Source organism: Mizuhopecten yessoensis, unplaced genomic scaffold (assembly GCF_002113885.1).
Source record: "Mizuhopecten yessoensis strain PY_sf001 unplaced genomic scaffold, ASM211388v2 scaffold9503, whole genome shotgun sequence".
Lineage (NCBI taxonomy): Eukaryota > Metazoa > Mollusca > Bivalvia > Pectinida > Pectinidae > Mizuhopecten > Mizuhopecten yessoensis.
In genome coordinates this window covers 75,034-210,700 of record NW_018408080.1, presented here as the reverse complement: position 1 = coordinate 210,700, position 135,667 = coordinate 75,034, and the positions used below count along the sequence as shown (strand labels likewise).

Genomic DNA, 135,667 nt, shown 5'->3' with positions numbered 1-135,667 from the left:
TGATGATGATGATGATGATGATGATGATGTGAGAGCGTTAATGATTGTTGAATGCACAATAATGATGTGGGAGTGATAATGAGTGTTGATTGCACAATACATATACGTAATTTGTAATTTATTGTAAAGTATAGTTATCCAATAAGTTGTCAAACTTAAGGAATAAAAGTTGAATTGTGTATGTGTGTGTGTGTGTGTGTGTATGTGTGTGTGTATCATATTGTATGTTGTCTCTGTATTGTTTTGTATATATGTTATGACTGATAAGTCAACCGACTTAAAGTAATAAAGAACTTGAACTTGAACTTGAATATTAGTTTGTCTTTTCACTTCATTAAACAAAACATGAAGGAATGTTGCATTACTCTTAACAAATAAAGCTTGGAAAGATGACCTTGACTTAATGTACCTCTCCGTACAAATTTTGCATACAACACATTTGGTTATTGTGACTTTGAACGAAGGTCAAGGTCACCAATGTTTACCAATTTTATATCTATTCATATGAACAAACCACTCGTCAAATATCTAGACCCAATCACTTTTGGTAATGAAGAAACGCAATTCAAAGGGGAAAAAAAGATAACGAAAGCTATGTTTTCCTCTTTCTTTTAAAAAAATCAAAACTATTATTTTTGAAATTCCTCATGTTGAAAGATCTTATTAGAAGCCAACTGTGAAGCAAGTAGGAAAAAGTACATTCGCTTTAGAACTATGCCAATTAACGTGTCCAAAGTTGTAATTATATCATTAGTTAGGAAATTTCCCTCAATCTTCAATAAAAACAGTTTTTTTCTTAAAAAAAGTGTAATATTTTAATCAAAATAACAGTTGGAAAATGTTGCACACGATGATGATATAATGTTATAGTAATTGTGTCATTGAAATGCTCTGGGAGGAAGTGTATTACTGCATCTTTTACACCCTCACAGGTGTAAGTCAATGAGATCCCATTTGTCATAAAAAATATTCTGAAACTAACTCTTCCCGATTTTAGCTTCATATACCCATTGTTTTGAGATTCGAAGGAGGGATCGACGATAATGTTAACTCTCCATACCACAGGGCTTGTGCGTGAGTATATAATCTTAGAAGAACATACTTTCAATGTCTTTGCCAAGTACTTCTCATTTTGGCAATGGTGATCAGCATGCGCAGCTGATGATAAAATTGGACTGGATCCCATTCAGAATTTACTGTTTAAGTTGTGTTCATTTGTGCAGAATTTGTGATTTTTACTTGGTCGAGTATTGAGACACCTTTTCAACTGCTATTTATATGTACCAATTCCCTTTGCTTTGTCTGCAGGTGCCGACTTCTCTGCGGTTTCAACAACCTCAATTATCTGGAGTTCATCTGAGTCTGTTCTTAATGAGTTTTCTGTTTAAATTACATTTGTAGTGGCATTGGTTCGTAAATACCATTCTCTCTTGAAAATGATCAAGCACTTTTTCTTCATATATCTTTTACTAAAAGATTTGTTCTCTTAAACAGGTAGGTTCGTGTTTAATTTATCCACAAAACCTTGTACGGATTTCTGTTCGTCGCCATTTTTCGTCAAATTATTTTAAATGCCCCCCCCCCCCCCCAAACCTTTTGACTTAAGTAGAACGACTCCGCTATGCTCTTTTGGTGTTAGTTATCGACATTCCACATTATGTGTGAATTATACACATATATAACACAAATACTGTCCCTGTGCTTCTCGGAGCTTCATTTAACATACATGTAGTCAGTGGTAATCCCTTTCTGACTTAGAGTGACGTCACCTCTCAGCCGTTCATAAAACACACATCATTTATTATGTAAGTTGAACTCCAATCAACTCCAGCTAAGTAAAAAAAGGAAAACATGTAAAATGATAAAGGAACCAAAACGTTGTTTAACACATTGTTATTTGATATTTTGAGTCGATATGCAAAACAGAGAGACGATTGTAAGAAAATCACAGATTACTGCAGGTTTAAAATGTGGAAATAAACACTGTTCGTTATATGTAGAATTAAATGATGTGTCAAAAGAGTGTTAATACATGTTCACGTGAATATAGCGACAGAAATGTACCTTTTGGTATGCCGTCTTTGCGTATTGCAGAGTTATCTTCTCTTGGGAGCAGGTATTGATTGTTACGTCGATGGTTTGTGTGAGAAAATTACGTCGTTTTCTCAAAAATTGATGACGTTACTCGCAAATACAAATGACGTAACAATCAATACCTGCTCACAAGAGAAGATAACTCTGCAATATGAAAAGACGGAATAGGACACCGAAGCTTTTATCGAAATTACCAGTAAATAAGATGTATTTTAAAGAAGAAAAAACTCAAAATCCGACAGATTGTGAATCTGTGTGTACCAAGTATATTTGTGATATCATTGAATGTTTCCTGGATTTCAAACAGAATCTTTTCAAAAAATTGGGCGACTTGTCCTTATGTACTGTAAATTCATACAAACTGCATACTGGTTGGTCAAATCGTTCATTGGATTATTTTTATTTATTTGTTTATCTATCTATTGATTTTTCCTTTTTATCCCAAATCCCATATTTCAGCCATGGAAAATGACATTTCCTTCCATTATCCGGCTTCGGATCTTTTCTGCATATTTTGATGTCTCACTACGCAACAAAATTCAAAAAATAATTCTGTTTTATTTTTTTCCATGTGTTTTATCACTGAACTATGATATTTACAGTGCCTTATCAATTCTAATAAGATTTTCGCGCATCAAGTCGGAAATAGATAGCCGATAATTAATGTAAGGCCTATTGATTTCTGGAACACCTGTCGTCATTAAATCCAATGTCCTCAAACAAGAACACCAGGTGTACATTTGTAATAAAGCATTTATCCACACGACAGACAGGTTGTTTGTGCTATAAATATATAAATATGTAGGTTATGATCTCATTGTTTACATGTCAGACATAGGAGCAGTGGTGGCCACGTGGTTTCACCGGGCACTCCGGTTTTCCACCACAACCGAAACCTGGCACGTCCATAAATGACCATAATTATAGGAAGTAAAACACAAACAAACAAACAAACAAATTAGACCCAAGACTGGTCCGATCTATCAGCATAAGGACAAAAGGGCAAAGTCCTACAAAGGAGGCGTGATAGTTGTCATGGATATCAGTTTTTTTAGCAATCTCACCGGATGTTACAAATTTAAAGTTTTATTGGATTTTTCAGATACACCGTTCATTTTATATTTATTTTGCTTCTTATACCTTTCTGGCATAATTAGCCTCTTTCAGCCTATTTGTACGGATATTCATGAAGCACCGGTAACTCGGAATTTTATGAAAGTCGAAATTATCAACGAAGAGTTATATTTTCTATCTATCCTCAAAACAGCTCTTTACCTCAAGTTCGTTTGTTTGGTTTGTTTGTGTTTTACGTCCTATTAACAACTATGGTCATTAAGGACGTGCCAGGAGAAAAACCACCGACCTACGGCCATTACCTGGGGAGTGCCACGCGTAGGTCTCGAACCCGCGATCCAGTGGTGGAGGGCTAGTGGTAGCAGAATGTCAGACGCCTTTACCACTTGGCAACCGCGGCCCCACACCAAAAGTTCGTAAAAGCAACTTCATTTACCAACGCAATTTAGACACAAACGTAAGAAAAAAAAACTTACAGTCATTCTTACTCCTTTGCTTCCAAACCTTTCGACTGTAAACAAAGGCTACGGCAGCTGAATTTCAATGACCTTGGAATAACTCCCCCTTCAGCACGTCTCCGTTCTACGCCCCTATACATCTATTTCAAGCTTGCCGAGTAGTTACTGGCGATGCTTTGAAGTGCTTTGAGGGCTTTAGAACAGAATTTCTAGTATTTAGAGACTCCTTCTGTCAGCTAGAATGTAAAATTTAGGCTACAGATTGATTCATTGGAAAATCACGCCAGACAATAGACAAACTGGGAATATGGCGGATTGGATTTACTTTCAGGGTGACATCAGTACGTCCGGTCAATCTTTCTAAACAGAATTGGTAGCACATGTTATCCAAAAAATGAAACTTAAGGTTTAATCTGTATTTAATAAGCCGAGCATTAAAACAGCACTCAATGATACGCATAATAAGTATGGGGTTGTGTCGGCTTAAAAGCCATCGAGTGATTTGATCTTCATCTGTAAATATTGTTTTATTTCCTGCTTCATAAAAGACTTGCCTTACTTAATAACCAAGAAAAAATACTACTTTTACAATTTTTTTTCAAAAAAAGATTATTTGCTGACGATGTTTCTCTATTAGGATAGGGACCTGCCTCCTTTGTGTTTGATTCCGAACCCAAACAATAATCCCTGTAAACAACGTCTTATTGCGGGTTCAATCAATCCATCATGCGATACAGTTCTTTTCTAAATTGGGAAATTCCTAGAATAAAGGAGATTTACCTTCCCCCTCTTCCTTCTGTTTTTGGACCAATTTTAATTTTTATCTTGTTAGTCCCTAGCATCATCAATAAGTCTTAGAAGCTTAGATCTTTTATCGAAATTGTGTAGGTTGAATCTCATGTAGATTTTGTATGTGTATTTCCGTTACCCTTCCACGTCAATCTTGAAACCATTCAATCAGGACTGCATTCATATTGTGAAGACGAAAAAAGGTATATGTCTACCTGAAACAATCTTTCTCAAACTGTTTCTTATATCAAATAATTTGCCTTTTCCACTCTGTACTTTACCATATACCATACCAAACTGAAGAAACTTCGTTGATCCCATATTTTAAGAACGATGATTCAAATACACATATTAAAAACTATTTAAAGCATGTTCAAAAAAATATATGAATAAACACGCCAAGATGAAATATAGAGATGATAAATAAGTGATAACCATTCAATTCTTGTTGAAAAATATTTTGGTCGAGTTCGTTGGCAAGATTTTCATTCAGGCTTTTGTCATTTTTTGGTAAAATTGTCTCCAGAATAATATCGTTTGGAAATATCGACATTTTTATGCTGACTAATGGGTCTATGCTATGTGGGTTCGTAGTCAGTTATTCCAACGTTTTGGACGTACATTTACTTCGTTAGACTCTGATTGATATCGCGGGTGTCATCTATAAAATAGAATAGCAACATCCTTCCAGAATAGCTGGTCTTAATTTTTTCATTTTCAACTTTCATTGATAACTTGTTTCAACTACGGTTGTGTTAACGTTTTGCTGTTCTCTACATTGTTATATATTTTGTATTTATTTATGTCTGTTTCACATTGTCATTAAAACCACTACTAATTTGAGACTTGGGGTTGCTTTCACTTGGCTTTCATAGTCAATATGAATGTCAACTGGAACGTGACAAATTCCACAAATAACTTTATATCTAACGGTGTCTGAGGGGAAAACGTACATCAATACCGGTATTACCGCTGTCACGATATAAACTCTTTTTTTTTGATTGAATTGGATCTACATCTTGGGTAATCACCTTTGACCGAAACACCAGCGCAGAATTCGTATATAAGGCATTATGAGTGATCAACAAATCCATCCACATTGTCAGGTGGAAAGCATCACTTATAAAACTGCAAACAAAACAACAATACCAAACACTAATATGATGTTCACTGCTGTAGTAGTACCGAGATTGGATTGTCTCTCTTGCATTATGTTGCAACGTGCTCTGAGGAAGCTGGTAATGTAATGTAAATGACGTCAATACCTTAAATGAAGAGACAACAATAGCTTCAAACCCTACCGGTACAGTTAAGTATCGGAAATTGAACATACATGTTCCTAGCATTATGATAAAAATGGCGTCCTCACTACAGTTGTATTTTAGAAGGACAAACGGAAGCACGTATAGCTTCGTTGTTAAAACCTTGGTGTGAGATTGCTGGCTGTCGCTTAAAGTTTGAACTATAATTTCTATGGAACATGACTTAGTCGGCATTAATGAAGAGCATAAAACTAGCAACAAGACTCGATCGTTGTTAAGTTTAAAGATAAACCTAGAAACATGGTTTGATTGTTGGTTTTTTGTATCAATAGCTCTTGGAACAGGAACTTGGTACAGGAACCTGCTATTTTTTTAAATTTGTAACAATAATACGAGGGGAGATGGCACCTTGATTGTTTTAATTTGTGACGATAATTCTAGAGAAGAAGACAATGTCATCTCTATCTATAGCGATATATCTGAGGAATATACCCGAGTTATCTGTGTAATAATCTCAGGTGAGGTGACACAGAAGTTGTTACCACTTAATCTAATTAACAGGATAACATATCTGTAAAGTAAACACTTGCAGAAATTGTTTGTTTACAAATAAATTTGAAGAAAGTGAATTTGACCCTAGCGACATGACAAATATGTACTTTAAGTAACATAGTGTTAGTATAGACAAGTTGGATATAGAATCACTATGAAAAGGTGAAAGAGTGTTGCTTGCTAAAAACATAGGCAGTCGGTAGGACAAACTTGCCTGTTATATAATGTTTCATAACTGTTTTAATTTTTAATATATTTGTTTCAATTTTATGATACAGATACAGATTTTTTTTGTTTCGGGCTGAATTAGATACTATTTCCCTAGCATCTTTTTAGAGAGATGGCAGAGTTGGGGTGCCCCGGGTTCATCTCTTTTACATCATGTAGCCTCACGCAGGAAGCCTCTTTTCCTTCTTGCACTCATCTTAATTCAGAATTGTAAATATTTCAGTAGGTGAATACCAGAATATAGCAGAATATCATGCCGATATCAGATAAATAGTAGAATTTTCAGTATACGTCAATTTGTCGTAAAAATATCCATCTTGCGAATAAAAATAAAACTAGTCTATGGTAAATAAGTGTTGTGTATCGGCAATATGTAGTGCTGACCGGCATGTAGACTTCATTCGTGGACCTAGTCATGCGCGCCTCAGAACGCTGCCCGAAATCCAATCAGGATTTTAGATTGATCCTCATGCAATGTCCATTCCATATGGACCGGCTCCAGTGACCGCTGTTAACATTTCAGATCGTGTGTGTATTGTGTCACGTGGGTGCTATTAATAGTATTTGGTTAGGTTGTCTACAGTACTATAGGTATACGAACCATTTACTTATAATGTATTCGTTTGGAGGTTAGTTTTGTTTCTAAACACATTGCAAGTGTGGCCATTATCGTACTATTACCCGGCTGTGCGGTCAGTACTTCTGTAAACTCAGGCGATGGTGTTTCAATACCTCTAAGTAACCTAATGATATACTGAGATAGAATTGATTACTCTTTTGGTATACACGGGGTTGATGCATGATGGTTACTCGGAGTGACCACGTAGAACCAAAATTTTACACCTGATGGTTACTTAGAGTGACCAAATAGAACTACAAGTTATTGACAGCCGATGGCTACTGAGAGCAACCGCGTACAGCCACTAGGTGTTGACACCTGATGGAAACTAAAAGTGCCCAAGCAAAGCCGCAACAGAATGAAACCTGATGGTAACTCGGAGTGTACAAGTTATTGACAGCCACAAAGCGTTGACAACAGATGGTTTCTCGTAGTGACCAAGTAAAACCACAAGTTTTCGACACCCGCTGGTTACTCAAAGTGCCCAAGTTTAGCCATTTGGTGTCGACGCCTGACGGTTTCTCGGAATGACCAAGTATACAGGGTGCATATAGAGCCATGAAGCGTGTGAATACTTTGGTTCCTCCTGGTCAACGAAGCCGATGATCAGTTGTTATAACTTGTGCATTACACCTATCGTCTACATATGCCAATAAATATGATTAATATTAACTTCGCATATTGTACCAATACATAGTGTCACAATCGGATTTGGAAACAAACACTGGCTTAGTTTCGTGAAACAATATGGCAGCACTTTCAGAAATGTGTACCAGCCCCAGTTGAAATGAGGTTTTTTTAATTGTATTTGAGATATTTAAATCTGACACGCATTGAAATATTGATTAAGGAAACGACTATTATCCAATCACTTTCATCTTTTTTGAATACTCAGAACTTGTCGCCTTCTTCATTACGGTATAATAATGTATCATGTCCAATACTTGTATGGTAGACTGGCTTAAAAAGAACTTTGATCGAATTAATTCTGAACTGAATGCTGCAGTGTTGTTCTACATAATTCGTGTAGAAAATAAAGAAACCACTTCGGCAACTCTTAATTTTTAAATCGCTTATTAATTTTAACTTCAATGAAGTATCATTCCCCGAACAATCTGGAAGCCAAACTTATTATGTTCTGCATGCAAAATCAATTATTACATCTCTTAATGTCAATGTCCTGGAGGGTCCTTGTTTTCATTATGTTCCAATACGAGCGTCTTTCAATCTTTTCATAAATAATCCATTTGCTCAGACAAGCTGGCATGACACTCCTTTGTGCGTGCAAGGCTTTTTAATATAAACCGACACTATTCTTTTGTTGCTGAAGGCAAGAAACGTTAAAACTCTCTGCAGAACAGAGGATTTTGATTTTGTGTCCTCCCATTGGTGAAACGGAAGCAACTAAAATACATCTCCTGCAACCGTAACACATTTAGGATTTTATATTTTTCTTTCGACTAGCTTTTTTGTTTCTTGGCAAAATCATTTTTTCTCGAAGAAACAAATTCTGCTGCCCCATTGAAATATTTGGTATCATTGTCTTTTCTTTGCTTCCTTCCTTATTCTTTACTTTCGGTTGTATCTCCCTGGCCACTCGCACCCCTGCAGGTCGGAGATAGAGAAAAGAAAGTACCGGCTAGTATCCACTGTATGCTGTAAGAGGCAACTAATGTGACAACCCCCTGCAGAATAGGGGACTTGCTTTTGTGCCTTCTACTTGAGGACAAACAAATGACGAAAGTAAATCTGCTGCGCCCTATGCAACGTTTGATATCTTATGAATTTCCGAATGAAATAAAACGCCTTCATTGTCACATCGACTTTGACACAACGAGGTTTGCATCTGCTAATCCCGCTAAACAGATATTCTCACACAAGGTTCTCCCTCTCACATAGAAATTATCAGCTTCTCCCGCTAAAACACTGAATTCTTAAACAATCCTCTCCCGCTATTCACAGAAATTCTCACACAAGTTTCTCCTTCTCACATAGAAATTCTCCCACAAGTTTCTCCTCCTCACATAGAAATTCTCACACAAGTTTCTCCTTCTCACATAGACATTCTCACAAAAGTTTCTCCTTCTCACATAGAAATTTTCACACAAGTTTCTCCTTCTCACATAAAAATTATCGCACAAGTTTCTCCTTCTCACATAGAAATTCTCCCGCTAAAACACTGAACTCTGCAGAAATCTTCTCCCGCTATTCACAGAAGCTTCCCCTGCTAAACAGAAATACCCAGACAAGATTATCTCGCTAAAGAGTGAATTCTTAACAATCTTCTTCTGCTATTCACAAAAATCTTCACCCAAATTTCCCCCCAAAAACACATACATTTTAACATACGTTAATGCAGCTAAGCACAGAAGTTCTCACACAAGCTTTTACTGCTTATGACTGACATTCTTAAATAAACAGAAACACAGAAAGTCCAAGACAAGCTAATCTTGCTAACGACAGGAAGCACAGAAAGTCTGATACATGCTAATCCTGCAAAACACATGAAACACAGACATTCTGATACATGATAATCCTGATAATAAACACACGAAACACAGAAAGTCTGATACATGCTAATCCTTCAAAACACATGAAACACAGACATTCTGATACATGCTAATCCTAATAATAAACACACGAAACACAGAAATTCTGATGCATGCCTCTTCTGCAAAACATAGGAGCGCTAATTATTTTGTATCTCCAGAGTTAGCCGGATAAAATATCATTAAGAATGAGTGATAAATTACATCAAAAGCGGATATGAGTTTGGAAAGACATTTTAATATAATCATACTCGCGTTAATTAAAGTATACAATCCCTAGAAGCCCATCAAGCTGCACTAAATAACAGCGAATTGTTTTAGCTACAAAATGGATATCACAACATGCCTGAAAGCGACGTATCTTTTAATCGTATCATGCAACAAAATGGCAGCGAGTTTATCGGCACAGCTTTGTGTGTATGTGATACATACGAATCACACTTCCACTTTACCCAAGTAGCTAACCATACTATGGTAAAGTGACGATAATAGCTTCTTTTTTTTATCGTCTCTATTCTCTCTGTAAGAAATCGATTTCGTTGACAGCTCCGTTGCTAACCCCTTGATAGATTTCGATCCGCCGCTGGGTTCTCTGCATGGCACGATATCCGTACAGTGACCAGCAACATGTGTTCCACAGGCCACTGAGTTCTACTTACTGTATACATCCGTCTGAGTTACGGACACTCCGTCCCCACCCCCTGATTCGATAAAATTCCGTGTGTATGTCTGTCTAAATTACGGACACACCCTGTCCCCGCCTCCTAATTTGATAAAATCCGTGTGTATGTCTGTCTAAATTACGGACACGCCCTGTCCCCGCCTCCTGATTCGAAACCATCTGTGTGTATGTCTGTCTAGATTACGGAACATCCGTCCTGCCCTCTGATCCCATACAATCCGCGTGCATTTTTGTCCAGAATACGGACACTCCGTCCCCGCCCCCTATTTCGATACCATCAATGTTGATGTCTGTCAAGATAACCGACATCCCTTCCCCGCCCTCTTATTCGATACCACCCGTTTGTACATTGTATGTCTGTCTAATTTACAAATCAATCTTTCACATCCCAAAATGGCAGTCTACCTCTCATTGTTTCTGCAACCACGAACGTTCGGAACCCCTTTGACCTTTTCTCTAAAGTAATGTATTGCTATGCGCAAATTTAAGGGAAAATGGTCTATGAAGTATATCCGCTGTGCAAATCGTTACACAACGTATTAAGAACATGTTGGCCGTACAGTTGATCTAAGAGACCGATAAATTATCAAATATTCGGGCAAGAGTCTTTAAAGCAAATTTTTTTATTCTAGAAATAAAATCCGGAATTGTTCCGGTTGTGTCCAGACCACGGATACCTGTTTCCTTTGATCTCTTCCAAGAAGAAAGACATCCCTCCCACCCACATAACGATCGGTCCCTCACCTACCTCCGGCGCTTAGATCCTGTGTCCGTATTAAATTACCAATAACAGGTTTTATGTATTGGATGAAGACGCTGGTGTCCGTTGACTGAATTGTAGTATCGCCGCCCCGGTCATTAGTTTGTCAGCATGACCAGCTTCGTAACTATACATATGTCTTAAATGAACGGAAACGTGGGAGTAAGATCTTTACAACTCAAGTATGAATAGCTTATTGATATCATACCAGGATTGATTTCCCATACGCTGTCATGCTCGGTAAAAGTATCGACATTTTTTGCTTCGCGGTGATGCGTTCTCCACGTACACTCGTCACATCTCGGCATATACCGTACCTACTGTTGAAGGGTACCGGAAACAGCCGAGGTTAGCCGAGTGACTCCACGTACATAATTTCCGATATGAGATCCAGGTTTAGCGTTCGAACCCGGCGATTGGTTCCGTGTACTATTTTTCCTTTATTTTTTAAATACATGTACGTTGTATTTTGATTTTTACTAACTTTGATCATTCGATGTATTCTTCACTATTAATTTTGAAATAAATGAATGAATAAATATAATCATACCCTAAAATTAACACATCAACATCCACTCTTCACAATCCCCAAGAAACAAAACAAACAAGCCAATTACAAAAACCTCACCACTCCAAGATACACTGAAAAGACGCTAACAATAATTGATTAAACATCTAGAAACCTAAATTTGACGTATGTGAGTTCAAAATAGACTATAGAGATAGCAAACAAACGTATACGAGGACCAGATCACGAGGAGAAGAGTCGCGGTCCTTTGACTGCTTTAAGCTGGTACTGTTTCATCGAACTCAGTGGACGGGGATCCAACTTTGTTTTTCCGGAAGCGCCCAATTTTTAAACACGGGTATAGCTTCGCAACACGGAAGTGTATCCATCACTGTGTCTACAGTAAAATTAACATTGCATGACCCTGATCAATGGTAGACTCGTTCAACCAGACTCTTGTTGTCTGCGCAAGCTTTTTTTAAACCAATCGAAGGCCTTTGACGTTTTTATTGCTGATATTTTCATTCTTCTCTTCCTTAATATTTTCCGCCAATCAGATTCGTGTATCAATCTCATGGTTTGAAAATCAGTACGAAATATTGATCGATCATCGTGTAGCTTTCAGAGTATTTCATTTGTTCAGTCGGAAATACAAAAGGAATACGGTACCAGGCAAAGCCAATGGACGCACTCCCCCGAAAACAGCTGTCGCCTCTAAGTGTTTCGTTGTATGGAGTCTAAATTAGTCTCGAAGGTACATACACTTTGTAGTCAATACACTAATGCTGTATTTCAAACTACAGTGCCTGTAATGGCATGACATCTACCTTGAATTACCTCCCTTTGTCACAATGATGAGTTTGTGCCGTCAAATTGGATTGGGTAGATTGTCTACATGTAGTTTAACTTCTTCCCAACAGCCAAGGTTATACGTGGCGGGGAATTGTATGTTGTTTTATTTTAAAGTCAAAATGGTGTTCTACTTACATGTAACACGTACAGTGTCAACATGCATGTGACCTGATCGACGCCGCGTGTAACGTCAAGCTCTCTGCCCTTTAAGTTGACATGTCTTAAATTGGGCGCCAATTTTCCGTGTACTCCTGGGGTCCTTTTCCACTAAATTAGGATGAAGCCTTCTTGTGTTTATGGATTAGAGATTCAATAACTCGATCGATCCGGTCCCGCCTTGGGACAGCCATTTTATACCAGTATTGAATCCGACACACCAGTCCTGTCATTGACTTTTCACGCAAATCTATTGTAATGAGTCAAAATGGCGTCTTCACGTGCGCCCTCTCAGGGACAGACCAAGAAACGACCAACTTATCTGAACCACTGGAGTCTATTTTCTAAATGTTCCGGTTTTCACATTCGATAACGGATTGTTTGATTTAACGGTAGACTTGTTTATTGAATCGAAGTAACACACTAGCACGTGCGACCATCGCACATTCTTAATTTAATGACATATCAAGTCAAGTTCTGAACGCGCGATCCATGTAGATGAAATGGTATTGATAACTTTTTGTAAGCTACATTTTTTTCCCTCTTTATTAACTCATGATCACATGCCATTCATTAAAGGATCCCCGTACCACCGACAAAAAAACCTGTAACTATGGATTTGAATCGCTGATTTATCTGGCATGACAAAAGCTTTGATAAATCATTCCTGAAAAATAAACCTTGCCTTTCAGGAATTTTATGAGAAAAAACCCCACCAATATATAAACAATAATTTAATGTTGCTTGTAACAAGAATTTCCATTGGCTTACAAAATTATGTTATCATCCCATAACGTAAAAAAATGACATCGCCATTTGTAACGTCGCTTTTGATTGGTTGATACAGCGGCGCAATAATTTCTAAGAGAAAAGAGTCCACCAATAGAAATGAATTTCCACAGTAGATTAACTTATAAGGATAAACTTGAATATATTTTTTATGTTATGAAGCTATTACACAAAAAGCGGAGTGTATTCTCATCATAAACCGCTCGCAGTTTATTTAGAGTACACTCCGTTTTTTTGTGTGTTATATCTCCATAACATGAAAGATATATTCAAGTTAAACCTTAAACAACAGTGTTCTGGATGTTAACATTCGGCGGGGCTCTACCGGCATTCGAACCCTCCACCTGTTATACTGTCGCTCAAATCAAATTAGCTACCTGGTCAACGAAAGTGTGTCGGTCCAAATGCGCTACAGTTATAATCAAAGTGAAATTGAGGGGGGTGGGTGTATTCTTGCAACTTTGATTGCCGAAAATCCTGGGCCCTGTTCGTTTATGCGGAACAACCGGTTTGTCTATTTTTAAATGTAACATTCTCGTGTACAAACCTCGCGGACCTGCAAATGTTTATGCAGGCCTTGCAAGGCTTTATCAAGGCTCGTCTGAAAATAGCATCAGATTACTAGGTCAGACCTTATTTCATAAACTAACAACTCTGGTCTATCCGGTTAAACCGTTTGGATCGCGATAAACGAAAGCGGCCCTGGACTATAAATGAAACCTGGCATTTTTTTATCATTGTCGCCCCTTCACTTCGTGCTCCTCCACTAGGGACAGTCATCTGAGATCTAGTTCCAATAAGTTTTCTTAAACTTCAATTTGTTAGCTTCCCCAAAATTTGACGAGATTTTATCAATATTAAAATACGTGATGTATGGTAAAATATAATTCGGTTGATGAACTGTAAAAATTGTGGTGTGGATTTTATAGTTATTGAGTGTAGACGTATTAGCTCAAACAAATTCCTACGCAGGGTGAATAGTCATTTATATAATGGCGAGGTCGATAGGTCGACAATGCCATACAAGTACTGTAATGTAAGCGAGACTGTTCGTTTTATGTAATCTTATACTCATTAGTTCGAGTGTGAAAATTTACGTGTTAGAATTATCGAGTCATTGTAGAAAGTCTATTAGCGTATCTATATATACTTAAATAATTATTAGATTTTTCATGAAAAGTACGTTTGAACTTTGCATAAATTTAATATCAAATCGCACCTTATATAGCTGAAGTAGAGATCACACCAGGAGGTAGAAACAGCTGTCAGCATGATGACATGAAGTTCATTTGAGGCATACAGTTTATCTATAAGTTTGTTGCGTCCATATTTTAAAAACCAATCTATAATCACATGCAACCGATTTTATTCTTTTGTTTTGTGGTCTGCTTTTGGTTTTTGTTTATAGGAGAATCCTTTCAATTTGTGTTGACATTGTTTTTACAATCTTGAAAAGTCTTTCATAATAAAGTAAGACAGAAAAATAAGTTGTTTGTAAACTATTGGAATTGCTGTTCTAAAAGAAAAATCAAAATGAAAAAAGAAAAACATAATCTTACTTGTCCTGCTTATTCTATACTGAGAAACACATACATTAAGCAATATTACTAGCGACGCCCCAGTGTGTTTAAATTAATTGAATTATTGTCATGTCAAAATATTAAAAGATTAAGTAGATTTGGTAATTATTTACGATATGCTACCGCTAAAAGAAAACCCGTCGTTCAGTAATATTGCTGAAGTATGTATTCATTTTTGTGTGCTAAATGTTAATATGGAATTGTCATCTTGAAAATTGAAATATGTTTTGTGAACTATGTATACATTTAACAACTTGAACCTAGAAACCTGAACGTCCGGCAAACATGAGTGATTTGGTAACTGAAACAGTGTGCAGAAAAAAATACACTGGACCATATAGCTGTTTCGTAAGACAGGGGCCGTGGTGGTCGAGTGGTTAACCCTTTCATCCCTATTCAACTTTATTAGGCTCTACTCTGCATTTATCTAGATAAGTCAAGTATGGTCTACAGTGGTGAAAGGGTTAAGGCGCTGACATTCTGCTACTGTTAACGTATGCCGAACTATTAATTCATTTGCAATTGATAACAAAAGAGGATCTACAAATATACATTTATTTACAATATACAATATCTATATAAGCATACTCTTTCACACTCACTAATAACTCTCATACAATTCTACATTGGACATATATATTATGATTTACTTACATCTATAAATAGATAAATATATATATTATATTACACCTAAATCCCTAAATCTATAATATAATGAATAGTCTTTGTAGCTTCCCACTCGAACAGATCACAAAGTTCCGTTAATGTTAATTTCAATCCCGTCTTCTGGCAAACACAATCAGTAGCCAAACACTCTAGGAATGTCCCCCTGGTCAACTGGCAGATGACATCTATGGCTGAACTGTATCTCAGCTGCTGAAGTCACAGTTGCTGTGTCGGAGTTCAACTCCACTCAACTATTACCGGGCCTCCATACCACAGTATGTCACATCATGCTCCCGGCCTCCATAATAGAGTACTATGTCTCCATATCTAGGGAAAATATCTACACGTTCCCTCTCTGGATAATCATATCCATATGTATAAGTCAGTTCATAAAACTGCTGTCTCAGTGCCTCGTAGGTGGAAAACATGGACAATAACACCGTCGGCCATTACGGGTTTCCATACTTTTGTCCTCAGACAAAACTGACAGGTCTCTCACTGGGAAATAAGCTACAAAATATAAATAACACTAGTAACTACATAATTCTACACTATCATGTTACATATCTATAATATACGCTTTAAACATATTACTTATACAACATTCTGCAACATGCGTAAACACACCACGTCGCTCACTCATCTATGCTCAATCGTATATATTAATGACCACACTAACATTGATATATTATTACATTTGTATAATATCATTGTGACTTTGTTTATTATAAATAAATAAGCCCCAATGATCCTAATTCAATATCTAAACAACTACCACACAAACCCATTCGCTCTCACTGCGCTCCGTACAATTTCGCACCTGTTTACTATTTGGAAAATACCGTTTATTACACGATCAAACATTCACAGAATCAACAATATAACTCAGGAGATACACACAGATCTATCGATGATTAAAATATAACTTACCGTGAGATGTATTTCACGCTAACTCCCGAATACTTCACAATAACAGAAGCAGTAATGAAACACAATGGTCACGCAATTACACCTGCCTTTCACACCTGTTCAAACAACTCTGCGCGTGCCCAGGTAAATATAAAGTTCGCGCGCTTTTCTTTACCCGCGAAATACAAATACCAATAACCTACCTTTCCTATTTAATACTCGATCATACTTACCGAATGGAATATAAAGTAACCTCAAATGTCGATATGTGACAGCTACCACTAGCCCACAACACTGGGTCGCGGTTTCGAGGCCTGCGTGAGGCAGTCACGAGGTACTGCCTGCTGGTCGGTGTTTTTTTCTCCCTGGGTACTCCGGCATTCCTCCACAAACCAAACCTTGCACGTGCTTAAATGACCATAGCCTGTTAATAGGACGTAACACACAACAAATAAACAGTCCAGGACCCATCGGAGATGCTAGGGACCACAAACCTAGGAGAGTAAGAACTCCACCAGTAGATGCTACCACCTTGTATCTATCGAATTTGTGGACATTTGTAATAGTTAAAGTATGCCAAAAAGTGAGTAACATTGCGCCATACAGTCGTTTCGGCCTTTTAGTGCTCAACGGTGATATTTGGGCTAAAAGGATTATATGTTCACATTATTTTTGAACTTTTTACACAACCAATAAGTGTTTCTATGTGACGTTCATAGAAACACTTAACGTCACAAAGAAACACTTATTGGTTGTGTAACAAGAAATTTTCATATTCCATACTTATGTTCACGATAATGCTTAAACTAACGTATGTACATATATATAAATATTTAACAACAATTATGAAACAAGTTATTTCAACTTATACTTATCACTTTTGTTGGCCCGCAATGGTTAATTTTATGTTTGAGGAAACTGGAGTATCTGGAGAAAACCCTCGTGGTCAGGTAGGTTACCCAATACCTGTTCACGTCCGATCGGGGAATCGAACCCGGCCGCCTTGGTGAAAGGCAAGTGCGCGCGCCATCCACTACACCACCGACCACCCATACTGAAACAATGAAAATTTCGTGTGTAGAAATATTCGCTCTGCGACGTTTTGAACTAATCGCTGTTTGAAATTTGAAATTTTCTTTTTATTTTAATCTATATAATCTATCAACATCCGCATGCTGATACTATCAGCGCGAAAACGCCAACATTTCTACACCACGACACTTTCCACATTTACAGTATTGCATTTTATATATATGCCTACGGGACAAAGACATTATTCCTACTCTAATCATTATATTTTCTCATTTTATCCGTTTTACTTAAAATTAGTATTGAGCATAGTTATTAGCCCTTTCCGGATAAGCACAACCGTCAGCACACAATTACTATCGCCCATTAGTGAGACTTTCCGGCATACCATTGTGGTCTGCGTATAAACTCCGAGTGTCAATATGTATAGCCAGTTTGTATTTTTATCATTCCGAACTTACATCTACGGGTGTCCTGATGAGCGAAAGATGAGAATTTCCGATAAAGTGAGATTGTGATTAAAAACTGGACAGATTACGACAATCCCAGCTAAAAAAATGTGTATAGATCCATGCTTAAAAATGCATAGTATGTCATGATTATGATAGTGTATTACATATGTTAGAAATATACAGGTTGTGTAGGGATAGCGTCCCTTTGATAGGAAAGTGACACACGGAAAGAAACTATCTAGGTCCTCGTCCATATCACAACGCTAGTAACACTTAAACCCCTTTTTTCCGAATACCACTTGTATTCCTCTATCAAATATACTAGAAGGCTGACCCCGGGGGTGGGGAGCTCCGGGGTCAGCTTCTTAACAATCTAGTGTCCTCATGCAAGAAGTCTCTCATTCTACCATGTGATATATATAAACATTTTAAGTAAGCGTGCTTTCATTCTTTCATTCTGTAAATGCTTGAGTTTGTATACCTTTTAAATGGTAGAAAGAAGAGAAGGTACAGTTATATATGTATAAGTATCACATAATATAAGTAACAATTACACTTCAGTTCTGTTACCGAAATGAATATAGATGACGTTTTTAATTATGAAAATAGGCTCAACTCTTGACTGTGACCTTTAAATTATATATATCAACTGTATTTCTTCTTCAATATACTTTCTGGTGTTATTAAATATTCGATAAATATAACATAATTATTTGTTGTCGCTTAGATTATTTCAAAATATCTTGCATTTTAATCATACGACGAGAAAAGACTTTGAGCTAAAACTGTTCCCTATTCATAAAAAACAAATTGTTGGCGATTCAAAATAACAACTAATATTTTATATAATGTCCCTGAAAATTGTTCGTTAGGTATATAAACACAGTTAAAAAAAAACTCCTGAAACGCCTGATTGGAAAAAACTACTTTACAGCTGTACACTATTCTTTATCCATTTAACCCTGCATTTTTAAATTGGACTTGCCAAGTCTTTGATAAGGTAAGGTTCAAAAGTGACTTTAGGGGTGAATGGGTTAATCTATAATTGCACGTTGATCTTTTAATTTGCTAGATAATCAAAGGACTAGCTCTACATCACCTCAGAATATCGTATAAGATACAGACACTATGATCACAGCAAGCTGTCATCTATAGAAAGCAAGCCCCAGCGCAGCCCACGTGACGGATGAAAGCAGCCTCCGAGTGATGCGGATAGAGCGGAGGCTGATTGCTGATGCTGGCCACATCTTACTGTCTTGTCCATTTCCATACGTTCAGTATGTGCGGAAACCACGGAGAGAGTAGGCTCGGAAACACAGCACACAACGCGAGAGTTTACTTGTAGCTGCTCCAACCTTCGCTGCAAACGGTTATTGATTAAGCCTAGCCGAAGTCTCCAGGACTTGGTGCCTAGGTCTACGGAGCCGTATCCAGCATCAGTAGCTCACATTGCTGTGCCGGAGCAAGACACTAACTTCGCTTCAACTGTCGGCGTTTCTAATCCAGATTCAGCTTATGTTATGTTGTGTACAAATAGACGTATACTTTTGAGAGATTGCAGTGCGCGAGACGTCTATCACTGTTGATTGGCGTATTAAGGACTAACAGCTATTCGGTGCTTGTCATTTTGTGATAGCTTTGTGTTTTGTATCTATATACACAGATAGTGAATAGTTTTAAGTGTGAACGCACACAATACATAGTTGACTGGCCTTTCTATTCTAAATATTACAAAACAGTTTGTTGATATCGAAAAAAGTATTTTTAACTGCTAGACATGATTGTGATAACTATTTATGATTTCACCATGTACCATTAAACTACACAACACTGGGCGTAAAACCTTCCTCGGATCCATTCTGAACTTGTTGGAAAATCGCAGATTTTTTTCTTGGATCCATACTTAAGTAGTGAAAATAAGTAAAGAGTGTTCTCGGATTCATTCTGAACCAGTGGAGAAAAACACGTTTACTTACCACGATCGTACTGATTTCAGCCGCAAAACAAGAGGAGTGTCTAGTCTTTTTACAGTTTCTCAAATCACAGCTAAATATAAAAACCCAGACATTTGTTATTTTACTGTGATTCGCTCTGACTTGGTATTCAACTCACGTGAAGGATTCTGACGGGAACTAGATAACGCTATTCCTCATACCTAGATACAGTGGCTGGGCCATTTAACATAGCTCATCACCGTCCTGTGTTCCAAAGCGAAGGGAAACCGACCTTATCTTTGCGGTATCATTTCTCCTGTGATAGTGGTAAGTACATACCTCTTCTATCAGCCGCATCTACATATGTATCTCTGCTGTAGTTATATATATGATATACCCTCGCATGCACAACACGTAAAAACACATTTAAATTATTCACGTTAAAACAGAAATAACTGGCACACCGTCTGTATCTGACGTAAAAACGAACTGATTATTTCCATGATTACTTAATGTTTCACTGAGATAGCTCTATACCACAGGATAACTTGTTTGGACTTAATGGTCTAATCAAGGTTACCGACTAAGTTTCAGGCGTTAAAATTGAAATGTCTGTAACGGCAAAATGGAACAAATTATTGATAATTTCATTAAAATAGTTCATTTGATTTGAATTTATAGAACATTTAGATTCTACACAATTTCCCGAAAACTTTTCAATATTTTTATGTATAAATGATTTTGCGCAAACGTTTATACATACTTTTGATAATACTTTTACATGAATTCACTAAAACGTTGATTTGATTTCAATTGAAATTTCACATAACTCCAGTTAAACTTTTCAACGATTTCACTTAAATATCTACATGATTTCGCTCAAACAATAATTAATGCCTTCATGTGATTTCGCGATTGATTTTCGTGATTTCACTCATCTATTTACATGATTTCACTAAACTATTTACATGATTTCGCTTATATGTTTATCCATATGATTTCTCTGGATACCAAAGGAATGGTCTTAGCTCCAATGTGAAAAGTTTGCGTACAGCGTTGCGATCGCAGTCGCTACCACAAATACCAAATAACCATTGTGACGAGATCGTGTGGGGTATTATGCAGACCTAGCATTATTCTGTCTAGAAAGTTAAATTTCATAAACTACTTGACAATCTGACCTTAATGTTTTCCCTTTTCTGTAAATTTAAAAGGTGTCAGAATCTTCGATATTAAATAATTACATGTAGTTGTAGAGACAGACATTTTCGGGTTCCTTAAGACGTTTTATACAAAACAGAAAAAAATGAAACGAGAAATATAAAATGTTATCAACAAATAACATTATCGTCTAGAAATGTTTGGCCTCCTGGCCTTCTTCAGGATATGACGAAATGTTTATGGTTCTAGGAGGTTTCAAGCTTGCCAGATGAAGTATCCCAGAAAGCCAACATTTCAAGCTGATAAATTATTTATTGCTTGATAACACTTACAGATGTACATAAACTCAACGAAGGAATGCTTCCACTGTGTCTAGGATATATTGTGTAATGGTTCTATATGTCTTGAGCGTTAATGATTTCGACCTTTATCTAACTTATACCTAATTCCCGGTTGTAATTTACGTTCTGAAAGATGAATGCAAATAAGATAATGTAATTCTAGAGGCAACGCATTTAAAAATAGACACGTTTTCCTTTAAAATAATGCGTTTTAAAGGAATTATTAAAGAAATGATCGTGCAATGTAAAAGTTTGGATCCAAATCGACCTAAGACATACAGGACTGTTAAAAAGCGGAAGAAAATAAAGTCATTAGTGATTAGTATTAAAGAAAAACAAGTCCCGACAGCGTTGTTGGTAATTAGATAAGAAGTGTAAATTGTTTTGAGAACTCTTCGCTATAACCACATGTGTGATAACTGCTATTTCTTGTATGACGAGTTGGAAGATCGTTCAAATACGTTATTTCCCTACGGATCCCGTTAGGTAGCGCTTAATGTTTGAGCGTTCCCTATTATGTAAAACTATAATTGTTTAATCTCGTACCATATATATTACTGATACATTTCGTGCCTTTACGAATATTACAACTAATTCCTACCGAAAATTGTTTCTTAATTTTTGAGATTATGAATAAAATGAACAAATGTATTTCACTATTTTTACTCCAATTTCACTACGTTCTCCGACTTGTTAAAAGACAAACTTTAATCCTCTACATACGGGTATTGATGAATGCGGACAACATAGTGATATGCAATACCGGGTGCTAAAAATATGCATGGACGATACTTTTAAGAATTTTTAAACAGAAAGATTTTCTGGTGTGCAGCGATTTGAAATAATAAAAATATATATCCGAAACTGCGGTCGTTTTAATAAGTTCACGCTCAATGCTTGATAATCAGGATAAGTTTGGGTTCCTGGTGTACATAGACTATTGCAGGCTGCATCACTAAGCACGCGCTGCCATCATCGAAATCACTCTAATACTTTCTCAAAATGAGAACTGCTCTGTTGTGATTCCACTGTACACCATGGACAACCGCGGTCTTAGACGACAAGCGTTCGGCATGTCTTCTCCTACTGAGCTACACGGTATTGGCTGTATGCGATATCATTGATTATGGTACGTTGTTCAAACGTCTTTGATATACAAATGGTATATCTACTGCCGACCTTTTCTGGTTTCGTTCCTATTCGACGGACAGGGGGCAACGAGCGGCAGTAGGTTCTGCTTTCTCCGATCACAAACGCTTGCTGCAAGGATCGTGAAGGTACCAAGAACGTGTTGTGTTCATGTGGAGCATACATGAGTCATGTGTTGCAAATTCTGCTGATACCCATTAGATTTCGTGACAACGGGGGTATTTTTTCGATTGAGCTGGAAGCTTGTTGTGGACATTAGTTTCTGAATAAGTTACAAAATGTTGAAACTGATTTGTGGTCAAACGCAGTGTAATGATTTCTAGGAATTAGAAAAAAAAGATACTTCGATTTCAGATTAGAGTTGGTACCAGTGACGCAAAAGCCGTGCCATTTCTGAGAAACTTCGGTGTTTTCTTTTCATATTTCCCTGTCCGTCGAAAAACAAATTATATCAATCGCAAAATCGTGTCACTTCAAGTCAGCAATCGGTGCTACAATGTACATACTGCAGTTCCTGATCATAGATGCATGCGAGACTCTCGTTGATCCTTTAGTGAGATCTAAACTAGACTTTAGAGATGCGCTAATGCATGGCATTGCTGGTACTCTGTTGAGGAATCTGTAGGAGGTGAAACATACAACTTCCCGTCTCGTACATATGGGATGAGTACACGGAGACCAAATAACAATATCCTCGAGGTTCTTTCATGGGCTTCCATTAGGTACATATGACATGAGTACACGGAGACAAAATAACAATATCCTCGAGGTTCTTTCATTGACTTCCATTAGGTACATATGACATGAGTACACGGAGACAAACTAACAATATCCTCGAGGTTCTTTCATTGACTTCCATTAGGTACATATGAAATGAGTACACGGAGACAAAATAACAATATCCTCGAGATTATTTCATTGACTTCCATTAGATTATCGTATACACTTTTACTTATTGTATACGTATCAAAAGCCATTCATGGTAATTGTCTAGTGCATCTCAAAGAACTTGTGTTCCCGTACGTTTCAACACGATCCGGTCACAGTCTGGCGCGTTACTGTTTTACCGTCACGACGGATACCGATGTTTTAACAAATCAACATCAAAGATGTGGAACCGTCTACAAATAGTTATGTAAATCGGTAATAAGGTGTTGAACCGTCTGTCAATAGCAATGTAAATCGGTAATAAGGTGTGGAACCGTCTATCAATAGCCATGTAAATCGGTAATAAGGTGTGGAACCGTCTATCAATAGCCATGTAAATCGGTAGTAAGGTGTGGAAACGTTTGTCAATAGCCATGTAAATCGGTAATAAGGTGTGGAACCGTCTGTCAATAGCCATGTAAATCTGTAGTAAGGTGTGGAACCGTCTGTCAATAGCCATGTAAATCGGTGGTAACATGTATTTTCATGAAATCGTTTGAAACGCATCCCTTTCAAACTGCTTTCAAACTTAAACCTTTTAAATAAACTGACTATTTTCTGTTCTGTACTGTTTTCCTCTGCAACCATTAAGAGTATCATATAATCGTCTGAAAAGCCCCAAGATGGGCGAAAGCGCTAGCCGATTATAGTATTCGTGCTTTGTTTTATATATATATATATATAATCAGTAAAACATTCACATTCCCTGTGATGGTTAAATATAAAAAAAAAAGACAAGAGTTTCTTCGACTTCCCTAACACAGGGGAATCTCTGATGAACCTCTAAAGAGGAGAAAGCGCTAGGGAAGTCGAAGAAGCTCTTGTCTTTTGTTATATATATATATATATATATATATATATTAGGAAAAAAACAACGAAAACAACAGGTCTTTAGCGCTTTCATCTCTTCAATGATATTATTCAGGCTCTCGATACTTTATACAATTAGACACATCAGTCCGCCCGAAGAACCCATAAAAGGCAGAAATGCCTAGCGATTTATCTTGGCTACTTGTTATTTTATTCTATATAAACATTATTTAATTTGCAACAGTCACGAAACGCGTAATTCAACTTAAATTAAGCGCTAATACCTAATGGCCAGGGGGTAAGGAAGCAGGTGGTCTAAATGTGGGCGGAAACCGGGGTAGCCGGAGAAAATTCACGTTGTCGGGCAGGTGAACCGATACCCTTTCACGTCCGATCGGGGAATCGAACCCCAGCCGTCTTGATAGAAGGCGAGTGCGCTATCCACTGCACCACTCGACCACCCAAGATACAGTTAAAATCGTTGCTATACTATTACACGTAGCGCAACAAATATTGTAGTTTCATGTTTGTTAATCACTGTTTTATGTCAAACCTTAGTCATACTTAAACAAACTGTCTAAACCAAATTAACACTAGAAGTATGCTCAATCCCCGGGAGGGCTTTTGCGTCAGTTGTCGACCTTGATGTTTGCTTATACCAAAAATCAGAAAAAGGTCTTAATGTATACACAAGTCGCTGAGCGTGAGCTCGTTAAAACGATTACTAGTTTTGAATAGAATTACATATTTCTCAATAACAAATTTCTTTCTTGTACTTCCATAAAATGTGATGAAAAGTCTTGCAAGGAGAAATGCTTGTTTTTACGTGAAAATGATGTAGTTCATATTTTTGAAATATTTTGCTTTTCTAAGAAATTGAAAACCATGATATTTTCGACAAATCGTTATCACATCTTGGTGTTTCCATCGACTTTCCTCTCTCATGCGTGGAGAGCGTCAAGACTGTTTGCATGCCCATGCATGAATTACAGCCTATGATCACAGAGCTCTAACATGTCCACGCTGACGCGAATCCCGGAGCTAGAACACAGTGGAAGGCTCTAGAGCCTGTAGATAGATGTATAGGGAGATATCGTGTGGCCAATCTAACTCATCTTCAGACATGCACGTCTAAGTATACTGTAACATTTAGGTAGGCGGTCGTTTGATCAAGTAGATGCTGTTTAGATTATGAAAAAAAACAACATATTTAGGATAGGAATATTCCGTATCCAGCCAAAATCGATATACTACTACAAAAAACGTGATTTAAATCGAGGCATTTTCAATCAACTATTTATGTTCAGAGACATCGGGTCCCGTATTCATCAAACCCTTTTCATGCTCAAGCATGCAGTTTTTTGCCTAGACCAATTTTCGTGTTACTCACTTAAATCATGTGAAAACGCCGAAAGACCAAAGTAATATTATTGAAAAATTGTTCTTGGTATTAATTCAATCTCTCAAAAATGCTTTTACGTAATTGACAAAACGTTTTTTGTTCGTGAATTTATCATCATAACAAGGATTAGGACCTGAGCACGGAATCTGAGTTTGAGCTTGATGTCTTTAAATTCCTTTCCCTTTAACAGCTTCGATAATTTCTGTTGTTCTAAAGCGTTTTGCATTTTTTTCTTTCGTTTAGGAATGTGATTTTAGAGTTAAATAGGATCATTTAATAGTTTATTGTGAAGCGCTGGAGTTGGACATGCTAAATGATATAGCACTGTTGAAATTGATTAAATTAGACGCTTTGTCGTCAAAATACATGTATTATCCAAAGGACAGCCTAACGATGCCTGCATGAGCGCTCGTGCATCTTATTTTTGCTGACATGAGCTTTTCTATTTTAAACGCAAGAATGAAACATTAATGAATCTATATAGATCTAGACAGGATATTTGATGCAGATGTTATTAACAACAGAAAGGCCCCGAGGATACTATGCTACACGAGTTTAAGCTTGAAACGGATTTCGGATACTTAATTGTAATTAAAGTACAGATAAAATTGAATACACACATGGCGCACCTTAACTCACATTATATAAAAAGCGTGTTTTTAGGTCACATTCAATAACCCTTGTAGTACTTAAATCACATTAACCGAACCAATAATGTAGTGTTTACAACACTAACAAACCCAATGCCGCACCCCGGTCACATTGTTTGCCCCAAATTGGCAGAACAAGGCGATCTCCTTATCTTTAGTAAAAGTAACCCTGCATTGTTATATCATTTCTGACCTGCCCAATCACGTGGACCTCTCCAGGTTCTCCGGTTTCCTCTCACGTTAAGACTCACGCGCGGTAACACCCGGGTCATGCAGTATTATTCGATAGGTTATTTTTACTTGTACATGTTGTTATACGTGGCAAGTCTGATATGGATCTGTAATTAAGTCATATTTTAGACAATAACAGGCATTTGTCGCATAATCAATATAATAACCTGATATTTATAAAGCCTACAATTGATTGGGGTATAATCTAGTAATTACCTGCATACATGCCTGTGTCCATTTTGACATGTTGCAATTAAATGTTTTGTCAAAACTCTCAGATACTGTAGATACACCAACGTCAACAAAACAAATTTACTGTATTATGTACATTTTTGCTTCTAGTCAAAATCTACAAAAACAATATTATAAAGACATGCTTTCTTGCCCAATCTATATTAACTTAGTGTATTTTTGTTATACCAAACTTTATAAGCACCTGTGCACGGCTACATGTGGCATGTATATTTTAAACTAAAACTAAATAGTGTACTCCTTCATTGAGTATTGACTCCAGAACATAAATGATCCATTAAAGTTCACGGGGTTTTAACTGCAGTTCGTTAAATATTGACAACATTTCAGAAAAAAAATTGACTTAATTTCGTTGAATATTTGCTACAACTGACCGCAATTAAATTTGTTTAAACTGTATTCCATCGAATATTGACAACATTTAAAAACAAAATCCTGCAAATTTACGGAGAATTAGTTGAAGTGCAAAGTGTATTGACTACAGTTATTTGTGTATTAAGAGTATTCAACAGAGTATTACCTGCAATTCATGAAGAATTGACTGCAGTTCATGAGTCCATGGAGTACCGACTGAAGTCAATAGCAAATAGGCTGTAAATTATTGGTATTGGTTGTTACGAGTTCAACCTTTGACAAGTAGATTCCCTTAAATAACCCCCTTTTAAGAGTCGGAATTGGCGACTGTAACGCCCCGGTATGGCTTTTGGCACTTAATTGTTAGGTTTTAAGTAGTAAAATAAAGCATTTTGTCTGATGATACATGTCAGTTACGTAATATTGTGTCCGTATTTTGATAATACCTTCCTGGCAGTACTAAAATCTCAAAGTCATATGTTCGATACGGCAGGAGAATTCTATAACAATTTCGTCAGTTCCATTCGAGTTATTGCTACGAAGCACCCTGGCGTGCTAACAGCGGTAATATAATTATCATTAACACAATCAGGGAAGTTTCAATCATTCTAAATCTTCTCATTTCGACTTTTCTATTTTAAATGTCAAATGGACGTTTGTACGTTTTGAAACTGACGTCTCTAAATTATGATTTTAACGCAGTTCCCATTAGTGTTATGGCAGCTGATGAAGTCTCGGAAAATCTCAGAAAACGCAGAGTATGGATTTGCACTTTATCATCTGTAGAACTCTAAAAATAACATACAATGTAGTCAAAACGAGGCTAACCAATTAAATGAGCATAAACAACTCAAACAGAGTCGTTGGAAAGTTAATGTATTTTTCTACACTAATATTTAAGCATAAAAATATTAATTAAAGTATATTTACCCCTTGGCTTCTCAACATTTTCAAGTAAATCACCACTAGTCACAGTCCATGCATTTAATAGGTAATCGATTAAGGAAACAAACATAGCATATGCATGTACATTGTACGTTAAATAATGTACTGAGGACATATTCGCATCAAGCCGATCGCCTGCTAGATCGTACCGTAAGTGTTAATTATATAGAGAATATTAAATGATTTTCCGTTGAAAACCACTTAGATTGGCAGAGTACCGGTATTTTTTTTTTCATGAGTTTCAAGTCCTTGTGTATAAAATCAGTATTTGTTTACTAAACGAGGGAAAACAAATATGTTCAAAGTGAGAAACATTTGATATTTTCTGATTATTATCAAAAAGTCAGATAGTTTTAATGTAATCTTTGGCGCCATATTCTAATGTCACCACGCTCGACAACGAGGCTGTGCGCCATTTTGGAGGGATTGATCAACACAATTCTACCTCTTCTGCAATCAATCGGTAATATTTACTTGCAAAACAAAAATGATTTTTTAACTTAATACACTATCTAATATAGCAAATATAGATCAAACAACAACTTCCCGATCGGACGTGTAAATATATGGGGTCACCTGTCCTGGGTTTTCTCCAGGTACTCCGGGTTCCTCCCACATTATGGCCCCCTGCGCGCTAACATCCGGGCCAACAAGAGTTATTAATATAAGTTGATATTGTTTGTTTTATGATTGTTGTAAAACAAGTAAACTTTATAAAACAATAATTTTATCAGTACGATATGAGTTAGAAGGGATTCAAATGATTGCTAATTATTTCTTTGGTTTTCGTCATCAGTTACTGTGAGTATGGATATAGGCTGTGAACTGTTCTGTGGTTTAAAACATTTGTAACATGGGTGAATAGAAAAAAGACGATTTGACAAAATCTTGTTCCAGATGGTTTAGATAACTACAACAAAAGTCATTTACGCTGTTTGAAAACAATTCAACCCGGTGCAGGTGGCGCTGACGACTAATCAGCGTCACGAGCGATTTATTGTTTCACCACCTCCCGATTATGACGTCATATAGTTTCGGACACAAGGCGCTGTTTCGCAAATCGATAATCTATGTTGTCTTTCAATCAGACTTGTTTTATGTTGCAAAATAAATTATATTGACACATACATGTCTGTTCCATTATTGTTCAGAATTGACTTTCATGAATTGAAAACATTTGTTTTATTCCGTATAGACTAATTTATCCAGACAGAATAGCCAATATAGGTTGCATGCATACGATCCGCGCTATGTTGTGAACAGACCACTTAACACTAACTACGACTTTTGTTGTATCACTTGTAATTATTTTAACTCGAGGATACAGAATTAATCATAAAAAAAGATGACAAAGCTGGCAAACAAGTTTATTTTCGTGTTTTACACAAAATATGTTGATAACGATGCTATGATGATCCATATGTATGTAACAGCAAAGAAGAAAATGGTGTGCTTCCACTGGGGATCGAACAGGTAACCCATGACTCTTCATAGTCTGTCAGTCTACCGATTGAGCTAAAGGGATCCTCCTCTACCACGAAGCTACATGAACATGTACATTCAAAATCTGCCATATGTACATGCATATCTGAACCCCTGCGTTCTCCCGCTAAAAGCGTCTGTTTGACCCTGACCAACAAGTACTTAACCTATTAAAGCATGACTGTTGTGGGCCAGACAGATACAACAACATACACAAGATGCTCAAGATATTTACAGCATGTCTTAGAGGTAACCGACATAGTTATTTTGTAACGTTTCAATAGTAACATAACATCACGTGGAAAACACAACAAACATTGGATGAGTCGTGACGTAAGTACCTTACATGTGTTTTCACAAAGTTTGGAAATGTTTTGTTACATTTTTTATTTAGAAAAAATAATATTTACAAACACTTGGACACACTCCTTTTAGACCATATCTCGGTCTGTTGCTTAAATGTACATACTCAACAATCAGTAAGCAATTTATGCAATATTGTTGAATATATACGGAGTACATTTCTAAAGAAATTGACAGAAATATCAGTTAAAGATCGATGTTGCGCTGTTGTTCATTTCATTGCAATCGTGAATCATCGGTACTTTCCGTAAGCGATCACGGAAAGTACCGATGGCTCCCGATTACACAATTTGGTGACAGGTACAATGTAATAGATGTCTATTCATTAAATGGTAAGAATTATGAGACACTATGTCTGCTTGAAATGCCCATCTATAATCCCGTTACAAGATTCGTGAACACGACGCATGACGTCACTCTGCAATATCTGATGCTGTTCATATATAAATGCACAGAAATGCTATTTTATCATCAGTGTTTGCACACAGTGATATAATAAAACACACAGCAAGGCTTGCTCTCCTTTTCTCCATAATCCTACGATGTGATATATCAGCTGTCAGTGTTACTTGCTCTTTCCGAAAATAAAACATCGAAACATGAACGAGTATTTTTCCATAGCATGTTGCTAAACACTAAAACCGCGGGATTCAACACAGATTACATAACACGAACGAGACGGATTATCAATTTTCTCACGCGACCACGCGCATCTAATAAATACTAATTTGTTAAGTTATTGTCAAACATTGAGATAAAGTTTGATCCCAGTGAAATATGAGAGTTATCTAACTTGATTCGATTTGATAATGGTGGCATGCGATGCTTCCATAGCGACTGTCGTTAGGTCTGGATCATGTCTCTCTCTATTACATTTGTACGGCCTGTCACGATCGCTACGTAAATTACGTAACTAATGGCCAAATGTACAGTGTAGTGTGTTCGATTACCTTGACTGTAGCTCTTAGACGTCAGTGATACATTGACTAGTCCATGTATCCTAGACGTTAATGTTTATACCGACTGTAACTGTCTTCAATAGACATAATTTATAACACATTTTTTCCCTTGATCCTCATTGGTTAAATCATAATCACGTGGAGGCTGGTTAATTATGGTATCATATACTCGGTGTTACTACTTTTAGACACTTTAGTTTAATATTAGATGACGTCATTTTTTGACATCCTCATTAGTTTAATCATAATTACATGGAGAATGGTAATTCGTGATATAAACTCGTTGTTACTATTTTTAGTAAAACAGCAGGTTAATATTCACCTAACGTCACTCCTATGGTAACGTCACAATGCTTTGTGTCAGTGCCGTCCTTTTCTCTAAATGATTCGCTTACGTTCTGTCTTATTTCGTGATACATTACACATGTAAAAGTAAAATAATCTCTTACAGATGTAGTATACAGTGTAACAATTAAGGACTTATATTACGGTGAATACGTGTCAAAAGTGATATCAACCTCGACTTCATCTCGGTTAATATAATTTTCTCAGGTTCACATAACACATATTCATTTCATTGAAAGTCCACAATTTCAAAATATTACACTGTAGTATATATCGTCCATAAGGCAGAGTTACATGATACATGAGCNGGGGGTGTAATTGTTTATACAAGTTTTCATATTTGTTTTCATATCCCTGGACTTCCTCAACATGAATAGGGTTATATTGTAGAATCGAAGACATAAATGACTCAATTCCTTATTACAAACGAATCCCAAGCTTTCCAACAATGTAAAAAGCCCAGTGTGTTAGAACTAGAATGTTTAACTAGGTCGCAGCCTTAAAAAAAGACGTAAGTTGATTTTGAGTAATGGCTGGAAGCGGTCTAACCATTATACCAATGTGCATCTGTCACGTCGTGAACGGAACACCTAAACAACGCTTCTCTTTCTAAGTGTTTTAATGGAGGTTAGACAAGTGCTAAGTGAGTATGTTCAGTTATGTTTATGATCAAACTCTAGACAGAAACTACTCGTATTTGAGAAAAGAATTCTGGCATTACTATAATTAAATAAGGCATAGTCGTAGATTTTATCGACGATCGTACACTAAAACGAAAAACGAGGAAGGTGTGTGGCGGTTCCGCTTTCTTAATTTTTTCATTGTCTTTACGAGCATAGCGAATGATAAAATTGCTGGGAGGTGTGTTGGAGAAACGAGCAAGATAATAAAACAAATACATGTTGTTTCAAAGAGCAGCTGTAGAATTAATCAGTAAATAGTTGAAATGAGTAAGGCATACGTGCATGTTATTTCTTTCGGAATCACTATCGACAATAAACTAATCTACAGAATCACTGCAACGAAATTTAGAGTTCTGCACAATATTTTATATCATGGGTTGATATACGGGACCTGTATCTGATTTCAATCACAGGATATATCTATTAACGTGACCTTTAGCTCTGAAGTAGATTAGGGAACATAAACAACGCCCCCGAAATTCCATTCTGCCATATGTATTTCCTCGGTTTATCACAAAACTATATATCTATAGTCGCATGCTTGTCTATCATCATGTTAATTATGTCAACATAAAATATTTATTTTGTAACATTTATAAAACACAGATTTATCAATTAATATTGACCATTGTTGTTCGTCTCGGTGGAAGAATGCATAGTCTTGATATAGAGTGAAACAGAAGTACTCCGAAAACCCCACAATGGTCAGTCAGGTGATCCCATACTTTTTTTCTGATCGGGAAGTCGAACTCCTGCCGCCTCAGTGAAAGACGAGTTCGCTGACCGTTGCGCCATCCGGCACTTTTTCAACCATGTACACTTTTATAAAGTACGCCATAAAGATTCAACGTTTATTTTAGACACCTTTTAAACGTGAATGTAACTGATTTTTACGATCCTTCTGGATATAGTTCGTATTACCGCCCTGTTGCCTTAGGTTTTAGCTGTAGCATCTCTCCTCCACACATTCCCCGAGTAACCAAAATGCAATAGAATTACTTTAATGAATTATAATCCATAGTTCTCAAAGGATCACACGCCCTTCTTTCATGAGAAAAACCTTGGATTCCATTCGACGTTTAAATCGGAGCGGGTTAAGAAAATATCCAATATTTGCGCTGCTAAACACATTATGTTTAGAACATTGTCAGGAACCCAAACGAAAACACGCCACATTGGGATTGTTCGTGCACGAAATCTTACCGAGATGAAAGGAGGACTGCTGGGGCCAATTCTCCGGTAATTACGGTGAATACCTGCCTCTCCAGGGAGCATGTGCTTACACACGAGCTAACATTACATGTACTGTTAAATTGGGATGATGACTTTCCCAGAAGCTACGCTCAATTAAGAGTATGCATGGTGTACTTCCGGTTAGGGAGCAGTATACTTCCTGTGCTTACAATTACTGTATTTTGCTGTAATACGGTATTGTGTTGTTAATCTCATGTTGGGTTTCATGAAACGTATGCTTCATACGTAAAATCCCTGTTGACTATATGTAGCTCATTTGTCCTGTAATTTAGATATAAGTCTCAAATGTCTGCCTAGGACAGGGGCTTAGCATGATGTCACATGGTCACTCCGGTGACGTGACACAGGGTATTGATTTTGAATACGTATGTGAAACAAACTTTGTTTATCATGTTTATTCACAGGATGTTGTTTTAAAGACATTAGCAGAACAACAAACAATGTGCAATAAACACAGTATATACAATTTAAAATAAGTCAAATATACATATAATATCTTCAGTCCATACCGACATAAATATATTTGTATATGAATAGTTCGTACATATACATATATCTTTTATAGGTATTATGCTTTGATTCTATATCACCGCCAAATTGTTTCTGAACGCAAACCCCATTCTCTGTTTACTTTCACTGTAAATGATTAAAGATATGAATTGAATATTTTTCGTGTATTACCCTTGCAATAGGGAGACACGATTTAGTGATTGCCCTCGATTTCACTTGGACTGAACCCTCACGGAAAATGATTCCTGTCGGGCAAACCAATAATCGTGTTTACCTTCATTATAGGCAGTACACATTTTAAAATCACTCGGAACCCAGGTGCACTGGCCATTCCGCATATTTCTAGAAAGGCTCCGAATAACTTAAATATGACCGAGGAAACTCGAGCGTGTGAGACCGACACGATGTTTTATATCCCCGTCATGTGATCAATGTAATCCAATCAGACACGCTGTAATATAGACGAGGTATAATACTATCTATTTTTTCATCAGTGTTGAATTTCAAAGGATATCAACTTACATACATATATATTTAGATCATTGACAGATAACAATACAAATTCTCTATAAAGCGGATCCTCTATGGACCGGCCACAATTTTCATTCTTTGTCCTATTCGGTACAGAAAAGGCTTCCTTGCAGGTTTTTTTGATAAACCTTGACGGATTTTTCCTTTATCGCAAGGTGAAGATACGCCCACTAGGTTTCTGTCCGCTGGATGACTGAACCAATAACACTTATATCATCTGATCAAACACGTGAAAACCATATATGTTTCCAGATATATATAGTTTAAGGAACATTGGATGTCGGTTATTATCACATCTGATTAAACTTTTACATCTAACTTAAAACGGTGACACTCTGGAGAAAATTGGGAGGCTGGAATTTCACTCAATTCTGTGGTTAGTGTTGCATTACGCCTGTTTCTTAATTGAGATAAATCGATTAGCTGTTTTAGGACGATTATTTCATGAGCAGAACGGGATTTAACCAATTCCAGGGACGAGGAGCTCAGTAAATCTCCGTTTTATTCACATCTAATTCAATGACGTATAATTAAAAAACGTCCTCCCACACGAATAATTTGATTTCCTATTGAAAAATTGGTACTTATTATATCTATCACGATCCTACCTTAACAGGTTAAGGGTGTGAGTTGTGTAATGCAATTATATCGGTAATCATTTGACGTCATTGATCACGTGGCAATGGATACTAAGAGCGTAAATTGCGTCTGAGATAGTAAATTACTTTTCTGTAATAAAATTGTTCATAGACTGTTTAATTCTATGAAGGCTTACATGAAAAGGACATTATTTATAAATGAGAGAAGTCTTACAATTGCATGACGTCATCACAATGAACCTAAGATAGCGGTAAGCAGTGCGCGTGTCTTGTGAAGTTAAAGAATACAATTGTTCGTTTTAAATATTGTTATCATTTTAAATATCACGTGATTATGTAAAATTGCCCGAGAGCAAAGCTAAGTGTCATGAAACGTCTATTTTTGTTTTTTAACAAGCCATTTATTAGTGTATTTTATATATGTTCACTCTCTAACTGAAGAGTACAGGCAGGGTATAACAGATGAACCGGTACATTATGTTATTGAACATATCTTCCCACCCTGAAAACTGTGCCGCTTGTTTTTGGTTAAAGTATTGACTACTTCATATTCCTATACCAGCTGTATTGAAATGCATCCTTCCTTCCGAATAAACGAACCCCAGAAAACACTTGGGTATAGTGCGCTGGCCTGTCGCCCGGATCCTACGTCCGGATACCGTAAACGAAGGTTGTATTTGTTTTCAGGACAAAATATTTTACAAATTTTGTTCAACTTCGCCTGCTTCGAGTAAAGAATAATGTGGTCTTCGATAGGATATGTCGGTATCAGTTTCAAGTCGTATGGCACTGTAATTCAGCCGTTATAGATCCCGACTAATGACAAGAAAACAGACTGACTGCGTATACTCTAATACATATATAGCAGTCCATGTGGGTAAGCTGGTTTCCCTAATAAACGAAGGAAACGCGTAATAGAGCAGACCTTTCGGCGACATGCATACACATAACATGTTTTTATAATGGCCTCCCCACTCGAGGCGTTTTGATTTGTGTGATTCTCTCGTAATAGGCGAGCTTTTTCGTGTATGCAGTTGTTTACGCAACTGCATGCTTCCTTTGTGATAATGGATGATCCACTAGGTGGCGTTTCGATAAGTGTCATTCTTACAAGTCGACAAGCTGCTAAGTGATGAAAACGTAAACATGTTAATGGACGATCCACCAGGTGGCGTTATGTTAGGTGTCATTCGAGCAGATGTGTCATTACTGTTTATTTGTTTATGTACTATATTTAGTTGTTGGTGTCATTATCTTTATTAAATGGACGAGCCACCAGGTGGCGTTTCGTTAGGTGTCATTCAAACAGGTATATCCTTACTGTTCATTTGTTTATGTACTATATGTATGTGTTGGTGTCATTATCTTTATCAAATGGACGAGCCACCAGGTGGAGTTTCGTTAGTTGTCATTCAAACAGGTATATCCTTACTGTTTATTTGTTTATGTACTATATTTAGTTGTTGGTGTCATTATCTTTATTAAATGGACGAGCCACCAGGTGGCGTTTCGTTAGGTGTCATTCAAACAGGTATATCCTTACTGTTTATTTGTTTATGTACTATATGTAGTTGTTGGTGTCATTGTCTTTATCAAATGGACGAGCCACCAGGCGGCGTTGCGCAGATTTCGGACCGCTCTGGACCTTCATCAAGATTTAGTAAAGGACCGGTGAGGTCCGGAAACTGCGCAGCGCTGATTCAGCACGCGACGAGGCTCCGGACAATGTCCAGTCACTCACCAGACTCTGGGGAGAGCTAACCCGGTAGGAGGTTAGGTGGATTGCTGTCGTTTTGATTTGTCTTTCTCTCCATCATTGATGGCCTGTTTATGGGATTTACCACGCCGATCTGTCGGAGGCACATGCTCCGTTGGTGAAGATTTCGTTTGCCTTATTACATATATATTATTGTCCATACAGTGTAATGCTGATAGCGAACGTTGTTCACTTGACGTTAAAATGTGAATAGCATAGGTTGTCATTAAAACAACAAAATGTTTGGAGTGTCCCTTAAAATCCTTCGTTTTAAGTAGTTTTATTTGTTTTGTTTAGAGTATCACTACCAGGTTTGTTTGTAGTATCACTACCAGGTTTGTTTTGAGTATCCCTACCAGTGTTGTTTGGAGTATCCCTGCCATGGTTGCTTTGAGTATCACTACCAGTGTTGTTTGGAGTATCACTACCATGTTTGCTTTGAGTATCACTACCAGTGTTGTTCGGAGTATCACTACCAGTTTTGTTTGGATAATCACTACCAGTGTTGTTTGGAGTATCACTACCAGGTTTGTTTGGAGTATCAATACCAGGTTTGTTTGAAGTATCACTACCAGTGATGTTTGGAGTATCACTACCAGGTTTGTTTGGAGTATCAATACCAGGTTTGTTTGAAGTATCACTACCAGTGATGTTTGGAGTATCACTACCAGGTTTGTTTGGAGTATCAATACCAGGTTTGTTTGAAGTATCACTACCAGTGATGTTTGGAGTATCACTACCAGGTTTGTTTGGAGTATCACTACCAGGTTTGTTTTAAGTATCACATCCACTGTTGTTTGGGGTATCACTACCAGGTTTGTTTGTAGTATCACTACCACTGTTGTTTGGAGTATCAATACCAGGTTTGTTTAGAGTATCACTACCACTGTTGTTTGGAGTATCAATACCAGGTTTGTTTGGAGTATCACTACCAGGGTTGTTTGGAGTATCACTACCAGGTTTGTTTGAAGTATCACTACCAGTGTTGTTTGGAGTATCACTACCCGGTTTGTTTGTAGTATCACTACCAGGTTTGTTTGGAGTATCATATCGACTGTTGTTTGGAGTATCACTACCAGGTTTGCTTGAAGTATCACTACCAGTGTTGTTTGGAGTACCACTACCAGGTTTGTTTTGAGTATCACTATCAGTGTTGTTTGGAGTATCACTACCAGGGTTGTTTGGAGTATCACTACCAGGTTTGTTTGAAGTATCACTACCAGTGATGTTTGGAGTATCACTACCAGGTTTGTTTTAAGTATCACATCCACTGTTGTTTGGGGTATCACTACCAGGTTTGTTTGTAGTATCACTACCAGGTTTGTTTTGAGTACCACTACCAGTGTTGTTTGGAGTATCACTACCATGTTTGCTTTGAGTATCATTACCAGTGTTGTTCGGAGTATCACTACCAGTTTGGTTTGGATAATCACTACCAGTGTTGTTTGGAGGATCACTACCAGTTTTGTTTGGATAATCACTACCAGGTTTGTTTGGAGTATCACTTCCAGGTTTGTTTTGAGTATCACATCCACTGTTGTTTGGAGTATCACTACCAGTGTTGTTTGGAGTATCACTACCAGGTTTGTTTGTAATATCACTACCAGTGTTGTTTGTAGTATCACTACTAGGTTTGTTTGTAGTATCACTACCAGTGTTGTTTGTCGTATCACTACTAGGTTTGTTTGTAGTATCACTACCAGGTTTGTTTGGAGTATCACTACCAGGTTTGTTTGTAATATCACTACCAGTGTTGTTTGTCGTATCCCTACTAGGTTTGTTTGTAGTATCACTACCAGAGTTGTTTGGAGTATCACTACCAGGTTTGTTTGGAGTATCACTACCGATGTTGTTTGTAGTATCACTACCAGTGTTGTTTGGAGTATCACTACCAGTGTTGTTTGGAGTATCACTACCAGGTTTGTTTGGAGTATCACTACCAGGTTTGTTTGGAGTATCACTACCAGGTTTGTTTGAAGTTTCACTACCAGGTTTGTTTTGAGTATCACGACCAGTGTTGTTTGTAGTATCATTACCACTGTTGTTTGAAGTATCACTACCACTGTTGTTTGGAGTATCAATACCAGGTTTGTTTGGAGCAACACTACCACTGTTGTTTTCGAGTATCACTACCAGTGTTGTTTGGAGCACCACTACCACTGTTGTTTGAAGTATCACTACCACTGTTGTTTGGAGCATCACTACCACTGTTGTTTGGAGTATCACTACCAGGTTTGTTTGTAGTATCACTACCACTGTTGTTTGGAGTATCACTACCATGTTTTCACTACCAGTGTTGTTTGGAGTATCACTACCAGGTTTGTTTGAAGTATCACTACCAGGTTTGTTTGGAGTATCACTACCAGTGTTGTTTGGAGTATCACTACCAGTGTTGTTTGTAGTATCACTACCACTGTTGTTTGGAGTATCACTACCATGTTTGTTTTGAGTATCACTACCAGTTTTGTTTGGAGTATCACTACCACTGTTGTTTTGAGTATCACTACCAGATTTGTGTGGAGTATCAATACCAGGTTTGTTTAGAGTATAACTACCACTGTTGTTTGGAGTATCAATACCAGGTTTGTGTGGAGTATCACTACCACTGTTGTTTTGAGTATCACTACCAGATTTGTGTGGAGTATCAATACCAGGTTTGTTTAGAGTATAACTACCACTGTTGTTTGGAGTATCACTACCATGTTTTCACTACCAGTGTTGTTTGGAGTATGACTACCATGTTTGTGTTGAGTATCACTACCAGTGTTGTTTATCACTACCAGTGTTGTTTGTAGTATCACTACAAACAACACTGGTAGTGATAAACAACACTGGTAGTGATACTCAACACAAACATGGTAGTCATACTCCAAACAACACTGGTAGTGATTATCCAAACAACACTGTAGTGATTATCCAAACAAAACTGGGAGTGATACTCCAAACAACACTGGTAGTGGTACTCAAAACAAACCTGGTAGTGATGCTCAAAACAAACCTGGTAGTGATACCTCCAAACAACACTGTTGTTTGGAGTATCAATACCAGGTTTGTGTGGAGTATCACTACCACTGTTGTTTTGAGTATCACTACCAGATTTGTGTGGAGTATCAATACCAGGTTTGTTTGGAGTATCACGACCACTGTTGCTTGTAGTATCACTCCCAGGTTTGTTTGGAGTATCACTACCACTGTTGTTTTGAGTATCACTACCTGATTTGTTTGGAGTATCAATACCAGGTTTGTTTGGAGTATCACGACCACTGTTGCTTGTAGTATCACTCCCAGGTTTGTTTGGAGTATCACTACCAGGGTTGTTTGGAGTATCACTACCAGTTTTGTTTGGATAATCACTACCAGGTTTGTTTGGAGTATCAATAGCAGGTTTGTTTGGAGTATCACTACCACTGTTGTTTTGAGTATCACTACCTGATTTGTTTGGAGTATCAATACCAGGTTTGTGTGGAGTATCACTACCACTGTTGTTTTGAGTATCACTACCAGATTTGTGTGGAGTATCAATACCAGGTTTGTTTGGAGTATCACTACCACTGTTGTTTTGAGTATCACTACCAGATTTGTTTGGAGTATCAATACCAGGTTTGTTTAGAGTATCACTACCACTGTTGTTTGGAGTATCAATACCAGGTTTGTTTGAAGTATCACTACCAGGTTTGTTTTGAGTATCACGACCAGTTTTGTTTTGAGTATCACTACCAGTTTTGTTTGGAGTATCACTACCAGTGTTGTTTGGAGTATCACTACCAGGTTTGTTTGGAGTATCAATACCAGGTTTGTTTGGAGTATCACTACCACTGTTGTTTGGAGTATCACTACCAGATTTGTTTGGAGTATCACTACCAGGTTTGTTTGGAGTATCACGACCAGGTTTGTTTGTAGTATCACGACCAGTGTTGTTTGGAGTATCACTACCAGGTTTGTTTGGAGTATCAATACCAGGTTTGTTTAGAGTATCACTACCACTGTTGTTTGGAGTATCACTACCAGGTTTGTTTGGAGTATCAATACCAGGTTTGTTTGGAGTATCACGACCAGTGTTGTTTGGAGTATCACTACCAGGTTTGTTTTGAGTATCACTACCAGGTTTGTTTGAAGTATCACTACCAGGTTTGTTTGGAGTATCACTACCAGGTTTGTTTTGAGCATCACGACCAGGTTTGTTTTGAGTATCACTACCAGTGTTGTTTGGAGTATCACTACCAGGTTTGTTTTGAGTATCACTACCAGGTTTGTTTGAAGTATCACTACCAGGTTTGTTTGGAGTATCACTACCAGGTTTGTTTTGAGCATCACGACCAGGTTTGTTTTGAGTATCACTACCAGTGTTGTTTGGAGTATCACTACCAGGTTTGTTTGGAGTATCAATACCAGGTTTGTTTTGAGCATCACGACCAGGTTTGTTTTGAGTATCACTACCAGGGTTGTTTGGAGTATCACTACCACTGTTGTTTGGAGTATCACTCCCAGGTTTGTTTTGAGTATCACTACCAGGTTTGTTTTGAGTATCACGACCAGGTTTGTTTGGAGTATCACTACCACTGTTGTTTGGATTATCACTCCCAGGTTTGTTTGAAGTATCACTACCAGGTTTGTTTGGAGTATCACTACCAGGTTTGTTTGGAGTATCACGACCAGGTTTGTTTGGAGTATCACTACCACTGTTGTTTGGAGTATCACTACCACTGTTGTTTTGAGTATCACTACCAGGTTTGTTTGGAGTATCATATCGACTGTTGTTTGGAGTATCACTACCAGGTTTGTTTGGAGTATCATATCGACTGTTATTTGGAGTATCACTACCAGGTTTGTTTGGAGTATCAATACCAGGTTTGTTTGGAGTATCACGACCACTGTTGTTCGGGGTATCAATGCCAGTTTTTTTTGGAGTATCACTACCAGGTTTGTTTGGAGTATCACTACTAGGTTTGTTTGGAGTATCAATACCAGGTTTGTTTGGAGTATCACGACCACTGTTGCTTGTAGTATCACTACCAGGTTTGTTTGGAGTATCACTACCACTGTTGTTTGAAGTATCACTACCAGGTTTGTTTGGAGTATCAATACCAGATTTGTTTGGAGTATCACTACCACTGTTGTTTGGAGTATCACTACCAGGTTTGTTTGAAGTATCACTGCCAGGTTTGTTTGGAGTATCACTACTAGGTTTGTTTGGAGTATCAATACCAGGTTTGTTTGGAGTATCACAACCACTGTTGCTTGTAGTATCACTACCACTACCAGGTTTGTTTGGAGTATCACGACCAGGTTTGTTTGGAGTATCACGACCACTGCTGCTTGTAGTATCACTACCAGGTTTGTTAGAAGTATCACTACCAGGTTTGTTTAGAGTATCACTTCTTGTCCTTCGCACTTTGATGTATAGGATCGTAGTCGATTTTCAAATTGCTCTAACCATACATGTACCTCTCGGTCTGTAACGGAAACTTTATTACATCCAATTCCAGCAGACCTGGTCGTTCAAATAGCGTTCCCATTTGTAGTAATTTGAAAGTCAACCTTAGAACAGTTTGCGTGGTTTCGATACACGAGCAGCGACCGTATTCCAAGTTAGAGGAATGGATCTCTGATTCCACCTCAGATATACGGAACAGATTGTAAACAAATACCAGACTTTGTTTGTGATCACTGATGCCCATTGAGATAAGCTTTTGATTGTTTCTCTGTTGATATCGCTTTACATCGTGTTAGTAGTCAAATATGTTCCTTTTTTAACAGTTTTTAGTCACAGATATAAAACATAATATAGTGAAAATCAATGCTGTTTAACTGACATTTCACTCCAATCAATAGATAATTAAACTTTTTTTAAACAACGTGATATTCTTAAGGTATCTAGTTCATATAAATCGAGAGAACAAAATGTTGAAAAAAAATAAATATAGTTTAATAAAACGTCAAAATACAGGAAAATCTAAGTTAATTTTGAAATCATTTAATTGGATATTGAGTGCTCAAAAAAGGGGACAAAGAAGATGTTTTTGGTCCTTTGTGCCAAATACCTCGAAATATGTAAAGGATATATAATAATCTGAGCTATCCCAGAGGACTGANACCCCCCCCCCCCCCCCGCCCCCCCATAATGTTACGCTGATTCTACAGCGTAAAATTATATAGAACTCCAAATTTTAGTCCAAAAGGTTCATTTCGAATGATAAGAAATTTGCATAATACAAAAAACGACTATCCGAAATTTTGTATTTCAAATCACGGCTATTATACTCAAAAGTTAGATAAACATACGTCGAGGGCAAATACAAACGTGTTATTGATACATGCACGATTCTGTCTACAAACAGATGACGATTTTGATACACGCCTTGTCATTTGATGGTCCCAAGGGGACGGCTTAAGGCCAAACATTCCCATCCTAACTCAGTAATCAAATAAACGCCGAGATCGAATGGTAGCTGTGTCATGGACATTTCTCTGTTTCCTGTCGCCGCATTGATTATTGAATTTTTGGAAACAATAATTACCCGGAGAAGCTGTGTTTACCTTCGCAGCCCGCTTTGCATTGGGTCATTTATGTGTTCCGATATCAGCTTCAATTTCAGAATATGTCCATTTTGTATCTCGTCTGAATAATTCGTCTGTGAGGTTTGCTCCTTTCAAACGCCTACATACGCATGTTTTCGCTTTGAATTAGAAGTTAACGTTTACGAATTGAACGCGTTTTGCTCTATAAATTTTTCCTGTGTTTTTTCAGTCAGCAATTTTCTTGATAAAATATGAATATTAATAACTATTGTAACGCAAACGAGAGGAAATAAAGCTTGTTATTTTCATATTTATCATACTCTTTGAAAACCTCAATGTTAACTTGCAATTATAGACGTCAAACTATCAATGCACAATACAAGATCATTCAACGGCAGCTATGGTTGTGTTTTGTTTCTGTGTCTTGGTATCTTTCGAAAATGTGCCAGAAAATCTCAGTCAATACCTGAACTGCAACATATTAAATAAAAGGCAGGTAAAAAACACATCCCAGCATAAAAAAATACTTTTTTTAACACGATTATGTACAAAGTACATGAAAAACACCGCTTCATATCATTACGTGACCTGGCGACGACTCGCGGTATCCTCTACGAGTAATAAATATCCAGGAGCGCGTCACGCGTTCAGCCCTGTAGCCATTTAGAACACGTTTTCATTATTTGTGTTCTAGGACAGACAGATATCTGTGTTATCTCCGATAGGTGGCGCATTTAATTCATTCGCAAACGTTATACATGTTAACAGTGGTACCTTTAATATTCCCTTAATTATCATGTTCATGTGAACAAATACGGGTTTTTAAGGAAATACTTTAAAATATGTCGACGAGACTCGCGATTTGCTACGGCTTTCTCGATAACCAAGCTTTTTGAAATGATTACTAATGCGTATTTGCTCATTAGTCTTTCTCGTCCTCTTCCGGGAAAACACACTGCAAAGCAAATAGAGGGGAGCATCGATTTTGTTCTGAAATGTAACACACGTTGGGTCACATGACCGGAAATTCACGTGTTTACATCTCTAACGTGTAGCGTAGGATACACCGGAAGTTCAACCGATTAAAGGACAACTTTTTACGTACACTACCTTAACTGATGAACAAAAGACATTTTTATGAATGGTCTCGACAGTTATTATTCCCTAGAAGATAATAAACCTGAAACAAATCCAGGATATTGGATTTAAAAATAAAATACTTATTTCGTGTCCATTGTTGAGATATTTGTCATATAATCAACAATTTGATAATGGTTAGGTCCTCTATTTACAATAAAGTCGCGATAAGTTGACACAGCTGATACTTAAAAAACAACAACATAAGGGTTATTTCAATTATGGTATTGCTAAATATAACCAATTCCAGAGATCATAGCGCTCATGCAGTTCAAGCTTCTATTACCACAATTGAAGAAAATATTCAACTCATTTGTTTATTTATTTTTCATGAAACGAATTCAATCCCATGCAATGATTTGTTAAATGACGACTCGCTGACACAATGCCACTGATTTCTCATCCTTGGCCCGTATTCGTGACACCATGCTCATGCTCAAGCATTGATTTTGTGCTCAAACTTAAGTTCTTGTTCCCCTTATAAATATATTTAAAAAAATCTGATTTTGTCAATAATTTTGAAAAACATTGAAGAACCTTTAAGCTGAATATTGTTTTCAATGTTTTCATTTAACTTTTTGATTAATTGGCATAATTTACAAAAGAGTTTGTCTGAGCACAGAAACCATGCTCGAGCATGGGGACGGTTTCATGAATACGGGCCCTGGGCCTGTATTCATGAAACTGTCTCATGCTCAAACTCCCATTCTATGCTCAAACCAATTTCTTGTTCTGTGATGAATTAATAAATTAAATCACATTTTGTCAAAAATGTGGAAAAAAGGATAGATTATAAAATCTCACAGTGTTCAATGTTGACACATGACTTTGTTATTGTGACACCTCTAAATTAAGCGAGTCACAAGAGAGTTGGTTTGAGCACAGAATCCGTGTTTGAGCATGATAACGGTTTCAGGAATACGGTCCCTGGTGTTCTGTCCTACGAGATCGCTATGGTTATTGTTATTATTTTGCATCCTGTTTCCAGTTCCGTGAAGTAACGTTTGCGGTATGTCGTTAGATACCCACTCAGGTTCATTTGGGACGAGAGCCGGTATCATATTTATACAAAAAGTACGGTCAGGTAGAATCCGGTGGCATTTTGCTGCGGCAAAATTCAATTAACAAATTAATAGTGAATATCACTTACGTCGGAAACACAACACGTGCGTGACGAGTCAAAAACAAAATATATTAAATGTCAAACTTTAGTTAACTCATTCCGCATCACGTATAATTAAACTATGCATTTCATTGCACTTTTGTTGAGAAACATTCGCCCACAGACAACGACTCAAGTACCTTATGGTCACGACTTGGCTAAGGTGTGACTTTCTTCCTCGTCTTATCTATGATGCATATATGGTTATAACGAAGATGAAGATCAGAGGACGATGAAAGCAAAGGTGTGGCATTTATCTTCTAATCATGTTTAACGTACGTAAATCGACCAATATCACAGAAATTGATGACGAACCATGGCCAATCCATGATAAATACTGACGGTAACCCATCTACAATTCATCGAGTCTGTTGTCTTTATCGACCATCGCTTTCGAACATTTGATTTGCAGTGCCTAGCCCAAATTCCAACATTTCTAACAATTATTCGAATATAACTATGGTCTGATGTTTTCCTCGATGCAAAACAGGAAGTAATTTGTATGAAGGCATGTTGCAATTCTTCGCCATAATTTTCATGAAGCTTTTTTTCCAAATTTATGTAATTTCTTACAAGTTCTCGTGTCGTCTGTGGTACCTTTCTCTTCAAAAGTGGACTGTGTTATTTGTCTTCGGCTGCTTTTTTCCCCTTTATATAATTTTGTTATTGAAACATGGTCGCCATCAAATGTAATTATTAATATTACGATTTTTTTGAATTATAAACCTCCTCCCGCCCCCTCCCACGTTTTTAGAATATAATTCCCCAGCATCTTTTAGGAGGGATCCAAGGCTTGGGGTGCCCCGCGTTCATCCTTATAACATCGTGTAACGTCACGCAGGAGGCCTATATCCCTTCATTCACTCTTCTCTTTCATTCCCTCTCTCATGCAACCAATCATTTCCATTTCTTCCAATAATTATATCATTTAATATAATGAAAATTATATTATCAATCCCCCAACTTATATTCATATACAAATTTTGAAAGTACATACGTGTATATGATAATGAACATATTTGCATGTCAAACTCTTGATTTGATGATTTTGGATTTCCCCAAATTTAGACCAAACAAATCTTTATTCGTATGGTTCTAATTTTCATATGCATCTGTACCTGATTGTCTTTCCCCATAGTCTTCAGCCAACACCTTGTCTCCACCTGCCCCTTGTTTACCTCACGTCCGATATTTTACGTTATACATCTTAGTGTATGTGATCCTCTGTGTCTATATATAGCCTCTGTAACCAGTTGTCTCTATTCACCTTGAATGTTTTCAATATACGCAAAGTGTGTCAACCATGTGAGATTCCACTGTCGTCACGACTGATGTCTATATCTGTCGTCAGATTCCACTGCCGTAACGACTGATGTCTATATCTGTCGTCGGATTCCACTGTCGTCACGACTGATGTCTAAATCTGTCGTCAGATTCCACTGTCGTCACGACTGGTGTCTATATCTGTCGTCAGATTCCACTCTCGTCACGATTGATGTCTATATCTGTCGTCAGATTCCACTGCCGTAACGACTGATGTCTATATCTGTCGTCAGATTCCACTGTCGTCATGACTGATGTCTATATCTGTCGTCAGATTTCACTTTTCTACACCACAGATATATCCAAATATGTCATTTCTAGAAACACTATTTACCGTCATTGGCGTCTTGGTATGCCATGCTCTCATTATGGAGTAATATTGCTAAACTATGTGGCCAGTCTTCGTTTACTTGATGCAAATAAGGAGTTATTCTCTGCCACTTTGTGCTTGTTATACAAATCAGGTGTAAAGTAACCTAACTGCTGTTTTGTATTTTTAAAAAACACCGGATCCTTAACAAATAAAAATAAATAAAAATAAATTGATTTCACTTTTTCACATACCTAATGTCTCAATCTGACATGATGATTACGTATGCTAGCTAGGTCTCCGTCAAACTAACCCCAGCTTACAGTAGTTTATGTCAGCGAAGCATGCTATTTTCTGACAGTTCTAAGAGTTCCCAGAATGCCAAAGCCCTCAAGGAAGGCTATTGATCTTAGCATTAACGGGGGACAGAATGATGTTTAAAGTCAGACACGTTCTGCACGCATCTTTGATTCCTATTTGTTGTTTTTCTTTGAAATTTCTGTGTTGTCATTCTTTTGATATTTCTATCAATTGAGTTTTTCGTACTTGTTGTTTTTCTCATTTGCTTTCCTCTCTAGTTTCTGTGTTTGTTACTTGTCGCTTCTTTGTCATTCAGCAAACCAATTGATAGAACAGTGCAAAGCGACCGACATATAACATCAAATAGCTTCATGATACGTCAGGGGATTTGTCTAAATAATTCCCCTTATAACAGTTCTGAAAACCATAAGATCCGAAATGATTGAACTTGTTTGACATTCCCCAAGTGGTTTTGTAAGGGTTTTCTTTGTACCGCCTCTCATGTTCCTTTTACTGATTATCATTAATTTACTTCGTAATAAATGAAAGCAATGTATGCATATTTCAATTCAAATAAAAGACTTTCTAGAACGTCTGCGAGTAAAATGGTGACAGTAAAATTAATTTGAATATTATGAATTCAATCTAAACTTAGCAGAATAATTCTGCATCACAAGACAAGACGCTATTACATGTATATGAAGCATGCGTTGTTGTTTGCCTCTGTTAGAGCCTAATGTTCATTCATGATCAACGTCTGGGCGGCGTCAGTACACTTCTGATGTTATTATATACCTCATCTATATTTGGCGTGTCTGATTGGATTATATTGATTACATGGTTGGGGAATGGTTATCGTGTGGCTCACGCGCTCGACTTTCCCGATTATATTTTCTTTATTCGGAACCTCTTTAGACAAATGATCAACAAGCACTTTACCTGAGTTCCGAATGACTGCAGCAGACGATGAGAGTGACGCAGAAGCCGATCACCTTCACTGTTTTGTTATTGTTAAAATTCTGTATAATATTATATATATTGCCCTTGTATTAGGGACACAAGATACCTTGTTTTTGTTCGATTCATCTCGTTTTACTCGGACTTCGCCCTCGCGAAAAGTTATTAATCAAAGAATCGTGTTTCAACCATCGGGGATGTATAATATGAAATGTAATGAAAATCGATTCTTCTATAGTTTCGTAGAGAAAATTAACAGTTTCGTTCAGACTTGAAATGCGGACCTTGGTTCAGATGGACTAATTTCGGTATACACTACTGAGTCCAAACGAGACCGTTCTGATGTACAATTGCGTATGCTAATAATCTTATATTTGTGCCAGGTGTTCCGGGAGGGTAAGCGTCTTCTTCTTCACCGATGACACGTGCCAAATGCATCTTTGTCAAATCCAAGTAATGCCAGGTGGTCACATCTTAAACAAAAAACATTTTCAATTAAGTACATATTAGCAATGAGTTAATAGGAATAGCGATTTGCAGGCAGTAGATACAACACAATGGTATCCTGACAGTAAATACTAATACATTAACCTGTCGTCATTAAAATGTCCGGTTGAAGACGAACAAATCAAATGTAAGGCTTTTGTCCTCGCTATTTGCATATGTCTTATTTTGTCAGGCAACATGTTTAACATTTAAGAGTTCATTTTACAAAATCACACTCATTTTTTTTAGCAATACAGGCATTTCATCTTTAGCAAATGCCCGAACTATAAGTGCCATCATCGACATTAGGTAATCGTACCATGTCGGCATTTAATGGCGTTCAAACTGTTATCATGTACTCCATGTAGAATGAAATGGCATTCGACAGAACTCATACAGCCCCATAAGTCTTGCTCTCTGGTAACTAAACTGTTTGACAAATAACGATGCTTTCGTATACATTTTTGTCACAGCCCGTCTCACATTATCGGCCTTGGAATCTTTAAAAGGCTCGCCACATTTTGCTCAGTTTGACAGGAAGAGCCCGATGCAACGTTAAAATGGGCCAATATATGTGTTTACTTCCATACACATTGGTGTTTTCATGTTTGCAGGAAGTGCATTGTTTTTAAGGTCTGTTTGGGTGGTGTGTTATTCTAGTTTTGCTTTTCTAAATGGTTAATTTCGAAAATACACCAGTATTTCACGAAATCAATAAGTGTAACCAAATTGCAACAGACGTTGCTGCAGCCCTGTGGGGTCAGATTACGTTCTCCGAGGCGAATGATATGTCTGCACTTTTCCCACCAAGACGCGGAGGTGTGTTGTCATTAAATTGAAATCCATTAACAGGGAGACAGATATATGGTCGACTAAGCACTGCACTAGACTGATGACACTGTGTTTTAGCCAACCCCAAGGAAGACGTTTATAGGTTGTGTGATATTTTCTGTGTGATTCTGGTGATGCCCCTCTTCGTCCTGTTCCGAATGTTTGCGTTTAATTTTCGCAACAGACGGTGTTGAAATAGACACTGCAACACACATCAACAGTAAACATACATAGACACTATTCTCTCATTCTGGAGGTGTTGAAATATATATACATATATATATACATCTGAAAAAAAAATTCCCACTACACGAAATTAGCGGTATTGTATGATGAAAACTGATTATAACGCAATAGGAAGCAACAGTTTTTAGATGATGATGATGATGATGATGATATGATGATGATGATGATGATGAAAAGAGGGTAAAAACGTGTGCAAGAGAGTGTGAAAATGATATTACTTGTTTTGTATCTATATTATGACAATTTTTAAAAAACTTAAAAACCCAGATATTGTCACAGTTATGCAATTTTACTGTTCTACAAATATTTACTGGAAACAATACGAGAGTCTTTCCTGTTACATGCAATATGTATAATCAAACGCTAACACGACCGTAGTATGGACTTGTTACCCTTTGACATGTATCTTGCACACAGATGAGGCCGTCCTTAAATGCCCATAACTGTTGATACATATGTAGGACGTTAAACAAACTAAACCAAACCAAACCAAACATTCATGAAGGGTACGGGCATCATAATATTTCTTGGATTCGACTAAGATTTACGTGGCAAGTGGCATCGATAAAACAGAGGACGCTTACCCTTCCGGAATACCTGTTCCTATTATCATTGTTCTTTTTCTCCCTCTGTTTTTACCAGATTTATAGATACTTGACAGCAATTGCAGACCTTACCAAGATGCTTCTAAACTGCTGTCTAAATTGATATTTCGAATTATGGCCGCATCGCAGTACATCTAATTAAAATCCGTATTCAGTTCATGTGGTAAAAGAGAAGGCATTTACTGAAATGTATTTTCCTTTATTTATGTATTACAAACAAAATGGCCGGAACAATTGGCTTTATACTGTACAAGGCACGTTGTATTGACCTGTGTTACATGAAACACGAGGAGTGTATTAGTTGTGTTGATGTATATCCACCCGGTAGGGGGCGTAGCTAATCGCTTAATGTCGTGGCAATTGTAGCATGCTGTGCTCTCTCGCGCCATTCCACTCGATGGTGTTCGACTTCAGATATAAAAACTACCACCGGCAGAATTACATGCTCCATGTGGCTAACATGTTTTCAATTCATTAACCAGCCTCTGCTGTTAGGGCTGCGGTAAATAGGGAGAGTGGACAATGACTTCTTGCTATCAAATAAACTATACCTCGAGTTTTTATAAGATTAAGAAACCCTCCAGACAAGGGAGCTGATTGGTTTTTACATTCTTTTTAGCATTCAGATTAATGCTTCAGAAAACGCATAATGACTCGTAGGAAAACTTATAAGAATATCATGTGGCTTCTGTAGTCTTCAAAGTAATTACATACGTAGTAATTTTGGTCCTTAAACACGCTTCCAACCAGTTACTGATAGTAATTTCTTTTATATGATGGGACTGTACAATGCTTGACTGGCATAAACAAGTGAAAATATACCTGTGACTATGGAAAAGATAACAGTACTTATCCCATCATTCAATGTAGTGTTAAGCGGCTAGAAACAGCGCAGATGAATAATGAAGTGTCGATGGAGGAGGATTTTGTATGACGTCGACAAGTTTATGGAAAAGGATCCTGGGTAGTGAAGTGGTTATGGAGAGGGATCGTCATCCATGTCATTAGGGATATAAAATGATTAACTCATTCACCCCTGAACACTCGTTTGAACTCTTCCAATTCAAAGGTTGGAATAATTGATTATGAAATTTCAGGGGTGAATGAGTTAAGGAGAGCAATTTGAATACAGCTTTGTAAGACAATATACTGGCATTGGAAAGGAAGGAAACGGGATTTCTTGGTCCAGCACAATTAGGAAGCATGCCATAGTGGGTATAGCCTGGATAGGGGATCCAGATTTTCAACTTAGTTGGTGAAGTGGTTTTAGCAATTCATCCTATGTCAGTCTAGTTTGTCATCGAGGGGTGCTCCAGACTATTTAGAATGTTAGAGTTACTGTTTGAAATCTTAATTACAAAGACAAATGTTCCGTTACTGGGTGTTTTAAGAACTGGGCGTTATATAGATCTAGTTTGATATATCAGGCAAAACCAAACCAAAAGCAGACCAAAACTAGACAGAAGCGTTTAATCATTAAAACAATCCATACCAAATTGATCAACCAGCCTGCCATCCTCTTGTTCGGCGACGATGCCGCAAGCTCGGCGCTCCAGTTCAACTCTTTGGTGGTCAGTACTTTTCCTCGTGAATTGATTTGTCCTATTAACGTGGCATTTGATTGATTGCGTCAACACATGTCTTGACCAACTGGGAGGCATCATTCTAGGTAGTGATGTGATGATGATATCATTTAAGGTCAACATGTTTAATATGACATCCATGCTAAAAAGAAAATATGATTAGAATGTTATACCATGGACGTGTTTAATAAACCACTAAAAGTGCAAGTAACGATTTCAATCTACAATGACCTGATGTATAGCAAAAAGGGAAATTTCTTAAATTTGGTAAAACCCATTCCAAAAATATGCAAAATAAAGGTTATATGATATTACAGTGCGTTCTCTATTTCATGTTAAACATTATAAGGCTGGTGAGCAGAGGTATCAACGTGCAAACATGATGTCATGGTTTTGTTTCCTAATATCATTGTCCAATATACCTTATATTCAGTGGCAGTGTTTGATTATTTACTTTATTAGATACCTATATCTTGTAATGTCACATGAATTCAGCAAAGAATCTAGGTGTTATGCAATTAAAATATGTGATGTAAATAAGCGTTAAGTTAAATCGTAAGGAAAGGACGTTTAAAATGTTCTTGAAATTTGCGCCAAATAGTATTGCTTGTAAATGACATTACAATATGTTTACAATAAACCCAATGCCATGAACAGAAACTGCATCATTTTAGAAAATGGCATTTTATACGAATAAATAAACACATATGTCATGATAAGAGTGACACCGGATCCCTTCGAACTCCTCTAATTTCGCCTCGGGGAATTAAAACAATATCCCGCCATTCATCAAAAACAGACAATCTCGGATACCCTCGGGGCGCAGTACCAAACCACAACAAGAAATGTCGTCGATGATATTCGTGATGTTCTCGAAGTTGTAGATAACATATCGTAACGTTAATCATGTGTTATTAAAACAATCATCTGCTGTTCCCCAAATTGTTTTCTACCTTATTGAATTGATTATTGCAACAGAAACAAGTAAAATGCTTGGAACAATTTGTGTAGAATTAAATATAAAATCCTTTATTCAATTTGCTTCCTTCCATTGTTGCATTCGAGAGACAATGGGATTTTTAGATTACGGTTTAATAGTTACAATACCTTTCATTATACGGTTTATGGCACCAGAGGCAATTTACATGGACTATGAACCCGTTTAATCAGCGGCAAAGTCTCGTACACATAGTTCGAAACGAGGGTTCATTCTGAAAAGAAACATTGGGCACATACTGAATTATCCCATTAAACAGTGCAATTGGATATAAAAACGTTAAACCCGATCACCAATCGAATAGTTTATATTCGTGCGGCTTCGTTTACATGCCTACTCCTGCTACTTCGTGATCTCGTATGTCTGGTAACAACAATTTTCACCATTCGAAGAAAAGAAAAATGTAAAAAATGTCTTCACATATCGATAGATATTTCCAGTAAATGTCGTTACTGAAACAACGTTACGTCATGCATACTGGTACCATTAGCTACGCCCGTATGCGCCACTGCCTTGCTCATACGAAGTAAATAGAACCAACGAGGACAATTTCCATTTTTCTTTAATAAATCAAGTTGAAATCTCAACCCGACTCTGTTTGAGCGTCATATACAGAACAGTGTCGAAGATTAAGAGAGGGATACTAATTATTCCTGTGACATGGAAACGCTAGCGTTCACATATTGCTGTGTGATACGTTACATTTGATGATAAATTCTCCAGAAAGGGATTAATTTAATAGCATTTTAACATGACTTGATGAAGAGTGCAATATCGATTCGATTCTTTGCAAAATTCAGGCAGAGGACCATGTAAATTTGGTTCAAAATGTCGACTTCCGAAACTCTGCCGGCCGACTGTGTGATTTGGTTTTCCAAAATCGAGCAGAATATCATATGATTATTTGGTTCGATACATCGCATGCCGACTTCACATTCCCGTACTATTGAATTGATATCTTAAAACACACAATTGTGACAGGCTACCGCGCCGTAGTCGTGTTTGTTTAATGACAGGGTAAAACACTCGTTATTAATTAAACTATCCAAACAAACCATACGAGTTCTTTGGTTACAAAACAATGCACACCGCTGAACAAACTAATTTCACAGATAATGGCGGCACGAATCAACAGTCACGTGATGACCAAGGCCAAGGTCGCCACCTGTACAAATAAAGACATTAGCTGAAGATAGAAATTGTCAGCCGGAGACAATTTACAATGTCAGGCGGTCGTGCTGACGTCCATTACGGTACAGAAGCCATATATTGCACCACGCGCGACCTCCAATTCGACCAACCTATTGCTAGATTTAAATCTGGCGACTTTCAGCTTTGTTGTTTTGTTGACCGAGATCAGGCACAATTCATCAGACTTAGTCTATCTAGAGATAATTACTTCTTAGGCTGTAACTGTTCATTGCTTTCAGATAAGTCCTCGTTTTTAATCGTTAAATAAATCTTGTTTATGTGATAACCAGTTACATAGTGTCTGATCTGCTTTGCGGCTCCGGTAGTACATCGGATGACGAGATGGCTGGATAAACGTGTTGAGTTAGCTCTCATCTAAATATATCTCATTTTACTAGACTGACAATGTTCGTCAGGTTTTATTCCAAGGCAAGTACATTGAATTATGTAATCATCATTAAAACATTTAGAAAGAGTCGGCGTGTTGGTTTGCTAATTTTATTCTTATCTAGATAGGCATATCTCTATGTTTATACATGTACTACGATATTTTTTAAATTTTCTGAAAACAAAATAACATTACGAAATAACTTACTATATTTTCACACTCGCTTGTTCTGTCTTGGATGTGCAGACGAACTGTTTATGTGTTTCCCATTTCCCTGTATTTAGTTATGTAGTTTGTTATCAAATGCAATGTATTAACTTCTTGTTGAGAAGTTGTACCGAAAATTTGTCTTAAAATATCTCGCGAAACAAACAGCCAGTGATTAGCCTGATACTTTGGTATTAAATTGATTCAGATATGAAGTTGCAAGGTCAGCACTTTGCATTTCTTTTCCCAGCAAAATTGTTTCATGGACATGTGTGTTACCTTTTCACCTTTGAACCCTGTCTTACTTATTTCGACCAAAGGACTATGACTATAATTGTCAAAGTGAAAATATTCAAAGAAATAAATGTGTTTAACACGTCTATCGGTATTTGTCATCAGATGTGTGGATGGAACTGGCAAAGATGCCTTAATAATAGGCCAACGTAAGTGTTAGAGAACCGAACGAAACGACTTTCGGTACTTCCAAGAAATAATCTAATCTGCCAAAGAGTCTGAAATAGATCTGGGACGTGTGAACTCTTTTTGTGAAAATTGTAGGGAGAAAGGTGAGGATAGTTAATGAAGAAAGGCAGGCTAATATAATTCTATTGATCAAGATCTTAGCTAGGAACGATGACCGATCGACTATCTGCAAAGCTTAGTTATCTTCCATTTTCTTGTATTAGGATTTGTCAAAGCTTATAGAGTAGTAATAATTACGTATCGTTTGTGTACGAAACTCGACCAGACATGCAGCTGTGTGATACAGGGGCGGAATAAGACCATTGTTATATATATGTCACTTATATTCTGGGCCAATACCCATGAATCCATGACACGTACGCTTCCGCTATAACCTCGTTATTCGAATGGGTCCACGGCCTCCGGTACGGTCGGATATAATAGCAACATATTGATAGTATCTACGTCTGTAATTGAAAACAAGTTCTCTTACGCTTATCGCATTAGCTAGCTACCAAATAAACAATTTTACGGTAGATTGCCCCAATGGGTGATTTGAAAATAATTGGTCACCTATCTATGGGGTCACTTGGAATATTGAGTCGATGAGATTATCATGTAATCGGAGACGATTTGGTTTATAAAGTGCGTCAGTCGTTTCTTAGAAAAATATAAACACATTTAATGGAGAATGACGTACCGTAATTCCAATAAAAAAAATCAATTTAAATAAAGAACGAGTTCATTTATATGGGTTATTTTTATAAGATAATAAATTTGTTACATTCTGAATTGTATTTTTAGAAAATATAAATATTGATCTACGTAAATATTGTTTTCAAAATATTTTCCTCCTGTATCCAAAAATGTTTAATATGTGTAATAAAGNTAAAAAAAATTTTTTTTTTTTTTTTTTTTTTTTTTTTTACATTTTTCTGTTTTGCAATATTTTCACACATGTTTCAAGACTATTTAGCCTTGAATTGTAGTTATTGATTAATTTTTGTTTGTGCCGCTCATGAGTTCAAAATGGACGATGTGACTGTATTAAGCAGTAATTTCATACTTTGTTTGGCTTATAAAAAAAATTCAAATAATTTTTCTCTTGTATGCAAAAACATATATATATATATATATGTAATAAAGATCTAAAAACAAAAATCCATTTTTCTATTTAGCTGTATTTCTACACGTTTCAAGATTTTCTAGCCTTGAATTTTATTAATTAATTAATTATTTTTTGTGCACCGCTGGTAAGTTTAAAATGGACGATGTGGCTGTCCATGCAGTAAATTATTGCTTTTTCTGGCTTTCTCCATAGACTGTTTTTAAGGAGGTGTTTACTTGATTAGTATATCTAGTTTACTCCCTTAACACACTGTTTTGTAACGTGCTTTGCCATGTTTTCCAAAATTAGATATAATATTAAATTAAAATATAATATGATGGCTAAATATAGATATATGTTTTTCAGCGTCCATCATTTAAAATATAATTTTAAAACACCCGAAATGAAATTGTAGTTTTTAGGATGCAGTAAGTATTTATCAGACTAGAGAACAGTGATTATCGGTGATTTTGTGTCTTTCCGTCTTTAAGGATTTACGAATAGACTAATAAGCAGAGATACTATATAATGATAATTTTGTTTTGATAGGAGCATAGAGTTATCGTTCGATCATGTAAAAATGTTACTTCAAATGAAGATGGAGGGTTTGACTAAATAAATATAAGTTATGCAGGATACTCGTTAAAAACGACATATGACTATCCAGAATCAATTAATGACATATCCTGTAGTATTACATAATATACCTGTAAAATATGTTAGAGTTATCTCCCTTAAGTCCCGGATATCGTTTAACGTGAATCGCACATGCATAGTATACATGGGTGTGTGATGATTGTTTATTAATCATGAAACAAGTATTTGTAGGGTTAACTGGTTGATGAACACATTTTCGATGAACAATTTCAAATTATCTCCCCTGACAGGTATAGACATCTTAAGTACTTTTAAAAGCCGTATGTTGTAAGTGATGTAATGCAATTAATCTATTAAATACAGATTGAATACTCACAAGAGTCGTTCATGTTGCAATGATTTTGATGTTAAATCGTGAAACGACATGTCATACGGTAGAGCTCGCTACGATGAGTTATGACAAAGAGATGTATGCAATCTCTCCCATACAGTATAGTAGTTTGACATTTTAATCAACCCTTATCCTGACGATAACAGAGATTTATTCCCCAAAATCGAATTTGAACTAGCTAACTGAAAGGTATGTACTGGCTTAACTTGTCTGTACCAACTCACGCAAACTTGCAATTCATCCATGTAAGGTTGTCGACAAAAAATGGCGATACAAATGTATTCCATGTGATTGCGACATCGTCTGTCATGTTCACTGACAGCATCTAATAGTGATTGAATTCCATTGGGAAAACATTTTTTTAGCCAGATATTCTTTTTCAGATTAGCTTTTTAAATCAAATGTAATTGACTTAGTAACATTGTTCAATTAAAATCATCCTGCAGAGTAGAAACAACAAGAGAACACCTAAGTGTCAACAAAACCATATCTGGAGCCCGAGATAGATAAAACCTTGGCGAAAGGTAAACGAAAGAAAAATATACTGGAAGACCTTTGAAATAATCAATTAGATTGACGTACTCATGTTTTCCGGTGGTTTCGCCTTAGGTATCCGTCTTCATATGACCTTGGCTCTTGTGAGTACCTTAGATACCAAACAAACAGACTATTCAATTGCTATACTTTAGGGGGCAGCGGTGGCCACGTGGTTAAGGCGTCTGACATTCTGCTGCCACTAGCTCTCCAACACTGGGTCTTGGGTTCGAGGTTTATGTGGAGAAGTCGCCAGTTACTGGCCGTAAGTTGGTGTTTTTTTCTCTGGGAAGTGCGGCTTTCCTCCACCACCAAAACTTGGGACGTCCTTAAATGACCATAGCTGTTAAAAAGACGGAAAACAAAAACAAATTAAAATGCTATGCTTTACGTATTTGACATGATTAGTGAACAGCAAGTTGAAATATAAAACGAACATATGAATAACACTAATGGCAGTTTAGATGTTAATTGTCAGTCGTGGAAGACACATCGAATACTGAAGTTGAGGAAAGCCGGAGTCCCAGGAGAAAAAACCACTGACCTACGGCCAATAACTGCCAATTGCCCCATAAAGGCCCCGAACCCGTGATCCAGTGGTGGAGGGCTAGTGGTAGCAGAATGTCACCTGTAACGTGTTATCGGGGCGATTTTGTGTGGATTTGCATTTATATATCTATGTTGGCACACCATTCTTTCGTCCATAGCGGTACATTTGATGATCAAGCAATAAAATAAAGCAATGTTGTAAAAAAAAAATATGAAAAAAATATAGTACATTGCCTATTTCAAGATTCTAGACCGAACATAACTGAAATTGCATTCTGTTGAGATCAACATGTCGCAGAATCTCGTAGGTGTAAACCAGGAAAGACATGTTATCGGCGCAAACCAGCTCGTTATCTCGGTTAAGACCAGGACAAGTTCCCGTTGTAGGGCAGGACAATATGTTGTTGGAAAATAGAGACGAGATCTTATTCGATCCTCTGAAGATATTTTGATTGGGACTAGGGCCGTTTTTGTTTAAACGGTCAAACCGGTCGGACCACAGTTGTTCGTTTATTCAGGCGAACCTTGCCAAAGCCTTGCCGAGTCGAAAGGAAGCGTCAGGTTTTGTACAAGGGTGATACAGCTAAGGATTGACGACGAACTTAGGTGAATACGTTTTTCCCGGGTTCGGTGACAACAACAGAAGTCACTTTGTCTGCCTACAACTGGTAGAGTAAATAGCGATGCTCTGCGCATCTCTCTTAAAGAATGAGCCCTAACAAGCTCGACTGTGTTGCTGCAACAAACTAAAGATTTGTTTGTTTGTTGGGTTTATGCACGGGTTAACGTCCTTCAGGCTGTCTAAGTCATATACATGTACAGATGGTCGGCCATGTAAACACGGCTGAAATGTTAGGGAAAGCAAGGGAGAAAAATAAAAGATGGAGGTCCCATCAATAGAAACTGTACATCAGGTTTGCATTCTCCAATGTCCCTTCTAAGCAGAAGACACATAAAGACCTACTGATTTCGGAAACATGCCGTGAGATACAGAATGTTTTTTCCCCGAACCTGCAGCGGCCATAGACGACAAGGTTGTTCAACAGTATATCAATGCGATGATATATTATGTGGAACAAACATTTTTAACGAAATGTTGTAATTATTCTCTAGTGCTTGTTTTTGAAGCTATACTTTTCAAGAGTTTTAGAACCTTGGATACAGTGCTATCTCATGATTTTAAGAAGTGCAAGTTAAAAACGAAAGGAAAATTGTGTCATCGCTACAGTATCTTAATTATCCTCCATACAGCGCGTGGCCATAATAGGATAGAAATACACGCAATAATTGTTGTGTGCGCACCAAGGCGGCTATATAGTGCCAACGGGATCGGACAATAGAATCTTAGATTATAGCTAAAACCGCGCCGGAAACGTTTCGATGTGGGGCTTGGTGGAAAAAAATCTAAGCCGAGAAAATGACCTATTAAGGCGAATCATATTTCGTTTCCTTCATTAGATCGAGCAATCTGTGTTTCTTCTTGAACATGAATACTTTAATGATTTCTGTTCCTATCGCTATATCTCATTTCCTGTCAACTCAAATGAAGACACTGATGATGTCGCTTGATCAGGTGGAATGAAATATAACGGTCTGGGAACGAGGATCTGCTGTAAAATACATCTCAGAGGTTCAGAAGGGAATGCAACCAAAAGATATTGATATTTCAATTAAAATCAAAAGTGTGCGCTGAATTGTGTTATGACTCCATCTATGCATAACATGTTTTATGGTGATATCAATATTAATGACAAGAAAATGTTTCAAATATGTTGACCGTTTGCTAACATTTTTAACCCGCCGCGGGCCTCTTTTTCCTTGTCTGGGATTGACGTCGCTCCTCTTCTGGTAGTTCAGCATTGGTACCAGATCGAAGCCTTAATTATATCAATCCAATAGCGCGACTTTAGATACGTAATGATGTTTTTACGCTTGTATGTTAAAATCCCAAATCATTAAATTTCAGAAAGAAGGGAATTTCAATTACGCTCAAATATTCGCAGCGCTGAAAGATATAGGAGCGCAAAGTCAATAGCCGCGGTCTTTATATCATTGTGATGTAGTTATGTAATGTAAATTAGATATAGTTGATTATACTTTAATGCCTGTCTAAATGACCTTATTCAAGTGTGCTAGGCATCAGATTGTGCCAAGCATTACAACACAACCACCTATTACATCTGGAACGTTGTAGTTCCATTAGCGCGTTGTCATAGCTATCTGTCTTTGTTCTGACGGGGCGTCTAGACTTCTTTGGGATTTCAATATATGTAACAATAAAATGGTTATGCGATGTAGGCTGGAGTACTTCAAAAACATATGAGCATAAAGAGAAAAGCCCAGAAACTGAAACAAAACTTAAAAAAGCGACCATGGAAACCTATACATTTGTAAATACAACAAATCAAATGTTTCAAGCTTAAACAACGAATACAATTTAAAAGACTGTAAGACACAGTCACACACTAAAAAACACAATATGAACATCAAGAACATTTAACAAAAATGTGAAAACAGATTTAATTACAAATACACCAAATTCAATCGGGAAAAATACCGTAGCATCATCAAAGAGGAAACACATATATCTAATTATAGAGTCTGCTAATCTAATTAATGATCTTAACAGTAACAAATATGGTGGTAGTCAGGGATCAGTGTTGCATTCGTAATGCTACACTTTCATCTATGCGCAAGATCTTTCAATAAACGCCTTTCATGTAATTTCCATGTAAAACCGCCGATATTTCTAATCCTTGTAAATGTCAACGCAATGCTACTTCAATGCGTAATTGCTACGGCACTGGCAATATTTAACAGTGAAAGAACCAGAGCATCGACGCTGAACTTTGTCTTGATATTGGCTTTTCCGACACAATTCCATTGTGCAGTTTTGTGTTATGCCGTCCTCTCCAGGAAAAGATCAAGAGGTCAGACGAAGGCGATTGGAAGTCTACTTATAACATATTTCTAGCCGTGTATAAATCATTCACACGTATAAAAAGCATTTACTTCACTGGCTACAATGTATTGGAATTGGATTGAGGAGCGGTGGGTTGAAAAACGACGGCAGACACAATTTTGTGCAACTGTCTCATGTCATGCACACTTGACTCCACGGAAATGCACAGAACAATACTGTGACAATTTCATGCATTCCCCTCGTTGATCTCATATCTCTTCCGAGTTAAGGATCACATCTTTTAAAAAAAATATGTCGACAAAGGTAACTCGCAAGTCGGAAGTCGATGGCAGAAATATGCCACCGTACGAACCGTCTTAATCGGCTAGAGACATACCACTAATCAAGTGGTTCAGATGGTGAATGGATTATTTTGAACCAAGGTCCTGGGTTCGAATATCTGTTTGGCCCCTTTGCATATTTTTTTGTCTCATTTTTTCTCTCTGTGTCTTTTTTATGAAAAGATGTATTAAAGCTAACAGATGTTTATTAAAATTATTGTTATGCAAGGCATTGTAGTCTAGTGGTAGGACGCCGGGCTTGTGACCGAAGTGTTGTGGGTTCGAGTCACTGTACGACACGGTGTTGTATCTTTGAGCAAGATACTCTACTCTGCTTGTTCTAGTCTACTCAGCTGTAAATGAATACGTGGTTGGGCAGTGCTAGAATTGTTGAATGCTAGCTGTGAGCGCCGAAATGGCAGCACCGGCTGTAATTGGCTGGTTGCAAATGCCCTTTTACCACGGATAATAATTTATGAACCACTTTGAGACGACATACGAACTAGGCTGTGAGAAAGCGATATATAAGAACCTCAGACTATAATTATTATTAAAACGTTTCAAATTCATGTTATACAATTTGTTTCAACGACACAGGGATCTTTAACATATTCAAACAATAACATTTCTTAAAGGCTTGTGCAGAAAAAATGGGTCGATAATCGGAATGGCAAAAATCAACATGCTTTCTGTTGGATGTCGAAACAGTTATGAAGACTTAGTAAAGGTACATTGACGACACTTTTACAAGCACCGATATTTACTTAACGTTACTGATCGTATACAGAAATCCAACAGGCGGATGTGGCAAAAAGGATATTTTATATTACGCAATAATTATGTATATTTCTTACCAATTCCGAAAATAAAAACCGAAATACGTATCAATCGATGCTGCTCTTTGTGAAATGGAAAATTATGATACAAATATGTTAAATATAAGAAATATGTTTTTGTTTCCAATGAAAGCCTGTCGCGAGGTACTGGCCATAGATCGGTGTTTTTTCTCCGGTAACTCTGGCGTTCATCCTCCAGCAAAACCTGGCACGCCCTTAAATGACCATAGCTAATAACAGGACGTAAAACACAAACAAAAAACCAAAGAAATCGTGTCCGTCCGGATATTCGGTCCAAAACCGTTTTTTTTATTACTTTGGCGACAGGGCGTATTTTGTAGCAAGGTTTTCCCTTTCTATTAAAACTATGGTGGTTTTTTTTTACACTTGATGAAATACAGAAACCTACATCCTCTGTTACTTATAGCTTATCCATACATCTTAGAAGTAGTAATGCCTGCCCAACATCAAAGGACATAGCTATCGCATGTCAATTTCGAGACAATACAAGCTGATAACGAGCGGAAGGTATCGCCTTAGTCCTTATTGGTCCAGTGTATTGATTCGAACTTGTCAGGACGTGATTGGGATTTTTTTCTGTTTGTATTTCCTTCAAATGATATCAATACTTTACCGCGGGGTTCAAGATCCGCTGTTGATAAACGAAAAAGATAAAGATGACTCTATATAGATCCCACAAAGATTTGATAATCATGGTTATCTCCACACGAGAGAGTCATGAATAATTCAAGCGTTTTTAAGACGCTGTAAAACGCCGCAATGAATGCTAGTCTGTATGTGTCGAAGCGTAATATTCAACCTATCAACAGTACATAAAAAGGTTGACAGTAATTAGCGGACGAATGCGAAACTATCATTATACGAAACTAACAAACACGGGTTCATTTCAACAAATCTGATAACGCCATGGAGTGTGAAATAGCACCATCTGACTCCATTGATATATGATAAGGAGATTTATCAGCTTAATCATATAATTAATATTTCGGATTACGTTTGTGTCGGTGATGAAATGACCTTTCCTTAACAGCTCTTCAGAGAAAGCACTGGAAACGGTATCAACCTTGCAATGTATACGTCTAGCAAATGGCCTGCATAGATAACGATGTTATACAACATGTTTATATGCTCCTATGTATCACACAAAACTACTATCTGAGGCGCTTTATAACAATAATAGTTCTCGGGTTACACAACCACGCATACATATAAGAGGCAAATAAATACTCACTGTAGATTTCGAAATGCACGGCGTTGTCCTTGCGCAAACATAGGAATACCCATTATTTACTAGACCGTTTATGAACACGTATTACTTTTTTATATTCCCTGTGTCATTTCAAAGAACAGAGCCAGAAGCTAACGTTTGAGTTAAACGTTTTAAATGTAGAATAATAGTGTGGTTTAATACTCCTCTTGAAACTACTTGGCTGCTACCTTCCCAAAAGAACGTTTCGTAGTTTTCAGTACATAGTTCCAGTTTTGGCACGCTTGACGTCGTTATTGCTATTTCTACCTTTCAGAAACACATGCTTTTCCGTCATTCACAGTACAAAGTACAAGTTTTGGAACGCTTGACATAGCTACTGTCATTTGCTACCTTTCCGAATCACATACTTTTCCTTATTTTACAGTACGAAGTTCATGTAAAGGAACGCTAAACATGATTATTGCTGTCTACTATCTTTCAGTGACCCTTTGTTTCCTTGATCACAGTACATAGTTCCAGTAACATATCTACTGCTATTTGCTATCTTTCCGAAACACATTATTTTCTGAATTCGCAAAAAGAAGTTCCAGTTCTGGAACGCTTCACATCATTATTGCCGTCTACTACCTTTTTCCTTTATTACAGAACACAGTTCCAGTGTTGCAATGCCTATTATAGTTATTGCTGTCTGATTCATTTCCGAAATACACCTTTTCTTTTACTCGAACTACAATGTTTAAGTTTTAGAACACTTAATATAGATACTGCTATTTGTTATCTCTCCGAAGCACATTGTTTTCTTAATTCACCGTACATATATCGATTTTTTAACGGTAAAGAAGGATTTTGTAAACAGACGCATTGATTGTGATGACAGATGACGAGTAACATGCTCCTCGTTATTAAAAAGTCACGCTGTGTATCATTGCTTGGTAAACATACCTGTCATAGCGTTGATGACATATTAGCACTAAACTATGATAACCGGTATATATAAAGTCACGGATTTTGTCTCCGGCTCTACATAGTCATGACGGTGTATAGGTAATTTGAAAATCATTGTCGATTCATGGAAACATAATTACGTCTATGTAGGCGTTGTCATTGAAGTAGAAGATGCTTACCCTTCCTAAGCATCTCGGCCTGTAATTATGAAAATATTTATAAAAATAAAAAATTATAAAAAACGAGCATTTTGCGAAATTATTTGGAAAAAATTTGGAGCCGAATACTGTTTTTACTGTTTATGCTAGTCTTTGTGACATTGTCACATGATTTAAGCGATAATCAAGACAATCGGATTGAGCACAGATTTCATATTTGAGTATGAGAATGGTTTCATAAATGCGGGACCTGGGCCCGTATTAATGGAAATGTGTTCATGCTTAAGTGCGGATTTTGTGCTCAAACCATCTTTCTTGTATCTCACTTAATGCATGCCAAACGATCAAAACGTCAAATGAAAACATCGAAAACAGTATCAGGCTTTAAGTCTTTGAAATCTTTTGCCAAATCATTGACAAAATCAGATGTATTATTAAGTTATGAAGGATTTCCATGTAAATCATTCAATTGTTCACATTTTACCATAGCTCATCGATTTTGAGGGTGAATGCGGTTTTTTACACTTCGGATTCTTTTCTTATATTTGATAAGCGGGAGAACATTGTACAACTGCCGTTTTGAATGCGGAATAAAATGTTTCAAATAGGGTTAGCAATGGTAACGGCGTAGGTCATACGCTTGACTTTACCGAGACGTGCGTTCGACCTCGCTCTTGCTTAGAACAACTGCTCCCGTTATTCCTTGTTAGAGTAGTGTATTCTGCGGGTTTGACGTGTCGAAAATCCCGCGATAGATCCAATAAGAGAATCTAAATGTCATAATGTTCTATATTGGTTCTATTTTTATAGAATATTAACTTATGGTCGAGTTTATGATCTAATCATTGTTTGAACATAACGTCTACTTACTCCTAAGGCGTGAGTCCTGATAGATGTTGACGTTGTTCTCGAGTTTATGGATGCCTTTGAAGTGCTTTGTCACGTGGGACGCAGCGATAATTATGTAAATCTTGGTCCGTAACGTATGAATTCCGGAGTCTCTCTGGGGTCAATCTTGTTCCCTACTAAAGCGGTCACTTGGAGACCGACTCATTTGATCGGATTTATAAAGATGTTATAAAGATATATATCGAGAACTTTCGCTGTCAATGGATTCAGATGCTGTCTTAAACCAGACGAAGATACGGGGTACCCGAATGTTTGTATGATACACACAATTATACGTCAACGCAGGCATACATACATAGAGAGATATTAGCAAGGTGGCATAGGACTAGTAGTTAGCACCTGATAAAGCAGCTCCTGAAAACTCCTCAAATTGTATTGACTATTGTATATGTTAACTGTGTTGAATGTATAAATTGTACAATGTATATCTATGTACTATAAAGCGCTTAAGAGTGGCTTATTAAATCTAGATAAGGCGCTGATTCAAATGTTGTAAGTTCAATTTTCTTTTATTTATGACATTCCTATCAAAAGTAGTCAAAACCTTTCATTTTTCTCCAACTACACCAGTTACACTGTAGATGTGTCTCTACATATGTCAAGGTTTCTTTTTTCTGTTTCCCACCTTTATACGTTTCCTTTTTTTTTATCGTCAAAACTCTGTATAACGGCAAATGGTAGCAGTATAACGAAGTTTTTCTGAACATGCATTTGTCAGTGCTTTTCGAGAGGTAAGTAATAACAATTAAAATTAGATGAAAAGATGAAGGACAAACGTGACCGATCGTCATGAAGATACACACATTGTACCAAAGGAGAATGATCTTTTTGCACTACCCGTAACTACAGAACCGTTGCTTCACACATTGCTACCCGGCGAACAATTTCATGGGGTATATGACTAGCATGGATCTATATCAGGTGCATAAATATACATAATAAATAAGACATATTTATGAGATCCCTTTGGGTCTTATAACGGTCGTACTATTGTGAAGATGATAATTCACCGTAATTTAGTAATACAGTCGGGAATCTAACATTATAAATATGTGGCCTATCTGTACCCGAGGGTGTTCCACCGATGGCCGTATACATGGGTGGACTATCTGTATGAAACGGTGATCCCCCGAGGGTCGCATGCACTGAGTTGTTCATCAATTGACGGTTACTCTACATGTACAATATATTTGTCTCACGTGAATTTTCAAAAGTTGCAAAAAGCACGGTAGTCTAGTGGTAAGACGCCGGGCTCGTGACTGAAGGGTTGCGGGGTCGAGTCACGTCACGGCACTGTAATGTATCTTTGAACTAGATACTTTACTCCATTAGTTCAAGTCTATTCAGCTGTAAATGAGTAAGTGGTTGGGCAGTGCTAGAATTGTTGAATGCTAGGTTTATGCTAACCAGGGAGTTGCGAAAAATATTAGCTAGTTGCAAAGGTCTTATAACCACGGGTAGTAATTTGTGAACCGCTTTGAGACGACCTACGAACTAGGTTGTGATAAAGCGGTGTATAGGGACCTCGAACTGCTATTATTACTATTATTATAAGAGATGCACGGAGTGCATTTTATACATTTGAAATTTAACTGACGAGAATGAGTTAGACGTAAGATTTCCAACTGTAACGAGTCGAAGGATCTGTTGATCACGTATCGTTTTTCTGATTTTTAAAAAATTACATTTTTACCCTTGAGCCGCCTTCCAAAACCTTTGACTTTCATGGCCTGACGAAATAACGTTTCATTAGTTTGACAGAATAACCAAAAAGAATAGCTCTTCATGAAAAAAAGCAAAAACAAAAACACACACAATGAATCCCAACCACGTGTATAAGATACGAAAATAAAATAATACATTTAGAACTATCTTATTCGACATACTTTATCGAGCGCTTAACATAATTTAAAGATATTTGTCTGTTGTTCATGCTTTTGGCTATTACATATTGTATTCATTGTTATTAATTTCTGATTCAAACACGATTAATGATAACATCCTGAAAACATTTTTGATTGTGATAATTGTCTGTCAGGGACCAGATGCTCGGCTTACGCCTACAGATACCTGTGTCAGAGGAGCGGTATTAATGGGCGTCTTTCAATAAGCTAGTGTACGGTATCACATACACCTTCGGTGTTTTCGGCAAGATCTGCGTTGTGTGACGACATATATGTTGTACGAGGGTAATAGATTAATTTGTCTTCACTAATTGACAAGTGTTCGTGGAGATAATTCTTGACTCGTGCTTCTCAGGGATCCGACCCGCCATTTCACTCATCCGTTTTCCCTTTTTATCATGTCTATTGAATCAACAGCCCCGAGGCAGACATGCCAGTTATACATATTTGAGCCACCGGGTATCTCAATCCTCATTTCCGCAGAAAACAAACACCAAATGTCTCGATCTAAGTAAGATTTTTTTCGTTTTATTTTCCTGCCTTATCTCAATTTACCAAAACATCCAATGCTGGCATAATGCTAAAGGAAGTGAGAATGATCGTGGTCTTGCAAATGAAAATAGGATTTGCCAAGTACCATTGCCAACGAATACAGTGTCGTGATTAGATTCAAGAGCGGTTCATGGTTCTCTCTAACGACACTTTCGGGGGTTCACCAAGGGATCGTTATTGATAAGAATCAAAACAGATATCTACCTGCAAGAACCTCTTCAAACAAGGTTTGTCTCTCCTCGGAACGCCTCTGCACTGTACCTCATATATTGCGGTATACAATTTCAGAAATCATTTGAACTTCTTTTTAATAAAACAGTTTGCATAATAAATCATAAAATTTCTAAAGCGTGTCTTTTAATGATAAAACAAAATGTCCCGATGTTTCGGCCTCCTGCCGATCTTCAGGGGTAACACTCAACAATGGTTTCAAATTGCGTCCATCTTACGTTATCATGTATTTGTAGTTATTATTTTACAGCCGATCTATATCAAATAAATATTTTTACAGTTTGATAGATTTGTATTACCCAGACAGATAAATCATACGGTGTACTGTCTGGGGACTGTAGCTCTATCTACAGCAGACAATACAAACAATACTCGTCATTGTTTTTTCTCGTTCACTTTCGACACACCACTTTTTCGTTCAGTTATGTTTATATGTATTTGCTCAATAGTATATTCACTTACTTACTCCCCTTACTGACCCTCACATAGAATTAGGGATATTTTTCTTAAGTCCCTTTAATAATCATTTTTTTCTATTTCCTATATTCTTTTGAATTTCTGTTTCAGTAAAAAATGGTAACAAATATATCAAATATTGACACAGTAATTAGATATGTTTACGTGTTCACGCATCGTGTGGTACGTTTGTCAGAAACCGGGTTGAAATCATATTTCAAAAATTGATCTTCAATCCTTAAGTGGTTAATGCAGAGTACTTCTATGTGTTTATTTGCTTGTGTTTTCGTGAATCCCACCGCGGGCCCCGTTTGATAAAAAGGTCAAGCGAATTCTTTGATATGTATTGCTATGGTGTTTTCGTCAACGTCGCTGAGAAATTCGTTAAGTACAGCACAGAGCAAGCAGTATCTTGGTCAATGAATCGCCACCCACAGACTTCACAGCGTCAGTAATTAATCTCACAACGTCATCAGATCGTGTGTTTTTCACGTGATGACCTGAAGTACATTTAATGATTGTCCAATCTTTTCCCAAAAATACTTCGTGTTTTACTTCAAATAAATCATATTATCCCACGTGTCTTCTTGTTTATGTCTGTATTTTCTCTTGACGTTACTGATGGCGTCATTAATTATATTTGTTGCGTCATAATACGCACAAATATCAAATGAGAAACATTTATAACTTACTGGGTCCCGTTTTTATGATTTGCTTCACAGGAAAACTCAAATCAGCTGATGATATTTTAACGCAAGTTCGAAAACAATCCACCACTCTGTAATTCAAACACAGTTCTGCAACTGCAAGTCTGATTGCATTAGAACATAAACAAAATGAAAAATAATTCGTTGTCAGCTTAAAACTCTGTTTGCATTCAATTTGCAATACACACTTAAATCTAGTGCAAGTTACCACGGTGTTAAAATACTTAATTAACGGTTCATTGCAAGACTATACTAATATTCTCAAGCAAAACCGTAACGTAGAATTTTCCGGAAAACAAACTGTAGCCGATTTTATCGTGTATTTCAAGCTTGTTTTATGGACAGGTAGCGTTTCTGTAATGTCCCTGATCTAATTATTTCCTAAGCATAATTGAATTTTCTACAAGATCCGTACCTAGTACGAAGTACAATCAAGCTGTAAATTAAATTTTCGAAGCATTCATCAGGCGAAGATTTCTTGTGCCTACTCTGACTAACCTCAGTACAGTATGGGGCAGCAGGTACGAAATTTAGCTGAGTCCGTTGCGTAATTCTCAGAACATTCTATAAGAAGCGACGGCATGTGTTGTATACCAGCATGAGTTGTGGTTCCTGTTTAAAAATGTATAATAGCGACAATGTACCGAAGTTCAGTACATATTTTGCTATTTAGGGCTTTCCATTTTAACTTTAAAATGATGCTTTGCTGCTAACGACACAGTTCACTTGGTAATCAAAGTTCATGTGTAATGTTTTTATTGACCACAAGGTATCATTTTACGTTATATATCGATAAGTAAACATCGTGTTTGAAATAGCGTTTCTTGTTTTCCATTAACTCCCTTATTTACGCAATTTCACGATTAGGAATTGTGTTTACTATTCTTTGAACGTGTGTGCTTATATTGCATACTTGCCTTTGCTTGTTCAGTGGTTGCGAAATATCGTTTACATAAGGACACACATACAGAGGACTCTATAGTCCTTAACTTATTAAAATATTATTCGTTTACGGAAAAGTAAAAATAAAAACAAAAAAAGAAATACAAATATTGATAGAAAAAAAAAATAGAATAAAAAGGGAAAGAAAAACAGGGAAAAATAAGAATGAAAATCCTTACCAGAATGTACAAGAACGTTTTTGTCTTAATATTAAATGATATTAACAAGCTTTGTGAGCATTTGTGTAAAAGACGGTAGATTTGTAGTTCGTATCGCGGTGGCTCAAATTAAAAAAAGGAAGGAAAGTTCAATGGCTAAAGCAATACCAGTATGCTAACAGGTACGTCGAATCTATTTGACATTTAATCTTGGGTGTTTACGAAATGTTCGACTTGTTTCCATTCCTAGCGTTACATATCTATTTTATTTGATCTGGCCGTCTTTATTACCACTGACCGGAAATAGAAACTACAAAACATCGCTACCAACGCGAGCTGGAGCTATAATGTTCCAAATCCAGTCGTACACGCCACAATATGACTTCCTATGCTGGAACTGCCAGGAGGGACATGTGGGGGGAATCGACTAGGAGGGACATGTGGGGGAATCGAATATATATTTTCACTCTTTTTTACAGCACAAAATATATCTCATTTAGTACACATTTGTACCCATGTTTTATAAATTAAAAGGGTTTCGTGTTATCGCTGATGTTAAATTTGTTTGATTTCAACTCCAGCTGCGCCCTTTCGATCTCTTAACGTGTTTTCTTAAGGGGATCAATTATTGCTAACATTATACCTTTGCTCATGTGATCTTAGAGTCTGTACCACATAAAATAAGATCATTAATTTCCAGCTAAAATAATACACTATTCATGCAGCATCCTGGTCGTAATAGGTACAGCATAGCGTTATCAAGAAGATGATGAGATAACTAAATCAGAACTAGTATGTATTGATTCTGTATAAAACGGTGTACATTATACACCCTGCTACTAAACACAATCCAGACATCGTACACATTTTCCGGATTTATAACACACATTGTAGCTGGTGGCAAAAAGCCATTTTTGCATTTCATACATTTCATATGCAGCTGAATGGCACTGGGACGCCATCTGAAGACTGTTCATCACAAATGCTGAACGTTCAATGACATTGATCAGATACTTGTCTGCGCCCTATTGACATGATGGAGTGCTCGTCTACCGGTAGTTGGAGATTCTATGATTTTGTACCGACCCTAACTACCATTATATCTAAGCAAGGCATCGCACAATCCAGTCAATCTATCAGACAAGCACAATTGCCATCAAACAGCCAATCCATTAAAACCCCAACAAGCCCATGGTTATAATCTTAAAAACAATGCACCATCACTGCAAAAACGAAGAAACGGCTTGAATTTGTTGTTCAAAATAACACGGGCCAACTGATTAGCTAACCTGCTTCAGTTTATCTGTACGTCGTACTGTTGTTCAATGACTACAGGGGCCGCGGTGGCCAAGTGGTTAAGGCGGATTGACATTATGTTACCAAACGTCCTCCACCACTGGGTTGCAGGTTCGAGGCACAAATGGGGCAGTCGCCAGGTACTGATAGCAGGTCGTTGTTTTTTATCCGGGTACTCCGGCTTTCCTCCACCACCAAAACCTTAAATGGCCAAAGCTGTTATAATAGGACGTCAAACATAAAGCAAACCAAAATAATAACTTCGGCTGACGGTCAACATATGATCAACTTCATTGTGATATAGAACATAATCTTGTTTGTTTATTTCACGTCCTTTTATCAACTATGGTCATCCAATATCATAGGTAAACATGATTCCCTACTAGTCGCCTCGTGTCAGATGTGAGATGGCGAGTACAGGGACTTCAGGGAAACTGAGTTACTGTAGAGTCTTCTGTTACTCGGAAACTGAGTTACTGTAGAGTCTTCAATTACTCGGAAACTGAGTTACTGTAGAGTCTATTTTCCCTGGGGAGCTGAGTTACTGTAGAGTCTATTTTTCCTGGGGAGCTGAGTTACTGTAGAGTCTATTTTTACTGGGGAGCTGAGTTACTGTAGAGTCTATTTTTACTGAGGAGCTGAGTTACTGAAGAGTCTATTTTTCCTGGGGAGCTGAGTTACTGTAGAGTCTATTTTTACTGGGGAGCTGAGTTACTGAGGAGTCTATTTTTCCTGGGGAGCTGAGTTACTGTAGAGTCTATTTTTCCTGGGGAGCTGAGTTACTGTAGAGTCTTCTGTTACTCGGAAACTGAGTTACTGTAGCGTCTATTTTTACTGGGGAGCTGAGTTACTGAGGAGTCTATTTTTCCTGGGGAGCTGAGTTACTGTAGAGTCTTCTGTTACTCGGAAACTGAGTTACTGTAGCGTCTATTTTTACTGGGGAGCTGAGTTACTGTAGCGTCTATTTTTGCTCGGTATCTGAGCAGCGGTAGAGTCTAAAGCTACCCTGGATCTTAGTTGCTGTAGAGTGTAATGTTTCCCGGAAGCTATGATTATCACCCAGCGTTTTGAGTTTTCGGGAAGTTTTGGTTTCTGTAGTCTGCCGTCACTTCGGGACACTTCACCCCTGTCGCGTGTCACCCGGTACTACCTCACATAGTGCTATGTAGAGTGCGGATCACGAGATAGTGTCATTATCCCTGACCAATTGTCCCTTCTACCAGACAATTTACAATAAAGACGTGATAACATCGAGACGAGGCTTCATTGATTGTTCGTGCTAAAACATCACACCGAACAAATCACAAGAACGTAATTACGATATGGTTATACTCAAAGAGTATGACAACATCTAACAAATAAGTAGGAGATCAACAAGTAAATTGGAAAAACAAATTAAAAATGTTCTTTCGGGTATTTTTCCCTCAAAAATTTTGTTTATGAAAGGGAATCTACCCGACAATACGTCAAGGACGTAGTCTTATCTGAATGCATCGTAAGAGTCAGTTGTATCAGCTTTAATGCCTTTTTCATGTGATGTTTCAAAATATTGATATATCTTCATGGATCAGAGGATTTTACTACTGCACATCAAACCAGTCAGTCTGAGGCTTGTTTACATAAACCAACCGGGTCCCCAGTAGGTAACAACACGCGTGTTCAATTGACACCGTGAAACAATACCATACTGTACGCTGAAACACACAATCGTCTGTCATCGATATGTACTAAAACCGCCATGAATCGAACGCACCGTTAATTTACCCTGTATATAAAAACCAAAACCCCGAGATCAAAGTACTGATTGAAATGTCGCGACTCTGGGTCCTTGTAAATGATAGAAATAATTAGACTAATATTTAATGCATAAATTATCGATGAAGCCAGCTGTATTGAGATCGTATTTTGATATATATACCTACAATGACCACACATAAACGCGGGTCTCGCGTCATCCCCGGAAGCTTCGCAGCATCGTCCTCACACAGGTGGACATGAGAGATAGCTGGAACTGCTACATATCGATTTTTTTTTTTATTCACAAGTCACTGTTACTACCAGGGGGGAAATATCTCGACTTGACAGTGTTGTTCTTAGTAGAGTATACGTATGAGTTGATACTGTCAAGCCCGCGAAAAAGAGATGGGCGAATCAGCCCTGCCCGATACACTATAGACAGACCTGATCTTTTCAGCCAAGCTTTAGTCGATCTTTTGGATATTACTGGATTGGCTCTGTCGGGATGTCTGAGGCTGGTATTTTTTTCTTGAAATTAGTGTTTTATTAGCATATTAATTGCCACGTGCTCTCGGATACACATACACATACATATATATGTACAAGTAAGACATCCCGATGGTGGTATTAAGCTTGCTTCTGATTGAGTGCGATACCGGATGTCTTTACTATGAGTTAAGCGTAGGTAAAAACTGTGAAAAGCCTTTATCGATTTTTTGAGGACATGATGTTTTTATTATAGATGATGGTTGATGCCATTACTGCCAATCTATCTATTTATTCATGGATTTCCTCCGACTTTTGTCTTCACAGGGCGATGTTCTGCGTTGTGGCTGTCAGGTGATTGGCAAGTCCTCCCATTGACGTTCAGAACGGTCAACAATATCACGATGGACACACCCGGTAGCTTGAGTGTTGACGTTGAGGAATGAGCACACTTCTCCTCTAAGGTAGGGCTCACTGTGTACAGTCGGTGATAAAATATTAGTTAAAAAATTGGCAATTGTGGAGCGATCGACACGCTGCCTGTAGTCATTTCTGTCCATATGGTACATATTTTACCGCCGATTTAAATTATTTTAAGAAAAACAGTAGTAAAAATAAGGCCGAGTCATCGAGTCACACATTTCTTTAATCAAAATATAAACTGATTTAAAAAGTTGATATGTTTACATATTCTTCTCCATAAATCTCCGCCCTCACACACACACACGCACACACGCAGACGTAGAAGATTAACATGTTTTTTGTAAATAACACGCGTATACTTATGACTTCCGCCAGATAGGGTTATTGTTTAATAACAAAATAGAAATCATTCACATACAGATGCATGCCCTATATCCAATATTTGTATCACTGTAGTCATTTAGCCTGTATTGAACTTATAATGTGATTGTCTGTACGTAGCTATATTTAGATACATTCTGTATCTGATTAATTATGCCATACTCTCCGACATTATATAGACCGTGACGTGTCACCGCAGCAAGCAAGGGATGCTGGTCAATTACTTTGTGTAGACAAATCGGTGTTACATGTACGGAAACTGACCCTGAAAACACATAGACGGAACCATTACACAGTGATAGTGAGCTATTCTCTAGCCATCATAAACACGTGTCAAACGTAGATTAAGACCGTAATGACCACCGCTACACATAACGGGTAAAGCGAACATAACGCGTATATAAAGTTCATCACTTCATGAACGTAGCTCGTGTTAAATGAACACTACTACAGACAAAATGTTATGCAATTGACAAGTTTGGAAGGGAAACGATTGTTACGAGGGAACGTCCTGTGTCGTCAAATAACTCATCATACCCTTTCGTCGTCATCCGCTCTAGAAAAATAGTTCTGAACGGTTTACGGGGACCGCGGTGGCCAAGCGGTTAAGGCGTCTGACATTCTGATACCACTAGCCCTCCATCACTGGTTCGCGGGTTCGAGACCTACGTGAGGCAGTCTTCATGTACTTACCGTAGGTCGTTGTTTTTTTCTGTGGGAACTCCAACTTTCCTCCATCACTAAAACTTGACACGTCCTTAATGAACGTAGTTGTTACTAGGACGTTAAACACAAACAAGCCAAACATTTACGGCTTTCTTAAATTGTCAGTACTATCGTCTGTAAGTATATGTTACCTGTGTCGGTAAGAAGCCTCAGTAGTGCAAACTACACCTTTTATTATCTAAAACGGACAGGATGCACGTTTCAGGATTAATTTAGATGGTTGACGCAACGGAGATTTACTTATAGCCCATTGTTAGCCCTTAAATATACGGAGTCGTCCTCGAGCTCTGTTTTTCGTTCTTAAGAGAAAGGACGAACTCTGTTTTAACTCCAGAGGGACATTCTCTGCCGGAAGAGTTCTGTTGGTCCATTTTAGTTGATTTGCATTATTTCTTGATAGAATCGTAGATTTTGATAAACAGATATATTTAGAGGCATTACTGTTTTGAGCATAACAGATAATGGAAGTGGCCTGAATTCTCCGTATGATGCCCTGTGACGAACCGGAAGTTCTTGTCTATAACCCAGTAACGATCCTACTCCCGTGCCATTACCACACATCCTCTAATCTGGGCGAGTAGTCTTTAGAACCGTAAATTGAATATAAGTATTGGTCTATATAAGGTGATGTGCCAATTCCCGCTATTTTGTGGCACGAGCGGAAGTTAATTTGCTGTCGGGAGCAACACGCATTTATTGTACTCTCGCTTCCGGTCACGCCTCGTAGTGCGGTATTGGTAATTGTGGCGGCAGAGAACGGGCCTCAGTCCTGTTTTCCTCACCATCAAATGAACTCGTACGTGATCATAATTATAATAACCCTTTTACATCAAAAAATTGTCATGTGAGAGAGATAGGTTTTAATTCTTGATTCGAAATATATTCTTTGCATAACTTAAAAATAAAACACGACAGACTGGACAATGCTGAACATATTTGCTTTCTTGTATTAACACGATTTTTCATCACGTGCCCGTGGATTGCGTTTCAAACGACATTCTTGTGCATTTAAATTGGTTCTTTAGAATGTAAGTTTATAGTCGAAATCGCAATATTATTTTGAAATATTTATAGTTTCCTAGTACAATATGAAAATCTAATATTTTGATTAAGCTTGTTATTGTTTGTTGAGGTTTCGTTGTCATTACCTTATTTTTCACTATAAAAACATGATATTGTTAAAATTTGACTTAATCCGACATGGCAGATCGTGACGAAGCAGGAGACGTTAGCCCATCCGGAACACGTGCTCCTATTCACCCTGTGCTTTATTAGGGTCTCCGTCTTAATAATATGCCGTTTGTTAATAGTTTGCCCATATTTCATCGATTGTCGGCTCGAAATACAATTTTGTTCCGCCTAGATATTCTGTTACTATAATTTGTTAATACCTGTCTATTAAAAATTCGCTAAGCGGTACGCGAAATGAAATTAATCACCTTGATTCATTAGAAATCGACAATCGTCTGATATCCGTTATTTATGTACGCTTTTAACAGCTGGTGTTTGTGTATTTGCATATTCATTGTATTTTCCATCGAAGCTTTGCTTTAAATTATCACCGAACATATTTTTTTAGTGTTAGCTGTGTGGGCTCTTAACGTCGATGTTTGTATAATCATGACCGTTATGTGATATGACATCACGAATGTTATGGTGAAATGCTGTTATTGCTTCGCTTGGTCTTATTACATGTACATAATGGTCAGATTCTCCACCGATAACTTGTATTTGGCGAGAAACATTGACATTTAACGTTGTAATTATTTCTTCTAATTGGTCATTTGCTATATTTCCCGGATAACGCCACCATTACGCGTTCCTTTGAGTCTGCACTGCGTTTGTATCCTATATGTGATAGTCATTAATGATAACAACATTATGTCACCCTGTATAATTAAATCACAAAGATCTGAGATACCTGCTGCTATTATTTTAGTCCATACTCCATATTTCTAGAGAGCGTTAACAGGTTGCGGATCAGGTCAAGGCAACTGTTTCTTATTACAGCAAACTCTTTCATGTTTCCGTACACAATTCTATAAATATCTATTTCTAGAATTGATGGCTGACTTCTACCAATAAATGATCATTAGGGAGGAAGAATGTCCCCTTAAGACGTCATGAACACGTGTCACATATCTTGTTTAAACCTTTACGCCGATATTATACCACTTTGTTGTCAACACGCATACTTTACCCATAACACTCGTTTCTAGATTACACCACATGCTTCAAATAATGTTTTCAGTTTTATTACCTGTTCAATCACGAGTTAGAATGTCGAGGAGTGTTCCATTCGTGAGATTTAAAAGGTGCGATACTATCAGACACATCTTATACGTGCTAATGTGATCATATTCGATTTAAATTACGAAGTGTTTGTGACAATAAGGACTTGGCATTACACTGTTTTGGACATCGTTTGTGCTGATATTAGTGGGTTTATGGTCTCTTGCAGTGATTGCTTGTCCCGTTTTATTGTGTAAACGTGATTAAATTCTCGATAATAAACTACATCCCCTCGGTGTTATTTGCAGTTTAACGATATACTTTGATTTTTAGTGACCAGTTAATGTGGCCATTATCAAAGTGTCCATTTTACGCGCTCATCAGGTGTCGGTGTTTATTTCTACTGTGGGCATTATCTGGAAATCTGATGCCTGCTGTGTCTGCTGTTGTTTTCATAAAGTTTCTCTTTTATCCTGTATTTCATTTTAAAGGCCTCTGCCTGGGCATCGGGCATACGTTTTGGTTACAATTATAATCATGACGATATCATACCTATGTGTCCAATTTGGATGAATTGAATGTGGTAGCATATTTGATCGGCCCTATAGCCAGTGGTATGATGCGGTAGTCACGTGACCGATATGACCACGCAATCGACGGTTATATCTACTTTCGTCATACGTTTATGACAATGGCTGTCGTATGGGCACAGTGTCAAATGGTCTTAGTTATTGACAGATCTCTTAAAATGGACGCTTCGTCATAAGACAAAAGCTGTTGAGCGCAATCACCGTCAGTGAACATTTTGGTGGAATCCAAGAACTGACGAATGGCCTTGCAGAAATCGCACATGTCATGATATATGTGACCAAAGCTTTTGAATGGTCCGTCTCTGCCTGGCAATCCTTAGTCAGTCTTTGAACCAGGACAATAGGCGTTCATTGGCCCCGCATCAACTTGATGCAGTCATCATGCTTGAGAGCCTCACCTTCAGTGGACATCGTCATCATGTGATCTCAGCTGGTGGATGGCCCAATAACTTGTTGACACGGTCGAGTTGTAACGAAACTGTTAACTGGCCTTACAGAAAGTTTGCTGACGTCATAAGGGTGACGCAACTATCAGTGGACACAGTTGTATTCGACCATACATGTAGCTATTGTGTAAACACAATCGTCCTATGACAAAAGCTGATAGAAAGGCCTGGTATGTATACCATAACCATCCTCCATTATAAAAACCCAAGACACACCAAATTTAGAAAACCAGACAATGCATGTTGTGATCATCAGCGACGATGGATGACGCAATGCTTTAATTGCTAAAATGTAGTATATACTTTAGTTATTTTACAACAATTATGAAGCAAGAAATTTAATCTTATTTTAATCATCCTTGTTGGCAAAGATGTCAGCTCGTGGGGGTCTGAATGTGGGCGGAAACTGGATCACCCGGGGAAACCCCATGTGGTCGGGCAGGTGACCTAAAACTGTTCACGTGCAATCGGGGAATTGAATCCCGGCAGCCTGAGTGAAAGGTGAGTGCCATCCCACCACCCATAAATTCCTGAAATGCCAGAAGAAAAGCCAAATGCATATCTAGACCAATGGGAGAGGGATAATACGAAGATTGATGGTGAGGCTTTGTGATCATATATCTAACTAAGTTAGAAAATATAAATAGTTAATGCAATGTTTACGCATTAGGCCAAGTCGAGTTTATATTGTCATCGGGGACGGTCTGACCTCGTGGAGCCACGCCGATATAGTAGTAAAATTCGTTTAGCTTTATTGATGAAATAGATAAATAAATAAGGGATGACATTATTATTCAATTATTTCTCTACAACAATTGGCGCTATTAATTAAGTCCATAGTCATATGGGAATTCGACAAGGGCTCCCACAATAGAGTTATATGTAGACGATGTTCATGTGTACTAGTAATATGCAATGCTTAAACAATATTAGAAGTTTGCACGTGGCTTACTTAACTTACACTCAAAACTGAAATAGGAATTAACCAGAATATTTGAAATTCTATTAAACAATATTAATTACAAATTATAATAACCGTTATAGAACTTATATTTTTATTTTATAAAAAAATATATATGATTTTTAGTTAATAAGTTATAACATTTATCACTTCAAACACACAAGCTACAAATCATAATAGTTGATATAGAGATGTAATTTGTTTTTGAGTTTTACATTTTAATTATAAAATGTTTCTCTTTAAACAAATTATTTCGCTGCCTGACTCATCGCTTATAACGATGTCGATCATTTGAAAATGCCATAACAAAGTACGGAAGAAAGACGTTCCCGGACTTGTGGCCCCTGTTTATCATGGTTACTTGATAAAAATAATAAAATATGATCACAAAGTACAGGTGATACATGGACATTGATATGTTTGCGTTTCCTTCGTTCATGTTTTACACCCCATTCTACCTATAAACCAGTCACATTTGTTCATGTACGTATTTTTTTTTAAATTCCCTTCTTTTTCTTGCAAAACTTCCATTTGAATTTTTTAAAAATTCATTGCAAATCGCAAAGATTTGATTGTTTGAAGTATACAATAACGATACACGTCATTGTGAGCAAATGCTCTCTGATGTTTTCAAAAAGCAGATATGCATGTAATTGGTAAAGTATCTCCAATGACATGCCGTGTTAAGTCCTGTTACTCTATATGATCGGCTTTAACAGTACGCGTGGTAAATGTTGATGTTATTATGAGGTGTATGGACGCCTGTGGTGTCCAGTTTGCACCATCTGGCAGCCTATTGACCAACTAACAGCTCGTACTCACTGATGAGGTAGGCGTACCAAGACCTCCCAAGAGCCACATGGACTTCCGTTAACAACACAGTCCATATCAAAGGATTGACGTTCGACAGACATTTTTATGAATTAGTTTTCTTTGACCGTGCAACACTTACTCAATAACCCATTGCATTTAAGTTCACGTATTTACTTTTCACATGTTTCAATATGTCTATCCGCTTAATTAAATTTCTTTGATTTTTTTAATATCGTCGTAATATCAAATGCATGACTCTGCAATTTTTCATGAGAAAGCAGAGGATACTTTCGTGGTATTCAATTATATGTATTGACATCTTAGTCGGATTGGTCTAACGAGAATACAACTTGACATCTGGAGATCCACGTGTGTGCAGGCACGTGTATTTACAAGCTTTCAATGATCTAACACGTGTCGGTTCGAGCAGATAAATAGGTACGTGTTGATATCACATTAGCTTAACACTCGTTACTGTTCCGAGTCAGTAAAACTGCAACGGACGACATTTGGAAATCTGAAACGATGGTCAGTCCAAATTTTTATTTGTTTTAAATCTAACGTATTGTTTAAATATTTCACATAGAATTGTAGCATAAATAGGCATAGCGCGCGGCTAGTTCACCGAACTATATTTACAAAGTACGTGCATCACATGTGGCAATCACTGTACTATAAAATCCAGTTTACGAGGCTATAATTGTCCATTAAATTAATTGAGAACATTCCAAGGCATACCGAACGACAGCTACCATCGTATTAAAATGGTTTTCGAAGAGTTTAAATTAACCTTATTGAAAAGTGTGCGTTGTAACTTGTAAACAGCAATTAGCTTCAATTTAAAGTGATGTTTAAGTAAGTGTCAATTATTCCGAATGTAACACTGCGCGTGCTTCTGCCCTTTCATTCGTTTACTGTCTGAACCATTTTCACGTAATAAATGCAATGATAAAACATTAATTACCGGCGGAGAGAAAATAACCTGAAGTACCGTTCAGTTGTGTCGGTGAATTTGGCATGATAGATTATAAAGTAATGAGACGCCGAAGGTAAAGGGAAGACAACATAGCATAAGACAGTAAGAAACCAGCACCTAATGTAATGATCCCCAACCGACTCTGCTTGTATTGAAAAAAACGAAAATATCTTAAAATGCCAGGCACCCAATCAAACCGTCGACGATTCGAAATTATTGTTTTTACATATCTGATAAATTCGAATGTGTATTTAATCTACCGAGAACTTTTTGTTTTGTCGTCAAAAATCTGACATCAAAACAGTGCACTAAGGTCTTTGAAGTTGACCGAGCAAAACATACCCTGTTTACGTAAAAATATATATAATACAGTACAACTTGCTCATTCGATAGCCTTTATGCAAAGGAGAAGGCCTCAAACTGTCCATTCTGTGAGAGAATGAACTGATCGAGGCCCGGTATTATATTTAAACGTGTATATATATAGTAAAGCCATATGTCTGGAATTATTTTCAAAATCTTGCTGGTGCCTAGAGGATTTTTGTTACCTGTAACTGTCCATTATTAGGCCAGTAGTTGTCCATTATACAACATGATAATGGACATCTACGCTTACTACGTTCTACTATTTAATGTCCAATGAGAAAAAGGATGATGTCATAACTGTGTTTTAATTAGAAATCACCAGTGTTAAAAGACCACCTCAATGTATATTATTGTAGTGATTTCGTTGTACAATAAAGCCGTTTTAAGAGACTGTCAGTGTAAAAGTTCACAGACAGTGTTACGTATGGTATGATGATATTTTATTCAAGGTATGCAATCATAATGCCTGTGTGAAGAAATCACTTTAAACGTTCATTATTTTAATGAATTCATTGTAACATGAAGCCGCGTGGAGAGACTGTCTGTGTTTAGAGACCCTCCCAAAGGTGGTTTCTTAAAACAGGTTTACCTATATTTGTCTAGGGATCGTATTGGTTCAAAAAAGGATGTTTCTATTAGAAATACAACATAGGTTAAAGTACGTGTTATGCTTGATGGTTTTGGTGCTCTGATAATACGCCCCTTCGAGTATGTTATGCTCCTTAATTTGTAAAGGGATTCCGTATTGTTACAAATCTACGACAGAAAACGTCTTCAAAGCCTTTAAGAACAAAGACAACATTACCGACGTCAGGCATCCGCCGCCAATGGGCACATCTAACCAATGATATAGTGGGGCATGTTTGAGAAATGCTCCCGACCCCGTATTCGTAATGCCACTGTTTCCCGTTATGGATCGTATCTTTATCCGAATGTACATATACCTGGTAATATACGAGCTCTTAGTTTCTATTTTAGCAGAACACGCGCTTTATTTCCACAAATAAAACAACGATTTGACACGCGCCAGATCTTCTGCTCGCGGATAAAATCACACATCACCTAGCAACCTTGATCTCAGTTGATTCGTGGGCCTACCCAATCATTTATCAACGCATCCAATCAACACAAGCAAACAATTGTCGGTAAAACAATAGCAAAATACCATGATCAGGTGTCATTATATCAAACTGCATATTTACTCGTTGAGTCGAAGAAAACGATATGCTGCTTGCAATAGGGGTTATTTCCCAGAGGTGAACAATGCTTGTTTTACATTCGTTTCCAAATGTTAGGTATCAAAGTGAAAACCGGCCGTATTTCTATTAATGTCATGCAGTTACATTGCAAACATAATACTCCCTCTTTGCTCCATTGAAGGTATTGCTTTCGTTAATAGCACTGCCAGTATGCTGACTAGGACATGTATCGGGAAAATTGGTAGACTGTTTTACATTCCCTGTCTATTGCGAGAGTCTCGTCATTTCAAGATCGAACAAAGCCAATTAAAAAAGTCCTTCATCAAATCTTTGTATATGAACGTCGTGGACTTTTGTCTCTATATTTCTTGGACAAATAATCTACCATTGACATCATGCTACATTTTCCCGTCCAACAGACAAGGATTTAAATCATTGCTTGCGCCGCAATTTTCCTTTGGAAAGCACCGTTCAACATAGTGTGGCTTTTGTCTTCCCGACGTCCTTTCATCAACGTATTGTTGTGTTATATAGTCCATTGTTTTATTAAAATAAAGACAAAATGCAAAGTAAACTAGAAAAGATCTAAGAAAAATGAGTCACTTATCTTATTTTATGAAGAAAGATACAACAATTATACGCGTATGCCGATAATGACTTGAGTACCAGGGCAATGAGAAGTACTTTTAAGCAATATGGCATTGTGAAAAGTACCTGTAGCCTTTTAAACAAGGGATGGTTGGTAAGCAGGATTAGAAACCAAAGTACAGTTCGTTGCTTGAATTTAAACCGCAAGGCTATCATCACACTACGTTTTTCTTTAAATCAAAAATGTCTATGGGAGATGAACATACTGATTCGTTCGCCAAGACCGAAGTTGTACCCCGAACAATATTGGTTTCTGGTTACCGCACGTTTCTGGCATTCGTTGCGTAATCACTGCTTCGACTAGCTGTATATATATATATATTTTTATTCATTCTGTCAGAATATGTACTATCTTGCGGTATAGGAAGCTCAATACCTTCTGCACTCAAGATATGCGTCTATCTGAATAAAAAGCAGTTTTCTGAGATGAGATGTAATTACTTTTGTATCATTTAAGGACAAGGGAATCCATAAGAGGAGTTTAACATTGCCAGATCTACATGTATGCGCATGCGTATATTGTTTCTGAGCACGAGAATTTATGATCTGAGGCATGTTTTGCGGAATGTAAAAAAGAAAAAGAAAAAAAAAATACTTCAAAGAACATGATTCCTCGAATTTTTGTTCACTCTTAAGTCAAAAATCAATGTTTCATGTACAGATTACATCCTAAACAAAAGTGTCAAATCGTCGTTTTCACATGTTTATGATAGGAGTATCACTTGAACTGAGCTACGATGATAAAAAGAATGCTTGATAGAAGAATACTTGATAGAAGAACGTTTGCTTAAAGTGGTCGTCTTCAGTTAAGAGACATAGTTGATTGGGTCAAAACATGTCAATAAAGGGCAAAGTTTTATTTTCGTTACGAACAATCACTGTAATGACCAGAAAGTCGATAATAGAATCAAATAGATCCGGTAATGAAGTCTCACGAGAGCAAAAGCCTTCACAAAATCCGTTGGATTTGGCCAATAGCAACAACGATTTAGCGGTCCATGGTCCCCGGAGACGTTCTGTTAAGGAGGATCAGACAAAGGTATAAAAGATGGCTCCAGTGCCCTGGATAGGTCTGTACCCTGGTTTCCTATGGGACCCTATCATCAACAATGCTAACAAATGGCTACCGTTAGCCACACGCCAGATTAGGATTTATGAGTCATAAGGTCTCAATCAATGCATATGTCCATCCTCATCGGTGGTCATTGACTATCCAGTACAAAAAGAACAAATCAAATCGTATATAATATAATTATATGTGAAGCTATTTCCATGACTGATTAGCTCCTGATGTATCTAGACAACTGTGTCGTCATCATAAACTGCCGAGAACAGTGTCTTGACTACAGAAAGAAACAACGCTCATTTGAGCCATGCTTTTCAGTTTTCCTATGCTCCAATATCATTCGAGAATATAGTTTATATGTATGTATCAATACTGACGCGGACAATTTCAATCAGACAATTCTGTTTTTATCGTTTATTCTAAGCCTACTCATGTAGCTAGGCTCTCGTGGGTAGGGAAATCAAATTTGTATAAATTGTTTTCCGTATATACGTTTACTATATCAGCTATATGACCAATCGTAGACAAACACAATTCTGTCCCTAATCTGATTTGGGAATTATGTCTACCGGTGAATATAAAGTATATTTAGTTGATATACAAAGGCATGCTGCATGACAAAGCTTAAAGAAGGTTACTAGGCTATAATATCTTAAGTAAGTTGGACAATTCTGAATAGGTGTGATGCTAACACTAAAAATGATTTATTTAATATAACATTTCTTTTCAATTAGATATGGTTTGATAGCTGCAAATAATATATTTATGTTCATCTGTGTTTGTCCCTTTCACCTCTATGTTACTTAAGTAGACTCTACCATTCATTGATATGGATGAGTCCATTATGGTCTACAGTGTTGAAAAGGTTATTGTTTACGGTCGCGGTACTATCTTTGAGACCATAACACTACATGGATATGCCATATATTTACGTGAGGTTTTTCGTCGATGACGTAAAACACAATTGCTCAGTCGTAACACCCGGTCTTATTGTCCTTGTAATTTTATAAGGACTACAGTGTAAATCTGTATGAATCGTTTTTGTTTACATTTTAATATTGGGGTTTTTCCCATGCTCAGATATCTTTCGATAGATTACGTTTTCTTTTGAAATTCCACCTCCTTGGCGCATTTATTTAGAGTAATCTACACTATCACCTAAGTTTCCGGTATACTATCATATGTCAGAATATGTTTAAACAATATTTGTGTTCATATTAACGCAATCTACACACAAAACACTAAATAAGATAATGATGAGGTGGTATATTAGCAAAAAGCGTCATCCGCGAAATAAATTACTGCTAAATTGCAACATTCCGATATCTTTCATATAAATTTCATGATAAATTAACTTAAATCGTTATGTCGCAAAAAATAAGCCCTTATACGGTATGTCAAAATGCTGGAATAACTCAAATCTATTGAATGTAGTTTGATGCTTTTGTGCTTTCTCAACCGTTTGGAAGGGATCAATAATGCATGCCAGTTATGACGTCTCATAACAATTTAAAGCTGTTGGTTTCACCAGGGAGCATGCATGTGAAGACTGGAACAAAGCACTGGAGCATCTCGTGACGAAACCCCATGGAAAGAACCTACATCTACCGATAGTAAAAGAGTGAAAGACCTCAAAGGATTGACATAATAACAGTATATTGTATTATGTTTTTAACAGAGTTATACTATCTTGTGTCTTATAAAGCATTGTTAAACTTGGGGAAATAGTAAACACCTATCTTTGAGTAGCGCTATTTTGTAACAGGAAAACCAGATGCAAAAGATTTCGGGGATAAAGTACGTTTGGTTTGTTCGCTATCGCATGATTTTTGCATCCAAGAACAGTGATATTACCTCGACAGCAGCGATGATAAAAACCGTCCTGATGACAGTCTGACAGAGAAATTACGAGGAAACGTAACACAGCGTTTTAATCTGCCGGAAATGGGCGTGGCAACAGTCGTCATAACGACGGAAAAACGGTCCTGCGTGTCGTGTGCAAATTAACGCGATGTTCACAACGTCGAGGTAATGAGGGGTTATATATTGTTAGCATTGCCAATACCGGGTATTATTGCATCATGAATTTGGCAATGAAAACGTTGACATTATGATAGCAATATGATTCACATAAAACATAATGGTATTTCGAATATTTCTTTTTTATATTGAATTTTATTTTTTTGTTTCTACATTCATGTTAGACATTGTTGTCGTGCTTGTTGTCGGTTCACGTCAATGAGGCACCGAGCGTTGATACTCAGAAGTTGAACAGAATGTCAGCTTGCATTAGGTGGGTGTTCTTCAAGTCGGAAACTGTGTTGCACCTTTGATCCAAAGATTATAACCTCGATCCTAGGTGTGCCGAATGCAGGTTATTTGACACTTCAAAGTGTTATCTCCGATTGTAGTGTTGATTCTAGATTATTTGACATCACAAAAACGTGAAGTTTCATCATCTTTTTCTCGAAAAAAGATATTTCCAGAAAAAAAAAAAAAAAGGTTATACTCAACCAAGCGAAATCACAAGCGATCTTGTTTAGGAGTGTCATAAGAGTCACGCGCAAGATACAAAAGTAAGATACAGAAGATCGCACAAAGCCTTGTTGTTTGTTTACAGGAAAAGCATTAAGGAAGGATAGTCATCGGAGTCATACGAAGTTCTGTTTTTTTGTCGAACATCGTTTCTTTGGAAATGATTAATTACGTAAAACATTTCATGAAAAAAAAGACATTTAATTGACGTACGATATCAAAATTGACAGATTAGTGCGCGTTAGAAGCGTCATTTTTCTTTTCTCATGAACTACGAACGGCATTTCAGAAACATGATTGAATACTTGTGCCCTCTTTTTAGCACCCTCAAAGCAACTGTGGCTAGCATCATATTGGATACAAGCGTGTCTGCGTTATATTTTGACGTGGCTAATAATACGTTTTTACGCTGAACGAAGCAGAATACATCAGTAAAAGATATAAATACGTTAATCAATTTTGAACATTTGTTTTTGAGACTACATTATAATTTCATCTTTCCTATCATGGCAAATTATATAACGTCATACCGATTTGTTTTGGAAGCAGACAGGAACACTGTAAGTCTTAATATAATTAGTATATTACATTTTTCAAACCAGCAATACCTGATTAAAAGCGAGACCGACCGCATGTGTGCGGGCTAAGAGTATCATAAGATTAGGAACAAGAGTTCACATGTACAGAACTAATTTAGTTTATATACTGTACATTCTCGCGAGAGTTATGACACAGATGCAGAACCAATAAAGAAGCTGTACATGCAGTCTTGACCACTTGCTTTTATAATAATACTTTCATGACTTATGAAGTGATGTTTTATTTAATTGTTATTAGTTTTCGCCCCAAACCGGATGTTTAGTAGCTAAACAACGTAATATATCTAAATGCAAATATTTTTTTTAAATACATTTTATTTAAAATGCTTGTTAGCAATGGGCAATATCACTATCGCTTAAAGATCCCCGTACCACGGCCTAACATGTAACTATACAGTGGACAAGTTTTTCTGTCATGAATTTTTAGCATTGAATAGTTATTGCTTAAAAGGAAAACACACATTTTATAAAAACAACAACTAGATGAAATTGAAAACGGACAAACAAAATCAACAACGGTTGTCTGAGTGTTAACATATAATCTGTCAAAGTGAGAATTCGAACGGTAGACCCGCAGATCCAGGGACTATCGCTAGTTCAGCGTTTTGGTCAACGGTCGCACTACAGTTATATCTAAACGAAATCAAGGGTACGAAAAACTACAGTGAAATTTTTATCATTTTGCCAGTATTGAGACAGGAATTTTGAAAGAGCTTCATCGTCATACCTTACCTTGTGCTTGGGACTTTCATTTTCTAGTTTTTATTATCCTCTGTGCTGGCAACGAGTGGTAGAGCATACATTTTATTGAAACGTAATAATTGTTTTACAAATGAAAGATAAAATAAAACAAGTTAATTGCACTCGGACCCTGTATTACATTTGTGCCGTAAGTAATAGATATCTTACGATTGATTGTGATGCTATTGGAAAAGATCGTTTTTCCTTTTGGACATGATAGTCGATGTGGTATCATTTCTCATAAAAAGTATCGCAACGTATGGTTTTCTTTTTAAAAATGATTTTCTAAAGTCATAGCCATTAAAAACAATTTCCAACACTTATATACAGTTTTTGGCAGGGGTAAGAGTATCCTTTAATGATGTGGCATTACTTGGATTTGACCTAGATTATCATGGCAGTTCTCGTTGATGTAGCCAAAGACATTTTCCCTTCCGAAACACTTCGGCCTATACATCCTTTACACACACGCACACACACTCTCTCTCTGTCTCTGTCTCTCTCTCTCTTTCTCTCTGTCTCTGTCTCTGTCTCTCTCTATCTTTGACTCTCTGTCACTCTTTGTCTCTCTGTCTCTGTCTCTGTCTCTGTCTCTCTCTCTCTCTCTCTCTTTAAAATAATAAAATAAATGTCACTTTTTACATGATTGTTTTGTGATGATTAAAGATACAAATGAATATTACAACAGACTCATTTCGTACTTTAGATCATTCCGCTGCTTATCTGCGTGAAACAGATACTGCAAGGTCGGCGCTCACGCATCAACTTAGTTTGAACTGAATATCAGTTTAAGGCACGCGTCAAACTAACATCGCATTTACATAGAATCTCAATGAACATAACTCTTCAAACGGTATAAATTTCGAAAACCAAGATTGAGTTTCTAATAAGATCCTAACCTTCAAGAACTTGATGGCATGGGTGTGGTCGCACTCAGTCTCTTATTCGGCTTCATTAGGGCAGCTCTGAGGATTCTTCGCATACTCCTCTGACCACGGTTGATGCCGATCGACTTGGTCTTCATTACATTTACAGATAGGATACCATTGGAATTCCGCTCAGAGATTGACATGTTATTTAAACACGACGGTACATGATATGTCTGCAGTAATGACAAACTGGAAAACGTTTTAATTATGTTGACTGGAAGGAACGCGTTAAAGTGCTCTCATATATATTGCCACGTGAAATTTTTGACACTTCTTTGATCGGCTTTTCGAATAAAAATTAATTTAACATGCACGTCGAAGAATATGAAGTTGTCTCAATATTTCATTAGGTGGTCATTGTCCCTGGTATGCCACATGTAGACATTTGTTTGACATTGCTCTAAACAATTATTGTTTGCTTAGCTGATTGTTCTTGCATGACCTATGCGCTAACTATATCTATGACACATATAGTTTAATGTTATCAAGGGTGACAATAAAAAACGTATATATATTTCAAATAAACAGTCTGAAGAATCTCCTAGAAGAGATGAAAAGACTCGTTGTTGAGAATTTTTTCTTTTTATGATATGTCTTCGTCCGTAAGGATACTTTTTTCTGCTTTTATAATACATGTTTATATATACCGTCATTAACTATTGACATGGGATTCTTTAAAGGGTTGATTTTTGTTCAAGTGAAAATATCTAGGTGTAATTTTACTGACTATCCACGCATTACGCGATGTGAACATTTTCGTGATTGCAATTCTGCTGTTCGCGCTCATGTAATCAATGGTGAGAAACGGCAACAACAGCTAGTTTTATAATGGTATTCCTAATACATTTCTGACGTATTAGGTATTTGTTTACCTATTTCACTATTAATTCAAATTATTTACTTTTGACAATTTTTTTTTGTTAAATTTAATAATTTCGTTTTAACTCATTCACCCCTGAAGACACATTTGAACCCTTCCAATTCAACGGTTGGAATAGTTTATTATGAAATTTGAGGGGTAAATGAGTTTACAATTGTATTAATACTATTTTTCTTTAAATGAGGAATATCTCGGTGAAACTTTATCCTGAAACTCATCACTTCCGGTAGATTTTATTGGGGTATCAATTTAAATTGGAAGCCGACTTTCTTTTACTAAATCAAAACACACTACCGAATCTTGTAAATGTTATCTCAACACGTACCAATGCTTGTTTATAACATCCTTAACACACGTTTAAGGTTTTTAAATTGGCAGGATTCTGCCAACATGCCAAGCATTACCCCGGCAAATCCGAGAGATAAGAAGACGATCGTAGCCCAGCGTGGAGAGCCGAAGTACACCTAGGACATCTATATCCTACTTTTATTCCATAACAGCTTTACGCGGTGATTTACTGGTACCCTTTTTTAGTTGCGAGCTACTGGGTCGAGTTAGACATGCGGTTCCCTGTTGTTTACTCGAATAGTTGGCATGCTTCCCAAGGTTAGATGACCTTAAATGTTCTTTACAACCTCAGCGGATAGTTTCTTAATTAGTGTTTTGCTAAATCCTAATTAGATTTGAACGCTGCTTTAATGCGTTCTGGCTAAACCTGTACATTTTGCAGTGAGAATGTTGTTACATTTGACTTTGTCGAATATCATTGTTGTTAATTGTGCTGCTTTAATTAGTGACAAATCTTAACGAACAGTATAAAAGTAAACGTACAATTGTATGCAATTCGTGTTAGCTTACAAAGAACACGTTTTTAATTTGTTTACAATCGAATGCTATCTCAACAAATTTTCCTCTGCATATTAATAACAGCATATCTGTATATCCGGAAGTTGTCTTTTTTGCATGGAATAAGAGATTATGTTTAACGGTTTAATCTTCGTAGCTCACGCGCAATGCACGTGCGTAATCACAGCTGTTGAATCACTTAGTGATAAACTGAATGTCACTTATCAAATTATATCGGACGCGCACCCACGTGTATTGTGATAGGTCAATATGCATGATATTGACTGTATATTTTGTTGTGATATCATATTTTTTTTATATTGTTTACCAAACCGGTGAGCAATACTTGAAATAAAATTCGTTGTTTTGATAATGTCAGCTTGTATCAGTAAAGCAGATGTCACCTGTTGTTTTATAAAAATCTCCCCATGAATTGAATATTTTAAGTTTTGTCATAACGTTAGTCGAGTAAAAAATAAGTATTTTATGTTTCCGTAAGCCCACTAATCTGAAAACTGGTGTCAACAATCGGGTTAGCAAGTGTGAAATCCTTTGACAGAAACTTACCACGGGAACATCATGTCGTTCTTTAGTTGGCATTTTCGCTGTAAGAATTCCGAAACGCGTTACTTTAACATGAAGAAATAATATGAAACCAATTTGTCATGAACCATCGTCAACAGCGCATTGTACATTGCAGTTAGTAGTATGAATCTTGTCAATTTCAGTTAGTACGCCTTACTCATTCGTGTTTTAATTTAAGCGGGCACCATCTAAATCATTATGCGGGTACCGTCATTGCTACGTCAGGTTTTTAAATATCAGTGGCGAATGCGTCGTGAAAATCAACATTGAAATTAATTTTTAATGGCCAAGACCTTCCTAGAAAGCGTTTATTATTTTGGAATTAAACAGTCAATATTGCTGTTGCTGGAAACGATTCAAACATCAAAAATCAAAAATCAGTATTAAAAATATTGATTTCTTCTTAACTTTTGAAATTGGTTTGTTTTGACGAATCCTTTTGGAAATGTGCAGTCTTGATGAGAAATGTGGGCCCTAATTTATAAGTTTAAACGTTCATCAAACATGTTTAATGTTCGCCTATATCACTGATTTAGATATAAATATTAGACACAGTAATATACAATTTGAACCTGTTTTGATTCATAGTACAGATGTACAAAGTGTGGCCCAAACAGATGTTTATCAGGTGCAGTTGGTACAACAAGCATACGCAAGAATAGTTAAGATTTTTTTCAGTGACAGATAGCATGTTTCCAAGACGTTTTTTTACCACTCCTTAGACATTCAACTTAATGCCTTCTTCCATTATGCAATGCACTGCAAGGAAAGTCACATCGAACGGCCACATATCATCATCAGGGCTCATTGAGCTAGCTGTTCATTGCAAATTCAATCTTGTTTCAAGGGACGAAATTTATTGGTTTGAAACCCCAATGAATTATGAATCTTTATTCCGGATTAATTTAATCATTTAACCGTGTTATCCTATTTGGCCAACCATTTCGTTTATTCGCTAGAGAACTGTAACAAATGACATCCTGCCGCAGTAATACGGAGTAATGTTTTCATACGAGTTTTTTTTTTTCATATTAAAGCTATATCATTTCCATTGATAATTACGAAGGCTATTTAAAATCTGCTGAATGCATCGATATCCAGTTCTTGATAGCCTATTTTGTATCAAATTCCCGTCCTGCATTTAATGAGAAGCGTCTTCGTTAGTTCTCGCATTCTGTCAGCCTGTTTGAGGGCAAACATGCTACTCTGTAGGGAGCATTGCAGGCCGGTCTAACCTGCTGAATCTGTGTGTGTGGTCCTTCAGAAGGTTGATTTTGCAGAATTAGAAATTTAAACTAGTCTTCCACTAGAAGACAATTTTGATTGATATTCTGTAAAATCAACATCTGCTGAACATAAGGGATCGAATGGCCACCACTTGAATCTGTCCACCTCTTACATTATATGTATAACTATATCTATATTATATATACTAATATTTATTATATAATAACGTTTGTGCGAAGTCTTTTCACCATCGTGACTCAAACCGGAAATCAGATTGTAATGTAATAATAAAAGAGTACGGACAAAAATATCCGGAAGTTTATTTTTTATATCAAAAATGTGAAATTATACTTATTTGCTAATATATATGTATGACGAATACTGATACGTTATCGAATATTTTGAACAGTATGTACATTATTTAAAGAGGATTCTAGACGTCCATGTACATTGTCATAAAATTTTGAAAAATATAATAAAAAAATAAAAAAATAAAAAAAAAATATCTATATGTTTCTCTGAAAACTAAGCCACATGAATTCTACGTTATCTCCAGAACTCGTTGGAATAGAATATTTTGTCTTCGTTTGTCAATGCTTATTTGGCATGTCGTTATCAATCATGTTGTCTGTATTTTGTATTCATGCTTATTGATGATTTCATTTTACTCTGAAAATTAAACCACGTAATCTCTACGTCATCTTTGGAACTCGTTGGAATATAATATTTTGCCGTCGTTTGTCATTGCTTATTTGGCATGTCGTTATCAATCAAGTTGTCCGTATATTGTATCACGCACAGCTGTCGACAGTTTGGACGACTGAGAAAGCCTTTTACAAATTGTAATGTAATGGATTCATTTTTTCCCATTGATATCGTCTCTTGTTATCTTTTCAAGTAGCGTACGACTGAGTATACAGAAGTCAGGTATATAATTACATTGTTATTGATGACAGTTCTAGCGATAACACTACACAATGGAACGTGTGACGTTGAACAGTCTGCATTTGACATAAAACGCTGAGAAATGATTTTTTTCTATTTGAGCAAACAATTGTGCACTTAAATGGATGCGTTAGAAGGAAGCGTCATGAAATTTGTATGAAACGTAGTTAAACTTAAAAAAAATATCACATTTTCAAACTCGCATGTCAATATCGGGCAAACTAAACGATTCGATCTTGTCTGTTCTTCAAGGTCACAACATTGGTTTATTATGCCATAGCAATGATAAATTATAAGGATAAAGTTACGTTTAAGAATGTCTTTTTTCACAATTTGACGTAAAGGGTCATGACGTGTGCCGCATTGGGCACTGAAAAGCCATTTTATCAGGACAACTATCATCTAACCAGTACTTCTCTAAATTTAGAAATAAATGTATTTAGGTGTTTTCGAACCCTCTGTATCAACAGTAGTTTAGACAAGTTGGATTTTGAGCGTTTTGGCCCCTAGTAACACTGTTGAGTCTACGAAGGACGAAACAGCAGTATGACGTAGTGTTATTATTTTTAGTTTTACCACATTTTTAGATGCAATCACCATAATGTGTGTTACGTTCATGTTTAACACCTTTTTTCTTTATTTATTAGTAATTCTTTCGTTCGGAGAGGGGGTTTAATTACGCTTTTCCCTCTAATGTCTCTTATATAACTCCAGTATTTTGTGTACACTGTGTACTATGTTGTAAATGGAAGATTAATGATAAACGATAGGTCACTCGTTGTCTATTCATCAACACAACTGTTGATCAGGTGACAGCGTTACTGTAATTACCATTCAGCTTTGTTTTCATGTTACTGGCTGGTCAGCATTGACGTGACAAGCGTCAGTGTTTCAACTAATACGCTGTTGACGATATGTCTGCTCCCGTTCATCTGTAACTCCGATCGATAGAAGTGTTTAAGGCTGGTTTGTTTGTTTCGTTGTTGTTCAGCTATTTATACGTATATTCCCATGAGACAATTGTCACTGCACGCGCGTGTTTACATTAACATCGATATTAACAAATCCACGCGGTAATTTGTGGTCTATTGGGTATAATGTCGTTTAATAAACAACGTTTCATACACAAATTGACAATACAGTCGCAATATACATGTTGATGATTGCGTTCCGTTAGTTTATCATTCCTAATATTACATGTACCGACTGTTTGCGGAACCTCGTTTTGAAAAATACGGCTAAGATGGCAGTCCTCAGTGTAGACCGTGCTTGTTGTTGTCTGCAAGCACCCGAACCTATCTCCAAAAACTCAAACTTATCAACAATACATATCACTCAACCTGTTTTTAGGATTTCTCATTCAAATGCTCTCTTAACATATGTTGTCACCTGATAGATGTGGTCTCTCGTGTATTTCTTTCTGTTGACGTTTATTGCACAGCGTTGGTTGGCTCTGAATTGTTTAAAGGTCGTTCAACAATACGAAACAATGTCGAGCAGGTTTAAATATAAAGAGTGTGTATAAATGTATTTACTTATCAACCATGCAGAAATATCGGTAAGGTATTTATATCCATATGTATAATGACTGTCTCGTTACTCCTTGGACACAAACTGAGTGAACAACACATGTATTTACACTAGGTTGATGTATGTTAGGTGGGCGTTCTGGGATTGCACGAGAATCGTTCGATTTACACCGGGATGAGTAATGAGAAAATAAACATCCCGAGTGGAAACGGACCTGTCGGACAGGTTAATGTGTGTATATTGGGAACTCGCTCAATCACATTATGATTGACGGAAATTCGAATTATTTGTCAAATCGGTAATCTGACTATTCATCAGGCACGCGAAAGCACCTACGTTCATAGAAGCTGGATGACTATGTCAGCAGCACACGATTAGTTGAGTCGCGGATATTCGTTATGTCTCCAAATATAATCTTTATTATAACGTTCCGTCTCGCCTACAAGTAACAGTGAACTATATTCAACAATATGATGTATCCCTGCGTATTATAACTCACCACAATGTGCTGCGCCTCTGAAGAAAGAAAACAGTCTCTTATATAATTAAAACATAGCCGATGGTATTACTATCTCCAACTTAGATTTGCAAAGTCACTTCCAGATACGCTAGTTTAGTAACGAAGAGAGGCAACTCGCACAGACAATCAGCTAAACATTAATCGCTGGTTTCAGATACAAAAACAAAGCCTTATTACGGCACAACTGTTAACCAAAAGAATAGTTGCTATTTGATGTAAATACACACATGCGTATTGGATTTCTTGTCTATATTTGATTATAAAGTAAAAACTTTTTTTGTGATGATTATTTACGTTTATAGAGGTTGGATCCCTAAATCATAGGTGTCCTTATAAAACGTGAATTATGCTTCATAATGGTGATGCTTCATAATGACGTGTTATACATCGTAACTCCTAACGTCATCATTATGTAATGATTGTGTTAAAGGTGTATGCAACCTTACCGCATTTTGACATTCAGTTTCATTAACAAAATTTGTTTTGATTGACATTTATAAGAATAGTTCGTACTGTAACACCAGACTTTATTTATTACACGTGTTTAAAATCCTTTTCACATCGGTCGAACAAGGCATGCTGTATTTGACAGTTGACACTTACCATTGTATAAGCTAGGGTATGTTCACAAGTGTCTATTGTCGAGTCTGACAGCTTCCCCATACACGTGTACTTTTGTGGGAAAGAGAGGAATTCATTTAATATTTACAATGACGGATTAAGATTTATCATTTTTCTAACAGTGTCAATATACTGCTTTATTGAATAAATATCAATCGATTTTACGTCTCCGCCATTTACAGACAAATGTTTTTCGTATTATTGAGGGGAGAACTAATTTATTGCAATTTTCGTCTGCGCTGGGGTTTGTTTGTCTGAAAGGTTTCGTAGCTAATCAAATTACGGCAATATTCCGATAAAATAGCACATGATACCTAGTGAGGATTACTCCTCAACCGTCATTCATCATTTGAGATGTAATTTTTCGACCATGGTAATTTCATTTGGTCATTTAATGGTCAGGCTAATTAGCATATTTGTCACGTGTTTTAGATTGACGCAACAGGGGATGACACAAATATAAAGGATAGTTAGCTTAATATGTAAGAAAAAAAGAAACATAGTATTATATCATATTGTGGTTGCTTAGAGTAAATGCATTACACAAAACGTTTAACAGAAAGAAAAAGTACGTTTATCATAAAATATTTTGAAAAATTCGTATTTCGAACAATACAATTTTATAAAATTGATATCAATGGAGTATTGAGAATTTTCCTTTTGTAAAGCTTCTCGAAGCTGGTCACCAGCGTGCCGTTGATTTAGGACCGTAATGAATATAGACGGGACATTCTACCTCAGATCCATAGGATCTGCTGCTGAGTTGCGACCTGAGGAAATTGAAAATTGACAATTTAATTAATACTCTGATTGGATTTAGGATAATCATTAAGTCGTAAGCTGATACTAGTCACTTCTTTATGTGGCTGTCAAGCTAAGCCGGACCAGTGTAAGCCACTGAAAGTAGGAAAGAGGAGGTACTCTATACGGCCGTAGACGATATTGTAGTGATTGCATTGCTCAGGTTTACGGACTTGTCTTACAGTAAAATGTGTTTCTATTGCAGAGCTATTTGCTTTTAGGCTATTGTTATCGAGAACTCTCTGATTTTTTTAATTGGTTTAGTTTTTTAATGTCTCTGATGCTAGTTGTGCAGCCACGGAGTATACCACGGTGGCCTATTCTAGGTTTTTGATATTGCAACACTAAATTTTGAAGCGGTTCGTGTGCACTCAACCTAGTGTGTACGCTTTAAGAACCAGTCATTAAAACCGAAGCTGTGGTTTTAAAATGCCTAAGTTAAAACGGTGATTTGTCTTAACTGAACAAAAGCATAAAACGCGAGAATGATAATCTTAAAACAGTAAATTATAACGTTTAAGGAAAAAGAAATCTTTGAAGTACTAAAACACGGCTCAAATTCAATGGTGTAATAATCTTAGAAAGAACACACTATCTTGTTAAAATAGAACACACTATCTTGTTAAAATAGAACGCCTACTTGAAATATTTTGTCCCGTTGACTTTAATCTTTACCTAAAGAGGGATACGGCACAAAGCGGTATGCCATGGCGACATTTTAATCTTTATTTACGAAGTACTTTCTAGTGCTGTTGCGTTGGCTGAAAACCCATGTATGCACTAAGATAACACATCATATGGTACTGGCAAAACATAGCCTAAATGACATCACTGAAGAAAAAGGAACTGAGAGTACAGTTGAAACTTCTTTTTAAGGCGTTTACTTTACGCTACTCAGGTTTACGAGGTAGCAGACTTTATTCGAATTCACATAAAATAAGTTTCAAATAGTAGACACTTCAGATTTAAGTGACAAATTAGCAGAAAGGTGGTATAATGTTGTATAAAAGTGCAACAGATGAATATTTAACGTCGGGGTGTATTGTACAGGAACAAAACTAACTTTAAGGCCATATTTTCGCAGTGATATCTGACTCGCATCACACTAAATGCACAGTGCAGCTTAAACAGCAACAGTGGAAATTGGTTATAAACAATCGTTAAAAGAAAATGGCTTATATTACAAATAAAATGAATTGTTAAAGGAAACTAGTAGCAACAAGTGCTCCACATTGTTGCTTATCGTTACAGTTAGAATAAGACAATCCAATCACTACTGACGGAATCATATTCACCATTCAGTTTTTTTACTGTCGTATTCTTCAATTATATACCGAAATAATACTTAATACCGATGGTGTTTTTACCACATTCATTTTTTTAAACATTTTAGACAATATTTAAAAAAAAAATCCATCCTCTCTTGGCTAAGAGTCTAACCAGCTTTATGTACCATTTAAAACGTTCATGTCATTGTTCGCCTATCTTAAGAACCATGACCATTTGCAATAGATTCGACATAGAGGCTTCAAATCTGATATTTTACAATACAAAATGAAAAATTAAAATTATGAACACGTAAGAGAGACATGAATGGCGTTGGTAATCCAGGCTCCCTAATAGAGCTACACGCTGAAACTTCTCAAACGGATTCGTTGATTTGTTATTATCTATACATGAGCACTCGACGATCCTTCGTGGTTATTTAAAAACTTCCAAACGAAAAGACCTCAGCTTTTTTCATGGCGAATAAAATGAAGAACAACGTAATTGCAATATGCAATGCAAGGCATTTGACCCTCTGGAGCCACAGCGGGTGCTGCTTGTCTTGTTCTCAAAAAGTTGTAAAATAAAATTGTATTCCCGCTGTGATCAAACTAGTCATTTTAGAGTGGTTGCCATTAAAAAGCATCGATGCAAATGCAGCAACTTGCATTCGGACAATTTTCCGCACGATCTTTTCCAACTTGGCAAGCTAAAATAATACTGTTTCCCTGAACCCGTGTAAGGACTTAACCCTGAAGGCATTATGTGGTTTTATCTTCAGATGTTTCTATATCTGAAAGAATCTCTAGTGGGGTTTTTTGTAAAGAGAGTGCCACAATGCTTTGCAAGCAGTGCCAGTGTTTAACTCTGATCTATACTAAAGCCGGTCGAGAGCATATTTGTCGTATCAGCCATACATATCCAAAGGGTCGATAGGATTAACTTGATTACGGTATTAAAGACAACCAGGGACCATAGGAGAGGTCGCGAACTCTGTATGAGACCGAGTAGAATTGTTTAATCGATATCCATAGTATGAGCCCCATGAATCGGGTATAAAACAGGAAGCCCGGTTGAATCACAATTTATGTTTACCATTATCTTACAAAAAAACCACATAAATGAGTTGATCATGGCATGGCAAAGGCGTTTTCTTTCTCGGAGTACTGAGGTGTGTTTTAAACATTAATTTATTGATCAGTAGTAAACAAAAGCATTCACTTGATTTTTCGACCTCACTTTCGTCACGGCTGCTGCTAGTCTCCCATGCCTTTTTTCAGATCTGTTTTCTCGATTCTCAACACAAATTGTATTAGCCAACATGCTTTTTCTTAGCTTGTATTCGGTTTCAATTTACGTGATTTATTTATTTCTGTTTCCATTTTTTCGGTGAGTGGTTGGTGGGTGAGTGCAATACCACAATGTAAGCAAAACCGTAAACCGAATTTAAAACAAATATGAATGGTGCCTATGTATATGAAAATAGTGATCGAAGTGCGCATTTTTTTGTAATCCTGAAGACAAGAAAATTTACGTTAAATTTGACTGCCGTACGCTAATAAAATATATATTCTATATGCACATAATAAGCTTTGATATGTATATCACTCACGAAAATAGAATATCTCCTAATGAATTCATAGAACCTTAGATATTGGAACATCTTGCCAACAGAGGTGAAACTAATACGGCAGTTCTCACTGTATCACCCATAGCAAAGCTAGCAGACCTTGGAAACCAGGAAAACACTGTTCTCTATTGTATCACTGACAATGGACAAGACGAAATGACTAAACTGTAGTCGTTATAGTAGTTCCCTAAATTCAAAGGGATAAAACAACAATCGATGTTACCTCCCCCATTATCACCTTAGCAGGTCTATATTAAGCGATATACCTGCTGGGAAAACAGATAATGATTACACCGTATTTGATAGTATTATTTGCTAACGCGCCGTTTTACCTATGACATACAGGAAAGTGTTGTCTGTGTCTGAGTTTAATTCTATTGACTGTGGAGGACCAACATATTTTTTCTATTTATTTTTGTCGTTGTTCGATTAATGTTGGAAGCTAAACTAATTATCTCGTAATGTCAAGTATGTTTACACAGTTTGGTTGCAAAAAGGAAACGTTATAATTGGTTGGCTTATAGACGAGCACAAAAAATGTAGTAATTATTGTCAACAGAATGCAAGATTGCTTCCCATAAGGAAATAACGAGTAAACATCAAAGTGCGGACAAAATTGCAATATTAATCAAAACTCAATAAAACTACAATAACATAATAATGTGACTACAAATGTTTATAGGGAAATCATTAGGAAAAACGCAGAGAAAGGAAAACGATGAACAGGAAGTTACAGCGTCTTTTGTTTTATCGTCGAGACCAGTGTTGCTTATAAAAGTCATGAAATGCCAGGTCCTCAATTTGAGAACCGGTGTATTGACAGTGATACTACAGGACACTCGTTTGCACATAATAAGCTTTGATATGTATATCACTCACGAAAATAGAATATTTCCTAATGAATTCACAGATGGTGTGACCAGATCCAAAGGAGTTCACTCTTTGTAGCATATCCATTTCTTATGGGAAATAATGTTCCTTCCAATACCACAATCTCTTACAGAAACCGAAACACAACCAACACAACAACTCAATCATAAGAACAGCTTTACCATTGTCCTCATTTATCTCCGAAAAAAAACCTTTCGAAATCATACTTTTATGTTACAACTCAGTATAAATCCGGGGGCGGGAGGTAGGGGTTGTTACAAACTTGTTCAATGCAATATATACATGTATGTAAAGCGTCATACTATCGCAGGTTCTGAGTTTCCGTCATTCTGTGGTGAACCTGTTTTTAGATTGAACAAGACACTTAGTTTTTGCATGCACTTAAATGCAAATTTTGTAGCATTTTTGGCTCTCTCTTTTGATATTAAACATTCATTACATGAATAAAATGGATAAATTCATTTGCAACTTCTTATACAATATAATGTGCATGTTGACTTATTTTCTTTACAACAAAAATCAGGATATATACATGCCACTGAACTTAAACATAAATTCCGTGTACAGGTTACATCGTGAATACCGTTTTGTTGAGTTTAGTTTAAACATTCGCATTTAGCAGTTTTGCAAATTAATTGAATTATAGATATATTAATTGTCATAGCAGATTAAAGTATCTGGCTTAGAAAGACAACAGTAAGTGATGAGAACTGAAACAACTGGCATCAATAATCAGCGTGAATGTTGTTCAAAAAGTAATCAGGAAGTTTGCTGTACATTCAAAGTAATCCGCGTGGTAACTGTAAAACATGCGCAAATAATCCGCGTGGTTACTGTAAAACATGCGCAAGTAATCCGCGTGGTTACTGTAAAACATAATCAAGTAATCTGCGTGGTTGCTGTAAAACATGCGCAAGTAATCCGCGTGGTTGCTGTAAAACATGCGCAAGTAATCCGCGTGGTAGCTGTAAAACATGTGCAAGTAATCCGCGTGATTACTGTAAAACATGAGCAAGTTTTCCGCATGGTTGCTGTAAAACATGCGCAAGTAATCCGCGTGGTTACTGTAAAACATGAGCAAGTAATCCGCGTGATTACTCTAAAACATGCGCAAGAAATCCGCGTGGTAGCTGTAAAACATGCGGAAGTAATCCGCGTGGTAGCTGTAAAACATGCGCAAGTAATCCGCGTGATTACTGTAAAACATGCGCAAGTAATCCGCGTGGTTGCTGTAAGACATGCGCAAGTTTTCCGCATGGTTGCTGTAAAACATGCGCAAGTAATCCGTGTGGTTACTGTAAAACATGCGCAAGTAATCCGCGTGGTTGCTGTAAGACATGCGCAAGTAATCCGCGTGGTTACTGTTAAGCATGCGCAAGTAATCCGCGTGGTATCTGTAAAACATAAGCAAGTAATCCGCGTGGTTACTGCAGACCATGCGCAAGTAATCCATGTGGTTACTGTAAAACATGCACAAGTAATCCGCGTGGTTACTGTAAAACATGCACAAGTAATCCGCGTGGTTACTGCAGACCATGCGCAAGTAATCCATGTGGTTACTGTAAAACATGCGCAAGTAATCCGCGTGGTTACTGCAGACCATGTGCAAGTAATCCATGTGGTTACTGTAAAACATGCACAAGTAATCCGCGTGGTTACTTTAAATGTGACTTTAGGGATGAATTGGTTAATACCCTGTTTGCTGTCTGTTCGGTGGTCTTCTTTGACAGGATTTTTCGTGTTTGCAATTATTCAAACGTACTTGATCATAACATATAGAATAAAAAACGTATTCATTTTTTTCTGAGTCGGACACAAATACTATTGGCCTCGACTTCCTGTTCAATATAGCCATTTGGAAAGAAATAACTCCCACTGGCAAGAGATACAATAAATCTATTGCCAATATTGTGTCTGACAATACCGAGAAAAAGTATTGGCAATGTGTAGAGATTACTACAAATAAAACTGTCTTGTCCTGTTCATTTAGACTTCCTCCCACTCAAAATGGACAGAAGCATTGCACAGAAATGTCTTTTAGTATCGACGTCATGTTTTTATTGTAACAGACAAACACATATATAACCCAATGCTGCTTTAACACACATTGTATTAAACATAGTTCTGCTTTCTGACGTTAGTTTTAATGATACAACCTCGGTTCTCGCTTTGAGAACGTCGCATCAATTATATTTGACCTAGATTTACATGGCGGGTGACGTTATTAAAGCAGCAAACATATATGTATTTACCCTTGACACAATGTCTTAATTTCCTCATACTTTTTCCACGGTCTACATGATTGTATCTCTCCGTTTTGTTCATAATTTAAATTAATATCATTTCTTTTAATTTTTTACAACGGTTACATTAATGTGTATACCTCTACTGTTGTTTTGTTTTTCTGTGTATACAGTAGAAGCGTCTCATTGACCAAGTTACAAACTGTATCGTGTTTCATTAACGAGGGGTAAATATATATATCAAACTTATTCTTTCTTTTATACCTAATGTAGTGTGTCGTTAACGAGATAGATGACTTATACATTTTCAAAAGGACTGTAGGTCTATCAGCGGTTTTAGTGTAAAAACAAGTCTGTGAGCGGAAGGAGGGAAGCTAGAATTGATCGTGGTAGATGAGTTATATCCCTGTCGACGTAACCTCATATTGGTAACTAATGTTCCCCAATATATATACATCATTATAGCGTCTGCGTACCACTAACCTTAATTCTGTGATGTATATACATTGTATAAACAGTACAGTAATTGGAAAACGGAACACTCGGAGATAAATCGCTGTCATTTATCACTCGAAACTCTGTTTGAGCGTAAGTCGGAAATCAGCAATCTTTGACCCCATAAAGCATTCTAGCTGATTTGGCAGATTTCGCAACCTAAAATGGTAATTATATTTCCACATTTTGACTTTTTTATATTATATTCTTCGATTCATAGGAAACAAAATCGAATAAGTGGTTTACTTAATCGAAACATGTGATGTAGGTAGTTTCATGCTAAAGTTTAAACAAATACATTTAAATGACTTTGATCGCTTTGACTTCAAAAACCAATATGAGAATACGAAAGCGTCAACAAGACCATATATGCGAACTCAAAATCAATAAAAATTCAGGTAAATCTAAACAAAGGAAATACTAACACGGAGACAATTGAAAGAAGGTACAAGGGTGATTACACCAGGTGTTTCCGAAGGGTTAAGTACTTGGAAACCCCGGAAACACTTTAGGAGAGGCGTGAGGTTGCAATAGAGATACACTGCAATATGGAAGACATCACAGATAATTATGAACGAGTTTACAGCGCCCCCTGGTGACAGAGAAAAGCTTTAGATAAATACATCAGTCTGAGACACACTGACCGGTCAAAGTTAACCGACAGACGCGCTCTGCCGAAAAAACTACGTAATTGCCAGCGTTCGACGATGTTCAATATAGATTGCGTCTCTTGTATGTGCCAGTCGACAGGTTGATAATGTCGAACAAACAGGCTATCAAGACCAGACAGCAGTCCTAGAACGTCAGGTCAACGGTCGATAGTAATTTCAGTACAATAACTCGACGGGGTCATTAGATACAGCATCGGGTCCGAGACTTAATGAAAACGAGACAACGGGATGTTACATTGACCGAAAATGGCCCGACAGAAAAAATGTGAGTCTTTCCATATCTGTTCATACCACATAAAAGTTTAACATTGGATACATATTTAATAGAAGCATAAATAACTTGAGTTTCATCAAAGTCTTTCTAAGTGTACCTACAAATATGAAAACAGAAACGAATCTTCTAAAACTGTAAGTAAAACATATAGATAACAAACAAATGTTTGGTTTTATTCTTTAGGGATATATCTTTAAAGTTCTTTTTACACTAACGAGCAGCATGTTTTTTCTTCTTAAATCCTGTGTTGCGGAGAAAGTCGGATATTTTGATCACAACTTATTACAATAACGAAACACCGTAAGAAATGCAGACGAAATACACGATACAGCTTGTTGTGTTGTCCTTTGTTCTTCGTTTAGTTAATGGCGGAAATTATGAAGATTCAGTGAATTGGCAAGATAAGTGTGAACAAACCGCCTACATAGATTCCTCTACCAGATTGATATGAAATAGAGATTTAAATACTTTTTGGCCCCTTTTGCATCCATTTGAAGTATACATTTAAAACATGTAACTTTACGATTTCTTGTATCACATGTTTGATTTATATAAGAACGTTCTTTGGGATAATAAAAACTTCGATCTGAACTAAATCTTTTCATTGGTTAATAACCATGGTGTATTGGACGATATGCCATGTGCGCCGTCTGTAATACTTTCCAACAGACCAACGCTCTGCCAAAACCCTCCCCGCAAATGTACCAGTGAACAAGCGAATCGCAGACTGATTTAATCTGTGGAATTAGCTGAGTACCTTTATTTGATAGCGGACAAACAGAAAAATAGTTTTAACTTTTAAATCTCCTAAAAACCTTTCATACTCAATGTTAGGGTGTTCAGCTGAACTTATCGCGAGGATGACATGAAATAGTGTTTGTGAACCCGTCAAATGTTGATTTCATGTTTTGACGAGCGATATCGACAAATTGATGGATTTGATTGATTGAAATTAACATCTGGCATGACACATGACGTCAGTTTTTATTTTATTTTTCGTCTCTCGACTGGATGACGATTGGAAATGTTTTACAAAAAATCCTTCCATAATATATTCATGTTAAGAAGACAGAATAGGACAACTGCGCACAGGTATAGAAATGATAAAGACGCACAGCTTGTTGCGAAACGAATACATATAGGCATCACGTGACAAATTAAATGTTAGCGCGCGAAAAAGAACTGTCTAGTTTAAATAATAAGGTTATCTTGGACACTGAGGTAGACACGAAAACGACTTACGTTACAATTTACTCGGTAGAATAGATATAATCACACATGTTCGTATATTATAGTGGAACATATGACACGGGTTCCGAAAATATTGGATAAAATAATCAACTCATGCCGCTACTGACCTTCGTTAATTACATGGTCCGACATTTTCTCACCCTCGTAATATATAACACCATAATACATGTCCATACGTTGATTTTTCTGATATATGATATATATATCTATATATGATATGGTGTGTCGCTTCCAAGCATATCAAACAGACGGTGGTTCCGACATTGTGCGTTTGAGGTTTCTGTCAATTTGTATATAAACACAACGAACAAATGATTTCAATACTAATTAATTATTTTCTCACAAAACAACATAGGTACAGCTGCTTGGTCTGTCAGCAACAGCTGATGCTGTTAGACGTGTTCACATGCTATCAATTAATTAATCGATTCTCTCTGAACAACAGCCGTATCAACGAGCATCTTTCGCGACACGATGATGACCTTGTCATATACACACATGTAAGGTACTTATTATACTTCAACAGCCTTACAGGGATCGCCTTAAACTTATGACGTCATAGCACGCTCGGAGATATAAAATTTCATTAGAAATTAATCAAACGCAGCTTCAAAACCTTCATCCGGTAGGTGATACACTATTTTGAATATAGAGATAAAATTGTCCATTTATCTTTATTTTATTTATTTATGCAAGAACATATGTGAATCGGTTAACAACCTCTTTTAGAAACTTGGAAAGACACATACTGCCCTTTTTGTTGGTGACATTAATGTTAACGAGAAAAAGTTTTTAAAAAAGAGTTTTGTGTAATATTCGTCATTATTTCATTTAATTTAGAAAAAAATACATTAATTTCTCACGCAAAAACTACTTTAATTACTTATTATATCCATGGCTTTTTAGTTTTCGGTGTCTCGCATGTCGAAGTATATTGGGTATGCAAGTGCATGCTCTATATATCTTGATTCCGTGATATATGTCGACTGCTGACAAACAAATCTTCAACAGAAGGGTATTCAAGAAAGCAGGTTGATGAAGACAATAGACATTTTTTATGGCTGCCATTATGAGATCTCATTGGGAAACTACCATTTCTTTTTGTGATATGAAAGTCGATGATCTTTATCATCCTCACAAGTGTACAATGCTATCGCTTTGTCACTACCCCGGTTCTAGTTTTGAGGACATACCTGTACCATTATTTGGATTTTACCAAATTTAACATAAGATCTTTGATACAAAAACAAGCAGCTTGACATTACCTCATCTTGTTCTAAAAGTACGTACATATATACACAATATTGAAACAATTTTAAGAAATGTTTTAACTCTATAAATGCGTTTACGAAACAAGTTTTCATTTTAATTTCAATTTTCATCTCCAGAACTTTTCATTGAAATATTCAAAATTATTCGATTTCAAAGGACGGGGTACTACCGTGTCGACTTCGTTTCATTAAAGCATAGACTGTTTGTGTCGATATATTACATGTATATCTCAAGTTTCGTGTTCGTTACAAACTCTTACAGATAGACAAAAACAGTTACAATTATTATTGTCTGACTAGAATTACGAGATTACTGTTTACAGTGCAAATCACGTGTTTTATCACTGTCATGACGAAATAGTGGCGTGAAGTTCGGATTACTTCCGTTTGCCGTATTTGTATTAGTCCGTCACTCAGGCTTGTGATATCAGTGCGTCTCTTTGTCAGGGGTATATTACACGTGGTCCGTTTCATTGTACCTTCAATAGCTATTGAGAACATTATTGAACATATTTTGAAAAACCTCTGTCAAAAATTTAATCCATATGCAAGTGCTATTTTCACAAAGTCATTTATATTATTGCTTGTACTTGTGGTCGCCATCACCAGGCGGAGGACAAGATATGTAGCTTCATTGCCGGCATTTTATTATAAAAATATGGCCGACATTTCATAATCTGTAGACGAGTTATTCTAAGCCAATTGGCCACGTACACTGTAATTTGCATATGTACACTACGTCTGTTGATTCTAAACTCGATAATAGCGAACTACATGCATGTTCACTTGGCTTATGCACAGATTTGCTGCGCAAACGCAGAGTTGACATAGAAACTCGTCGCGTCTTACCTTAACATTTATCCAGAGGTTCGGATATGCTCGCGGTAGTTTTTTCGTTTCTTAAAATTAGCGCAAAATTATCCATATGCAAAAATTTAATGTTAAGTTATATAGATGAGAAGACTTATAGACTTCAGAAACATTCCCAATGCGGAAATGTCCACACCGCAATCAATCTAAAGCGTTATTAACAATGCGAATATTTATCTAGTGATATATAGTTTAACGTAGGTGTAGACACGTAACGTTACAAAGTTTGTCATCGGGCTATGCATATTTAAGCCCACACAACACGGCTGGTAAAGGATCGACGTGTAACAGTTGTGTAATGATGTAACGATTTATGTCAACGAACTGAGTTGATACATGGTGATGCAGTGATAGCCAGCGGTATAGTTGCCATAACCAATATGTGTAGGTCATGCAAGAAGCCGAGCAACGGTAATAAAGTCTGTTTCATTACAAAATGTGACAAATAAGGTAGGCGTATATCATACACGCCAGGAAAGTGATTGCTGTTCCTGTTTACCGTGTGGAAACACATTTAGTTATTTTAATTCCGTTTATCAGCGATGCACAGTTTTGATATATGAACTGCCAAACATCCGTAACATTTTGTTGGTCTGTATCTAACTTGCAAGAGAGTAAATGTTATGTTTCGCGCAACTCATGCTGGTTCGAAAATGTGTCGATGAAAATATGGAACAAAAATGACAGCAAGGGGCTTTTTTGGCATAATGTATTCATGACGCTCACTAGAAACTAATGCTTCGTTTCGATTTGTATATTTCCAGATTCTTGGAAGAGGAACTTTAAAGATACGTGGACTCAATATATATCAGGACAGACAAGGGCAGTAACTCTTAAATACACAAAGATGGCGTCGACAATCTCGGCTGAAAATCTGTCACGTTTGTTGCCGAACGTGACCCACAACGAGACTGAAGCACCTCAGGTAAGGTTCGAGTCCGGGCAGGCTGCAAACGTAAGACTGACAAACAATAAGTTAAGGCAGAGAGCCCCAGTCAGTGATCTGAAATGCTAAATGTATTAAGCAATTAGTTATAAAGAAAGTTAAAGTTCATTTGCTTTATAAATAACATTGCTAAATTTTAAATCATAGTTTTGTTCTCCGATGAAATTCGTTCTACAATTTTTCCATTTTTTTTTTTGGTCGGATAAAGTCTCTCATAAACTAATTGTCTTTGACTGAATGTAGAGGAAATAACAAGCAACTGTTTCCAATGCCAGTGTACATTACTATAGTGAGACTCATAGCTCTAATGATATTATGTATTTAACATGCATACTCATACAAGACCGTTCTAACAAGAGTCTGGAAAATTGATTATTATGAATAGTAATTTAATGTGAACTTGACTCCTACGTCTGAAATTTACGCCGACTTAGTATTATACTTAAGGGAGCGTTGAACTATCAGATTAATCTTAATGGTAATATGTATACAATGCGAGCTGCTTCGACTACAGATTGGTTGATAGAGCGTACGTTACCCTTTGGTGACTTATCTGTAATCGCTCCAGCCTTTAACATGTTGTTGTTGACATTGTATGGACATTCATTCCATTTCTGTCTTTCTCATTAGGTGATGCATCAACCCTGGTTGACTGGACTATTCGTTATTATGTACGCGCTGATCTTCCTTCTGGGTATTAGCGGCAACACCCTCGTGGTTTACTGTGTCGTGCGCAACAAGACGATGCAGACTATTACAAATATCTTCATCACTAACTTGGCGGTGTCCGACATCCTCATGTGCCTCTTGGCTGTTCCGTTTACTCCCCTTAGCTACTTCCTGAACTCCTGGATGTTCGGTGAGGCGCTGTGTCACATCGTTCCTATGTCCCTTGGCATCAGTGTGTACGTCTCGACGCTTACGTCAACAGCTATTGCAGTCGACCGCTACTTCGTCATCGTGTATCCGTTCAAGCCTCGAATGAAAGTATGCGTCTGTCTGTTAATGATCGTAGCCATTTGGATTATCTCTATTTCTATATCGCTTCCACTGGGAATATACATGGAGTTGAAGGAGGGTTCCGAAGGTTGCACGTGCGAGGAGAGTTGGCCACGCCCTCAGGCATCCCAGTTTTTCACCGTCACTAGCCTTGTTCTTCAGTACATCGTGCCTTGCAGTATCATTACCTACTGTTACGCCAAGGTGTCGTTAGCTCTTAAGAAAAGGTCAAGGTCAAAGATCGGAAGTGGATCAAAATTTCGGGAGAGGGACGAAACTGAAATTAAACGGAAGCGCAGAACAAATAAGATGTTGATCGCCATGGTGACGATTTTTGTTTGCTGCTGGCTACCGTTGAACACTGTGCTGCTGACGGTGGAGTATAAAAGTCATATAACTCTTTGGTATTATTATACTTTAATATTTTTCTCCGCTCACGTGATAGCCATGAGTTCTACTATATATAATCCATTTCTCTACGCATGGATGAACGATAACTTCAAAAAAGAATTCAAACTAGTCGTCCCATTTTTGTTTCGAACGGAACGGGAGCGACCTGTAAACGGCAACTATACTCAATACACAAATGTGGACACTCAGCCGTCTGTTGTTATAAACAGGTCACCCCAGAAAGACCGCGAGAAGGCGAACGACTGTAATAGCCCAACTAATAAGCAGAAAGCTTTCTATGATCCGGAATCAGAAAAGGTGGAACTAAAAGTGAATACGGATGCAGATAGTGAAGGGGCGCATAGTGCGTAGATACACCGTATTTCACAATACAACTGCTTTGATGACTGACGTCACATGATAGTATACAAATGACTTAATCACGTGCTAGTCACGTGGTATCATCGATTTGTCACCGACATGTTGAAGCGTGTGTGAAATTGTAATCACGTTTTAAGTACCTAAGTCCCATATTTCATCATGTATCCTAAGGTTGCTGCGTTTCCCATGTCTGTGTGTTTGCTAATATGTCCACCCGGGTAAGAAACACCGTCGTTCCTAATGTTTGGACTCATCGTTCACGTGCAGTACACGCAGTGATAACCTCATCAATTACGAAGTTCAGTTCATAACAGCGTCATTGATCCTCATGTCTGTTTTTAACTTCGTCATATAACCGAAAAAAATAATCTATTTCCCTTTTTCCCTTTCGTTCGTGGGTGACTGGGTTAATTCTCAAGAAACAATAAAATAGACCTTCTAATACATAAATATCAACGTTACCAAAATTCCCTGGCAAAATTTAAGCAAAGACCAACCGTATTGAATGGTTTTCTCCGCCGTAAAGCGTCAAGTACATCCGTGTGGCCTCGGTGAAAGATACCCGTTCCACCGCCGAAAATAGCATTTACGCATGTGCGTTGAGATGTTTTCCCCCTGACATGACTATAGTTTTGATATATCACTTTCTTACGAAATTTTCATAGGAAAATAACAATGATGAAATAAGCAAAAATGAAATAAACAACAAAATTCTTAGTGTAATAATGTCAGGGGGCATAGCCAGGATCCGAACTCCAGACTCACGTGTATGATATTGTGGCTTTACCAACTGAGCTATCTGGTCAAAGGAAGTATCGTGGCACAGTCGCGCTACAGTAACAGCCAAACAAATTTCAGGGAAGGTTACTCTACGTATTGGAATCTTCAGTGAGGCGTTCTAGTGTGTTTCCGCCAATGTGACAGGGATCCTTAATTGCTAATGTTGTTGTTGAGCTTCCTTTATACGCTGTACCATACAGGTCGAATTGCTTTGGGAGGTCTGCTGCATCTCCATTTACCTCCTAAACAATTATCAGTTTGATATTACCAACGCCATTTATTTAATAGAAATTTGTCTTGAAATTAGAATTTCCACCTGGAGTTAGACTGGGATATGAGCCCGGATGCGTTTCTTAAGATAATTAATCACTAGGCGGCGACATAGCAATTAAATTACGTCTCTGAAATTACATCTTAATGCTGATGGTCGAAATAAAGCATCGTTGTCGTAAGTAGAACACGTATACCTGGTCACAAGATGACCAGCGGTCTGAAATAATTATTCCTGGTCGTGTGTCCGTCAATATCATTAACAACGGTTCTTTCGTATCAGATTGCCTCATTTAAAGCGACAAGGCATATAATTATACCCAATAACAACATACACCAACAAGGTCCATTAGATACAACGCTAGGTAGTGTTTTGTGCCACTCCACTTCACCGAGGATGAGGTAGAGTTCACGAGATCTCCACTTCCACCGAGGTCGAGGTAGATTTCACAAGATTTAGAACGCTCGCACGCTCTAATTTCTATGTCCTTATTAGCCGCCCTCATTAGAACTGTTTTATGGTTGTAGTTTTTTGTCCTAACGACGCCTAACAACCACGACTACTGTTTCCTTCCCGTCCAATTAGGTGTAATCCGGTTGTTTTCCCGTTCAGAATACAATAGGCCTAGCTATGTGTAACTAGTTTATAAATTTCGGACAACTTTGTCTGTGGATTCTCTGCCGGACGATCACATTTTTTTAAGACAGAAAATCAAAAATAATTAGCCGATGTGCCCGCGGGTACACGAATTTGATACATGTATTGTAAGTTATCATCGGATGACAGACGCTGGCATTACCAATAAGCTGTAAATCGGAGGGATATAAGCGTAACATTCAAAAACAGTCATTGAAAAGCATAATAGCAGTGACTACTGTAATTATTGTGATTTGGAATTCGTCCAAAAATATACAAAATCGTACACCCGATTAAAACGATATTATTGTGCTTAACTTAAAAAACTAAATCGAAGTGACGTGGCCCTATGACGTCACCAATATGTCATATATAAATCCGTAGTTGCTTCTGTAATTCTGTCAGTATCCTCGTTTGATTCCGTAAAATATCAACTGTTTCCGTTTTTGGATAGTGGGTGATGCGTACTATCAAAAACAGAATAATTGTTAAAAGCATATGCCAGAGTATTTAGTTAGAGTAATTCAATTCAGAATGTAAGATATAAGCTGATTCTTGACAGAGTCAATTTCAAACGGAAATATGGCGACGTTGCCAATTCTCATCTCGAACTTACAATCTCGTAGTATACCTATACCTATGTCACTACGTCACTAGGGTCGGCGCCTGACGGCAAGTTTAGAATCCATATGTGTAATGTTGTCGGTATCGGTCAAGTATGCAAGACAGGGCACGATTTCTGTCCGTCAAACCAAGCCGAATAATCCGTCTGTGACAGAAAAATCACCACTTGTACGAATAGAAAATACTGTATATATATGTGCGTTAAAAGACAGTTGGACTACAGAAAGAGAATACCGACATTTAAAAAAAAGGCAACAAATCCCCCCCCCCCCCCCCCCCCCAACAATCTCAAAAAAATAAATAACCTTAAGTGACCATAGTTTTAAATACTTTTACAACATCATTCCACTTATATGATCGCCGGAAGTGGAATGCATGTGCACGCGTCGATTGTCGGCCTTCTTTTCAAATGTTCTAAATCTGGTCACGTTACATTACAGGAGAGACGAACGTAAGACTTAACTGATTTTACATATGATGAAAACCCGATGCTTATCGATATGACCTACTTTAGTGTTTCCCGTTTTCTGATCGGCGTAACTCTTATACTCAATAATTTGCAAATCCTTATGGTCACAAAAATTCCTCTTTAAATTGAAGATAATGCAAACAGAAAATATATGCTGATACCGATACAACTACAATTTTTTTTTTTTTTTTTTTTTTTGACATTTCCAAATATTATTGACTATCACACATCGATTGGCATTTTTCACTAACGCACCTTGTTTTTTTTATTATAATGCTACTTCCTGAATCACAATTGGGTTTCGACAAGATTCTGAATATTTCCACTACTACCACCTTGGTCGCACTGACGCTCATTGCATATTCAGAAATATTTGAATAGTACAGTCTTGGTCATACTGACGTTCCATGCATATTCAGACGGATTCCGATTGTACCGACTTGGTCACACTGACGCTTCGTGTATATAAAGAAAGATGATGGTACCGTCTGAGTCACACTGAAGCTCCTAACATATTTAGAAATATTTGAATAATACCGTCTTGGTCACACTGACGCTCCTAATATATTTAGAAATATGTGAATAATACCGTATTGGTCACACTGACGCTCCTAATATATTTAGAAATATTTGAATAGTACCGTCTGGGTCGCATTGACGTTCCGTTTATATTCAGAAGGATTCTGATTACATCACCTGGGTCACATCGACGCTCCTTACATATTCAGAAATATTCAAATAGTACAGTCTGGGTCACACTGACGCTCCGCTTATATTCAGATTACTTCTGATTGTACCGACTGGGTCATACTAACGCTTCCTGTATATTCAGAAGAATTTTGATTATATCATCTGGGCTATACTGAAGATCCGTTTACATTCAGATTGATACCGAATGCACCAACTGGGTCACACTGACGCTCCGTTTATAATCAGAAGGACTTGATTCTATCATCTAAGTCACACTGAAGCTCCGTGTATATTTAGAAACATTTTAATAATACCGTCTTGGTCACACTGACGCTCCGCTTATATTCAAATTGATTCTGGTTATGTCACTGGGGCCACACTGACACTCCGTGTTTATTCAGAGTCATTTTAATAATATCGTCTGGGTCATACTGACGCTCCGTTTATATTCAGATAACTTCTGATTGTACCGACTGGGTCACACTGACGCTCCGTTTATATTCAGATAATTTGTGTGATTGTACCGACTGGGTCACACTGACGCTCCGTTTAAATTCAGATAATTTCTGATTGTACCGGCTGGGTCACAATGACGCTCCGTTTATATTCAGAAGGATCAGAATAGTACTTACTGTGTCACACTGTCTATCCGTATATATTCAGAAGGGTCCCGATAATATCGCCTTATCTGTTTGATAACTTATGGCCGTATTTGTCAATAACATTGTTTTCTATTGAAGAAAATATTTATAAAATATATCAATGATGCATTATCAAAATGTGATGAGATATTCCGGATTATTCACATCCTGGCAACCGTTTTAACTGTTAAGCTGCAGGTTTTGTCATTCGGATGCTAGATTTGTTAGGTTGCCGTGTCATTTTACACTATATCACATGTGACGAATTATTTTAAAGAGTTTTCGTCTTCTGTCAACTTTCTCACTTAGTCCTCAATGTTGACACTCTGTTCTAATATTTAAAGATTATTACAGACATAAATAATTGGCATATAATCCGAATGACGCAATCTTGGTTTAAAACCCATAACTGGAATCTGTATTTCTATGTTTGAACATGGAAGCTCGCCTCGGTGTCAGCATCAAAGCTGACTGGTATCCTTTAAGTGCCACGCCACATATCCGCACTACTTCCGGCCGTGTTGCATTATGGTTAAAATATATTTTTTGACGTGATTGTTCATCTGTGTATTTAGGACAGGAATGTCACTCTAATTTCGGGAAAACTGAATACGTATTTTCGCGGCTATGTATATATACACTTGATATTCAGGACTTACATATGATTCCCCTGTGTTAATGCGTCTGTTTGAATATTTGCGAGTTTCTTTTTTAATTTTGCGATTTTATTTCCTTCGTGTATTGATCTCAAAAATACGATTTGAGAAATAATAGCGGGAATCACAGTGCTTTGAAGTCGGTACCGATATGTGGTGCGGTTCAAAAAGCCTTTAATATTGGGATACTTGCTGGTTTATTAATGTATCAATGCTTCTTATTGAACATGTGTAGATTTGTTATGTCTATAAATATATAAAAATATATATCTATAAATAATATAAATATCATAATTATATAATTGTATAATGACCCATGTGTATGATTGTAATGAAACGGATAAGCATGATTTATCATTGATTTCAATCCTTAAAATTATGTCGCTATTTATAACAGTCCGTATTATTCAATTTTAGAACTGATGATTTTTAGTTTTTTAAACCAGAACAAAATTCTGCCCGCTTTGAACGTAAGTAAATGCATCATTAACCTTACCTAGATTAAATAGACTCAAAAAACTTATGATTTTTTTTTGGTTCCGTTTTAATTTTTTTTTTTTGGTAGGCCTACAGGTCCGGACAAAGTTTCCTGCTCCTAATTTTATTATACATTTGGTATAGCAATGACCTTTCGATATTTCCCGGAATCACTTCCGGTTTAAAGAAATAGTTTTCCCTGCCATCGGTTCATCACTATGCCCGAGTATTTATTTGTATGTTCCTGATGTCGTAGTTATCAACACTTATATAAAAAAAAACACTCTGTAAATAAACCACAATGTGTTGTTATCTTTATATTTGACCTGCATCCATTAACAATCCATCTTGTGAGAGAGCCTTTCCGTTATTAATTAATGGAGTACATTTTCTTGTCAGAAATTCTTTACTAGCAATGTTGTAAAATCATCTTTCTTTTTTTACATTGTATTTTCTTCTCAAATTTTCATTTTGCGATGACGAAAGAATCTTATTTCGTTTTCGACTTTTTTTCCACCTTTTTTTTTTATTTGTAATGCTGACAAAAATCATGATTCGTTTCATGATTTGTATCCTCGCCTTGTCACAGAAACTGATACCGGTGTTTGTTTCGCCTGCTACAAGCGTCATGTGACATTGCAGTGATATTGCGAGGTGGTTTTGAACAATGCGATAAAAAAATGAAGATCAACACAAAAATACGTAAAGTGGGTTTGATCTGGTTATGGGACTTTAGCTTCAAACGTATATATATATTTATGACCATATATGGAATAGTGTTTGAGATTAATGAAAAATAACGAATTAAAGCTTCGCGTTCCATTCAATTTACACCGGAGTTATTACCTCATAATCTGGCCAAAGTAGAAAAAAAAGTTTCCTTATATTTTTTTTACACTATTAGTGTGAATGGTTCAGAACTATTTGAAACATAAACCTGATCGGTGTCAACAAAATAAAACATTCATGACACAATAATCCTTAATTATAATGAATTTCAAATAGGAAAAGTGCTAGCAAATTTCAAAATTCTAATAAGAAAGTGCATATATTTTGAACCGTGCCACTACGCAAAGAGTTAATTGCGGCCACCACGATCTAGGCAAACATCTGGGACATGGAAAACCACAAGCAAAGTATATCACATATCGACGAACGCTAGACACATACATATGCATGTTAATACACACAATCTGATAATAGATACAGCATGCCAAACAAACAATGTTCCAAACAGCTGTTTCGTCTTTCTAAGAATCATCGGTGATGCCATAAGACAGTAGATTCTACCTCATGACTTCACAATGTTAAGTAATACTTTACCGTCGTAGAGTTTTATGGTTGCCTGATTGTATCCTAATACGTCTATCACGTACGACCGAACTGTAGCATTAAAGTCTGACGACTGTAGCACTCCATCAAATGAACATGCGCTATTACATATAATAAATTGCTATACCCACGTTAGAAATAAATATTCAGTATTTTACACCGGTAAAACCAACAATCTGAAAAAAGGGTGACTGCATTTCTGAGAAAGAGGCGTAGTAGTCGCCATGTTGCAATAGTGAAGCATTTTATTTGTTGACCAGCCGACATGCTTCAATTATATTTTTTTATATGTCAGCTGAACAAGATCCTGCTAGTGTGACCACGAAACCAGTCTACAAGCTCTGCAGTGTCTCACCGTTATCAGTAGTACATGCTTGCAATTACTGTTTGAATCAAACCCGTCTGTACTGCGACTTTGTTTCATTCGACATGACGTCTGTTTTCCTTTACTGGCCGGAAGGAATGGTCCCTCAACGAATCCACAACTAATGTTTTGTTTTAGTTGTATACTCGATTTTCAATAAGATTAGCTGATCATCAAAGCTTTTAACCATGAAGTTACATAAGACATGCACCGACAACGTGGTTTCCTGAGCGAACGCATTGGACATATCTGCAGGTAAATCCCCATCCCAAACGGATATCATAAGCGCGTATACTTCCAACGTATTAACAACGTGCTAATCTGATTTGATAAATGAAAGTGATAATAATGCAAATTTAACCGACAAATAAAGACGTTGACTGATTTTGCATTACCCTTAGCCTTTTCATGTTTCCCTTTCATCCATTTAACATGGTCATGTCGACTTTCAATTTCTACTCCACTTCTGTAGAGAGTGTGCTTTATGCATCATGTGTCAAAAACACAGGAGTACACGGTTAATGTCATCTAACAACACCAACACTCTACACTTATCGCTTTGAGAGTCATTATTAAATCTAGATTGATGTAGTAACTGATATAAAAAAAAAAAATCGAAACGTATTCTCTGACAACGACAAAATCATTCCTCGTTTAGGCTTTTAAAGTGCTTGTATCCCTTTCAACCTTCTCTCATTAGCAGATATTTTGGGCTACGTAAATGTAGTTAACAGAACCAAATGTATTTCCAACCACTACCTGTTCTACCGAAACATGGTATGCAAAAACATAAGACTATTTCATGCTCAAGGGTGAAGGCTAGAGGCCGAGGGTTTTGCCAAATTTGAAATCCAGAGGTTGGAATTTCCCTATTCTGCACCCCTGGGCTTGTAAGAGTAGTTTTCTCTCATTCCAACTGCCAGAATAAGCTCAGAAGACAGCTTTTTTGACGATAACGAATCTATCAGCGATATTTAGCATACCCCATATTTGCAAACAATGTTTGGACAGAAAAAAATAATCTCATCTTTCTAAAGTTCACGGTAAATATATCGAAAAGTTTTTAATTTTATCACGTAGCCTATTCTGCATTGCGGCATCTGAGTTTTTCAAATTCGTAACGCCAAGTCATTGTTGAGACATTGTGACGTTATGTGATGTGAAATGGAGTGTACGATAGACATTTCTTACACCCTTTTCATACCCTGGACAGCTCTATCTTAACAGAATGGGAAATTAGAAAAAGGCTTCTCTATACTTTCGTTAACCATGACGAATGCATGCCAAGAACATGAAAGGCTCTTCTGGGTTACATTCTTTATACTGTCGATTGATTTAAATATCATCAATAGCAAGTCCTCCTATCAGTTTGTATTTTGTCAGCAAACAAAACGCATACCATAGCAAGATAATTATCTTTCAAGTCTTTCAAGTCTTTCGGGAGAAGACTTATATAGGCACTGCCTGTTGTCTAATGCTTTTGTAAATACAATAAAATGTGTTGAAACCATAGACAATTATCTGACCACTGGTCAGAATAGTTGATACCTCACAACTCCTAACCGACGCCCTCGAGCAGATTATACTCTATTAGATAAAGAGATTAGACACAGGATGAATCTTACCAAGTTCTAAGATAAATTACAGCCGACAACTGGTAATTCTAAATTCAAAGCTACATATTAACAATAAAAAAGATATCTGTTGAGCAAGGTTTTATGGTTTTTGCAATCCTTAAAGTGATGCTGGAATGTGACATTCGTGAAAACGGGTTTCATAATCTATTTAGACTTGGATGTTGATGAAGCACACCCTTTTTTTCCCTACAAGTTGTACTTTAAGAAGATAACAAATAACCATACGATAAACATGCTACATTGTAGCTAACATTTGATTTACCGATATAGTTCCGGTGACGTGTTGCTACTTAACTGTCATCCTCGATATCCAAGGGTTACGCTCACGTTTGCTCTCTACACCCCTGGAATATGCCATGGCAAAATTGAAGGTACATATATATTGCTCTTTGACTGGTCTCAGGTAAAAAACAACTGACCAAACGCTATGCTGATACATGTCCTTTGAAGATTACAAAAGAGGGACGCCCAACTTCAAATCCTGACAATTTTTACCGTTACGTGACCGCGATATTCTTTTGGTGTACATCAACGGATCCTGCTAGTCTTCTTGTCTCATCAACAAGGTGGCTTACACAGAGCCTTCCATTTTGCCATGACATATTCCAGGGGTGAAGAGAGCGAACGTGAGCGTAACCCCTGGATATCGAGGATGCTTAACTGTGAACCTGGAAGATTCCAACGAAATTGCTAAAATAAGGTACAGCCAACAACTGGTATTTCAATTTTCAAACTTCCACGTTAGCAATTCAAATTACATTTAGTAAGGTCTAAAGATTCTTTTGCAATCATTAAAATGAGTTCAATGATATCAGTGAAGAAATCCTGTTGCCCTGGCCCATGTCGTCTGCACTGATAGCTATTTATCTGGTCATTTGGGTGTGCAGCCTTACCCTGAATAAGTAGGGATGAGAGGTAAAGCTGACAAACAAACCCTTCCTAAGCGTGAAATTTGGAAAGTCCAGATACTCCAAAACAATCAGTTATGAACATAAATCTGTATTTTATATGACGCGAGCAGAATGATTCAGATTCATAATTCAGATGATGATGATGATGATGATGATGATGAAGCAGAAAACGTATTTTTATAGACCAGCTGATATTTAAAAAGAGTGTTGATAAATGATAAAGAAAAAAGAAGAAAAAAACTATTTAGATGCTCTAAAAGGGTCGGTTACAGACAGAACACTGTGTCGCATTAGCTGAAGATCAAATGACAAAGGTGAATGGGTGTTAGGTCACTCTTTTGTTCATTCTTGCTTATATAAACGCGATCATCTGCTCGTGAAACATATTGTTTTTCTTCTGGAAAGTTAATATATCAATACATTTTTAAGGAAAAAGTTTTTGCATCGTCAAATTTTGATTTGTAAGAGACATCTTGTCACAAATGTGTCATCTTTCGTTAATGTAAGAGGCACGCATGAAATGTGGGACCAACAGCAGGCCTGCAGCATACTTGCAAATACTTTATAGTACTTAAGATCAATATCAGCATTATTTTTTGACTTAATGATTCTTGATAACAGTTCAGAAAAGTAACGTTATTACTCTGACTAAAACTTTCTAATGCCGTTTGTAGTAATTTTCTGATGCCATTTGCAATGTGAGTGAGTCCCCTTCCAGTATCGGTATCAGAATCAGAAATTTGGTAGATATGCTCTTGACATTTTATACTGTTGTACTACTATTTCTTGTTTTACTCATGTTGGAAATACTAGAAGTTGTACATTCATATATGTTTAAAAGGGTGCTTATAGGCGAATACTAAGTGTTATCTATGTTAAATCAAACGGAACCAGTGGCTGTACATACTCTGGTCTGAACACTGATAACCTCATCCATTTGTTCACTACAAATGGTCTGGCCGCCTCGCACTCTTTCTTGCAGGGCCACACTGCACTTACAGAAGTATCGGACATCGACACTATTGTGCATTCTCGTAACGATTTTTCCACACGGATTCCGACATCATCAGTATTGTACGAGAATTTACATGTAATCACGCCAACAACAGCTGGTCACTGTAAGTCAGTTATTCCTCTGAATTTAGTGTCCTGAAACCGTCGCTCAGTGAAGAATAAGTCATTGTCCATCGGAGATTTTGTAACATCTCAGGACATTGACATTCTTGCATTGAACGACACCTGGTTAGGTTCAGATATCGATGACCAGGTCCTAGCAGAGCTAATACCAACATGCTATAAATTCCACCACAATGCTAGACTCGGCAAACGTAGTGCTGGGGTGGCTGTTCTGTTTAAGAAAGGCCTAAGTGTGAGACATCTCTCTTCCAGCCATGATGATGTATACACACACTTTGAGCACATGACTTGTTCTGTCATTGCTGGTGATAAACAATTTAGATTGTGTATCATTTACAGGCCTCCTCCATCTCAACAGAATGCATTCCGAAATATCACGGTTGATCTAAATTTCTACTTAGACGATCTATCTAATGTTGATGCTCGCCAGTTTTCTGATCTACTAGCTTTCTGGGGTCTGATTCAGCGTGTGACATAAGCTACACACCCCCATAGCCACTCACTGGATGTGGTCATAACGCGGGAAGATAACTCAGTTATTCATGGAGCTATTTCAGTCATTGATCCATGTCTAAGTGATGTAAAGGGGAACCATTCCGGTGATCATCTTACTGTCCACACAACACTGAATTGTAGTAAGTCAGCTCGTGCAAGGAAAGAAGTGAGCTTCCGGAAATTTCGCGAAATTTCAATACTAGATTTCAACAATGACATTCAGTCTTGTTCCGCCCTTCAATCTACTGAAGCCGAGGTTGATGATCTTGTTGAAGCATACACATCTGGTATATACGTCGTTATATAGAAACACGCACCTCTGCAAATGCAAACTAAGATGATAACTGTGAGACCAAATGCCCTGTGGTATAAAGAAAATCTACGCGTAGAAAAACAGAACCGTAGAAAAGCAGAGAGACAGTGGCGACAGACCAAATTAACATTTCACCAACAGATTTATGGAGAGCAATGTCGGCTAGTTGGTACACTACTCTTTCAGTCAAAGAAGGTTTATTATTCGGAAAGAATCGAAGAATTCGGTAAGGATAATAGACAGCTTTATAGACTCATCACAAACCTAATGGGACAAAAAGATGAAATTATCCTACCAAGCTATAATTCTGATAAAGACTTGACAAGCAAATCAGTGATTACTTTCTGAATAAAATCAGCTCAATAAGGAAACATATTGCCGAAGTGAACGCCTCTGCTGACATTGACATCTCTGTCATGACTGCTGACATTGCATTTGATGGGGAACCATTGGCAAAGCTCTCACCAACAACCCAGGACGAGTTGCGCAACATTATCATGACCTCGCAATCGAAGTCCTGTGAGCTTGATCCAATGCCTACAGACCTATTAAAGCAATGTCTTAAAGCACTGCTTCCTTTGATTACATCAATCATGAACAAATCATTGTCTGAGTCAAAGGTTTTATTATGTTTCAAGAAGGCACATGTTAGACCACTGTTAAAGAAGCCTGCAATGGACAAGGAGGAGTCGAAAAACTACCGCCCAGTTTCAATCTGCCTTTTCTGTCTAAGATCTTGGGAGAAGGTTGTGTCCCGGCGTTTAGCGGTTCATCTCCATGCAAACAGTCTCCATGACAACATGCAATCGGCCTATACTGCATGGGACACTCTACTGAGATGGCCCTCTTACGTGTAAATAATGATATAGCTTCTGCGTTGGATAACGATTGCAGAGCGGTGCTTGTCATGCTGGACTTGTCAGCTGCATTTGACGTCATCGACCATGGCAAACTTATAAACGTCTGGAATACTCTTATGGAGTGACTGATACCGCACTATGCTGGATACAGTCTTACCTGAGTGAACGACGACAGTGTGCTGCCATCGGATATTCCGCCTCACATGACAAAGTACTAGATTTCGGGGTTCCTCAAGGGTCGGTGTTAGGACCCCGAAAATATTGTATGTACTCCAAACCGACTGGAGATATTTGTCGTCGCCATAGCCTTCGCTATCATTGCTATGCCGATGACAAACAAATGAGCATGGTCATCAAACCACAGGGCAGTTGGAATACAGTCTCAGAAAGTCTGGAAGCTTGTCTGACATATATCAGTATCTGGATGAACGCCAAAATGCTTAAGCTTAATCAGGAAAGGACGGAACTAATCGTCTTTTCCCCAAAGTGTCAGCAAACAGTGGCTCTCCAGCTCAAGGTTGGTGCCCGAACTATTGAGACTGTTCCAGCTGTTAAAAACCTAGGGGTATACTTTGATAGTTCACTGAACATCGATAAACAAGTGAACGCTATTGTTTAATCCTGTAACGACCAGATCAGGAACATCGGCTGTATTCGGCAGTTTTTAACTGCAGATGCATGCAAGATTTTGGTGCATACACTTGTTAACTCTCGGTTGGATTATGGTAACGCCCTGCTCTATGGTATATCTGACAAACTAACTAGTCGTATGCAGAGGGTCTAGAACAGCACGGCTAGTTTCTCGTACTCAAAAGAGAGAGCACATCATACCTGTGCTTTATGCGTTGCACTGGTTACCTGTACGATACAGGTCGCATTACACAATTCTGGTTTACACATACAATTTCATTTCAAATCAATTTTATTGTATTCAAAAAAATTACAATTGGATTAGGCACAGGCATTGCCTATAAAAGCCCTTTCCAGAGAAAATACACACATTTCATACATTCATATATACATATATATATATAGAGAGAGAGTATTATAGAGAAGATGTAGTATATGTTCGAATTAATAGGAGAATACTAGAACCATTTAATACATGTTCACAAAAAATAATACATGTAACTAGAATATCATAGATTTTACCATTTCAATTAATATAGTCTATTTACTTCAATTATTAATAGCCTAGTGTTTGGTTGGAGGCACTTCAAAGACACTGTCACTATACATAGTGCCATCCTTCCCAATTACACCAGAGTTATTGTTATAACATAGCAAATACAAACACATTGTAATGTAATTTTTAGTATAGTTTAAGTTAAAATCTTCCAGATTTGTCAATAAACTCCAGAACACATGAGAGAATAAATTTATTTGATTCACTGCTAAGGTTCATATCACCCGTAGTGAAAGTAACTGTATTTAAGATGATGTTGTCAATTTCGTTGTAATTAGATAAAGCATTGAATAAAACTTGTCTTTCATCTATATATTTGGGGCAATTGAGGAAGAAGTGATTTGCATCTTCAATAATAAAACCACAGTCACACTTAGGATTATCTGTAAGATGATCATTATATAAATCTGATTTTAATTGGCTGACTTTATTCCGTAGTTGACATAAAGTTATATTCAACTTCCTGGAGCCACCGTATTTAAAAATATCCGTACAGTTAGATGGTTGCAAAACGTATGTGCTTTCCTTAAGTAATTCCAGTTTTAACTGGCTCAATGTAGTGAGTTTTGGAAAAATACAGTCTGGCCTATTCCATAGAGACAGCATTCTAGGAAAAAAGCTATTTTTATACAAGTTGGTTCTGCACAAGGGAACAATAAAGTTTCTATGATGTCTAAGGCGAGGATTAATATCATTATTAAAATATGGTAGAATACAATCATAAAGATGTNATAGACTTTGCAACCCGCCACCACTTACCTGGAGGAATAGATTTGTCAATAAGGGAATTTTGGAGTTTAAGTAGATATTTTTGCTTAGCTTCTCTTACAAGGTCAATAACTGTGTTTCGCATATCTCTAAATTTTTGCCAGGCTGCAGTAGTATTAGTATGTTTGGCCCTGGTATGTTGACGATTTCGTTTCCTAATGTGTAATCTAATATCATTGTTCATCCAGACTTTATCATTTGGACGAATAGTGACAACTTTATGTGGTACATATTTTTCAATACAATTATGAATTTCACTGGAAATAAAATTATTCATAGTCTCTATATCAACATTTTCATTCAAACATGTATCCCAATCAATATTAGATAAATAGATGTTAGCATTAACAAAGTCAGTATCACTAAAGTACATAATTGTCTTTTTATATGCAGATTTCTTATGAGTTTTGAAAGATATATTGCAACTAATTGTACTGTGGTCACTACAAATTGGAGTTTGGACAGAGGAATTTTTTACTATATCAGTATTGTTAGTCATAATAATATCGAGAGATGTCGAAGAGGTAGGAGTAGTTCTTGTAGGTTCGTGAATAATATTAGTAATGCCAAACTTAGTCATAATCCGCATGATGTGAGAATTTGGTTGTACGTTTAGCATATCCTGATTGATGTCTCCAATAAGTATATAATCTTTACCAAGTTCAGTGATATTATCCAAGACATCATCAAGTGTACTCCAATAATCCACAACAGAGTTTGGGGGTCTATAGATGCAACCTAACAGTATTTTTTTATGACTCAGGGTAATTTCAATCCAAATGATTTCTAAATCTGCTTTCTCTAAGTCTAGTCTCCCTTTAGATATACTTTTGTCATTGGTATAAATAAGAACTCCTCCACCTCTTCTATCAAGTCTGTCTTTACGGAAAATATGAGGGTGATCAGATAAAGAAATAGCATCGTCAGGGATAGAGTCATTGAGATGAGTTTCCGTAAGGCAGATGATGTCATGATCAGCAAGTTCAGTCTCAAGGATATCAGTTTTATTTCTAAGTGAGCATATATTCAAATGTGCAATTGATGTCTTCAATGAGTGAGTAATTTCCCATATTACCTGTAGGACCGGGATTGGTATGGATATCCATACACAGTAAAATAAGTTTAATTTTGATGATAAGCATAAATATTATATTAAAAATATTCTCTCCATGTGAACTGTGTAGATATGAAAAAAACAATTTCATTTTGGTAAGTGATATTATGCTATGCGTCACACCAAACACACACATGCTACAATCAGCTAAGATTATCCTAACCGTTATCAATATTGATGAATGATATGAGGTTTCTAACAGTATGTGGTAGGCATGACGTACAGCAACATTATACACAAGATCTGTTGACATTGGTTCTCGATTATAAATCAATAGCAAAAGATTAGTAAGTGTGAATATATGAAATGTATGCAGGTGATACTTCAATGAAAATATGTTTGAAATGATAGGATAATTATAGGGACAGTCACTATTTACAATATGTACATACAAGAACAAACATAGCAACATACTTACACCAGCGCTGGACCTAGACACATTCTCAGCCTTCCATTCATTGTCATTAGGACACTCACGTTACTATAGCTATATTTACAACACATTCAAACATTCAACCGATAAAGAGTATGCACGCTTGCAATTACGTGGTACATGCGGAAAAATCATATAGTAATAGCCGTGGGTGTATAATACAGAGGGGTTCCGATTAGAATTAGTTCAAACCGCCGATACAGCCAATTAATGGTAGGAGTTCATAACAAAACATGACCACGTGTTTGGTACCAGTACCGAGTCAGGATTTAATATGTATATTTTCATCGAGAAACCAGGGGTGCCGAAGTGGGGTAAGTTCACATGAATGTTGAAAAGGACTATACGTAGTCAATAATAGTTACTTTGATTAAATTCGTAGTATTATAGGATTGTTTCAGGGTTGAAAGTATATGTATATAACGTCAATATTACATGTATTTGGATACATATAAATATATTTAGTTTTAAACATTTGCATATGTACATTGCTATAAACACATAGATGGGTTAAATACTGAATTGTATACATATACACACACCTACACACCCAGTCAGTCGCTTAATGTATCTAGTCCATTTCATTCACGTTCACACAGTAGTGATATTTCAATACGCATACAGTAACTGCTATCATTCAAGTTGACATATATTATAACACATTGGTAATCAAAATCCAAGTCGGATCATGCGTGGCTGTGGGGAGGGGGGAGGGGGTGTCAGATACATAGGAATGTATCAGAATGATACCAGCAGCTGCATGAATTTATATGTATATAAAAACATACTCACTTGTAGGTACACGTGTTCCATAACTTATACATGTATATATCATAATATTTTTTAATGCATACACAAAGCTAACATACCTTACCTAATACGATATACTTATAGATGTATTGACATGATTTTCATATTATATACTTATAGACAAATTACACGTCTTTATACGTCTCTGCACGTACATGAAAGTTACTCAAGTACTAAGGGACTACTGAGTGTTACTGTCAGAGCACTGGGGGTCAGGGCTGAGTGCAGCAAACATGTTCATGTGTTGCTGACGCTTACCCTGTTTCCGATATATGTTGTCACCAGATGCAGAGCGTTGAGGGATGGATTCACGGAAAGGGGTGGTGGACCGAGTGTGGCTTGGTTTAGGCGATATTTTCGGTTTATCCTGTAGCGTTGTCCTGGGCCGAGTATACGTACTGGGCTTGCTGGGTCTGGTCGGTGGGTCGGGATACGCTGATAGTTCCTCAAGTGAGGTGACTTGTGTGCATGCACCATGTGTATCTCGAATGATAATCCTGCCGTCACGGGTCCACGTACCTTGAATGAGGCCTGCTTTCTTTAAATGTCTGGCTTTCGCGAATACGATGGCGCGCTGTTTGGTGAGCGCTTCATTGATATATATGCCCGGGTGTCCAGCTCCGTCTGACGTTTTACTGAGATCGAAATCTTTATGCCATAATTGGGACCTAGCGTCATACACTGCCGCTCTAGTGCGGTATGAGAGAAACCGTACTATTATATCCCTAGGGCGACCGGGTGATGGCGGACCGGTTCTGTGTGATCTGCCAATGTCGTGAAGTTCGACCATGACCCCTAATTTATGATTTATGAGATCCAGAACTAAAGTACCACATACAAGGCCCTGAATGGAACAGCTCCTCAGTACCTACATGAGCTTGTTACCATGTATCAGCCGTCACGATCACTGCGGTCGGAGTCAGAATCTTTGTTGTGTGTCCCAAAATCTCGTACTGTGACCTACGGAAACAGATGCTTTGGGAGGGTTTCGGCTACGTTGTGGAATGGCGTACAATCTGCTATTAGAAAGTCAAATGCCCTGAGTTCTTTCTGGCTCCACTTGAATAAAGCATCTCAACTCCTGATAGTTCCTCAAGTCTAAGTTTCTAATAAACCATACATAACAGGTAACAAGTATACAAGTGACCCTGGTATATACGAACTTATTTTGTTGATATGTTGCCTTCCCTCATGATAAAAGAACGCATTGTAAACATGTACTCTGAGTTAATCTATATACATTAAAGAGACAAGCAATATGATTTTTTTACATTGGATTTTTGGCTCCACCATCAGATATGTGCCCTACTGTCATGTTTAGGCTTCCCAAGGTATTTCTGTCTTGATTGTTGATTCGTTTTAGTAATGAAGTGATTTTTTTTTCTTTACATGTAAATCTACAAAAAAGGCCACAACTTAATATGATGACACTATAGCATACGTTTTTTGTACTTCTATCATCCTTTTCCCCTCCTGTTCTAACACTCAAGCACCTTCATACATTTTTTGTATGTTTGTATTTTTTATTTGTCAACTATTAACATTTCCTGGCCGATCCCTTATCCTTATGATTGGACTGCATACTGTTTTACGTAATTAGAATGACTCAACTCTCTCTCTCAAGGGAGGCGTTAATCAAAAGCGAAGGTCAATCATAGAAGCTAAATGCAGACCATATCGCGGTTGAAAACAACCTGTACAAATTGACAGTGCTGTTAAAGGGTAGATAATAGCTGTGATAAGTTTCGTTGATAGCGTTCGTGTCAATACAACAGTTGTCCAGTAGCTTTAATAGGGACATCCGAGTCACGGAAGACTGTAACAACCCACAATGTCGGATATTGCGTAATCGCAGTCGGAGTTATCATTGGACGATATCAGTAACGTCCTGGAGTTTTCCAAGCAAATACATTATGTAGACATTGAGAAACATTTGAGACGCATGTACCAATTATAAATCATAATAATAAGAATATATGAAAATATTTTTGTTGATGAAGACTATGGACACGTTTTATAATCGCGATCATAATCTTATATGCAAATATGTGTTTTCCTTGTGTGAATGAAGGTCGATGTTTATGAATATGTTTATTGATGAGTTTTATGGCTTTTGTCACTGCCGGATATCTCGATGTGAGGACGTGGCATTACGCGAAGGTGATCTAGAAACATACAACGCTTACCCTTCCGGAACACCTGGTCTTATTTCCCTGATATTTATTCGATGATCTCCTTTTAAATATTTCCTTTGTTCACAATATAGTTTTCCCGTTGTCTTTGGAGTTTGAGTTTCAATTGTGTTCTTTTTTACATTGCGGTATTCTCTTTTTCTAGTGGTAGCATTATTACGTGCGTGGCATTGCATGATAACCATTACTGCGAAGCTGTCGTCTGCATATAAGTTGGTAATTAGATATTTAGTGTTATAATTGAACTTAGCGAAGGTAACAAATTCCGGTCTTTGATAATGTGACTTATATTGGATTTAACCAAGATTATACATTGATATATATTCTCAGTAAAGTCTCTGATTTCGAACTTAAAGGAAAACCAACTATCGCTGTTTTACAAGACGTGTTCATATGTTGCTTGTTTCATAGTTTTATCGATTTTAAGTTCGAATCACCGTCTTGTTGACACCTCGATGTTCTGTTCAGTCTTTCTCTTGTTTACTTACTTCAATATTGATACGTCGTACATTTTTCCCAGGGCTAGATTTATTTCCCATACGATTCCTAGTAACATAGCTTCTATCCAATGTTAACCTCCTATCATCGGATTACGCATTAGAAAAAAAAATCTGCTTCTGTACCAAAAAGGCAAAACAGATAAACCATTAGCGATATTGCCTCGTATATATGATGTGGTCTATCATTATTTAATGTTTAAATCCTGAAAAAGGAACGTATTACCGGTCCTCCGGAGGAATTTTATTTTGTATAATTTTTATTGTTTTAGGTTATTTCTATTCAAATAGGCATTGTCCTGTAATAACAAAATACAAAATCAAAAACAAATCAAAATGCCATAGTGTGAGTTACCCTTAATTTTTTTTCTGTTTATATATTTACCATCGTATGGCATTGCCACTATATAACCCTACCAAATTCGGTTGGCAATCATATATGATATGAATGCAATGGACCGATTTTTGACGTAATCATTATTATGACGTCATAATTGTTACGTTGGTTACCACTGACTCTCCCTTGGCGATGGCTGTTCTATTCCTTTAAAATAGGATACACGATACATTATACCTACATTATTTGAACAAATCGACACCAACTGAAAGCTGTTCAATGCTTATGTGAACCTATCGCATATGTAAATGACTTAGAGACATTCGCATATCTTATTTCCTTTTCCTATTGTTTAAACTTTTCTTCTGTACGAGGATTTCTCTTCCATTTATATATTATTGCTAAAATCTACTTAACGGGTACATGTTATAAACGATGCCGACAGGACAGAATGACAAAATTATGGGAATAGCTTTCGACATTGTAATTAAAAAAATATTTTTGATGAATCGAATGTATTGACCATCCTCTTCTCTATTTTAGCATTCCATGTAATTGATCTCGCCATTACAGAGCTTCTTTTTTGAATCGACCTTTCCCGTATCGACACAACTGAGATGTAACACCAGGAACCTGGCGAGACATCGAAACATGAAAGAAGCCATAACGAACCCAATAAAAGCCTAAAGACCACAACAGGTGCCCCATAGCAGTAAGACCTTTCTGCACAAAATAATGAACCCGTCACAGTATTCTAGACAGTGTCAGGGAAGTGTTTGAATTAATAAATGCCAATTACCTATGAGGTTCAAGAGCTTCATTGAACGATATACATGATTTATCAATTAATATTGGTGAAAAAACTCTCGATTTTGAATTTTATGTACAGTCAAATATGTTAGAGTGTTTTACAATTTTTGTTGTGGTTTTGCATGAGTGGAACTGCCTCAAAGGTCTACAGACAAATTAATTTCTGCTTGACCCAAGAAAGCGAATAAAATTAACATAATTAATCCTTTTGTATAATTCAGACATAAACGATATATAATTTATCTGTTTATACTGCAAATATATTATCTTCATATCAAAGGTTCTAGTGGAGTGTACTAGAACAACATATCTCAATTTCGTTATTGCTTAAAGTTGTTTTAAATAATACTTATCATAGGACTTGAAAGTATGGGGACCGTTCAATGTGTTTGGATGATTGTTCATCTACAATGTATCTACCTGTCCGAAGAATTGTTTACCTGAACTGTATTTGTGTTCATATAAAGACACAGATTTTCCAAATATGTACCTAGTCGGTAAATATTTCTATTATTGGAAAAGCGTACAGATACGTGTGCATGCCGCTATATTTATTAAATAATTTTTAAGATAAGAAAAGAAGTGCAAATATAATGGTTCTGTTTTCTGGATTTTCGTAAATAACTTCCACGACTGAATTAACTAACATGTGTGTGTGTCATACAAGGACAGTTAGTGATGTTGACTAATTATATTATAAATATAACGATAACTATGCCTGTATTAAACTCAGAGAGTATGGCACAAAACATGTATGTTCTTATATATATATGTATCAATATCGAATTCTAAATGTAACAGGGACCGTTATGGAGATCCTAAAGCTATCGGTGCTGTCGTAAATGACACGAAGCTACTAATTAAATCTTAATAATAACAATAATAAGAAGAAGAGGTAGAAGAAAAAGAAGAATAAGAAATAAAGAGGAACAAATGGCCCTACCCTGGGGTACAAACACTTCAACTGCAAAATCTAGCGGATATCCCTGAATGCAGGGGCTGATTTATGATACATTTATCATTGAATATTGATAATAATAATAATAATTCGAGGTTCCGATATACAGCTTTATCACAACCTACCTCGTAGATCGTTTCAAAGCGGTTCACAAAGTATTATCCGTGGATATAAGGCCTTTGCAACGCGCCAATATCTTTCTCAACTCCCTGGGGAGCGTACAGTCGGTGCTGCCATTTCGGCGCTAACAGCTAGCATTCAACAAATCCAGCATTGCCCAACCACGTACTCATTTACAGCTGAGTAGACTGGAGCAAATGGAGTAAAGTATCTTGCTCAAAGATACAACACAGTGCCGTGACGTGACTCGAACCCGCAACCCTTCGTTCACGAGCCCGGCCTCCTACCACTAGACTACCGTGATTCCAATTCTATGTTCCAGGATATTCCTCCGCTCAAATGTATTTTTGTGTCGTAAAAATTGGTTTTAATTATGCCCAAATACGTAGGTAGTTATATTTATTAATCATCTCTGTAGGTATGAAATGAATATGTCAGCTAAACTAGACTGGGAATAGACATTTCCTAAACCCTTATCGTAAAATGGTATTCAAATATTAAATAACACGATGGATGTGCTTCCGTTCTTGTTAAAAACACATTCTTGCAAAGGTAACTCTCTGTTATTATAGAAAATAACAAATAGGCTGCAGGTTTTGTAAAATGTCAATGACACAAGACTTGGGATAGGCATTTTCTAAACCCTTATCGAAAATATCATTAAAGTATTGAATAACAGGATGGTTTTGTTTCTATTCTTGTTATAAACAAACTCCTCCAAAGGTAGTTGTCCTTTGTCATAGAAAATAACAAAAACGCTGCGGTTTTTGTAAAATGTCAAAGATGACAGGTGTATATAGGTAGGTACACTACTCATGGTGAACAAGTTAATAAGTCATAGGTGGGGGTCGGATGTTTATCACGCGTTTAAGAAGAGGCATTGTTTGTCTCATTCACAAACAGGAGTTAATATGTACATTATCATGATAAAACAGAATTATACAGAATTCACCGAAAACATTTCTACACTTCAAAGTGGCGGTGATATATATAAGTGTGGAAGCGGAAAGGGTGTGCGTCGACCTCTAGTAGGAGGTTCCCCGGCATTCTGAACACAAACATATCGTCAGATTTAATATTATATTTTATGAAATTTTACTCGATACATTTCTTAAATGATAATATGTGTTTTGTAACTACTTAATGTTTTTGCCTCTGATTCTGCGGCTATTGGAACCGACATTACTGTGTGCAAATGTCATGTAGTAAGATCTATTCGGGTGTGATTATGTCTTTTTTTCCGTCAGCTGTGCAGAATATGTTTTTATAAAAAAAAATCACTCTAATCTACATTAAATTATAATATTATGAATAGACAATCAGCACAATTTAGTTCCAAAAACGAGGATTGGTACTTGTGATTGACTTTCCTTGGTGGTCTGTTTATTTTAAGCAAAGTGTGATAATGACTCCAGAATTACAAAATAGTTTCGTCACTTTCATGCGAAATCTAGCTTAAATACGGTTTTTAACTTCTGTTTAAGAGCACAAAACATATACTAAGACTATTTTACTCAGTTCGTTCATTAATACAACAGTTTCACTCGATTCCTCCACTAATACGACTTTTTTTACCCAATTCCGCAACTAATACAACTTTTTAAATCAATTCCTCCATTAATAAAACTGTTTTACTCAATTCCTCCACTAATACGACTGTTTGACTAAATTACTCCACTAATACGACTTTTTTTTTTACTGAATTCCTCCACTAATAAAACTGTTCAATTCAATTTCCCCAGCCTTTTTTGACATCTTGTGGTATGGATGATTCATCTTGCACCTGTGTAGATCCGTCGGGTGTTTACACGGCTTAGATTGGCATGATCATAATATGATCGGATACACACTCTATTGGAAGTAATCTCCAAACCTAGCTAGGTGAACCTGACCACCTGTTGTACATAATGTATGTATGGAAACGTACAAGTATATACCATATGTAACATCAATTTCTCTCAGTATACCATACACTTTCCTCTGGCCCGAGACGAGGACATTACCTAGCTCACTCAACAGTTAACGTAGGGAAGATAAAGGTTAATTAACGGGTGATGGTTGATTGATATGTGTATATAACACGAGAAGGTCAAATTATAAAAAGTCACTTGGCGAAACAATACCCAATATGAAAATAATGGTTTTAAGTGTCCAAAGCATGTACAGAAATAAAGCATATTAATATTTTTATAAATCAAGTTTCATATTATCAACGTTTAGACCTTTTAGCTGCAACTGATTAATTATATATTCTAAGATTAGTATTTCATGTAAACCATACAAAAAACAATTGTATGTGTTCGTTTAATCGTATATCCTGTTAAAGACTTGTTCGCAGAAGATCTCTTTGTCAGCACAAAGTATTTGCTATTTTCAAATGCAAGCATGAAAGCGAACACTATTTTCAATTAGCTTTCTTAAAATCAGACTAGAACGCTCCAAATTCCATGACTGGCGTTCAAGATATAAAACAAAGAAAAAATAAATAAATTCATCAATAAAAATAGCAAGCATTCTCGTCTTTCGGAAAAAATCACTTATTGCAAATTACTGAGTTTGTACTGTCATAGATAAGGAAATGGTTATCAGTCAAAATACCTGTTAAATTTAAACTTGTTAAAATTCACAATTATTGTTGAAATTTCCTTTTTATTCCTCATATAGG

General features: G+C 37.0%; 2 protein-coding genes across 2 annotated transcripts; one reads left to right on the top strand and one right to left on the bottom strand.

The window, feature by feature from the left end:
- Nucleotides 1-19,276: 19,276 nt before the first annotated feature.
- Nucleotides 19,277-114,066, top strand: LOC110458238 (neuropeptide Y receptor type 2-like). The gene is made up of 4 exons (XM_021509850.1): nt 19,277-20,269; nt 74,648-74,784; nt 109,533-109,693; nt 110,345-114,066. Exons 3-4 carry the CDS (start codon nt 109,616-109,618, stop codon nt 111,473-111,475), a joined length of 1,209 nt encoding a protein of 402 aa, XP_021365525.1. The 5' UTR covers nt 19,277-20,269; nt 74,648-74,784; nt 109,533-109,615; the 3' UTR covers nt 111,476-114,066.
- LOC110458232 (dentin sialophosphoprotein-like) lies at nt 37,901-44,730 on the bottom strand. The gene is made up of 3 exons (XM_021509845.1): nt 44,685-44,730; nt 39,658-42,037; nt 37,901-39,323 (listed from the first exon to the last, which is right to left on the bottom strand). The coding sequence occupies exons 1-3, from the start codon at nt 44,728-44,730 to the stop codon at nt 37,901-37,903; spliced, it is 3,849 nt and encodes a 1,282-aa protein (XP_021365520.1).
- Nucleotides 114,067-135,667: the final 21,601 nt, after the last annotated feature.

Coding starts and splice junctions, on each gene's coding strand:
- LOC110458238 (XM_021509850.1), top strand. CDS start 109,616: ATGGCGTCGACAATCTCGGCTGAAAATCTGTCACGTTTGTTGCCGAAC. Junction 109,694..110,344: donor ACGAGACTGAAGCACCTCAG/GTAAGGTTCGAG, acceptor CTTTCTCATTAG/GTGATGCATCAACCCTGGTT.
- LOC110458232 (XM_021509845.1), bottom strand. CDS start 44,730: ATGGTGTCACGAATACGGGCCAAGGATGAGAAATCAGTGGCATTGT. Junction 42,038..44,684: donor TGAGAAATCAGTGGCATTGT/GTCAGCGAGTCG, acceptor TATACATCAAAG/TGCGAAGGACAAGAAGTGAT. Junction 39,324..39,657: donor AACAACAGTGTTGTTTGGAG/GTATCACTACCA, acceptor TCCAAACAACAG/TGGTAGTTATACTCTAAACA.